The sequence below is a fragment of the Carica papaya genome, chromosome 3 (assembly GCF_054855325.1).
Source record: "Carica papaya isolate Zhongbai chromosome 3, ASM5485532v1, whole genome shotgun sequence".
Taxonomy (NCBI): Eukaryota; Viridiplantae; Streptophyta; class Magnoliopsida; order Brassicales; family Caricaceae; genus Carica; species Carica papaya.
Genome location: NC_142311.1, coordinates 30,737,996 through 30,881,457, shown reverse-complemented (window position 1 = coordinate 30,881,457; position 143,462 = coordinate 30,737,996). Strand labels below are relative to the sequence as shown.

At 35.4% G+C, this 143,462-nt stretch overlaps 12 protein-coding genes and 2 pseudogenes across 19 annotated transcripts; 5 read left to right on the top strand and 9 right to left on the bottom strand.

Moving 5' to 3' along the window:
* Positions 1–7,818: 7,818 nt before the first annotated feature.
* Positions 7,819–11,667, bottom strand: LOC110819980 (Protein kinase superfamily protein). Its single transcript, XM_022049337.2, has 9 exons — positions 11,510–11,667; positions 10,673–10,776; positions 9,895–10,278; positions 9,503–9,754; positions 9,265–9,419; positions 9,089–9,168; positions 8,868–9,003; positions 8,621–8,770; positions 7,819–8,468 (listed from the first exon to the last, which is right to left on the bottom strand). The coding sequence occupies exons 1-9, from the start codon at positions 11,542–11,544 to the stop codon at positions 8,286–8,288; spliced, it is 1,479 nt and encodes a 492-aa protein (XP_021905029.2). The 5' UTR covers positions 11,545–11,667; the 3' UTR covers positions 7,819–8,285.
* Positions 11,668–12,693: 1,026 nt separating this feature from the next.
* On the bottom strand, positions 12,694–16,764 carry LOC110819993 (PH-response transcription factor). Its single transcript, XM_022049355.2, has 9 exons — positions 16,271–16,764; positions 16,104–16,172; positions 15,552–15,608; positions 15,416–15,455; positions 14,872–14,967; positions 14,462–14,719; positions 13,686–13,728; positions 13,059–13,137; positions 12,694–12,964 (listed from the first exon to the last, which is right to left on the bottom strand). The coding sequence occupies exons 1-9, from the start codon at positions 16,559–16,561 to the stop codon at positions 12,872–12,874; spliced, it is 1,026 nt and encodes a 341-aa protein (XP_021905047.1). The 5' UTR covers positions 16,562–16,764; the 3' UTR covers positions 12,694–12,871.
* Positions 16,765–37,837: 21,073 nt separating this feature from the next.
* Positions 37,838–39,280, top strand: LOC110819999 (proline-rich nuclear receptor coactivator). The gene has a single exon (XM_022049358.2). The coding sequence runs from the start codon at positions 38,234–38,236 to the stop codon at positions 38,837–38,839; it is 606 nt and encodes a 201-aa protein (XP_021905050.1). The 5' UTR covers positions 37,838–38,233; the 3' UTR covers positions 38,840–39,280.
* Positions 39,281–57,785: 18,505 nt separating this feature from the next.
* Positions 57,786–58,721, top strand: LOC110819853 (protein DMP2 pseudogene; annotated as a pseudogene).
* A 5,835-nt stretch (positions 58,722–64,556) lies between these two features.
* Positions 64,557–65,518, top strand: LOC148268562 (protein DMP2-like). Its single transcript, XM_088214702.1, has one exon. The coding sequence runs from the start codon at positions 64,656–64,658 to the stop codon at positions 65,214–65,216; it is 561 nt and encodes a 186-aa protein (XP_088070828.1). The 5' UTR covers positions 64,557–64,655; the 3' UTR covers positions 65,217–65,518.
* A 1,131-nt stretch (positions 65,519–66,649) lies between these two features.
* Positions 66,650–69,640, bottom strand: LOC110819851 (DNAse I-like superfamily protein). Of its 4 annotated transcripts, none has more exons than XM_088216473.1 (6): positions 69,500–69,640; positions 69,004–69,416; positions 67,976–68,897; positions 67,557–67,764; positions 67,260–67,389; positions 66,650–67,152 (listed from the first exon to the last, which is right to left on the bottom strand). In XM_088216473.1, exons 3-6 carry the CDS (start codon positions 68,872–68,874, stop codon positions 66,884–66,886), a joined length of 1,506 nt encoding a protein of 501 aa, XP_088072599.1. In that variant the 5' UTR covers positions 68,875–68,897; positions 69,004–69,416; positions 69,500–69,640; the 3' UTR covers positions 66,650–66,883. The 4 variants fall into 4 exon arrangements, with proteins under 4 accessions (XP_088072599.1, XP_088072598.1, XP_088072597.1 ...); XM_088216472.1 differs by having other exon boundaries at positions 67,976–69,151; positions 69,257–69,416; XM_088216471.1 differs by having other exon boundaries at positions 67,976–69,147; positions 69,257–69,416.
* Positions 69,641–69,972: 332 nt separating this feature from the next.
* Positions 69,973–72,410, bottom strand: LOC110819875 (tRNA/rRNA methyltransferase (SpoU) family protein). Its single transcript, XM_022049196.2, has 4 exons — positions 72,069–72,410; positions 71,867–71,968; positions 71,292–71,418; positions 69,973–70,315 (listed from the first exon to the last, which is right to left on the bottom strand). Exons 1-4 carry the CDS (start codon positions 72,273–72,275, stop codon positions 70,095–70,097), a joined length of 657 nt encoding a protein of 218 aa, XP_021904888.2. The 5' UTR covers positions 72,276–72,410; the 3' UTR covers positions 69,973–70,094.
* Positions 72,411–73,308: 898 nt separating this feature from the next.
* Positions 73,309–81,403, bottom strand: PPDK (pyruvate orthophosphate dikinase). Its single transcript, XM_022049256.2, has 19 exons — positions 81,246–81,403; positions 80,130–80,352; positions 78,004–78,060; positions 77,692–77,925; positions 77,464–77,601; positions 76,943–77,105; positions 76,620–76,855; positions 76,390–76,518; positions 76,110–76,289; positions 75,699–76,001; positions 75,432–75,593; positions 75,175–75,264; positions 74,949–75,087; positions 74,657–74,834; positions 74,443–74,572; positions 74,168–74,296; positions 73,931–74,068; positions 73,758–73,835; positions 73,309–73,673 (listed from the first exon to the last, which is right to left on the bottom strand). Exons 2-19 carry the CDS (start codon positions 80,334–80,336, stop codon positions 73,539–73,541), a joined length of 2,826 nt encoding a protein of 941 aa, XP_021904948.1. The 5' UTR covers positions 80,337–80,352; positions 81,246–81,403; the 3' UTR covers positions 73,309–73,538.
* A 2,266-nt stretch (positions 81,404–83,669) lies between these two features.
* Positions 83,670–89,074, bottom strand: LOC110819850 (putative E3 ubiquitin-protein ligase RF298). Of its 3 annotated transcripts, XR_015818011.1 has the most exons (5): positions 88,899–89,074; positions 88,556–88,600; positions 86,127–88,305; positions 85,816–85,945; positions 84,406–84,528 (listed from the first exon to the last, which is right to left on the bottom strand). XR_015818011.1 is itself a non-coding variant. In XM_088216468.1 (4 exons), exons 3-4 carry the CDS (start codon positions 88,293–88,295, stop codon positions 83,986–83,988), a joined length of 2,712 nt encoding a protein of 903 aa, XP_088072594.1. In that variant the 5' UTR covers positions 88,296–88,305; positions 88,556–88,600; positions 88,899–89,074; the 3' UTR covers positions 83,670–83,985. The 3 variants fall into 3 exon arrangements, 2 of the variants coding, with proteins under 2 accessions (XP_088072594.1, XP_088072595.1); XM_088216468.1 differs by lacking the exon at positions 85,816–85,945 and having other exon boundaries at positions 83,670–84,528; XM_088216469.1 differs by lacking the exon at positions 85,816–85,945 and having other exon boundaries at positions 84,457–84,594.
* A 3,401-nt stretch (positions 89,075–92,475) lies between these two features.
* Positions 92,476–93,823, top strand: LOC110819962 (Cox19-like CHCH family protein). Its single transcript, XM_022049319.2, has 3 exons — positions 92,476–92,961; positions 93,062–93,107; positions 93,663–93,823. Exons 1-3 carry the CDS (start codon positions 92,803–92,805, stop codon positions 93,704–93,706), a joined length of 249 nt encoding a protein of 82 aa, XP_021905011.1. The 5' UTR covers positions 92,476–92,802; the 3' UTR covers positions 93,707–93,823.
* Positions 93,824–94,399: 576 nt separating this feature from the next.
* Positions 94,400–121,724, top strand: SAC3B (SAC3/GANP/Nin1/mts3/eIF-3 p25 family). Of its 2 annotated transcripts, XM_088216467.1 has the most exons (19): positions 94,400–94,657; positions 94,849–95,027; positions 96,719–96,814; positions 97,464–97,559; positions 98,133–98,225; positions 112,459–112,695; positions 113,690–113,812; positions 114,300–114,539; positions 114,970–115,191; positions 115,289–115,548; positions 115,774–115,874; positions 116,006–116,221; positions 116,469–116,696; positions 116,776–116,867; positions 116,948–117,041; positions 117,802–117,894; positions 117,988–118,814; positions 118,904–119,018; positions 119,789–121,724. In XM_088216467.1, the coding sequence occupies exons 2-19, from the start codon at positions 94,924–94,926 to the stop codon at positions 121,580–121,582; spliced, it is 5,031 nt and encodes a 1,676-aa protein (XP_088072593.1). In that variant the 5' UTR covers positions 94,400–94,657; positions 94,849–94,923; the 3' UTR covers positions 121,583–121,724. The 2 variants fall into 2 exon arrangements, with proteins under 2 accessions (XP_088072593.1, XP_088072592.1); XM_088216466.1 differs by having other exon boundaries at positions 94,400–95,027.
* LOC148268561 (5S ribosomal RNA) lies at positions 109,524–109,642 on the bottom strand (annotated as a pseudogene).
* A 1,429-nt stretch (positions 121,725–123,153) lies between the features above and the next one.
* On the bottom strand, positions 123,154–129,637 carry LOC110819921 (Protein phosphatase 2C family protein). 2 transcript variants are annotated; one of them, XM_022049267.2, is made up of 4 exons: positions 127,929–129,632; positions 124,899–125,030; positions 124,124–124,351; positions 123,154–123,606 (listed from the first exon to the last, which is right to left on the bottom strand). In XM_022049267.2, exons 1-4 carry the CDS (start codon positions 128,847–128,849, stop codon positions 123,595–123,597), a joined length of 1,293 nt encoding a protein of 430 aa, XP_021904959.2. In that variant the 5' UTR covers positions 128,850–129,632; the 3' UTR covers positions 123,154–123,594. The 2 variants fall into 2 exon arrangements, with proteins under 2 accessions (XP_021904959.2, XP_088072591.1); XM_088216465.1 differs by lacking the exon at positions 123,154–123,606 and having other exon boundaries at positions 124,284–124,347; positions 127,929–129,637.
* A 10,682-nt stretch (positions 129,638–140,319) lies between these two features.
* Positions 140,320–142,076, bottom strand: BUD2 (Adenosylmethionine decarboxylase family protein). Its single transcript, XM_022049304.2, has one exon. It carries the CDS (start codon positions 141,888–141,890, stop codon positions 140,853–140,855), a length of 1,038 nt encoding a protein of 345 aa, XP_021904996.1. The 5' UTR covers positions 141,891–142,076; the 3' UTR covers positions 140,320–140,852.
* Between the last annotated feature and the right edge of the window lie 1,386 nt (positions 142,077–143,462).

Sequence of the window (143,462 nt, the reverse complement as noted above, 5' to 3'; positions counted from 1 at the left end):
GCTGGGATTCTCCTTCGACTAACCTGCACTAGAAAAGGACGAGAAAAACAATGGTCAGAAAATTGAGGGAAACAAAAAATAAGAAAGGGCTCATCATAGAAAGTTTTGGATTTCAGCCGCGGTGGCTCAGCCGAGCTTTGCTCATGTTTTCTGGCTCACCCGTCAGCCTTTTGGCTCCAATATGAGCATAGAAAGATCCAGGATTGAATTTTGAGCTGAAGGGGGAAAAACTACATGTTTTAGCATCGGTGATGGCTCCGGTGCAGCGACAATGGTAGCCGATCTCCTTCTCTGGTGTCTGCCTTTTTCCCTAGCTTACCATTTTTCTTCTTCTCCAGGCACTCCTCTATTGGGTAGGGTTTTGGTTCCCTGCAAAGTGGAGTTTAAATACTCATATCCATTCAATCCAGACTGTCTGTTCAAGTCGATGTGGAGCGAAGAAATTGTCCAATTGTTGCCTATTTAGGCGAATCACATGTGCGAATCAGAGCCATTCATCATGATCAATCACATCCATTCGATTGCGTCTGAAGAAGATAGATTCAGGCCATTCATGCGTTCCATATGAGATCTAGACTGTTGGATTGCCCAGGCACGCGGATCACCTGCGTGGCCTCCCGCGTGGAGCTAATGTCAGCATGTCCACCACGCGGCGTGTTCTAACTCGCCGTGGTTGCTGACACGGCTGTCCCACGTGGTCATATTTTTTTTTATAGTTATTTTACCCCCTATTTTTAAATTCTCTTTCAAAAACACTTCTTTTTATTCACAGTTTTGCCCCTTTTTCCAGAATTATTTTCAATTTCGTCTCTAATTTTTTTTTTCTCAAAAATTCCACAAAATTAAATTAAAATAAAGATCAAATTATTTATATATATAATTGTATTAATTGAAAACTTATCTCTGACCAAAGTTTCAGGCCCAGATGTTACAACTCTCCCATTCTTAAGAAGAAATTTGGTCCCTCAAATTTGTTGTCCTATCACAAGTCAAACAGTTGGGGTACTGGGTTTTAAAGTCCGATTCTAGCTCCCAAACAACCTTGTCCCTTGTGTGATTCTACCATAAGACTTTGATGAAGAACATTTTTTTGTTGCAAAGTACTTTACTTTTTCGGTCCAAAATGGTTACCGGTACTTCCTTACAAGATAAATCCTCCTAGAGTGAAAATGGCTCGTGAGACAGGGTAGACCCATAAAACATGTTATGGACTCTAGATAGCTCTAGAGGTAGTACTAATCTATAAGCGGATGTACTATTCCTGTCCAAGATCTCAAACGGTCTATGAATTGGAGATTTAATTTCCCCTCTTACCAAACCAGCTAATACCCTTGAAGGGGGTGACCTTAAGAAACACCTTATCGCCTTTTTCAAATTTCAGATCTCTCCTCCGAGTGTCTGCATAACTCTTCTACCTACTCTGAGCTGTCTGAATGTTCTTGCTAATTTTAATTATCTTGGTTGTGGTCTCCTCTACAAGATCTGAGCCAAATAATTTTTTATCATCCATCTCTTCCTAACAGATCGGCGACCTACAGAATCAGCTATACAATGCCTCATACGGGGCTATACCGATACTTACTTAGTAATTGTTATTGTAGGTGAACTCTATCAGGAGTAGATGATCATCCCAAAGTCCTCCAAAGTCCAGAACACAAGTTCTGAGCATATCCTCCAGTGTGCGAATTATTCGTTCTGACTGTCCATCAAGTTAAGGGTCGAATGCTATGTTGATGGACAGTTTCGTTCTCATTGCTTGTTGAAAATTAGACCAAAATCGAGAGGTGAATCTGAAGTCTTTGTCGGATACCATTGTCACTGGAACTTTATATAGTCTGACTATCTCCCGGATATAAATTCTTGCTAGCTTCTCTAAAGGATCAGTCATTTTGATAGCTAAAAAATGAGAAGACTTGGTGAGCCGGTTAATAATTATATAAATAGTATCATATCCCGAGCGTGCCTTAGGTAACTATGTTATAAAATCCATGGTGATATATTTCCATTTATACTCTGAAATCAGTAGTAGCTGAAGTAGTCCACCTAGACGTTGATGTTCTGCCTTAACCTATTAATACACAAGGCACTTGGAGACAAAATCAACGATTTTTCTTTTCATTCCACTCCTCCAAAATTGGGGTCACATATTTTGATACATCTTAGTACTTCTGGGATACATTATGAACTTTGAGCTGTGGGCCTCTGTCATGATGTTCTTTTTTAGTTCACTATCATCTAGGACACACACCCTGTCTTAAAACTTGAGCAACTCATCGGCAGCGACTTGGAATTCTGGATTTACTCCCTGTTCTATATCCTTCCTGAGAGCTGCTAAGGTGGAATCAGTCAATTGGGCTTCTTTTATTCTCTGAATCAATTCAGGTTGGATAGTTATATGGGTCAGGCATGTAACTCTCTTCAAGTCCTGAAGTCGTATCTATTGTGCAGCCTCTATTACCCTACTTTCAAAAACTATTAAGTGAACCAACATACCTGTACTTTTTCTGCTGAGCGCGTCGGCTACCACATTGCCCTTACCTGAGTGATACAAAATCTTATAATCATAGTTCTTAAGGAGCTCTATCCAATGCCTTTGACACATGTTGAGATCATTCTGAGTGAATATATGCTTCAAGCTTTTATGATCTGTATAAATTTCAAAAGTCTCTTCATACAAGTAGTGATGTCAGGTCTTCAAAGCGTAGATAATAGCGGCAAGTTCTAAGTCGTGGGTGGGGTAATTATTTTCATGACTCTTCAACTGTCTGGACCTATAAGCCATACATTTCCATGCTATATCAGAACACAACCCAAAGTAAGAGTCATCACTATACATTGTATATCTAACTGTGCCACTCGATATAGCCAAAACGAGTGCGATAATCAATCATTTTTTGAGTTCTGTAAATCTCCTTTTACAATCATCGTTCTACTCGAACTTGACGTTATTTTTTGTAAGTGGGGTCAAAGGAGCGACTAGACTAGAAAATTTTTCCACAAACCTGTGGTAACAATATGTTATTTCTAAAAAGTTACCAATCTCCTTAACTGAAGTTAATTTTTCCCAACCAAGTACTGCCTCAACCTTTTCGAGATTCACTAACACCCCATCCTTTGATATTATTGCCTTTTGAAGGTAGTCTACTCGAGTCAGAACTTACACTTGTTCAATTTTGCATACAATTTTTTTCTCTTCAAAACCTGTAAAACCTGAGTCAAGTGATAAGTGCCTTTTTCTCTGCTCTTTGAATAGATCAAGATATCATCAATAAATACAATGGCGAACTGATCTAAGAATTATCTAAAAACTTTGTTTATCAAGTCCATAAAAATATTTGGCGCATTAGTTAAGCCAAATGGCATGACTCAAAACTTATAGTGTCCATACCTGGTTCTGAAGGCTAACCTGGGAATGTCCTCTACCCTGATCTTTAACTGATGGTAACCCGAACTCAAGTCTATCTTGGAGAAAACCTAAGCACCCTGTAACTGCTCGAAAAGATTATCAATCCTAGGGATGGGGTACTTATTCTTGATTGTAATTTTGTTCAATCCTTTGTAGTCAATATATAACCTCAGGGACTCATCTTTTTTTCCTACAAATATGACTCTAGCACCTCAAGGGGACACACTGTCCTGTAAATCTATGATATGTTTCTCAGTTCTTTTATCTTTACATGACTCGTGCGATAAAGGGCAATTAAGATGGGATGGGTGTCAGGCTGAAGATTTATAGTAAACTCAACTTCTCTATCCACTGTTAGTGCAGGTAGTTCATCAGGAAATACATCCAGGAATTCTCGGATTACAAGGATCTCTTGGATACAAATTTCTTTCTTAGGACGGTCATGTATCACATCTGGGTTGGCTTCAGTATCTTATTAGGTGAGGGTGTAAGCTCTACCTTGAATGAGAGGTCTGGTCTAATTCTAATTTCACGGGCATTTCCTCGCGTAGTGTTGGGCACTTCCACATATATGGCAGGTATAGTTGAGGCAATAGCAGAGTTGGTCTCCATGATCCTTATCATTGTATTGGTGAGTCCTACTGTGTCCTGTTGCCAAAGCTTGAGAAGGAGGTTGAGTCACAAGCCTAGGTCTTTTGTTCTATTGAATCGATGCAGTAGGTGCTGGTCTGCGATGTGGAACCGAGGGTTTGGAATTTTTTACCATTGGAGAAAAAATGTGAAGGTTCCTCTCTATTAACTGTGCCTTGGCCAGAACTGCCGAGTAAGTGCTTAGCTTGAATACGTACAGTTGTTGTCTGATCTCAGGACGGAGGCCCCACTCAAACTTCCTTACTTTTCTGTTTTCATCCATCATACCCTCAGGAGAATACTGACTTAACTTTATGAACTTTCGGGCATACTTAGACACTATCATCTCACTTTGGACCAAGTGTGAAAACTCAATTTCCTTCAAATATCAAAGATGCTCTAGGAGGTGCTCTACTTTGAAGGTTACCAGGAACTGTTCTCAAGTGACTGGAATGGGCAGGGTAGCCTGTTTCAGCTGTCACTAGCGACCTGCCTCTCCCATGAGCATGTAAGTGGCAAGTAAAATGTTCTGTCCAGAAACTACCCCAAGAATTGCGAAGATCTTCTCTTTCTCGGCTAACTAATATTTACCATCTTCGAATGAGGATGCCCCTACAAAAATATATGGGTTTAATCTTTTATACCTCTCAATGTAGTTAGGGTCAATCATGGGTGGAACTGGGTCCTATATAAAAGGGATTAGATTATGCTAGAGAGGGATCAGGTGGCCCTGTGACGGCACCTGGTTGTATGGTGGGTGCATCAGATCGTATTGTAGCGGTGCTAGATGATATGGTGGAGCAAGACTATATCAGGGTGGCACTGGATCTTCTTGATGCAGGGGTGACTCATATTGTTGTAGTGGGGGAGGGTCAGACAGCTCCTTCCTCACTTTCCAGGCCTCCTAAGTGGAGATAAGTCTCTCCAGCATCTCAAAGAGTCAATCGATATCCTCTCAAAGTGACCCATCTCAGACTACTCGTTTTAGTGGGGGTCTTCCTCTTTTCATATCCTTGTACCTGCATTTCACAAAAGATGGTTGAGTATCGGGTTATATTTTAGTGTTTTAAATATTTATATAAGAAATGGTTCTGATGAACGTAGTTCTAATACCAACTGTAAAGACCCAAAACCTTAAGAAAATAATATATATTGTAATAGCAGAAGAAAATAATAATTTATAGTTTACATTACTTACACAGTAAATAGGGATACCCAATAGGATTACAAAAATATCTCTTTTATAACAGTTCATAATAATGGAACAAATGGTTAAAACAAACGAGATAAAAATCATATGGGGTTAACCTCCGCTGGAAAACTCTGATGGGGTCCGGAAGGTAACCTTTATTTCCAACCCTCCTACTGTTCAAGATCTAGGCCTTGGTCTTCTTAATCTGAAATTGTTAAATAGGAGAATGAGCTACACTAATCTAGTAAAGCTATCACACTTATCACTTATACGAAAAATTAAAAATTGGTAAAAATTATAAAATAACTAATGGAACCATTAGTTTAGATAAATAAATTTATTTAATATAAAAATCGTTTATTCCATACTTACCGTTTATGAGTTTCCTGAATCGATCTATGAAGACAATAAATCAAATAACATTGTGATTTCATATCCAAGTGGGTAAGAATAGCAACTTACCTTTTCACTTATTTACTAGTACTTCCTGGGGTCTATAGGGGTCACCGCTAATCATGGGCCCAATATCCAATTTATCGATTAACCAGTCATCCCCATATCCAATCCGATAATGGACGCCAAAACATACTACCACCTCAATAACCCGTCCGACATAAGAGTGAATTATACCGCCCAACCTCTTCCAGAATGGGACTTCTCAGCTCCGTTCAACTGAGGTAATACCCACGGTAGGGCTTTTGGTATGCATTGGGTCCATACACCCTTCCCCAGAGTATCCAATAAACCTTTCATATATATATTCCACATCATCAACCAATCACCAATTATATACCAATATCTCATATTTACAAATCAACAGTAAGTCATGCAAATAAACGATACGTATATAAAAAAAACATAATTAAGACATTTATTGCAAACAAATTAATAGATGAGGGCAACACAGATAGGTAAACTAAATAATCTAGGAAGCAATTTAAAACTAGTAATTTAAAGCACACAACATAACAGTAAATATTTTAGATAGTATAAGAGAAAATCAACATAAATCAAGGCAACTATGCACTAACTGGTTCCGGCTCTACTAGTAACCTGTAATTAATTTTATAGTTTTCTAATTTTCATAAAATATAACGTTATTGATTATTAAGCTTTAATTTACCGTAATAGGAAAAGGGTGATGGATTCTTACTCTAGATCGGTATTCAAAACACTGTACTTTTCACTTGTCTCCTAGCAGTTCCCAGATTTTCTGAATTTTTTATGCATAAATTAAAATATCTGTAACGTATCTAAAAATACTCCAAAAAGTAAAAATAAATATTTTTAAGCTTTTTCGGCTAATTTAGGATTCCGGCACAGCATCGCCGCCATGCTCCGTTGCCAACTCCGCTATCCACGGAGGTGGTTCTTCTCGACCTAGACGTTTATGACCAGTTTTGGCCAGTTTTGCATGTGAACTTGCGAAAAACCAAGTTAGAGACTGTTGACCAGAAAAGGCAAAAACTGAAACCCTACCGACGAAAGAGTCTCCGAGTATGGCAGCTCTGCCGTTCCTCCTTCGCGGCTGGGGTTTTTTGTCGGCTAACCTGCACCGAAAAAGGACGAGGAACACGATGGTCAGAAAATCGAGGGAAACGAAAAATAAGAAGGAGCTCATCGGAGGAGGTTTTGGATTTTGGCCATGGTGGTTCAACCTAGCTTCGTTTGTGTTTTCCGGCTCACTCGTCAACCTTTCAACTCCGATATGAGCATAGGGAGTTCGAGATTGAATTCCAAGCGATAGGGGAAAAAATACATGTTTCAGCATCGGTGGTAGCTCCAGTGTGGCAACAACAGTGGTCGATCTCTTTCTGCGACATCTGGTTCTTTCCCCAGCTACCCTTCTTCTTCTTTTCTAGTCACTCCTCTGTCGGTTAGGGTTTTGGTTCCCTACGATCCAGACCGTCCATTCGAGTCGACGTGGAACAAGGAGAACCGTCTAATTGTTGCCTGTTTAAGTCGATTATGTGTGTGAATCAGGACCGTCCATCACGATCAATCTCATCCATCCGATCGTGTTTGAAGAGGAAATAGATCCTAGCCGTTCATGCGCGCAAGATGCGATCTGGATCATTCGATTGCCCAGGCACACGGATGGCTTGCGTAGCCTCCCGCATGGAGTCGATGTCAGCATGTTCGCCACACGGCGTGTTCTAACTCGCCATGACTGCTGACGTGGTTGTCCCACGTGGCCATATTTTTTTTTTACGATTTTACTCCATAATTTTAAATTTTCTTTCAAAAACACCTCCCCTTATTTACAGTTTCATCCATTTTTTCAGAATTGTTTTTAATTTTGTTTCTAATTCTATTTTTTTCAAAAATTTCACAAAATTAAATTAAATTTTTTATATATGTAATTTTATTAATTAAAAAATTATCACACGCCAAATTTTCGGGTCCAGATATTACATGTGTATCATTTAATTTAATTAATTAATTAATATGAATTTATTAAAATATATATCATTGGGTTTTAAAAATTATATAATTGGGTCTCGGTTGAGTGTTCTGTTTTAAATTCTTCAGAAAATTCTCTCTTGCTCCACAAACCTGCTATACTTTCAAAAATTATTGAATACCTCATTGTTACAAAGCAATCCAATTTTCTGCCAAGCTTATCTTCAAGGATATGCAGTTACGTGAGCAGCAAGGAATTTCTCTATCTTTTAATATTTGAGAAAATTACCAAATAAAAATTGGTTAGAATTATCAACAAGCTAAAAAATATTGTTTGAAAAACAAATTTCCAGATTCTACAACCATCAGAAGTTCATTCTACAATCTTCCTCTGGATTCGCCTCTTTGAATTTACTGATAATTCCTCCTAGTTCTGAAGATGGAAAGACCGTGCACTTGTTTCTCTATTAATTTCTTTCCCTCATCTCAACTAGTTTTATCACATTCCTTTTCGAGTTACCTCATTGAATCAGAAACTCTGGAATTCTCGAGCTCGCTACCAGACCATCAAGCTCCAAAATCAAGCACAACTAAAATTTCAAAACCTCTAGGACTTCGTGTTGCTGAATCCTTTCCTGTGGCTGACACAAGGTCCTAAGAATCATTGCAGGGGGACATAACAATCTCCCTGTGCCGATTCAGATCATTTAGGTACTTGGATGAATTGTAGTCTTCTGCATCAAGGAGCTCCTCAGAATATGTCCTTTGAAGTTTAGACATTTGACGTTTTTTCATCTGCTCTAGTTTACAATTATCACCCTTTAGAATCTGCACAACCTGCATTGAATGCAAAAACAACTATTTTTGTAGACTTTTGTGTTATGAGACTATTTCCATAACAGATACATGTTGATATCCTTGCTATGAGCCTTGGAAATTGCCAACTTAACAGAACAATCATGTTATAATTTCTGAAATCAGAAACCTGCCTGGCTCATTTGGGGTCGGCTAATTGAGGACTGATGAATGCATGAAGAAGCAGTCAAGACCAGACGGTTCAACTGTTCCTCGTCATACGCGTCACCAAGAGTTGGATCAACAAGTTCCTTGATATTATTCTTAGTGATCAAAGGTTTGGCCTGTGACAAATATGTTAAAGCAGCTTTAGTTTGAGTAAAAGTTCCAGGCCCTCTCTGAATTAAGTAAGGAAATAAATTGGAGCAGATGCGGACATACCCACATGACAAGGCTATGCTGTGAACTATCCAAAGCTTGCCTTCCTGTGATGAGTTCTAATAGTAGTACCCCATAAGCATAGACATCAGTTTTTTCATCGACAATGCCGTGCATGAAGAACTCAGGAGGAAGATAACTGCAACAATAGAAAAAAGAGAAATAAGATTACAGGATAGCAAAATTCATAAATTCAGAAACTCTGTTGTGTTATAATTACAAACCCAAATGTGCCTTCAACTTTTGATACAGTGTGATGAGTCCATTGATCTGGTAGCCACTTTGCAAGCCCGAAATCAGAAATCTGGTTCAAGAGTAAATTTCACTTTGAGCTATAATGGTAAAATAAAACCAGAATAGTGACTTTAAGGTTGTATTATACTGCAGAGATTTGGTGTACCTGAGCTTCAAAATCCTCTGTGAGCAATATATTAGAAGCTTTGATGTCTTTGTGGATAATCCTTCTTTGGCACCCTTCATGCAGGTAGAAGAGACCCTCAGCAGTCCCTAGAGCCACTTTATATCTAGTTTTCCAATCCAATTTCTCCTTTGGGCCTAGGAAAAAGTAGCCAGAATGAGCTGAAAGTTCACCAATTTAAAACTTGAAAGAATTTCAAAATCCTTGATTATAAACAAACCATAAAGTAAGGATGCTAAGCTTCCATGGGGAGACAATTGAAGAACAAGGTGCATGCCGCCTTCAACTCCATACCCAATTAGTTTAGCAATATTTGGATGATCAACATGGACTATGATCCCAAGCTCGGACAAGAAATCTGTTGTCATCTCTTCTGGAGAACCTCTGGTTAGTCTTTTGATTGCAACAAGTTGTCCATCTGCCAATTGTCCCTTGTAGACTTCAGCATATCCTCCTTCCCCAATCAAATTTTCTTCAAATGAGAAAAACATTTATCAGCACAGTTGTTCTTAGCCAAAAGACCAGGAAAGCTAACAATGTTTTGTTCCCTAACTCGATATCAAAGCAAGGACGACAAACATTCAAATTTCAAGCTTTGAACTTAGTACAAACCATGGCTGAAATCATTGGTTGCAGCTTCGAGCTCTGATAGGGCAAAGTTCTTCCAGCTAGATTTCAAGCAGCATAATTCAGGGTCCAGAGTAGATGTCAAGTTCGGAACCATGTAATCTCTAATTCTTTTGCTTTTCTTTCTAGTGAGTTTTGGTACACTTTTTAGAGATGGCAATGGCTGGAATTTCATTGCTGATCCTTTAAATAAACGCATGAAACCACGCCAATGAACACCAGGACCTAGTAGTTCTTGGTGGCCTTCCAAGCCTGAAGTGCTGGCTATAGAAGAAGCTGTTTCAGATTCTGCACTTCTTGAGCAGTCTTCTAGAGCACCTGTCTGGGAGACCTCTTCTGGACTCCCCTCGACAACTATGGATGTCAGATCTAATACAACAGAATAGGGACTTCAGTACAAATAGTAACAAACGTTTGATTCTAGTGCATAGACCCCCAACTTCAGGTTCGGTTCAAATTCTATTTTTTAGGGAATATAATACAATTGAACTAAAATTTCGAATAAAAATATCATTTTAATTACAAACTAATTATACGTAAATTTTAAATAAAGTGTTTCCTATAATTTTTTTATCGACAAATAAGAATATAAATCTATTCTTAAATTTTTAAAAATATGAATAGAACTGTTTCATTAAATATCAAATACGTAAATTATAATTAAATTTTATATATAAAATAATTAATAATATTAAGAACTAAAAGAGAATATAATAAAACTTAGCAAAATGCTGGGAATATGACAAGAAAAATGATCGTATACCGTCACACGAGAAGGAATCAGAGAATCCGGCTCTAGCTCTCCTGGCAGAAACAGGAGGACTCCCGCCTTTGTGGTTATCATGATCACTGTCATCGGAACTTTTGCTGCCAAATGCAAGCACGAATAACAAATTATTGTAGTTGAAAGATATACCAAAATCCCAAAGATGACAGTTGGATCAGAAAACATAACAAGCCAAAAACATCACGCTGGACAAGATATTATGGGAAAGGAAGGCAAATGGGTAAGCAAAAACTGAAAGATCAAATATGTAATAAAGGAGTAAGAGTACCATAAAATGAAAAGGAAAGCGACAAAACTGAAAGACAATTTGTTAAAAAGAAAGGATCCTTCGTTTTTCATAACCTTGATCATCTAAAAATTGATTTAAAAAAATTGCAGGTAAAGCAAATTTGCAGAACAATATAAAAGGTTAGATATTTTCCAAATAGAAAAGAAATTTTTAACAGACACGATTTTGTGTTTATCAAGCTAGACACATTTCCATTTGCTTTTCCAAATATGGTATAGTATACATATTAAATTTTTTCGTACAACTATCGTCTCCATCCTCTCCCCCCTCTGCATTCTCATGACTAACATTTTTCTCAGCAACCAAACAGAATACAGTGCGCATAATCAGGACAATAGCAGAACCTAAATCTATCATAAAGTGAAAACGACAAGCATTAAAAGAACAATATCAAATACACTCCCAAACTACCAAAGCAAACAAAACACAGGAAGCAATCAAATAAAATGTAGGCATCATCAATGGCGACAAACCTTGAAAAGAAAAAGCTGAGAAAGGGAGAAGAGAAAGGAAGGAGATAATACCAAGGAGAGAGAGACGTCTTTGGGGCATCTTCCATGAATTCTGAAAGATGGCCAAAGCCTGGGAAACCAAAAGAGGGGATCAATCAAAGGTGTTGGAGAGAGAGAGAAGAGCGGTTTGTCATGGTTTCTCTTCTCTGTACCTCTCTAATATCTGAATTTTTATTTTTATTTTTTTAAAAATAATTATTAATTTGGAGAAAATAAACCAGATGTCATTGCTGAAAACCCGGATGTTGTTTGTCATCTTTGCCAAAATCTTACCGCATTCACAGAATGAACATCTAACGACTAACGGCCTCTGTGCTATAACCAGACGTTGTAAGCGAAGCACGTAGGGCGTCGGGCCTATCACTGGATGCCACGTGGCTTCGTATGCCAATCCAGTGTTAGTTTTTTCCTAATACGTACTTGACTGTTATCACCTTACAACAAATTTGCAATTTTATTTTAAAAAAAAAAAAAAATTAACGTTATACAAAATTTATATAATATTCTGAAAAAAAATTTGGCAAAAAAATAGTAAAAAAAATATAAATAAAAAAAAAAAAAAAAAAAAAATTATTTCAGGTAAATTAAGATTTGAAAAAAAAAAAAAAAGTATTTCCGTAACCACAGTAATAAACTATATGATAAATTAAATTTAATATAGTTTAGATATATGATAATGCTCTTAAAGAAAGTACACTCCATAAATTGGAAAAAATAAATATATAAGTTAAAGAAATCCTTGGATATATAGAAATATTTTTGTACTTTTAAAACTGAAGAGAAAATTACAAACTAATATACATTTTAAATTTAAAAAGTAATGATAAAATTACTGTAATACTCCTCATACAACTATAATTTTATTAATAACAGCCATAATGATTTTATCTAAATAATAAAAATATATAATTTATTAAATATACTAATAATTTAAATTGATAAAAAATTATCATTAAAAATAACTTACAGATAGATAAAAATAGTTCATTTAAATAAGAAGTGTATACATCATATATATATATATATATATATATGAAATTATTGAATGTAAAATAAATTTTTTAATTTTCTAAAAATATTAAATCAATTAATTTAAGTAATTTTTCATACATTTCACGGGATTGGTGAACATAAATGATTTCTGTTGCTTAAACACCATCCAAACATTCCCATCAAGAAATTTCACCCCGCTGCTCTCTCATACAACTCTGCTTACACTTTTATTCCCAACTCAATATGATACAAAATACAACAGTTGTTCCGAAGTATCAGCCCAACTGGATTGAAAATTTACACCCAGAAAAAAATGTGAAATGAATTTCAATTTGGCAAATCCAGTCTTACAAACAGCATTGCAAGTCCTAGCTCAGCATTTTAATGGACATTCCGCGTGATTAAGCCCTCGAAAATTGTATAGAGGTCCTTATTATCTGGGCCAAAAATCTCCTCAGCCTTCCGAAGAGTCTCCTGTGACAATCCAGATAGATTTGTAATCAGCATTATGAACAGAACAATATTTAAGAAAGACATCAAAGAGGCAGGGGAAAGAATGATCATGTACTTCTCTTGACTGCTTGTGTGCATTCAATTCCTTAACATTTGCTAAAAATGCACCAAACTGCTCATACGACAAGCGGCTCCTGGTGAAACAGAGAGTAACATGGGCAATTATTAACTGGCTACAAGTTGCAACGTCTACATATCGAGAGGAAGAATATCGAATATAAGACAATTAAAGATTGAAAGCTAACTGGAAATGATTTTGAGTCGTTCATGAATTTAAATGGGAACACATGAAGAAAAGCTAGTGAATATGCACATGGCAATGGAGGTAACAAATAGAAACCAACCAACTATTGGGGATTATGTGTCAATTTGGCACAACTAAGAAAAGCAAAGTATGTTTTTTTAGCAACCATTTTCCAGTAAAAATAAGGTCCCCTTCCAATTTAGAGCAACTGCCATGCAAAGTCAAATATGCAAATTTTTATATTTGCAAAACAACAAAAATAATCAACTATTTCCTGCAATATCTACTGTAGACACATATTTTGAGGCCCAAAGCAGTTGAAATCAGCCAAAAGAGCACATTCTTCATACTCAGGATTAGATTATTCTAGCAATAGTAAGTTCAAGAATATGTTTCTGACTTCTCTCAGTAAGAAGTTTTAGGCTTAGCCAGCTTTACCTGACTTGGCGGAAGAATTCTTTTCCATCAACTCGAGTTCGTCCTGAAACATATATGAAAGGATCTAAGATATGGCATAACAACTATATATATATATATATATATCAATAACTCAATATTAAATTGGCATTTTTAAGAGCACCTTACAATTGGATATGTCATATGTCATAAAAGATATGAAAAGCTAAAAGGAGATAATGAAAAGAATTGTTGATCCTAGAACAGCAACCTCACATTGTAGCTTAGCACAAAAAGAATGTATGTTTCAGTAGGACTACTCTAGCCAGCCCACAAGTTCAGGTAGGAGTGAAAAAAAGCCAGATCATACTTATGAATCTTAAGGCAAATTCTCTAGATTTGCAAAATGTTGTAGCTTTCAAGATTAGAAGAGTCTTAAGACAAATTAATTACTCTAGCTTGCAAAATGTTACAGCTTTTCAAGATAATAGTCATAAGTAATTTCTAAAGAGCAATATGTTCATATGCTTCAAGTATCACCAAAATCAAAAGGCAATGGTTTTCAAATCGGAAACTTGGCAAACTTGCCAAGTTTTCAAACCGGAAACATGGCAAATATTTACATCTTAAAAGATCTAGAACTGTATTTTGATTTTCTTATCTTTATTTTGTCACAAAATGGCCCCAGGAAAAAAGCAAGATATTTAAAGCCGCAACTATAAGACTGTTGGAAAATAGATCTCCAGCAGCTAAATTAGCCTCTAAAATTATTAAACTTCATATAAGGCATTAGTCCTTAAAAATGTCCAAGGACTGACCAGCATAAGATCCTGCATCCGAACTAGATATTGAACCGGGTTGGCTGGATTGTGCAGAAGAAAATGCAGAAGACCTATCATCAAACATGCCTCTTGAGGTAGAAAATGAAATTGAATGCCGTCTTGGTGAAGGTGGTTTGGATGTCCTCGTTGGAGACACAGAAGCTGATAGACTTGGAGGAGAACCAGGAGGTGTGAGCCGAGGAGTGCTTGTTTGTGATACTAACATGGGACCATGTGAAAACCCTCGCCTTGAGGCTGCCATAACAATTGTTTTTGGTGAGGTAACTTCAAAATCTTGACAAATGATAACAGACAAATGATATAGGCACATCAATATGCTGAGATGTCTTCTAGAACCAAGATAAATATAACAACAATGAGATAAAGAAGAAACAGAAGTGGAATACCATCAGTCTCACGATCCTCTGGAAATGCATTTCCTATATCTGACACCTGATTCCGAATTGAAGAATATCTTGAAGGTGGCAATGAAACATCATCATCTGAAACATATCAGGTAAAACCTCTTTGAGTTGGTAATTGGATTCTAACAAACAGGCACACAGACTGTCAACCAGACATTTCTGATGCAGCCCAATTTTTTATAACAGCTAAATCAGGATTAAGGTAAGGGCATCTTGAGAAGCTCCAAAAGGATTTGAGAACTAATTTCTCTCAGACTCAAATAATTCAATTTCTTTGCAAAGTTTTAAAAACAAATAAAATGAGTATCATTGCGTGATTAAAACCAACTAGAATCAGTTCGATAACAGATTCGCTTGGTAACCTTCGAGTTTTTCAGAAGAATGTATATTAACAGCACGAATAAAACCAAGTTTAGACTCATGAAAAAGGGATGACGCTACGCTGCCCCAAACAGAATAATCATATAAAAATTACTTGTTTAAGGACAATATTTTAGTGATTAAAAAAAAAAAGATAACATCATACCACTAGGTGTTGGTTTAGCGATAATCTGTGTGGCCCCTGCCTGTGACAGAACTAGACTTGATTAAACCCAGAAAATAAATCATTTGGAGAGATCATCTCAAGCAATTAACATATCCTTAAGCAATCAGTAACTTACAGAACTTTCTTCATCTTCTTGAAGCGACTGCATGAGAGTCTTTTTGAAGACCTCCAACTGACCATATCAAAAAAGGAACACCTTATCACCACCAACATAAACATTTATAATCCATCTTTCAGGAAACTTACAAAAACTCAAGATCAAACAAGTAATGCCTACTTGCAATGAGGAGGGGTAGTCAGTTGAATTGTTAATAACTACTTCTTTTGCTAGGGACGGAAGTTAATTAGCCAACGTAAGTTGGAAAAGTTTTTGATGAAACAAGATGGACGATGGAATCGGCCAAATACGGTCTTGCTTCGAACAGTGAAAGGTAATAGGGATTAAACCTTAACTAGCAGCAATTCACGCGTTTTCTAGCTCTGCTTCTAAACATTTCAAGCTCATTTTAACAGGGAATAAATATCAACTCAAAATCACAATGTTCTAGCAACGAAGGCACTTCTTAGCAATTTCAATAAAGCTGACTACCTCAATTATCAAACCAATTGAGAGAAAACAAGCTCCAAAGAAATAATAATAAAAAATTGAAGAAAATCATTGACGCACCTTGGCGACATCTCTTTGTAGCTTCTTCACAGTAGCAGAAAGCGAAGCGTTATCTTTCAACAAGCTCTCCTACAACACAGACCGTTCTATTTTTCACTAGGAAAAACAACATAACATAAATCTGGATTGCAAATTGTCGGGGGTTATGGAGCCAAACCGGGTCGGACCTTTTCCTGTTCGGCCCGAGCAAGCTTAGAGCAGGCGTCGGAGAGAGAGGCGTCGAGATTCTCGATTTGCGCTTGCAGTTCGGCGATTACACGTTCCTTGTCAGCGAGTCTGCCGATGAGAGAAGATGACTCAGATTCGAGTGCGGAGACTCGAGTGGAGAGAGCAATGGATGTGATTTTGCGGGCCACATCGAGCTGCTCGAAAGGATCGGACGGTAAAACTTGCAAGACCTCCTCGGGAAGATCGAAGGTGGAGCCTCCACCACTCGATTCCTTGTCCTTGGCTAACATTTTCAACTTTTGTTTGTCTCAAGCGAATATTATATACATATATGTATAATATAAAGAGAAAGAAACTGCAGTTGGAGGATGGAGCTAGTAGCCTACAGTGGAAGTAGCCAAGGCAGCATTGGAAGGGGATATGGAGGGTGGAGGAGAAGAAAGTGAATTTTAAGGTGAAGGTCAACATGTGGCTGATAGGGGATGATGATAGGAGATTTGCATGGAGACAAAAACCCAAAGCCAATGAACGGACTGTAGTGTTTTCCCCCTATACATTCATTCATGTTTCCACTTAATTTATTACTTATTAGGCTGTATTTGTAATAATTTAAAATTCAGAAAGAAAAAAAAAAACTATTTATAAATTACATTTATTAAATAAAAAATTTCTGTAAATATTATAAGATTTGAGTTTATTAAGATTTTATATAAAAATCAGAATAATACATTTAAAATTTGATAGTATTTAAAATATAATGTTCAAATTTAATATAGAGTTTTATATAAATTCTCTATAAAATTTATTTTTTCTCTAATTAGAATATGTATATTTTATAAATAATAAAATTGATATAAATTCTGAATTTATTTCAAACAATCATACTTTGTAAATCTTAGATGGGAGATAATTATTCTGCCTAAAGTGATATCTTGGATATAAATTCTACTTTAAAATAATAAAAATTGATTTCATATTAAATTTGAATTGTATATATTTTAATTTTAAAAATATATAGATAATTTTTACTAAATATATAAATAGATTTAGAAATAAATTTAATTCTAAACGTAGTTTAATTTTTTAAATAATAGATGTTGATATATAATATTCTTAAAGAAGAAAAAAATAAACATTAATCTCCTAGTTTTTAACATGTGATGAAGTAGAACATCTAAACAAATAATATATATATATATATTTATGTGAATAATTAAAATTTATTGATTAAAATATTTTTACTTTTAGGAAATTTATAAATCAAACTTTATTTTACATATTTCACGTATAGGTATTTTGTGTGGGGCCCACTTCCTTAAGCATGAAGTGTAAGGACCAAAGATACATAATATTAAGTCACTAATATTAATTAAATAAAGATATAACAAATTTAATGATAAATTTTAATTTAATCTCATGTGGTTTAAATTGCAAAAACAATATTACTCTTCATCCAACCGTATAAATGAAATTAAAGTTTAGGCTTTCCTACCAAAAAAATAGAAAGAGACATGGGTGGAGCTCCATTAAAGTCCAGCATTGTTGCTTAGAAATTGGGCCCAATGAGAACCTACCGAATGAAGTGAATGGATAGTCCAAGCCCCATTTAAATATTACATTTATAATCTTTATATATATTTAAATTTGTTTTAAACTTTTTTTATATTATAATTTTAAATTTTCCTACATATTTTTCCTACAAGTTTTATAGCTTATTAACTTTTAAAAATTATATAAACTAGTTTTTGATGAAAATACAACTTTATTACGTTTTTCAATTTTAATATAAACTAAATATATTTAAAAGTACGGGCGAGAATCACCAAGCGCGTCTGGTGTAGTGGTATCATAGTACCCTCCCACGGTACTCTCCCGGGTTCGATTCCCCGGATGCGCAGACCCACAATTTCTTTTATGTTTTCTTAAATTTTCTATTTAGTTCGAAATTTACTTTTGTTTTTTTTTCATTTTCTTCTTACTTGAATTTTTAAATTTTTTTAATGCTTTAACATATGCACTTTTTTTGTTCTTAATTATTAAACCATTTTTTTTTTATAATTTTTCCTTTTCATTCTATTATTATCTTTTTTTTTTGTTTTAAATATTTTTCTAATAAACAAAACAAAATCGTATTCTTTAATTTTTTCTCTTAGTTTATGTTAATCTTTTTTGTTTCTATAACTATTAAAACTATACTATCATATTAAATTGATTCAGTTAAAAATCAAACAGTTTATATAAAAATCCGGAACTTAAATAAAAATGAATTTATAATTTAAATGTATAAGCAAATAATTAAGTTAGAGTTTACATTCTTTACACAATAATTTAGATTTTTTAATAGAGTTACAGAAATATCTCTTCTAAAATACAAACTGTAATTAAAGAAAATGAGAATAAATAAGCATCATAGGACAACCTTCACTAATACTTGAAGGGAGTCCGGGAGGTGAACTACTCACAACCCTCCTGCTGATCGGAATCTGAATCTTAGTTTTCTTAATCTGAAATTGTTAACGAAATTGTGAGCTACATCATCCCAGTAAGAATACCATACTAATCATATATACGGAGTTGGTAAAAATCAATAAACAACTAATGGAACTATTGCTTTAAGTAAATACATTTAACTTTAAAATTTTTTATTTGATACTTACCGTTACGGTTTTTCTAAAATCAACCTATGAACGCAAATAATTAAATGACATTTTAATTTTATTCATGAATCATAATTCTTCCTTTTTTGACCTATACTTACTAGGACCTCTTGAGATCCATAGGGATATCCCTTCACTCGTGGATCCAGTATCGAGAATTGATAATTAACTCGGTCGTCCCCATACTCCGTCCGGTAATGGCTGCCAAAAACACTATCGTCTCGATACCCCGTCCGTTATGAAGGTGAACCAAATCTCCTAAAACCCTTACGGTATGCGACTTCTCATCCCCGTCTGACTGAGACAATGTCCACGATAGGGTTCCCTATGTACCGGGTCCGTCCACCCTTTCCCAGGATGCCCAGTAAGCTTTTATTTATTTTGATTCTCCAAAAAGCCACCAAAGCATACTAACATCTCATATAATATTCACTTATCAATTTAAATGGCATTTAAGCAAGGGATTTAATTTATCGTAACTAATAACCAAGTAACCAGATAACCAGATAAATCATGTAGGAAGAGACCAAAATCGCCTCAGATTGGTCGATTTTACCTAATTTTGGCCGATTTTACAAGCATCTTTGTAACAAAACACGTTAGGAAGCCTAAGTTGGCCAAAAAAATTGAAAAACTGAACCTACCAATGGGGGGTCTCCAGGTGCAGCGGCTCTACTGGTTCTCCTTCTCGGCTGGAGATTCTTCTCCGGCTAACCTGCTTATAAAGGAACGGCGAACACAATGATTAAATAATTGCGTGAAACAGGAAACGAGAAGGGGCTCATCGGAGTAATTTTAAGGTTTTGACCGTAGCGGCTCTGTTTGGGCTTTGTCTGTCGTTTTCAGCTCACCTGCAATCCCTCTTACTCCGATATGGCTACAAGGAAGCTTGAAATTGAATTTCGAATGGGTAGGGGAACTTTTACCTTTTTTAGCGATCAGCAATAGCTCTGGAGTAGCAGCAGTCGACGATTTGCTTTCTTCTCTAACGTTTGGTTCTTCTTCTCTAGTAGGGGCTGACGGCTAGGGTTTCGGTTCCCCTACGAAGAGGAATTTAAATACTCATCTCTTCTTCGATCTGTGCTGTTTGTTTATGCTGACATGGAGCAAAGAGAACCGTTCGATCGTTTCACATTTCAACTGATGGCGTGGTCGAATCTCATCCGTTTATTGTATTTGATCTCGTCTGTCCAATCAAGCCTAAAGGGAGAATTCATCTGGACTGTCTACGTGCGCGGGATCAATCCTGAACTGTCAGATCGCTGGGTACGCAGATCGCTCGTATGGCCCCCTGCGTGGTGCCGAAATTAATGTATTTTGCAACGTAGCTTGCCCTAGTTTGCCATGGCTGCTGACTGTATTGTCCCACGTGGCTGAATTTGCTCTATTTATATTTTGAACCCTCTCCCAAATTCAAAATTTAACCCATTTTTTCAAAATTATTTTCAATTTCCTCATTAATTCATTTTTTTCAAAAATTCAATAAAATTAAAATATAATAAATTAAATAATTATTTTAATATAATTATTTTATAACTAAATTAATAAAAAAATTATCCTGAGCTGATTTTCGGGCCCAAGTATTACAACTCTTCCCCTCTTAAGAAAATTTGGTCCCTCAAATTAGTCACTCTCTCACTCAGTCGAATCGCTGGGGGTACTAGGCTCTGAAGCTTTATTTTAGTTCCTAAGTGGCATCTTCCTGCGTATGGTTCTGCCATATGATCTTGACAAAGGAAATTTTTTGGTTGCGAAGTACTCTACTCTTCCGGTCTACAATGCCTACCGATACCTCATCATAGAATAGATCTACCTAGAGTGAAAAGGGCTCATGGGACATGATGTGTGAGGGGTCTGGGTTGTATTTGTGTAGTATGGATACATAAAATACATTACGGACTTTGGACAGCTCTAAATGTAGTGTCAGTCTATAAGCGATCACATCAATCCTGTATAAGATCTCAAATGGCCCAATGAATCAGGGATTTAATTTTTTTCTCTTACCAAACCTGCTGATTCCCTTGAAAGGGGTGACCTTAAGAAACACTCGATCGCCTTTCTTAAATTATAAATCTCTCATCTAGGTGTTCGCATAATACTTCTGCCTACTCTGAGCTGTCTAGATATTCTTTCTAATTTTAACTATCTTGTTTGTAGTCTCCTCTACCATATCAGGGTCAAATCATTTTCTATCGCCCACCTCTTTCTAGCAGATCAGCGACCTACAGGGTTGACCATATAATTCCTCATATAGGGCCATGTCGATACTTGTTTGATAGCTATTATTGTAGGCGAACTCTATCAAAGGTAAGTGATCATTCCAATGACCCTCGAAGTCTAGAACACAAGTCCTGAGCATATCTTTTAAGGTATGAATCATCCTTTTTTATTATCCATCGGTTTTAAGGTGAAATACGGTGCTAATGGATAGTTTCGTCCCCATAGCTTGCTAAAAATTAGACCAAAACTGAGAAGTAAACTAAGAGTCTCTATCGGATACCACTGTCACTAGAACTCCATGTAACGTGAAGATCTCCAGAATATATATTTTTGCTATCTTATCTAATGGGTCGGTCATCTTGATAGCTAAGAAGTGAGAAGACTTGGTGAGTTGGTCGACAATTACCTAGATAGCATCATGTTTTGAGTGTGTCTTAGCCAACCCTATCACGAAGTCCATTATGATATGTTCACACTTTCATTCTAGGATCGGTAATGGCTGAAGTAACCCATTTGGGCATTGATGCTTTGCTTTAACCTGTTGACATACCAGATCCTTAGAGACAAACTCGGGTATATCTTTTTTCATCCCGCTTCACCAAAACCAGGGTCGCATACTTTGATACATTTTAGTACTTCTGGGATGCATGACAAACTTTGAGTTATGAGCCTCTGTCATGATGTCCATTTTTAGTTCATTGTCACCTGGAACACACACCTTATCTTGAAATTTGAGCAACCCATCGGAAGAGATTCAGAATTCTGGATTTACTCCCTATTCTGCATCCTTCGTGAGAGTTATTATGGTGGAATTGATGGATTTGGCTTCTTTTATTATCTGGATCAATTCGAGTTGGGCAGTTAGGTGGGCTAAGCATGCAACTTTCTTCAAATATTGAGGTTATATCTGTTGTGCAGCCTCTATTGCCCTCTATTCAGAAACTATTAAGTAAGCCAACATACCTGCACTTTTTCTGCTGAGTGTGTTAGCTACCACATTGCTCTTATCCGAGTGATACAAAATATTACAATCGTAGTCCTTAATGAGCTCTATCTAAAGCTTCTGACGCATGTTGATATCATTCTGAGCGAATACATACTTTAAGCTCTTATATTCAGTATAAATCTCAAAAGTTTTCCGACATAAGTAGTGGCGTCAAGTCTTCAAGGCATGAATAATGGCGGCAAGTTCTAAGTCATGGGTGGAGTAATTCTTCTCATGACTCTTCAACTGCCTAAACTCATAGGGTATGACCTTCCCATGCTGTATAAGAATACAATCCGACTCCAGGTAGGAGGCATCACTATACACTATATATCTACCTGTCCCACTCGGTAAAACCAACATAGGTGCAGTAGTCAACCGTTTCTTAAATTCTGTAAAGCGCCTTTCACAATTTTCGTTCCATTCAAACTTAACATTCTTCTTCGCAAGTCGGGTCAAAGAAGCAGATATGCCAGAAAATCATTTTATAAACCTGCAGTAATAATATGTCATTCCTAGAAAGTTATAAATCTCTTTAACCGTAGTCAACTTCTCCCAACCAAGTACTACTTCAACTTTTTCGGGATTCACTGATACTTTATCCATTGATATGATGTGCCATAAAAAGGTAGTCTACTTGAGGCAAAACTCACACTTGCTCAATTTTGCATACAGTTTCTTCTCCCTGAGTACCTGCAAAACCTGAGTCAGGTGATGAGTGTGTTCTTCTTTGCTCTTTCAATAGATTAGGATATCATCAATAAAGACAATGACAAACTGATTCAGAAATTATCTGAAACTCTATTCATCAAGTCCATAAAAATGGTTAGTATGTTAATTAATTCAAATGGCATAACCTGGAACTCATAGTGCCCGTACCTGGTTCTGAAGGCTATCTTGGGAATGTTCTTTACCCTTATTTTTACCTGATGGTAATCCGAATGTAAGTCTATTTTGGAGAAGACCTAGACACCTTGTAACTGGTCAAAAATGTCATCAATCCTAAAAAAAGGGTACTTGTTCTTAATTGTGACCATGTTCAATCTCCTGTAGTTGATACATAATTTTAACATCTCATCTCTTTTCCTTACAAATGTGACTCTAGCACCTCAAGGAGACACATTATGTTGGATAAACCCACTATCCTACAATTCATTGATCTGTTTCTTCAGCTCTTCTATCTCAACATGACTCATGCAGTAAGAGGCAATCGAGATATACTAGGTGCCAAGCTGAAGATTTATGGTGAACTCAACTTCTCTGTCCACTGACAGTCTGGATAGTTCATCAAGAAACACATCCAGAAAGCCTCGGACTACTAGGATCTCTTGAATGGAAATTTTTTTCTTAGGTTTGCCTAATATAGAAAAGACAATCGAGTTAAAGCACTACGTAATAAAGAAATTGTCATAAGGGAATAATATTTAAAGTTTTTTATTAACTTGTAAATGACTCTTCATTAGGAGGGGTGAATACAAGTTTCTTGTGGAAACAATCTACGGTAGCATGATATGCCGCTAATCAGTTTATTCTTAAAATTACATCAAAGTCCTCTGTCTCAATCTCTATTAGGTTCACACTCAATTTCCTAACTGCTATGTCTATGATATAAGCTTTGTATATAACCTTTCCTAGTAGTGTCCTATTCTCAAGAATACACACAAACAACACAGAATCAAGTCATTCAGGTAATACATTCAAGTGTGGTGTAAAATCATGTGAGACAAACGAATGTGAAGCACCAGTATCAATCAAAATATGTGTAAGTTGATTACAGATAGTGTACGTACCATGTATCACATTTGGGTTAGTTTCAATATCTTATTAAGTGAGGTTGTAAGCTCTTTCCTGAATAAGAGGTCTGACTTGATTCTGATGTTGCAGACACTCTTTTGCGTAGTGTTAGGCTCTCTCACATATGCAGCAAGTATTGTTAAGATGATAGCAGAGTCAATCCCCATAATCCTTACTACAGTGCTGACAAGTCCTACCGCGTCCGGTTACCGGAACCTAAGGAGGAGCTTGAGTCACTAGCCTAGACCTCTTGTTTTGCTGAATTGGTAGAATGGGTGTTGGGTCTGCGATGTGAGACCGGGGGTCTAGGATTCCCCACTACTGGAGAAAATATGCAAAAATTCCTCTCAGCTAGTTATGCTTTGGCCAGAACGGTTGAGTAGGTGCTAAGCTCAAATACGTAGAGCTGCTGTCTGATCTCAGGACGGAGGCCCCACTCGAACTTCCTTGCCTTGATCCATCATGCTCTCAAGGGAATATTGGCTCAGCTCTAGGAACCTTTGGACATACTCTGACACATTTATATCACCTTAGATTAGGTGTGTAAACTCTATTTTTTTTTAAATACCGAAGGTGCTCAAGGAGGTACTCTACATTAAAGACCATAAAAAACTATTCCCAAGTGACTGGAATGAGCAGGGTGGACTTCTTGAGCTTCCACCAGCGACTTGTCTCTCCCACAAGCATGTAGGTGGCAAGTACGACTTTCTGCTCAAGAACCACCCCGAGAGTCGCGAAGGCCTTCTTTGTCTCAGCTAACTAATACTCAACCTCTTCGAAAAAGGATGCCCCTGCAAAGGTATATGGATTTAGTCTTTTGTACCTTTCAATATTGTGTGGGTCCATCATGGGTGAAACTGGGTCCCGTGGAAGAGGGACTAGATTGTGTTGTGGAGCGGCTGGGTGGCCCTGTGGCAGTGCCAGAGAATATGGTGGAGGCACCTAATTACACTGTGGCGGTGCCGGATGATACAGTGGAGGAGCAGGGTTATATTGCAGTGGCTCCGGATCTTCCCATTACAAGGGTGGCTCAAATTGTGGCAGCGAGGGAGGGTCAGTCAGCTCCCTCATTTTCTCCCGGGCCTGCTGGGAAGAGATGAGTCTCTCCAACATCTCAAAGTGTCGATCAACATCCTCTCGAAGCGAACCATCCTAGGCTGCTCAGTTTAGTGGGGGCATTCCTCTCTTCATATCCTTGTACATGCATTTCACAAGAAATAGTTGAGTGAAAGTTTCTCTTTGGTGTTTTTAAGTCTTTGTGTAAAGAATAGTTCTGAGGAACGCGGTTCTAATACCAACTGTAAAGGTTTGGAACTTAAAGAAAAATGAATTTATAATTTAAATGCGGAAGCGAATAATAAAGTTAGGGTTTACATTTCTCACACAATAATCTGAATTTTCCAATAGGGTTATAAGAATGTCCCTTTGAAAAGGCAAGTAGTAATTAAACAAAAGGTGAATAAATAAGCATTCTAGGAGAACCTTCAATAGCACTTGAAGGGAGACTAGGAGGTGAACTACTCACAATCCTCTCGCTAATCGGGATCTACATCTTTATCTTGTTGATTTGAAATACTTAATGAAAGGGTGAGCTACACTAGTACTGTAACGCCCAAATAATTTCAACATTTTTGTTATTATTTTTATTAATTTTAATTATTTATTTTAATTTATAATTAAAAAAAACGCCACGTCAGCAGCCACGTCAGCGGCCCAGTCAGCAGCCTTGGCCAACCAGGGTGGCAAGACCACGTCGACCAGGGAACGGGCCACGTGGGCGATCTGCGTGCGCGCGATCGGACGGCCCAGATGCGTCCCTGCGCGCACGGACAGCCCAGATCAAGCGTGCGCACGGACGGCCCAGATGCAATCGCACGGACGGCCCAGATGCACGCGCACGGACGACCCAGATTCAATCAAAAACGGACGGCCCAGATTTAATCAAAATGGACGGCTATGATCAAAAGGCAAAAGGGTATAAATAGAACCCCCACACCTGACCACAAAAACCCTAGCCGCCTACCCTCGCCGGAGAAGACGAATCAGTCGCCGGAGGAGCCGGCCGCCGCCACCCACCGCCGCACCGGGGAGTTTTTCGACCGCCGATCGAGGTAAATTTCATACCCCCGACTCATTTTTTCACGCTGAGTTCCCCTGTGGCCAAACCGGAGCCAAAATCTCGGCCAAACGGCCGAAAAACACGGTCGAAACCCAACGGCGCTGCTGCGCCCCTCCTCGATTTTTGCCTCCGATGAAGCCCTTCCCGGCCTCCGTTTGATGCAATTTTTATATTACCGTGATCACCATTCTTTTCTCTACAGGTTGATCAGAGTCGAATCACCAAAACACGAACCTCGCCGGAGAGCCGCTGCACCCGAGAGCACCGCCGCCGGTAAGCTTCAGTTTTTTCGTAATTTTTTGGCCCCCCAAGGGCTCTAGGGTTGTTTTATCACAGAGACCGATGCAAGTGTGGCCGAATTCGGCCGAAAACGGCCAACCCGAGGCGAATCGCCGCCGCAAGCGGCGGCGCCGTCGCTGGAGCACGGCGGAGCCGCCGTGCCGGAATTGCGATATTGGCCGAAAGGGGCCCTGGGTCTAATTTGGGATTTTTTGGAACACGTGCAGGTACCAGTAGTGCGTTTCAGTTCCCCGGGAAAAATTCAGGAAAAATTAGGGACAGCCTGTAGGCGCACTGTGGAGCCGTGTTCGGACCCCGAAACGAGTAAGGACCCCTCACCCTATTTCCTATCACGGTATTAAAGTTCAATAATGATAAAACGGTATTTCTTGAATCAACGAAAGTGTGAAATTTCTTAAGGTCGCTAATGGAGCCCGAGTCTGGTGTGTTTGTCGGTTAACTGTTATTTGGCCTATTTTACAGTTTTAAATGCAGTATGAGGTCTGATGTTTTCATTTCATAGTTTCGTGTGCATATTTTACTATTTTATTGATTATGGGTTGAATGACTGAGAAACCGATGCTGTATGTTGTCTTGTTTAGCATAAATTACTGGTTTGCTTGTTTGTGTGTGAATTGATGATGCTGACTGAGGAAAAAGGGGAATGAAAGGTTATGTAAATTGATAATTGTATAATGTGATCAGTCTGACTAGATATTCTGGGAGATGGTGGACGGACCGGGTCCGTAGGGAACCCTACCGGGATTGTGGTCTCTCATACCGGACGGGGTATGGAGACCTTATGTGTTTTGGCGCCCATACCGGACGGGGTATGGGGACGGCCCGTTTCACCCTCATACCGGACGGGGTATTGAGGTTTATAGTTTTGGCGCCCATACCAGACGGGGTATGGGGACGGCCCTGGAATCTGATTGCAAGTGTTAAGGGTTCACGGGTAGCGGGACCCCTATGGATCCCCATGGATACTAGTAGGCTGCTAAAAGAGGAAAAATATGTTGTGTAATGATTGAATTATAAAAGTCGTGATAAGTATTATGTTATACAGTTTATATGATTTCATGATGATGATAATGTTATTGCTTTCGTATATTATTTTATGAATTTCACCGAGGTACGTAGATGGTAAAGGATTTTATTATTGATAAAAGGATTTGTTGTAAATTATGCTCCATTGGTCTTTTTGTGTTTTCTACCCACCTTTACCTCCGTGACGGTGAGATATCGTGATGTCTTTACTAGGCTAGTGTAGCTCATTCCTTATTTAATCATTTCAGATCAGGAAGACATTGTTCCCGAGCCCGTTCCGCAGGAAGACGACGAAGGGGACGCCTAAAGACTCCATAGTCATATTCATAGCTTTTACTTTCGAGTTTCTCTTTTAGTTAGTTTGATCTTTTATATTTTGAGCAAGTTTTTGGTTTTAGTGTAAGGGATGTTGATTGAAATTCTGACTTCGCTTCCGCATTTGACATTTTTAATACACATTTCATTTTAAATTTCTGGGGCCGTTACAAGTACAGTAAGAATATCACACTAATCACATATATAGAGATTGAAAGTTGGTAAAAATCAGAAAATAACTAATGAAGCCCTTGTTTTAAGTAAATATATTTAACTTTAAAACTTTTTATTTGATACTTACCGTTACGATTTCTCTAAAATTAACATATGAAGACAAATAACTAATTAATATTTTAATTTCATTCATGGGATCACAATTTTTCCTTTTTTGACCTACTTACTAGGACTCCTAGGGGTCCATAAAGATATCTCTTCACTCATGAATCCAGTATTAAGAATTGACAATTAACTCTGTCGTCTCCATACCCCATATGATAACGAGTGCCAGAAATATCATCGCCTCGATATCCCCTCCTATATAAGGGTAAACCAAATCTCTCAAAACTCTTATAGTGTGGAACATCTCAGTCATATCTGACTGAGGTAATGTCCACAGTAGGGTTCCTTATGTACTGGGCTCGTCCACTATTTTCCAATATGCCCAGTAAGCTTTTATTTATTTTAATTCTCCAAACAACCACTAAAGCATACCAACGTCTCATGTCATACTCACTGATCAATTTATACGACATTTAAGAAAACGATTTAATTTATCACAACCAATAACTAAGTAACCAGATAACCATATAAATCATGCAAGAAGTGACCAAATAACCCAGATAATAGAAGAAGATTATAAAAACTATCAATATAAATATACACAGAATAATGGTAAACAATTTAGGCAGTATAGAAAAATAAATAGGGAAGTATGACAAATGTGAACTAACCGGTTCCGCCTCCACTAGTAACCTGTAATATTTTTAAGATTTTTTTTTAATTTTTTACAAAGCACACAATTATCGATTATTAATCTTTAATTTATCGTAACCGAGAATAAGGTGAGGGATCCTTACTTGAATCGGTGTTTTAAAATGCGAACTATCCACTACGCCTCCCAAGGGGTCCTGAGATTCCTAAATTTTTTACCGCGGGAACACAAAATACTTGTCACGTACCCAAAAATACCCCAAAAAAATGCAAAACTGGTGTTGAAAACCCTTTTCGGCCAATTTTAAGATTCTGGCACGGCGCCAACTGCATCACCACGGCGGCGATTCGCCTCAGCTTATCCGATTTTGACCGGTTTTGGACAAATTTACACGCATCCTTGCAAAAAATACGTTATGAAGTCTCAGTTAGCCAGAAAAACTAAACCTACCGACGGGGAGGGGGGGTCTCCGGGTGCGGCAACTCTACCGGTTCTCCTTCGCGGCTGGGGATTCTTCTCTAGCTAACCTGCATATAAAGGAACGATGAACACAATGGTCAAAGAATCGCGTGAAATGGAAAACGGAAAGGGGTTCATCGGAGGGATTTTAAGGTTTTGGCCGTCGCGACTCTGTCGGGGCTTTGCCTGGGTTTTTGCCTCACCTGTCATCCCTCTTTCTCCGATATAGCCACAGGGAAGCTCAAAATCGAATTCTGAGCAGAGAGAGAAATTTTACCTTTTTTTTATGGTCAGTGGTGGCTTCGATGCAGTGGTTGTCGATGGTCGGCTTTCTTCTTCGGCAGGGACTGACGGCTAGGTTTGGATTCCCCTCCGAAGTGGAGTTTAAATACTCCTCTCCTCCTCGATCGGTGCTGTTCATTTACATTGACGTGGAGTGAAAAGAACCGTTCAATAGTTTCCTGTTTAGGTTGATGGTGTGGCCGAATCTCATCCATTCATCGCATTTGATCTCGTTTGTCCGATCAAGACTAAAGGGAAAATGCATCTGGGCCGTTCATACGTGCGGGATCAATCATCAACCGTCGGATCGTTGGGCACGTGGTTCATCCGTGTGGCGCCGACATCAGCATGTTTTGTCACACTCTGTGCTCTAATTCATCGTGGCTGCTAACTGAGTTGTTCTACGTGGTCGAATTTCTTTTATTTGTATCTTGACCTCCTGTTCTCAATTTTTGTTTTAAAAACACCCCCCAAATTTAAAATTTCACCCATTTTTCCCAAAATTCTTTTCAATTTCGTCCTTAATTCATTTTTTCTAAAAAATTCAATCAAACTAAAATATAATAAATAAAATAATTATTTTAATATAATTATTTTATAAATAAATTAATAAGAAAAATTATCTCAGACTGATTTTCGAGCCCAGATATTACAATTTATGGATATATTTTAATAAATGTATCTAATTCTAATTTATATATTAAAAGTTAACTAGTAAATATAACTAATAAAAATGAAAAAGCACATCTATTCTTCGTTATAAAAATTGTCATGGACTATATTTAGGGACCACCACGACTTATCTCTTCATGATAATCCATACATCTCTCATTAGTGTATGGATAGTTATTTCTCAAGCACATGTTTAGGTTCAACTTCAATGAAAAAATAAAATGGAATACTTAACAAAATATCTTCACATACTAAAAACTATGAGATCACCCATTTCATTTCGGAGTGATGGAGAGATTGTACCATTCAATCTTTCTCATTCTTTTCCCAGAGGTATGGAGAAAGCTGAAATTAATAGGATTTTCATAATCCATCCTTCTCGAAAGGAAAAACGTGAAATGTTTTTCCTTTTTGCAAGGACCATGAGATTAGATCTAACCGTCATAGGACGAATCTATTTATCTATTTTTTGACTCGAAATGGAAATAGGTTTAAAAAATGATCTTAGAGTATATAAAGTTAGGCCATGAGGTTCTCTTAATGGCTTTTTTTTTTCATTGAAGTTATTTCACAAATACTTACTATGATAAGGAAAAGGGGGAAAACACGCACAGTTAGAGAGCGTAATACAACATATAGTTATATATTGTGTTCAGGAAGGATGAATTGCTCCTGAAAATTAATTTATTGATTATTTCCCAATTAGTTGGACTGCAGGTGCGATGATTTACTTCACAAGTGAGATCTGTGGTTCAAATACAAGATGGCTTAGCTAGGCCAAGAAAAATAATATAAGAAGAATTTGACTCCTTCATGCATGCTCCACTTAGTTGGGGAGGATATAACTTAGTTGGTAGAGCTCTATTTTTGCAATTGGGTCGTTACAATTACCGGTTGAGTGTCTATTTATTCAGGGGTAATGATAGTATCTTGTACCTAAACTAATGACTTATTTTTTATAAAAAAAAAATAGCGAGAAAGATAACCGAAATATACCAGAAAAAGACTCTATTGAGACAAAGATAGGTCGTCAAGAATGAAGATGAGATAGGATGGTCAGTTGGTCAAATCTAATATGAATGGTACATGAACGGTAGTTGAAGTCGGCAGCTCTACTAGGATTCCCTCATATGGGATATCTGGCGAAAAAGATCAAGTTTGCCTATGTGAATAACTTAATGCACTATCTCCCTTCAACCCTTTGAGCGAAATGCGGCGAAAGAAAGAAAAATTCATGGACTGACCCCATCGTCTCCTTGCTATGTCAAAAATTTAACCATTATATTATACTTCATGTTCACTCCAAGTTTAAAGCAAATATATATATATATATATATATATATATATATACACACATATACGCTTAAATACTTTCTTTCTCCATATATGGTTACGTCCATCTGTCAGTATATTTCGTTGTTTTGTATTTTGTTTATTTCAAATAAAATAATATGTTAATCAGACAAACTTTAGATGGTAAGTATAATTGTAAATTTTATTTATGTGAAAAAGAAAATATAATTTCATTTATGATTTTTTTTTTCTATTTGTGAAATATCTTTATACATAATAACAAAAAACGAATTTTGAAAAATTTCACAAAAAGTGATCATTTGAAGTTGTTATTAACTTTTGATTAATTAAACTTTATATTAGATTTTTAAGAGATATGGTGATAGAGGAGTTGAGTAAAGGGCAAAGACATGTGCAAAAAGTAGTTTATCAATTACCACTTTGTCTAATAAAAAAAATTAGGCTTAAGAGATAGACACAAAGTGAAATCTTGTTGTTAAATGAAGGTAAAAGTGCAAGAATTGAAAAGATGGAATGCGAGAATGTACGAGTGGAGGAGGAGAGAAAAAAGAACTTCAAATGGTGACATATGGGAAGGTATATTTATAATTTTATTTAAAAATAAAATTAAACATGAAATCCATAGACTAATTAATTAATTCATATATCTCAACATATTCACCAAAAACTTTTTATATTTTTACAAGTAAATGTCCCCCAATTCACTAATTAGTAATATTTATTCGCCCCACATGAGTAAAGTTACATTAAAATTAGTTCATAAAAATAGAAAATGAATTATAGTATGTATGAATATAAGATAAGAGCTTAAAGATTATCATTGGTGAGTAGATTTTTTCATGTGAACCATTTGAAATATATATATATATATATATATATATATAAATATTATATTCTACAAAAAGAGGATGTCCCAACTACTCTTCTCAAAACCTCTCAAAAGAAAATCTCTAATAATTCATAATTTTTTATTTAATTAAAAAAAAGCATTAATTGAGAGGAAAAGGACAAGATAAGATGATTGATTCCTCCCCACAAATTAATTCTTATTAAAAAAAAAAACTACATTTTTTTTAAAAGCTTCCTTGATTTGTTCCCTCTTTTTTCTTCTTTATTTTTCACCTTTTTTAGTGGATAATTATTGGGGAATTCACTGGCGCCCACCCATCTTTTTTATTTGTAGAGCACCCCACATTATGAAAACCCAATATTGCCCTGCCCCTTTTGTTCATATTTTTTATATAATAAATATTTTAATATTAAAAAAAAAAATTTAATGGGTACATCGCACATGAGCACCAATCTCTGGTTCACTTTACCTTGCCATCCTTGGAAGCAACATTTCTTATTCTATACAAAGTATTTAGAGTAAATTTATATGTACTCTTGTAAATTAAAAGTTTATAATTTTAATTGTTTCATTTTAAAATTTTATTAAAAAATTTATAAAATAAACTTTCTAAGTGTACTTATTATATTCATACGTTCTGTTAATTTATTTTTTCTGAAAAATTTAATAATTTTTTATTATTTGAAAATTTCAAAAATTATTGAGTCTTAATTAGAAAAAATTAAGAGTTAAATTATGTTATTTCAGTTTCTGAATTATGATTCATGTTCTAATTAATTTTTTTTTTTAAGTTGAAAAATTATCTTAAAACACATTTTTTTTTATGATTTTTGAATAATGTGTGAATAATTAGTTTTATATGACACGTAAATATACGTAATAAAGTATTTTTTATTAAATTTATATTACTTGAAATTCAAAATATATTTTTAAATATAATTATATACGTAACAAAATTTTATTATTTCTAATAATTTCATTCTATTATATAAAATACAATAAATTTATAAGTTACTAACTAATGAAATATAAATATACTATACATGTAACTTATAACTGAAGGAATAAAATAACAATCTATCGTAAATATGGTGAATCCAAAAAACTAATAACTTTAAACTTTGGAATCAATTAAGAATTACAAAGCAAATTTTGTTTTGTACAGAAACAAAAAAAGTGTTTCTTTAATGAACAAAAGACTTATTTTTGTTTTCCATTGATTGTGTTATTTTTTTTATTCAAAAATGTTATAAACTCAGTAAAATTTATTTAATTTAATTATCGTAACTTTAATCAATATATTGATAAATTAAATTTTATATTTTATTAAATTAAATATTATCAATTAGTAAATACTTTACATTTATAATAAATTTTAAATAAAATGTGTGAGTGTTAATTATTAAACAACCATATTATTCATGTAAAAAAAAATTAAAAAAATATTATTTAACATGTGTAATTATTTAATGTGTAATAATATATAGTTGTTCTTATGTCGTGAGGAATGGTGGAAGATGGGTCGGTCCTCCTTCGTCTGTTGGCAAGCACTTAATTTAATAAAATGGAATTGGAATCAAACAAAGCTAAAAAAAGAGATTTCATTGTTGTTCTTCTGATCTTCCTTTACTTTTGTGGGATTTGAATATCTTAAGGAAAAAATATATTATATGTGTATGTGTGTATATATATATATATATATATGTACATTATGATCTTGAAAAAAACTATATCATTTTAAGTGCATGTCTCATTTTGAGTAGCATGACTTAGATGTTAGGATACATCCTTCGTAAAATAATAAACACCAAATGTCTTCATCTCCCACAATAAGTACACCACATAAAAATATATTATTCTCATATATATATATATATAGAGAGAGAGAGAGAGAGAGAGAGAGAGTTTCATTTACTTTTTATTTTGAGTGTGTAACACCCACAAAAAAAAAAAGAAAATAATAAAATAAAATAAATAAAAATTTGGTATAATTAAATAATTAATAAATATACTTTTTTATTAATTTATTTTATTTTGTTGTATTTTATTTTATTTTATTTGGGATAAAAATGAAGTAAAAATTGTATGAGAATGAAATTAGAAATAATTTTAGGAAAAAGTGTAAAAATTTGGGTTCTATGAGTATTTTTTTAAAAAAAAATCAAAAACTAAGAATCAAAGTGCAATTTAGAGAAGTTCTGCCACATAGGACATCCGGTTAGCAGCCCCCACGAACCAAAACGCGTCACGTGACAACGGACCCTGACGCGGTGCCACGCGGGCAATTTGCGTGCCCGCAATCGAACGATCTAGGTCCGTTCCCGCGCACACGGACGACCTAGATGCGCTCCCTCCCAAATGCGATCGAACTGCCAGATTCAAATGCGATCGAACGACCTATAGTGGATCACAATGGATGGCTCAGATTGGATCGCGATGAACGGTCCAAATTCGCTCCTTATTTAATCGCAATCAGACGATCTAGATCAAACGCGATGGACGACCTGGATCAAAAGCGGACGGATATAAATAACTTTCATCCGCACCAAACCCTAACCCTAGCTCCAGACCCCCTCGCCGAAGAAGACAACCCAGCCGTCAGAGAGCAGACCGCCGCTACCCGCCGCCGCACTGGAACCCTTTCCGACCGCAAAAAAAGGTAAAAACTTTTCTTTTTGCACGAAATTCAATTTTAAGCTCACACATGGCCAAATTGGAGTAAAAAAACTGGCCAATTGGCCAAAAAACACTGGCGAAGCCCGAAAGCGCTGCCGCGGGAAATTTTACAAAATGCCTCCGATGAGGCCCTTCCCGATTCCCATTCTATGTAATTTTTTCACCATTATGATCATCATGTTCTTCTCTACAGGTTGATCAGAACAAAATACCCAACTGCAACGTGAGTTGGAGGAGCCGCCGCACCAGAGAGCCCCACCGCTGGTGAGTTTCGATTTTTTATACTTTTTCAACCAACCAAGACCCTTTAACGTGTTTTCTCACAGGGATCGATGCAAAATCGGTTGAAAACAGCTGACCTAAGGCGGACCGTCGCAGTGGCGTGCTAGAATTTTGAAATTGGCCGAGTGGGCCCTAAGACTGATTTTGGGTTTGTTTGAAACATTTGTAAGTACTATTAACACATTTTGAATCCCGAAAAAAAATTTAGGGAACCCAAGGACCGTCCGTAAGTACAGTAAATATTTGAGCTTTTCGGGCGTCAAATCGAGTAAGGATCCCTCACCCTATTCTCTATTATATAATTAAAATCTAAACAAATAATAATATGGTATTTGTGTAAATTAAATAAATGTACATAATTAATTATAGATTGCTAATGGAGCCCGAACCGAAAATTATTCTCTGTTAATTTCTATTGATTTATTTTACAGTCTAAAAAGCATGATGATATCTGGTTTATCAATTTTATGGTTTGAATGCATGAATTGTTGCCTTACGTGACTATTGTTTGATTAAAAAGTTGAGATATGATTGCATTCTCTGATGCATGTTTGTTTGCTTATGTGATTATGGTTGATTTAGAAAATGAAGACAAAAGAAAAATAAAAAAGTTGTGTGATTAAATAAACAGATAGAACGACAGTCTTACTAGATATCTTGGGAGATGGTAGACGGACCCGGTACATAGAGAACTCTACTGTGAACGTTGTCTCATACCAGACAGAGATGGAGACTTGGTAATTTACCAGACGACCTACTTCACTCTCATACCGGACGGAATATTGAGGTTTAATAATTTGGTGCTCATACCGGACGGGGCATGGGGACAACCCGTAATTGAGATTGTTAAAGAAAATGGGTCACGTATAGCAGAGACATCCTTATGAACCCCCATGGATACTAGTAGACTAGTGAAAAGGTGACAGTTATTGTTTGGTTATTTGATGATGTGTATAGATTTATGATATGTGTTATGTTACTGATCTTATATGAAATTATGATCCGTATGATATTATTGTCTGCATAGGTTGTTTTCATAAATTCCACTGTAGTAAGTGAACGGTAAATAATTTTATGATTGATAAATGGATTTGCTAAATTTAGTGCTCTATTAGTTATTTTTATTTTTATATCCACCTTTATTTCTGTGTTGGTGATATAGTGTGATATTCTTATTGGGTTAGTGTAGCTCATTTCTTATTTAATCATTTCATATCAAGAGGACCAGGTTTCAGAGCTCGATCTGCAAGAAAATTGCGAGTAATATTAGATATTTTTTCTTTTTCGTTTATTTTCTTATTTATTGTGTTTCTTTTAAAATGGTAAATTTCGTAATGTCGTTTAGTACTTTTAAATTATTGTGTAAAAAATATAAATCTTAACATTTTTTTTTTCGCTTCCGCACTTAAGTTATTATCTATTTTTTTTTAAATTTCCGGGATTGTTACAGAGTAAATATTTAGTCTTCTTAATGATTTCATACTCTAAATAAAATATTAATTATATTGGATTTGTTAATAATAATTTTAAAATACAATCAACCGGCCAAACAACCCAAAAAAAAAAAAGTAAAGTAAGATAGGGTAAAGGGCTCAAGGATGGATGGCAAGGTGGGTCATGATTATTTTGATGTTTAAATAATAAAAATACTTAGAGTAAGAGGAATGCAATTAGGAGGAATTTTGAGGCTTGGTGCAAATTAAGAATTTTCATAAAAATTTATTTAAAATATAAAAAATTACAATTCTATGGTTTAGAGTTTTCAAGATTTAGTTGTATATATATATATATATGATTAATAGTTTAAATACTATTTTTAATTTAAATCTTGATATATTTATATTATATTCTAAATTTTTGTTTTTAAAATTAAAATTTAAACCAAACCCGAATACAAAATTGTAAATAATTAAAACAATAACTTGTTTAAAAGACAAACTTCTTTTAAAATCTTGTAAATGTAACTTTTAGCTACTTTGTCGTTGTTAGGTGATCTAAATTGGAAGGAGAGTTATGTAATTTTCTCTCCCTTTATTTCCACTTTCTTTATTAGGTGAAAGCAACTTTCATTTATATTTTAATAGAAAATTATTGATTATTGAAGTTAGGTGGGTCAAAATATGAAGGAAGTAAAAGAAGTCTCCAAAATTTCTTTGACTATTTTGAGGCATGAGCTGTGGTTGTACTTCTATTATATTCTTAATACCCTTTTTTTTTTTTAATTTTATACATAAAAATAAAGTTTAAAAACTATATAATATACACCATTTGCATCTTTTAGTTTCATTTTTTGGAATTCAAATTATCTAATTTTTATGTAAAAACATTATTTTTAGGATACCATTTTTATAAATTTTAGTTTTTTTTTTTAGTTCTAATTTAAAAATCCTAACTTAAATAATCATTAAGTAAAAATTAGGCCTCAAAAACTGTTGATAACCAGATTTAAGCCGGTTGAAGACCCAGATAAACCGAGAATGATAATCACGGAGCAACCAAATTACCAAACCAATCCCCCAATCCTAACGGCGTTATCCTTTAAAAACCGGTAGACAGCGACGAAGCGAAGAAAACAACGGAAAGTTAAGAGTTGGCGTTATAACGGTCAATTTGTATGGCAGGTTCCTACAAATTTGAGGTCAGCCACTTGTCCCCTCTTTAACCCAATGCCCATCTCTCACGCGTCAATACGTAGGTGGGAAAATCGCTCTCAACCATTTTCCTCCTCTCCTATATATCCCCCTTCTTCTCCGTCTCTTTTTTCACACAGAAGAAGAAAGAGAAAGAGAAACCCCCCTAAATAACAATAAGAGTGAGAAAGAAGAAGAAGAAGAAGAAAAAGAAAATGTAAGCAACAAAAAGCACAGAGATTATTTTATATTATCTCTCCTTTTCCTTTCCTTCTTCCTCCTTTCTTTCCCCATGTTAGGAAGAAGAAGAAGAAGAAGCAGCAGCAGCCTGGATTTCCACTAATATATATTCCTTGACCGGGGAGAACAACTGAAAGGAGATTTGCCTTTCTTTTCTCTGTTTGTTTTTTAGAATTTTCAGGAGTTTCGTTTTTCTCTCTGTCGGAAATTATGGGGACTGAGATATTACGCCCTCAGGATTGTTTACTCGAACGCATGAGAGTTTCTCCGGCGGCGCTTTACCGCCGGAGGAGTAACTATGGGAACTTTAACTCGAACTATACCAATTATTCCAATTATTATAACTCTAGACCTAACCGGAAACCGGCTGTTCGGCCGGATCAGAGGAAGCGGGTCGGATCTCCTCCTGCACAGTCAGAGACGTCGATCTCGAGGAAATCGAGCTGCAATGACTTGAGAGCGGGGAGGAACAACCTGGTGATGGAGAAGGTAACGATTCTGAGGAGAGGAGAGTCGCTTGATTCGATGATCAAGAACAGCGTCTCCTCGTCGAGGAAAGATATCGATGCTGGCTTGACTGTGACAGGAACTGAGCGGCTTGGTCCGGATCCTGAGATGGTACCGAAGCAGATAAGGATCGTGGATCTGAAGCAGCATCCCGTAGCCGGATACTCCGACGTTTATGCCGGATCTGCGTTTTCTGTTTCCCCGGTGCCAAGCTCTCTCCCTTTGCCATCATTCTCGAGGAAGAAGGAGGTCTTTGTCGATGACTCGGCGACTCGGGACTTGAGGCGATTGCTTCGTCTCGATTTTTGAGATCTCCATGAAAATGGATCGGATGAAAAAGATCTGGATCCGGTTTTCAGTTTCTCTCATCTTATTTCTAAAATTACTGTTATTATCTTCATTTCGTCTATCTTACTTACATCTCTATCGATTTTCTTCGGTCGGAACCTCCTGTAATTTTTTTTTACAAGCGGGAGGTTGATCTGAAAATCAGAGAAACTTAAGGGACGAAATAAATAATATTTGGTAACAAATATTCTGGCGTGAAATCTACTGCTCACGAGAAAAATGGAAAAACATTGGATGGTTGGGTTTTGTTGTAAATTAAGATAAAATTAGGGGGAAAATTTGAGCAGATTTTCTAATACTTTTGTTGTAGTTTTCCCCTCCCCGTGCTATGTAGCGTATGGTTAAATCCTAAACTGTATCTTTTTAGTTGTAAAGTGGATAAATAAAGTCACCTGTTATATAGCTCTTAGTGTAGGTGTGTTTTTTCTTTTTCTTTTTTTTATTTTTTATTTTTTATTTTAAAAAAATTATTATTTTAATTTTATTTTGAATAAAATAACAATAATTTAAAAAAACAAAAATAAAATAAAATAGAAGAACCTTTAAATTGATGGTGACGTGAAATTATTTGTCCAGATGGTTGGTTCGTCTCATGTGGACGTGTCCACAAATCGAAAATCATGTGCTGCCTGAAAAAGATTTTGTAAGCCTATTTTTATAAGCAATCCATTTTTTTTTTTTTGGTATGAAAATTATTTTAAAAGTTTATTCTTATTTTAATTCAAACATAATAAAAATTTTTACTCACCATTAGTAAACTAAGTTTTTTAAATAATATTTAATGAAAGATAACGAATTTAAATTTTATTAAAAACGTAAAATTTATTATTTTATAAGTATATTATGATTGAGAATAGTCAGATTTATAATAATTAATTTAGTAGAATCAATTTATTAAATCATTAGTGTATTGGTGGAGATAAAATTAACAAATTAGATTGAGTCTCAATTCTATACAAATCACAAATTGCGTATCTGCCTATATTTCCATACTAATTTTTACTCTAATTTTTTTATACATTTAACATTACATGTGTGTATGTTTTTAGATTTTTACTTAATACTTTTGTCGTAAAAAAATATTATTTTTATAGGAAAATTATTAAATCAAGCTTTAACATATTGTAACTATTCAAATTGAGAAAAATTGGTTACTTCAAAATATTTATTTCATTCAAAGAAGTAACATGTTCACTATAACGACCCTGACTCGTAAGGGAAGTCACGAATGTTCATCTACATAGGCCATAATAAATTTCAACTTAAATGGGTCAATGTAACATGATTTCCTTCTATTTAAATTCCAACATTTCTTGTTGGCAATAGAATATTCAAATCATTGACAAGCTGAGGGGAAACATTACTATCATTTAAACAATCAGATAAAACATCAAAGTTCTAAATGTTGAATATTCTAGTATAAAAGTCTCTAAATGTCCTATATTTGTTTTTGATTTTTCACTGTTCCAGGTATTTTTATTTTGGCTCTTGGTTCTCCTATTTTGAAAAATAAATTTGCATGAGTTACACGTGCTCAATAAAAATAATTAGGACCTAAATCTACAGAGTTAGCTTAGTAATATGAGCTTCTTTACATCCATTTTTAATATCAAACGAGTGTTCATATCTCTAAAAAGTTATTTAAGTAGGAATTAATATCGTCCCGCTTACTTAGAATAACTATCTACTGTTTATCCCTTAACCATTTAGTCTTGTCAACCTTCATAAACGATAGATTATAAACCTCTAGTTTGTTAACTAGCTCTCCTTCTCACTACATACGATAATAATATAGCAAATAATACAACGAGAGATAATGCTAACAATTTTCTAAGCAATCATCTTTACTTATTTACAATATGGTACAACACGATACAATACAATTAACCATTATAATCACAATTTTGACATGATCTGTAACGGCCCCGAAAATATTAAAAGAAATGAGTATTTAAATATATCGAATGCGGAAGCGAGATCAAAATTTCAGTTAACATCCCTTACACGAAAAACCAAAAACGTACTTAAAATATAAAAGGTTAAACTAACTAAGAAAGAAAACTCGAAAATAAACTATGCGTATGACTACAGAGTCTCTAGGCATCCCCTTCGTCGTCCTCCTGCGGAACGAGCTCGGGAACCATGTCTTCCTGATCTGAAATGGTTAATTAAGGAGTGAGCTACACTAGCCCAGTAAGAACATCACGATATCTCACCGTCACGGAGATAAAGGTGGGTAGAAAAACACAAAAAGACCAATGGAGCATAATTTACAACAAAACCTTTTATCAATAATAAAACTTTTACCATCCACTTACCTTGGTGGAATTTATGAAAACAATATGGGAAAAACAATAACATTATCATAATCATTGAATAATCTAAGCTGTAAAACATAACACTTATCACGCCTCTTGTAATTCAATCATTGTACAACATATCTTTTTCTCATTTACCAGCCTACTAGTATCCGTGGGGGTCCATAGGGGTTCCGCTACCCGTTAACCTTTAACATTCATAATCAGTTTCCAGGGCCGTCCCCATACCCCGTCCGGTATGGGCGCCAAAACCATGAACCTCAATACCCCGTCCGGTATGAGGGTGAAACGGGCCGTCCCCATACCCCGTCCGGTATGGGCGCCAAAACCATGAACCTCAATACCCCGTCCGGTATGAGGGTGAAACGGGCCGTCCCCATACCCCGTCCGGTATGGGCGCCAAAACCATAAGATCTCCATACCCCGTCCGGCATGTGAGACCACAATCCCGGTAGGGTTCCCTACGGACCCGGTCCGTCCACCATCTCCCAGGATATCTAGTCAGGCTGACCCCATCATACAATTATCAGTCTACACAATGTTTCATTTCCCTTTTCCTCAATAAGCATCATCAATTCACATTTAAACAAGCAAATCGTAATTCATGCCGAACAGACAACATACAGTATCAGTTCTTCAGTCATTCAACCCATAATTAATAAAACAGTAATATATGCATTCGAAACTATAAAATGAACACATCAAACCCCATAATGCATTTAAAGCTGTAAAACAGTGTAAAACAGGCCAAATAACAGTAAATCATCAATCACACTAGACTCGGGCTCCATTAGCAACCTTAAGCAATTTCACACATGCGTTAATTCAAGAAATACCGTTTTATCATTTTGAACTTTAATACCGTGATAGGAAATAGGGTGAGGGGTCCTTACTTATTTTCGAGATCCGAATACGATTCACAGTGCGCCTGCATGCCGTCCCTAATTTTCCCTGAATTTTTCCCGGGGAACTGAAACACACTAACAGTACCTGCACGTGTTCCAAAAAAAATCCAAATTAGGCCCAGGGCCCCTTTCGGACCAAATCGCAACTCCGGCACGGCGGCTCTGCCGTGCTCCGGCGACGGCGCCGCCGCTGGCGGCGGCAAGTCGCCTCGGGTTGGCTGTTTTTGGCCGTTTTCGGTCGAATTCGGCCACGCTCGCATTGGTCCTTGTCAGAAAACAACCCTAGGGCCCTCGGGGGGCCAAAAAATTACGGAAAAACGGAGCTTACCGGCGGCGGCGCTCTCGGGTGCAGCGGCTCTCCGGCGAGGTTCGTGTTTTGGTGATTCGGCTCCAGTCAACCTGTAGAGAAAAGAATGGTGATCACGGTGATATAAAAATTGCATCGAACGGAGGCCGGGAAGGGCCTCGTCGGAGGCAAAAACCGAGAGGGGGCGCGGCGGCGCCGCTGGGCTTCGGCCGCGTATTCCGGCCGTTTGGCCAGGATTTCGGCCTCGATTTGGCCATAGGAGGAATCAGCGGGGAAAAACGAGTCGGGGGTATGAAATTTACCTCGATCGGCAGTCGGAAATTTCCCCGGTGCGGCGGCGAGTGGCGGCGGGTGGCGGCGGTCGGCCTCTGGTTCGTCTTCTCCGGCGAGCGGCTGGCGGCTAGGGTTTGTGGTCTGGTGTGGGGGTTCTATTTATAACCCCTTGCCTTTTGATCACAGCCGTTCATTTCGTTTTAATCTGGGCCGTTCGTTTTTGATTGAATCTGGGCCGTCCGTGCGTTTGAATCTGGGCCGTCCAATCGCGCGATTGATCTGGGCCGTCGGATCGCACCCACGCGGATCGCCAACGTGGCTCCTTTCGGAGTGACGCGATCTTGCCACGTGGCAGGCCCCGGTTGGCCGGGACTGCTGACTGGGCCTGCTGACGTGGCTGCTGCCGTGGCCCCCCCCCCCCCCCCCCCCTTTTTTTTTTTTTTTTTTTTTCCTCCTCCTTTCCGGGTGCTACATGATCAACTTTTTTTATGGTATAATACGATACGATATGATACAATTAATTTATCACAATTACAGTACAAACATTTCACAATCACACTTATAACTATAATAGTTTTTCATAAATTACGATATAGTACGGTACATTTTTCACGATCATGATTCACAGTACATGTAACGACCTCAGAACGATAATTCAAGAATCTAATCTTTTTATTAAATAAATAATAATAATAATAGTAATGATGAAAAAAATAGTAATAAAACTAAAGAAAGGATCATAAGGATCGAGTTAAACGAGGATTTAGAAAAGGGGGAAACCTGTAATTTAAAAGGATCCTAAATGAATAAGATCTTCAAGATTGGGGCGAAACTGTAAATTTTGATAAATACTTGACACATCAGCTGCTGAGGTATCGTGAGGAACCAATCAAAGGGAGACAAGCGGCATAATACGTCAGAAATATGTTGGATGGATATGATCTTGCCACGCATGCATCGTGTGCCAGATCACACGGTGAAGGGTAAGGTTAATGATTTGAACGATTCAGGTGATTTGAGAAATTTATAGTTTAGGTTCTCCTGCGAATAGGAGTTTAAATACTCCTCTCCTCTTCGATCGAGACCGTCTGTTTGTGTTGACATGAATCGAGGAGAACCATTCGATAATTTTTTGTTTAGGCTGATGGCGTGGAGGAATCTGAACCGTCCATCGTGATTCATCTCGTTCGTCCAATCGCGTCTAAAGAGAGAATGTATCTTGGTCATTCACACATGTGGAATGAGGTCAGGACCGTCGAATTGTCAGGCACACGGATCACTCGCGTGGCTTCTTGCGTGTTGCCGATGTCAGCTTGCCTGCCACGCGGTGTACTCTGGTTAGCTCAGGTTGTTGATTGGGTCGTCTCACGTGGTCAAACTTTTTTTTATGATTTAACTCCCTATTTTCAATTTTTCTTTCAAAAACACCATTCGAATTCAAAATTTCACCCATTTTTTTTAAAAAATCATTTTTAATTTTGTCCATAATCTATTTTTTCTTAAAAATTCACTAAAATTAAATTGAAATAAAATAAAATTAATTTTTATAAATAAAAAGGATTATCCCAGACCAATTTTCGGGTTCGGGTATTATAGTGAAACTTATACTATCGTTGAGTAGTGTTGAATTAAATTTTCAAACGCTGAGACGTTATCTAATTTTTGAGTATTAAAGTGTTTCATACGAACTATTTTGATTCTCACGTGTTTGTTAATATTTGAGGATGAATGATGGAATAGGCATTTAATTTCTACAGTTCATATTAAGGTGATTTTGCAGCATCATATGATTAAGAAAACTAAACTCCCATTATAACGATCCCGGAAATCTAAAAGGAAATATATAATAATTTAAGTGTGGAAGCGAAATAGAAGGTTAAAGTTTACATCCCTTACACAATAACTTAAAATACTAAACAAACATCACAGAATGAATACTCTGAAAGAAACACGAGAAATAAGAAAAGTAAAGAAAAATATAAAGTATCTAACATCTACTCGCAATCTTTTTGGGGATCGAGCTCGGGAACTAGATCCTCTTGATATGAAATGGTTAAATAAAGGATGAGGTACACTAGTCCAATAAGGACATCACACTATATCACCGGCACAGAAGTAAAGGTTGGTAGAAAATCAAAACAACTAATGGAGCACTAAATTTAAACCAATACATTTATTAAAAATAAAACCATTTACCCTTTACTTACCATTGGGGAATTTATGAAAACAAATTATAGAAGCAATAGTATCATACAGATCATAACTTCATGCACGATCAGCAACATAGAACATATCATAAATTCACATTCATTAACAATAAACTAAATCATAACCGTTTCTCGTTTCACCAGCCTACTAGTATCCATAGGGATCCATAGGGGTGTCCCTGCTACACGTGAATCCTTTTCCTTAACAATCTTAATTACAGAGCCGTCCCCATACCCCGTCTGGTATAAGTGCCAAGACATTAAACCTCAATACCCCGTTCGGAATGAGGGTGAAGCAGTCGTCCCCATACCTCGTCTAGTATGAGTGCCAAATGACCAAGTCTTCATACCCCGTCCGGTATGAGACAACGTTCACGGTAGGGTTTCCTATGAACCCGATCTGTCCACTATCTCCCAAAATATCTAGTGAGACTATCATCTTATCTGCTTATTAGATCACACCTCTTTCCTATTTTCCCTTAGTCTTCGTTACTAAATCAAACATAATCACATAAATGAATGAACATGCATCTAGTAATGCAATTATATCTTAAATCTTAAAATCGAACGGTGATCAGGTAAGGCAATACTACACGCATTTAAACCATAAAATATATAAACCAGAAACCATCATATTTTTAGACTGCAAAATAAATCAACAGATATCAATAGAGAACAATGTTCGGTTCGGGCTCCATTAGTAATCCGTGATTAATTATGCACATCTATTTAATTTGTACAAAATACGATATTTTTATTTATTCAAACTTTAATTCTATGATAGGAAATAGGGTGAGGGGTCCTTACTTGATTTGACACCGAAAAGCTAAATGGTTTACTGCATCTACGGACGGTCCTTGGATTTCCTGAATTTTTTTTTTGGAACTAAAACGCGCTTACAGTACCTACAAATGTCCCAAATAAATCTAAAAATTAGTCCCAGAGCCTACTCAGCTAATTTTAGAAATCCGGTACGGTGGCTCCGCCGTGCTCCGGCGACGGAGCTAAAGGGTCTCAGCGAGCTGAAAAAACACAAAAAACTGAAACTCACCAACGGCGGGGCTCTCCGGTGCGGCAGCTCTTCCGACTCATATTGCGGTTGGGTGTTTCACTTCGGTCAACCTGTAGAGAGAAAAACAATGATCACAATGGTGGAAAAATTACATGAAACGAGAATCGGGAAGGACCTCATCAGAGGCGGTTTGTGAAATTTTTCGCGGCGGCGCTGCCGGGCTTCGACAGTGCTTTCCGGTTAATTGGCCAGTTTTTTCACTCCGATTTGGCCATGAGTGGGTTTAAAATTGAATTTTGTACAAAAGGAGAAATTTTTACCTTTTTTGGCGGTCGAAAAAGGTTCCGGTACGGCAGCGGGTGACGGCGGTCGGCTCCCCAGCGGCCGGCTTCCCGGCGGCTAGGTTGTCTTCTCCAGCGAGGGGTTCTAGTGGCTAAGGTTAGGGTTTGGGTGCGGATGGAGTTACTTATGCCCATCCGCTTTTGATATGACCGTCTATCGCTTTTGATCTAAATCGTCCGATCGCGATTAAATAGAGACTGAATCTGGACCGTTCATCGCGATTCAATCTGGACCCTCCGTGCGCGATTCAATCTGGGCCGTCCGTGCGCGATTCAATCTGGACCGTACGTGCGCGATTCAATCTGGGTCGTCCGTGCTCGCGGGAACGGACCTTAGCCGTTCAATCTTGTGCACGCGGATCGACCACGTGGCTCTCCCCCGCGTGGCCTCCTGCGTCAGCACCTCTGCCACTTAGCGCGTCCTGGTTGGTTGGGGCTACTGACCGGGAGTCTGACGTGGCATAATTTTTTTAAATTATATTTTAACCATCCGGTTTCTGATTTTTCTTTCAAAAATATTCCCAAAACTCAAATTTTTACCCTTTTTTTCCAAAATTATTTTCAGTTTAATCCTTAACAATTTTTTTACTTCTTTTTTCATTAAATTAAAATAAATAAATAAATAAATAATTATATTTATAAAAATAAAAATAATGTTGTGTGTTACACCTGTGATTCCACTTAAATTGTGGGATGTCACATTACGGTTAACACAGAGACATTTAGACTTTTAAATTTTATGGTAAAGTGTCATTTTAATCTTCATCAAAGAGAGCAATAATGATCCTCACAATTAATAATACTTGTTACCGTATAGTTAAAAATTATTTCCACAGAAATTTAATAGTCTTGACTGTAAATACTTTCAATTAATTGAGAAACAATGATTACTTCTCTGCCCAAAGTGAGGAATTTAATTCAATTTCTTTGCTTACCCGCAAAAGATTAAACATAATTTAGAAGTGATTTTGAAGCTTTTGAAAAATTGAATATACAATTTTTTATATATAATATTTACACTTAATATTCGTCAAACATAACATTTTGTCCCATAGTCATAATACTTGTTACCATATAATTAAAAATTATTTCCACAGAAATTTAATAGTCTTGATTATAAAGACTTTTAATTAATTGAGAATTTTAGAAGCAATAATTACTTTTCAGCCCAAAGTGTTATATCCAGCCCGAAAATCAGTTCAGGATAATTTTTTATTAGATTAATTATTTAATAATTTTATAAAAATAATTGTTTAATTTAATTTATTATTATTTAATTGAACTGTTGAGAAAAAATGAATTAAGGACTATATTAAAAATAATTTTTTTAAAAAAGTAAAAATTTAAGTTCGGAAGACGTTTTTGAAAGAAAAATTAAAAATAAGAGATCAAAGTGCAAAAAAAAAAATTTAGCCACGTGAGACGGCTCAATCAGCAGCCCTGATGAATCAGAGTATGCCACATGTCAAAAAATACTGATGTCGGCGCCACGCGGGCGATTTGTGTGCCAACGATTCGATGGCCCAGGTTCGATCTTGCACGTGTGAATGACTCAAATTCGTTCCTTCCTTAGACACGATCGAACGGACGAGATCAATCGGAATTAATGATCTAAATTCACCCATATAATTAGTCTAAACAAGCAAAGATCATATGACCCTCCTCGCTCCATGTTGACACAAATGGATAGTTCAAATCGACGCGAGATGAATATAAATACCTCGCGTCAAAGGGGAACCCAAACCCTAGCCGCCAGCCTCCACTGGAGAAGAAGAACTAGGCACCGAAGAAGAAGGCGGACCGCCAATCCCCGCCGCACCAGATCCACCACTGACTTTAAAAAAAAGTAAAATTTTCCCCTACCCACTCGAAATTCAATTTCAAGGCTCCCTGTAGCTATATTGGAGTAAGAGAAACAGTGTGAGAGCTGAAAACAGCGGGCTAACCCCGGTGGAGCCGCCGCTGCCAAAACCCAAAAATATATCCGATGAGCCCCTTCCAGCTTCCTATTTCACGCAATTTTTTGATCATTATGTTCACCGTCCTTTTCTATGCAAATTAGGTGAATAAGGAACCCCAACTACAAAGGAGAACCATCGGAGCCGCCATACCCAAAGAACCCCCCCCCCCCCCCGATAGGTTTAGTTTTTGTAATTTTTCGGCCAACTGAGGTCTCCTAATGTGTTTTTTCGCAGAGATACGTGTAAAACTGGCCAAAACTAGCCAAAATCAGCCAGGTCGAGGTGAACCTCCATCGTGGGCCGAGCCGGCGCCGTCATGTCGGAACTCCCAAATTGGTGGCAAAGATTTTGGACACCAATTTTAGATTTTTGGAGTATTTTTAGATACGTCACGAGTGTTTTAAATTCTATAAAAAAAATTCAAGAAACTTGGGACCCGTTAAGAGACATAGTAGACAACGAGACATCTCGAAACACCGATTCGGGTAAGGATCCCTCAATCTATTCTCCATTACAGTAATTTGAGGCTTAACGATGTATAGTTTTGTATTTTTTTGAAAATTTAAAAAATTTTAAAAATAGTTACAGGTCATTAGTGAAATCGAAACCGGTTAGTTCACAATTGTCCTGATTTCTTGTTTATTTTTATGTACCGCCCTACTTGCTTGTTATCATATTGTGCATGTTTTTAATTTATAGTTTCTATGGTCTTATCGATTTATCTAGTTTATTCGGTTATCTGCTTGCTCGACCCCTTGTTATGATAAGTTATATTGTCTGTATAAATATCATCTAATTGATCTGTAAATATAATTTGAGATATTGATATGCATTTGTTGATTGTTTTGTTGACGATAATTTTTATGTGAAAGACTTACTAGGTACCTAAAAAAATGGCGAACAGGCCTAGTACATAGGACACCCTACCGTGAACGTTACCTCAGTCGAACAGGGCTAAGCAGTCCCTTACCAGAAAGATTTAGGAGATGTGGTTCAGTCTCATACTATGGAGTATCGATGCGATGGAATGTTTGATGCCTATTACCAGATGGGGTATGGGGACGGTTGGTTAATTGTTAAAATTAGATATTAGATTCACGAGTAGGGAGACATCTCTATGGACCCTTAGGGGTACCAGTAAGTAAAAAATAAAGGAAAATTATCGTCTCTTATTCACTTATACGTGAAAATTGAAAGTTGTATGAATATGGGTCTTTATATGTCGTTTTTTTAGAAAACTCGTAACAGTAAGTATCAAACAAGCATTTTTAAGTTAAATGTATTTAATTAAAGTAAAGACTCCATTAGTTATTTTTCTGAATTTTACCAATCTTTACTTTTTCGTATCAGTGTGTAGTGTAATATTCTTATTAGATTAGTGTAGCTCATCCTTTCATCAACCATTTTAGATCAAAAGGACCGGGATCTAGACCCCGACAAATAAGAAGATTGTGAGTAGTTTACCTTCTGAACCCCTTCAAGAGCTAGTAGAAGTTAACCCTAGAACATTTATCTATTCGTTTTAAATCATTTATTTGCTTTTTTTTTACGAGCCACTATAATAAGAACATTCTTGTAACCCTATTAGACATTCTAATTTACTATGTAAGGAATGTAAACCCTAACATATTATTCGCTTGCGCATTCAAATTATAAATTCATTTCTTCTAAGGTTCTGAGTCTTTATAGTTGGATCAGAGGCGCGTTCTTCAGAACTATTCCTTACACAAAGATTTTAAAAATACCAAATACAAACTATCACTCAACCTTTCTTTGTGAAATGCAGGTACAAGAATATGAGGATATGAAGACCCCCATTAAACTGAGCAGCTCGGGATGGTTCGTTTTGAGATGATGTTGACCAACTTTTTGATATGCTGAAGAGATTTATCTCTAACCAACAGGCCCGGGAAAAAAGGAGGGAGCTGTCTGACTCTCTCCCATTACCATAGTTTGAGCCACTCTTGCAGCGGGAAGATCTGAAGCCACCCCGGTATAACCCTGCTCCTCCACCGTATCATCTGGCACTGCCACAGTATAATTTGGTGCCTCCACCGTATTATCTAGCACCACTACATGGCCACTCAGTCCCTCTACAACATAATCCAGTTCCTCTTCTACGGGACCCAATTCCACCAATGATAAACCCAAACTACATTGAAATGTACAAAAGACTAAACACATCTACCTTTATAGGAGCATCCTTTTTTGAAGAAACTGAGTATTGGTTAACTGAGAAAGAGAAAACCTTCGTGACTCTTGGGTGGTTCCCGAACAAAAAGTTTTACTTGCCACCTACATGCTTGTGAGAGAGGCTAGTCGCGGGTGGCAGCTCAAGTAGGCCACCCTGCCCGTTCCAATCACTTGAGAATAATTCCTGATGGCCTTTAATGCAGAGTACCTCCTAGAGCACCTTCAGCATTTAAAGAAAATAGAGTTTGTATACATAGTCCAGGGTGATATAACTGTATCGAAGTATACCCAAAGGTTCTTAGAATTGGACTAGTATTCCCTTGAGAACATGATGGATAAAAGCAAGAAGGTAACAAAGTTCGAGTGGTGCCTCCATCCTGAGATCATATAGCAGCTGTATGTATTTGAGCTCCTTACCTACTCACTCATTCTAGTCAAGGCACAGCTAATAGAGAGGAACATTCGCATCTTTCCTCCAGTAGTGAAAAATTCAAAACCCCCGATTTCACATCGTAGACCAGGACCCATTGCACTAGTTCAGTAGAATAAGAGGCCTACTCTAGTGACTTAGGCTCCTTCTCAGGCTCCGGTAACAGGATACGGTAGGACTAGCCAACATTGTGGCAAGGATCATGGGGCCAACTCTGTTATCGTCTTAACAATACATGTCATATATGTGGGAGTGCCCAACACTACGCGAGAGTGTCTGCAAAATCAGAATCAGGTTAGATCTCCTATCTAGGGCAGAGCTTACAACCTCACTCAGCAGGATGCTAAAGCCAACCCATATGTGATTCAGGGTAAGTACACTATCTGTAATCATCTTGCACATGTTTTAATTGATACTAGTGCTTCACATTCATTTGTCTCACATGCTATTACACAAAACTTAAATGTATCACATGAAATATATGATTCTGTTTTGTTTGTGTCTACACCTGAAAGTAGGACACTCCTAGGGGATGTTATATAAAAAGCTTGTATCATAGACATAACAGATAAAAAATTGAGCGTGGACCTGATAGAGATTGACACAGGGGATTTTGATATAATCCTAAAAATGAACTAGTTAGCGGTATACCACTCCATCGTAGATTATTTTCACACAAAAATTATATTCAACCTCCCTAATGAAGAGTCATTTACAAGTTAATAAAAAATTTTAAATGTTATTCTCTCATGATAATTTTCTTATTATATAGTGCTTTAACTTTGTTGTCTTCTCTATATTAGGCAAACCTAAGAAAAAATTTTATATTCAAGAGATCCCGGTAGTCCAAGACTTCCTGGATGTGTTTTCTGATGAACTACCCCGACTGCCAGTGGATAGATAAATTGAGTTCACCATAGACTTTCAACTTGACACCCAGTTTATCTCGGTTGCCCCCTTACAGCATAAGTCATGTTGAGATGAAAAAACTAAGAAAATAGATTAATGAATTACAGGAAAGTGGATTCATCTAACATAGTTTGTCTCCTTGAGGTGCTGGAGTCACATTTGTAAGAAAAAAAGATGACATGTTAAGGTTATGTATTGACTACAGGGGATTAAACAAGGTCACGATCAAGAACAAGTACCTCATCCCCGAATTGATGACCTTTTTAACCAGTTACAAGGTGCTTAGGTCTTCTCAAAAATAAACTTATATTCAGGTTATCATAAGGTAAAGATCAAGGTAAAGGACATTCTCAAAACAGCTTTCAAAACCAGGTACGGACATTATGAGTTCTTGGTCAACCATTTGGACTAACTAACACACCAGCCATTTTATGGACTTGATAAATAGGATTTTTAGATAATTTCTGGATCAGTTCGTCATTGTATTTATCGATGATATCCTGGTTTATTCAAAGAGCAGAGAGGAACACGCTCACCACCTGACTCAGGTCTTTAAGGTTCTCAAGGAGAAGAAACTGTATGCAAAATTGAGCAAATGTGGATTCTGGCTTGAGCAAACACCTTTCTAGAGCACATCATATCAAGGGATGAAGTATCAATAAATTCTAAAAAAGTTTAGGTAGTACTTGGTTGGTAAAAATTGATACTGGTTAAGGAGATACGTAGTTTTATGAAAATGACAGGTTATTATCGCAAGTCTGTGGAATGATTTTCTAGCCTAACCACTCCTTTGACCTGGTTCACAAAAAAGAACATTAAGTTTGAATGGAACAAAAATTGCAAAATAAGCTTTACAAAGCTCAAGAAGAGGTTAACTACTGCACCTGTGTTGGCTTTAACAAGTGGGACATGTGGATATACAGTGTATAGTGATGCCTCCTACTTGGGATTGGGTTGTATTCTGATGCAGCATAGCAAGGTCATAATATATGGGGTCAGGCAGTTGAAGGGTCATGAGAAAAATTACCCCACCCACGACTTAGAATTTGCCGCCATCATCCACGTCTTGAAGATTTGGCGTCACTAACTATATGAGAAGACTTTTGAGATTTATATCGACCATAAGAGCTTGAAACACATATTCACTCAGATCTCAACATGCATCAGAGGCATTGGATAAAGCTCTTTAAGGACTACGATTGTAATATTTTATATCATCCGGGCACGAGCAATATGATAGCCGATGCACTTAGCAAAAAAAGTACAAGTATGTTAGCTCACCTAATGATTTTTTAATGCAGGGTGATAGTGCCCGCACAACATATACGACTTCAGGACTTAAAGAGAGTTATATGTTTGGCTTACATGACTGTCCAATTAGAATTGATCTAGAGAATAAAAGAAGTTCAATCAATTGATTCCACCATAACAACTCTCAAGAATGATGCAGAACAGGGAGTAAATCTAGAATTTTGAGTCTCTACCGATGGGTTGCTCAGGTTTTAAGATAAGTTGTGTGTTTTAGATGATAGTGAACTAAAGAAGGACATCATGATAGAGGCTCACAGCTCAAAATTTGTCATACATCCTAGAAGTACTAAAATGTATCAAAGTATGCGACCCCGATTTTGGTGGAATGGGATGAAGAGAGAGATATCTGAATTTGTCTCTAAGTGTCTGGTATGTCAACAGGTTAAGGCAGAGCATCAATGCGCAGGCGTACTACTTCAGCTATTATCAATCCCGGAGTGGAAGTGAGAATATATCACAATAGACCTCGTGACTAGGTTGCCTAAGGCTCAGTCAGAACATGATACTATCTGGGTAATTGTTGACCGACTCACCAAGTCCTATCAGTTCTGGGCTATAAAGATGATCAACCTTTTGGATAAGTTAGTAAGAATATATATCCGGAAAATAGTCAGGTTATATAGAGTTCCAGTGACAATGGTATTCGACAAAAACCCCAAGCCTCTTGATTTTGGTTTAGTTTTCAGCAAGTCATGGGAACGAAACTATCCTTTAGTACCGCATTCCACCTTCAAGCCGATGGACAATCAAAGAGGACGATCCGCACATTAGAAGATATGCTCCGAGCTTGTATTCTAGACTTCAGGGGCCATTAGGACGATCACCTACCATTGATAAAGTTTGCCTACTATAACAACTACCAACCAAGTATCGGTATGGCCCCCATACGAGATGTTGTATGGCTGCCCCTACAGGTCACTGATCTGTTGGATAGAGGTGGGTGATAGAAAATTGTTTGCCCAGATCTTGGAGAGGAGACTACAACCAAGATAGTTAAAATTAGAAAGAGCATGCAAACAGCTCAGAGTAGACAGAAGAGTTATGCAGACACCCCGATGAGGGATCTGGAATTTGAAAAATGTGATCGAGTGTTTTTTAAGGTCACCGTTTTCAAGGAGATCAGTAGGTTTGGCAAGAGGGAGAAATTAAATCTTTGATTCATCGATCCATTTGAGATCTTAGACAAGACTTGTACGACTGCCTATAGACTGACACTATCTCCATAGCTATTCAGGATTCATAATGTGTTCCAGTATCCATGTTACACAAGTACAATTGGAAACCCTCACACATTCTATCCCATGAGCCCCTTTCATTTTAAGAGGATTTATCCTATGAGGAGATGTCGGTAGGCATTGTAGACTAAAAGAGTAGAGTACTTCACAACTGAAAAATTTCTTTCATCAATGTCCTATGCCAGAACCATATGCAGGAAGAGCCACTTGGGAACTGGAATCAAGCCTCAGGGCCCAGTATCCCTAATTGTTCATTGAGTGAGAAAGTGACTAATTTGAGGGACTAAATTTTCTTAAGAGGGAAATAGTTGTAATACCTGGGCTCGAAAATCAACCCGGGATAAATTTTCTATTAGATTAATTATCTAATAATTTTATAAAAATAATTATTTAATTTATTTTATTATTATTTAACTGAATTTTTTGGAAAAAATGAATTAGAGACGATATTGAAAATAATTTTTAAAAAAATGAGCGAAAATTTGAGTTTGAATGGTGTTTTTGAAAGAAAAATTAGAAACAATGGGTCAAAGTACAAAAAGAAAAAATTTGGTCACGTGGGGTAGCCTAGTCAATAGCCCGGACGAATCGAAGCACATCGTATTTCAAAACACGCTAATGTCGGTGCCACGCTGGAGGCCATGCTGAAAATTTGCGTGCCCAAGAATCTAACAGCCCAGGTTCGATCCCGTGTGCGTGAACGACTCGGATTCATTTTCTTTTTAAGCTCAATCGGACGAATGAGATCAATCACGATGAACGGTTCAGATTCGCCTACGCAATCAGTCTAAACAAGAAAAGATCGGACGACCCTCCTCGCTCTACGTCAATGCGAATGGAAGGTCCAGATCGGTACAGCATGAGTATAAATACCTCACGTCGCAAGAAAACCCAAACCCTAGCCACTAGTCCCCACCGGAGAAGAAGAATCAGCTGTTAGAGGAAAAGGTCGACCGCCGACTACTGCCACACCAGAGCCAAAAAGATAAAAGTTCTTCCTACCCCTCAGAATTTAATTTCAAGCCTCCCCATAGAGATATAAGAGCAAGAGAGACGACGGGTGAGTCGAAAATCATGGGCAAAGTCAGGTAGAGGCGCTGCCCCTGAAACCCAAAAATTCCTCCGATAAGCCCCTTCTCGCTTCCCGTTTCATTCGATTTTTCAACCATTGTGTCATTGTCCTTTTCTGTGCAGGTTAGCCGAAAAAGAAATCTCAACCGCGAAGGAGAACCGGTGGAGCCGCCACACCTGGAGACCCCCCCCCCCCCTCAGCCGGTAGATTTAGTTTTTTGTGATTTTTTGGCCAACCGAGGCCTCATAACGTATTTTTTTGCAGAGATACGTGTAAAATCAGCCAAAATTAGCTAAAACCGACTAAAACCAGCCAGGTCGAGACGAACTACTATTGTGTCGGAACTCCAAATTTTGCTGAAAAGACTTTTGGATATCGATTTTAGATTTTGGGGTATTTTTAGGTACGTGATTAATATTTTGGATTTTACAAAAAAAAATCAGAAAACTCGAGACCCATTAAGAGGCGTAATAGACAGTGCGGTGTCTCGAAACACCGATCCGGGTAAGGATCTCTCATCCTATTCTTCATTACGGTAAATTGAGGTTTAACGATGTATAACTTTATATTTTTGTGAAAATTTAAAAAATCCTAAAAATAATTACAGGTCACTAGTGGAGCCGAAATCGGTTAGTTCACAATTGTCCTGATTTCTTATTTATTTTCCTGTACTGTCCTACTTGCTTGTTATCATATTGTGCATGTTCTTAATTTATAGTTTCTATGGTCTTATCAATTTATATGGTTTATTCGCTTATCTTGTTAATCGATCCCTTATTATGATAGCTATATCTCTGCATAAATATCGTTTAATTGATCTGTAAATATAATTTGAGATATTAGTATGCGTTTGTTGGTTATTTTTTTTATGAGAATCTTTATGTAAAATAATTACTGGGTACCCAAGGAAAGGGCGGACGGACCCAGTACATAGGAAATCCTACCGTGAATGTTACCTCAGTCGAACAGAGTTGAAAAGTCCCTTACCGAAAAAGTTTAGGAGATATAATTCACCCTCATACCGGACGGGGTATCGAGACGATGAAATATTTGGCACTCATTACCGGACAGGGTATGGGAACGACTGATTAATTGTTAAAATTGGATATTGGGTCCATGAGTAGGGGAACATCCCTATGGACCTACAAGGATACCAGTAAACAAGTAAGAAAGGAAAATTATCGTCTCTTGTTCACTTGTGCGTGAAAATGAAAAGTGGTGTAGATATGGATTTTCATATGTTGTTTTTTGGAAAAATCATAACGGTAAGTATCAAACAAATATTTTTAAATTAAATATATTTAATTTAAAGTAAGGGTTCCAATAGTTGTTTTTTTTTTATTTTTACCAATATTCAGTTTTCTGTATCAGTGAGTAGTGTGATATTTTTATTAAGTTAGTGTAACTCATCCTTTCATTAACCATTTTAAATTAAGAGGAACATGATCCAGACCTCGACCAGTAAGAAAGTTGTGAATAGTTTACCTCCCGAACCCCTTCAAGAGCTAGTGAAGGTTAACCCTAAAACATTTATCTATTCGTTTTAAATTATTTATTTAATTTTTTTTTACGAACCACTGCAGTAGGAATATTCTTGTAACCCTATTGAACATTCTAATTTACTGTGTAAGAAATATAAACCCTAATATATTATTCACTTCCACATTTAAATTATAAATTCATTTCTTTTAAGGTTCCAGACCTTTACACAAAGTGGAGAATTTAATTTAATTTAATTTTTTTTGTTTATCCTCAAAAGATTTAACATAATTTAGAAGTGATTTTGAAACTTTTTGAAAAATTGAATGTACAATTTTTCAAATTAATTTATATTTATTTTATTATTTTTTAATGTAAAAATTTGATGAAAATTGTATTTTGATGGGATTAAGCTATTTAGAGATTTGATGAAATTCTATTTTTTAATTTATAATTACAGTGTTTCTTTTTTTAATATATTTTACTTATGCATAAAGTTTGTTTTATTCATAATAAAAATATAAAAGTATGTGTAAGTAATTCCAAAATTACTTTAATTTTAGTTTTAAAATATCATAAACTAAAAACACATACAAAATTCAATTCAGAAATGAAAATTTTTAAAAATAATTTTCAATTTTTGAATAAAAATTATAATTTAGAACAAATAAATTAACAGATTTTAAAAGTATCAGTAATTAACACACACCATTTTCTTTAAGAAGAAATGTAAAACTTATCTTTCTCTATTTTATAGATTAAAAAATTGTATATTTAATTAAAATGGAAAAAACACGTTAATAATTATTATTAAAAGTCAAAACAATCCATTTAAAGCGAATCTTTGATACACAAAAAGGAAAGTCTAGAAGCTTGGATCAGCCATGGAAGGAAGCCCACCGCCCTTCCAAGAACAAAACCCATACACACAATTAAAATAATTCATACGTACACCTCAAATCCATCTCTATAAATTCTCCAAAACCCTCGTTGCTTCTTCAAACAAACTCAAGAAAAAACCAAAACCCATTACCGAATGGCCGAAAACAAGGATACCCAACCATCTTCTTTCAACGACAAAACCTTCAGCGGAGTTGGCAACCTCATCAAACTTCTCCCAACAGGAACTGTGTTCATCTTCCAGTTTCTGAACCCTGTATTGACCAACAATGGCCGTTGCAGTATCATCAACAAGTACATGACGGGTATTTTCCTTGCGCTCTTCGGCTTCTCTTGCTGCTTCTCGTGCTTTACCGACAGTTATAAAGGCCCGGACGGAGTGATTCATTATGGGATAGTGACGGTAAAGGGTCTCTGGCTGTCTACGAATGTAGAAGGCGTGGACTTGTCGAAGTACAAGCTGCGGTTTGGGGACTTTGTTCATGCTTTCTTTCCGTTGATTGTGTTTGGTGTGGTGGCTCTGTTGGATCCTAATACGGTGCATTGCTTTTATCCGGCGTTTGAATCAACGGAGAAGGTGTTGATGATGGTGCTGCCGCCGGTAATTGGTGCTATTTCGGGCACTGTTTTCGCTTTGTTTCCATGCAACCGCCATGGTATTGGGTGCCCTTAAGCTGGTTCTTCTGATAACTTTCCATCACTTTCTTCATGCTAGCTAATGTGCTGCTGCTTGCTTTGTTGAATTTCCACGGCCATTCGAGACAGTTTGGTTTGATTTGTTAATTTTTTTTTTTAATTATTGATTATTAAGGTGGTGTTCATATGTTTTCTTTTCTTTTCTGTATATCATTACAATTATTATTTGTTTCAAACAAACGAAGAAATAGAGATCAAAAGTGATGGAGATGAGTGGCTCATTTTTTAAATGTAATAAAATTGAGTTTATTAATGTAATTTTTTAAAATAAATTACATTCTGGTGTTTGATAAATATTTGTGATTTATTTATTTATTTATTTTTTAAAAGTTATAAAAAATAAAAATAAAAAATATATTTATGAAATTTTACTATTCATTTCTATTCTTAAATCAATTATAATATATTATTTTCGTTTTGGGATCATTTTAAAGAAGAATGTATTTTTTTTACCCAATAATTTATTAACCATAACTTTTTAAATATAATTTATACAAATTAGAAAATATTTTTTTTTACGCATTTTTGCTTTCAAACACCAATACATAATCTAAAATTTAAAGTAACAAAATTCAAAAATAGGAATAAAAAATTAAAAGTAATTTTTTTTAATTTTAATGGGATTAAAATTTTTAGAATAACTAATTAATATATTTCTTTAAAATTTTATTTTAATTTTTAGAATAGTTCAAGTTAAAGACAAGTTAAAAAAAGAAAGAAGAGGAATTAATAAAGGGTAAAGGCTTACTTAAGTAAATAAGACAATAATGAGTTTTGAGTATTTGTAGTAATTTTTAATTCTAAAGTATAGAGAGAAAAAAAAATGAGAATGAAGAGAATTGTAAGCGAGGAAGATTAATAGAAAAGTAAAACAAACGAAGAAAGAAAATTAAAGAAAGAAAAATAAGAACAAATTAATAAAAGCTTAGATATATAAGTGGAAAATTGAAAATATATAAGTAAAGAGAAGATCAATAAATGTGAATAAAACTTAAAAACCTATATGACCATATGTGAAGGGATGTTTGCGTATGTGTGGCAAAGAGTCGGTCAAAGTAGTATGAGTGGAACCTTATCACATGGACGGTAAAGAGCATTGTACTTAATGTGTGTTTTTGATATAAATGAGATTATTGTTCCCAAAGTGGTGTGTGCATGTGTGGGCATTTTAGGTCGAAAAAGGAACTCCATTTGGTGAATGTATATGTTGTTGTGGGTTCACATAGGAGTGAATGCATGTGTAGCCAATTTTGGTTGAATAGTAAACCCCATCTAATGGATTTGTTAAAATGTTTTCCATTGTATTGTGAATGCGTCCATGTTGATAGAGGGGATGCCTATTGATCCTTTTTTATAGTGATTAAAACGACATCATGATAAAACCTCTTAAAGAGTATGTGATATCAATAAGTTCAAGTAAAGATGAATAAACTACGACATGTGCTTAAGTGATGTGTGAAATTTGTTTAATCATGATAAATGTAAAAGGATATTGAATGTGAATTATGTTTAGGGGTGAAAAGTGAAAAAAAGGAGTAGAATGTGAAAAATGTATGCAAGAATAGAAAAGCAATATAAGAATTCATTAGTGTAAATAAGAAGAAAACTATGAATAGTGAGGGATACGGTAAGAGGAAACGAGAAATAAGTCATTTTGAATGTATATCAGATTGAATGTTTATACATTGCTCATTAACTTTTATAATTAAAAATATTTTTAAAAACATAATGTATCTGTCGGTATTTTTTATTTTTTATGGATTTGATAGATTGTTCTGTGAAGATAACATATTATTTTCTTACTAAGCACGTGAAATTTACCCCAATTCACACCCCTCATTTCATATGAAAATAAAACTTGAGCAAGCTTAGGATTAATAGAAGACCTTGAAGAGACTTTCCATATTTTTATTTAAAATAGTTTGTAAAATATAATTAAATTATGATATTAACAAAAATAGATCAACAGAGAGTCGTGACGATCAAGATGGTATCAGAGCTCACATTCTTAAGGCATCCCATGTTATATGAGATTTAGGATTTTATGAGGGTTAGGATTATATGAAGTCTAGGAAATTATAAACCTTAGGGAATGTTTTAGGAAAGGTAAGGTTGAAAAGTAAAATGTACGTGCATATAGGAGATAGTGATAAGAAAACATTAGAGTATGGCATTCCAAAGTCCTAAAGGTAGGATTTGAATTGATTAGAAATTAATAAATGTAAGGTCAAGGAACTATGACTTTCATTCCGAAGCCAACTAAAGATGATGAATAAAAAATTACCATAGTCAAATATAGAGAATACTAATAGATACCTGTAACATCCAGGCCCGGAAACTTAGTCTGTGATAAATTTTTGAGTTAATAAAAATATATATATAAATAATTTTATTGTATTTCATTTTAATTTTTGGAAATTTTGAGAAAAATAGAATCAGAAATGAAATTGAAAATAATTCTGAGGAAAAATGGTGAAATTATGAATAAATAGGGTGTTTTTGAAAAGAAATTTGAAAACATAGGGTAAAATTGTAAAAAAAAAAAAGTTTGGCCACGTGGGATGGCACTGTCAGCAGCCACGATGAGTCAGAATATGCCACATAGAAGATACGCTGACATTGGCTCCACGCGGAAAGCCACACGGGTGATCCGACGGCCCAAATCACTTTTCGTGCGCACGAATGACCCATATGCATTCTCTTTTCATACACGATTGGACGGTCCAGATTTGTCCATGCAATCGACCTAAATGAGAAATCATCGGACGGTTCTCTTCGCTCCATGTCGACTCAAACAGGCGACCAGGATTGGATGGAGAGTGGTATTTAAACTCCTATTCAAAGGAAATCATAACCCTAGCCGACAGAGGAACGACCAGAGAAGAAGAAGAAGGGTGGTCGAGAAAAGAATCAGATGCCATAGAAAGAGGTCGGCCACCGTCGCTGCTGCATCGGAGCCACCACCGACTCCAAAACATGTATTTTTTTCCCTTCCCGCTTGGACTTCAATCTCAAATCTCTTTATGCCAATATCAGAGCCAAATGGCCAATAGGTGAGCTAAAAACTACGAGCAAAACTCGACCGAGCTACCGCGACCAAAATCCAAAACCCTCTCTGATGCCACCCCATTCCCGTTTTCTATTTCGTGTGATTTTTTTACCATTGTGTTCTCTATCCTTTTCTGGTGTAAGTTAGTCGAAAGGAACCTCGGCAGCGAAGGAGGACCGGTAGAGTTGTCGCAGCAGGAGACCTTCCGTCGGTAAAATTTTGATTTTTGCATTTTTCAACAACGGAGGCCTCCTAACTTGGTTTTTTGCAAGTTTATGTGCAAAACCGATCCAAATCGGCCAACCTGAGGTGGACCACCGTTATGCATGGTGAAGCCGACGCTGGAGCATAGTGGTGGCGCCATGCTGGAACCCTAAAGTCTGTCGAAAAGGTTTTAAAACGCCTATTTTGACTTTTTAGAGATTTTTGAATACGTGACGGATGTTTTAATTTTTGCATAAAAAATTCAGCAAATCTGGGGACCATCATGATGCGCAATGAAAAGTACAGTATTTTAGACACCAATTCGAAGTAAGAATTTCTCACCATTTTTACTGTTACGGTAAATTGAAACTTAATAATCAATAATGCTGTATTTTATAAAAATTAAAAAATTTTAAAATTAATTATAGGTCACTAGTGGAGTTGGAACTGGTCAGTGCATATTTATCCTAGTTTACTGCTTATTTTCTCTTACATTGCTTAAAATATTTACTATTATATTTTGTGCGTTAAATTGTTAGTTTTAATTGTTTTCTCAGTTATTTAGTTGACCTAACTGCATAGCCTTCATTTGTTGGTTTTTTTTGGCAATAAATGTCTCAGTTATGTTTTTTTTATTTACGTACCTTCTCTTTGTATAACTTATTGTTGATTTGTAAATATGAGATATTGATATATAATTGATGATTGATTAATGTTGTGAATTTATCTATAAAATGCTTACTGAGTACCCTAGAAAAGGGTGGACGGACTGAGTACATAGGAAAAATTCTACTATACACATTATTTCAGTTAGATAGGATTGAGAAATCTCATATTGGAAGGATTTGGGAGATATAGTTCACCCTCATACCGGACAGGGTATGGAGACGATGGTATGTTTGGTTTTCATTACCGGATCGAGTACTACGGTCGATTAATTGACAAATTTGGTTATTGAGTTCACGCATAGGAGAACATCCTTATGGACCCCCCAGTGGTACTGGTAAGCTGGTAAAATAGTAAGTTGCTATTCTTACTCATTTTGATATGAAATTATAATGTTATTTGAGTTATTATTCTCATAGATCGATTTTAGAAACTCATAACGGTAAGTATATAATAAACAATTTTTATGTTAAATGAATTTACTTGAATTAATGGCTCCATTAATTATTTTATAATTTTTATTAACTTTCAATTTTTCGTATCAGTGATTAGTGTGATATTCTTACTGGGGTAGTGCAGTTCGGCCCCCTATTTAACTATTTCATATCAAGAAAATTAAGATTTAGATCCTGAATAGCATGACGGTTGCGAGTAAAGGTTATCTCCCGAACCCCATCAAGGATTTTAGTTTCATTTATGTTTTCATTTTTTTAAAAAAAATAATATTTCCGTAATTTTATTGGACATCCCAATTTACTTTGTAAGAAATGTAAATATTAAATTATTATTTACTTCTGCCATTACAATATATTTTTTTTATTAAGATTTTGGGCTTTTACAATACAAATATTTTTTATTAAGATTTTGAGCTTTTACGATACAAATAGAATCTTAAATTACTCTTGAAAAGATCACCCAATAGGAACAAAGGAATATGAAATATAAATATGAACGATAAGTTCCACCTTGAAAGAAAAACCAGAAATGAAGCAAACCAAATTTTAAAAAATATTGTAAGGAAAATTCTTAAATACACAAATAACCTGGATGAATATTTAGAAAAATACTTTTCTTATATTCATGAGAGACTAAAAAGAAAGAAAATAAATATATATTAGGTGAGTTATAAGTAATATTATTATTAATGTCATACAACATATACTTTCCCTAACAACTTCTCTAGATTTATAATTTTTAGTTTAACAAGTTAATTTTTGTTAAGTATTTTTAAAAATATGTTAATTTTAATTAATCTCTTTCTACGTAAACAAGAACTTTAAAGTTAACGCCTCTAGTCAAATTCAAAGAAAATATGAATATTAAAGTAACAAATTGTAAAATGTAGACAAAGAAAAGGATTTACCAGCATTATAGTGTTTAAAAACATAACTATAAATGAAGCAGGAGAAAATCGACCAAGGATCAAAATCTCAAATGAATAAAGCAAGTAAAAGAATGCAAGTAAAAATGTCAATTTATTAATTTTGCATGGCTTGAATGCCCAATAATATATAAAATAATTAAGAATGACCAACGAATTTTGCACAATTCTAATATATTTATGACGTATAAAAGAACGAACGATTGAATAACAAAAATATAACGAATTAGATTGTCAATATTTAAACTTATAAAATTTTTATAGCATCACAGGTTACAACATATTAACAAATATGCTTATAATATTTTAAAAAAGAGACACGATAGCAAGTATTATTTAATAAAAATAAAAATTATTTAAATATATTATAAGGTAAATTAAGTTAATAAAAATAAATGTTAATTACTTATATATCCATATAATCCTAAATAAAAAAGAAAATCCTCGTGGTTGGATTTTAACTTTTTCTCCCTTTCTCATATAGTTTATGAAATAAGATATAAATAAATAAATAAAAAGAGAGAGATTCTTTGTTTATGCTACTTACGCCAGAAATTAATGAAGATGAATGTGTATATTACCGAGTTGTATGTATAATGTGTATATGTATATATGGTCACGCTTAATTAGTTATGTTTAATAAGAAGCAGCACGTTACAAACGCAAGCAATCCTTTTAAAGCAAATCTTTGATACACAAAAGGGAAAGTCTTGAAGTTTAGATCAGCCATGGAAGCCCACCTTTCCAAGAGTAAAAGCAAAACCTATACGCACAATTAAATTAATTCATACGTAGAAGCAAACCCTCTTCTCCACAACTCAAACACATTTTCATCAATCCATTCCCCATTCTCCATCCCTATAAATTCTCCAAAACCCCGTTGCTTCTTCGAACAAACACAAAAAAAAAATCCAAAACCCATTACCATATGGCCGGAGACGACAACACCCAACCATCTTCTCTCAAAGACAAAACCTTCACCGGAGTTGGCAACCTTATCAAGCTTCTCCCAACAGGAACTGTGTTTATCTTCCAGTTTCTGAACCCTGTATTGACCAACAATGGCCATTGCACTATCATCAACAAGTACATGACGGGTATTTTTATTGCGCTCTGCGGCTTCTCGTGCTGTTTCTCGTGTTTTACCGACAGTTTTAGAGGCCGGGATGGAGTAATTCACTACGGCATAGTGACGATAAAGGGTCTTTGGCCGTCTACAGATGCAGAAGGGGTGGACTTGTCGAGGTACAAGCTGCGGTTTGGGGACTTTGTTCATGCTTTCTTTACGTTGATTGTGTTTGGTGTGGTGGCTCTGTTGGATACCAATACGGTGAATTGTTTTTATCCGGAGTTCGAGTCGACAGAGAAGTTGTTGATGATGGTGTTGCCGCCGGTAATTGGTGCTGTTTCCGGCACTGTTTTCACTTTGTTTCCGAGCAATCGCCATGGCATTGGGTACCCTTCAGCTGATTCTTCCGATAAGTCTTAACCAGCCAACGTGCTACTGCTGCTGCTTTGTTGAATTTCCAAGACCATTAGAGACAGTTTGGTTTAAATTTAATTTTGTTTAGAAAAATTTATTGATTGTTGAGGTGGTGTTCTTTTCTTTCTGTGTGTGATTGCAATTATTATTATCTGTTTCAATCAGCCGAAGAAAGAGAAAGAAGGGATGGAGATGAGTGGCTCATCATCTAAATGTAATAAATTTGAATTTGTTAGTGTAATTTTTAAAAAATAAATTACATTCCGGTGTTTTATAAGTATAAATGAAATATAATTATTTGTGATTTATTTATTTTAAGGTTTTATAAAAATATATATATATTTATAAAGTTTTGCTCTTGAATCAATTATAATATATTGTTTTCCTTTTCCCATCATTTTCAAAAAGAATGTATCATTATTACCCAATAAACTTATTAACCATAACTTTTTTGAAATAATTTTATATAAATTAGAAAATAATTTCTTTTACTTATATTTGCTTTTAGACACCAATATGTAATCTAAAATTTAAATTTACAAAATTCAAAGATAGGAATAAAAAATTAAAAGTAATTTTTTTTTTTTCATATTTACTGGGATTAAAATTTTGAGAATAATTAATTAAAATATTTCTTTAAAATTTTAATTTAGTTTTATGCTTTGCCAATTTCTTCTATTCTCTTGGTCAACAAGAATTCTTTATCTTGTAAAGTTAGATTTAGAATAAATGAATTACCTACAAATAATTACGTATAAATATGATTTGGTTTCTAAAATTTGTATTTTTCTTCTTATGCTAAGGTATAAACAAATATATGAAAAAAAAAAAAAAGTATAAACAAATATATAATACAAGAGTTAATTCTCTAACGGGTAATATTATTTGAATTCGAACTATTAATTCTTTGAAATTTAAGTTATTAATAGTGATAAATTGAACTCTTGTATAGTAAATGTTAATTAAATTTTTCAAAGTGAAATTGAGATAATTTAATTTTTCGATGTAGGACTAAATTTTTGACGTAAGATTTAAAAGACTTAAAATCTTGCAATATTCCTCTATTATTGGATGTCCTTTTTTGATATAACAAATTACAATCAACAAATAGAAACCGAGAAAAGTTTAAGATTAATTATATTAGTTAAAGCGACTTAGATATCTTATATACCACGATACTATTTATAACATTTTAAATTATTTAATTTTATGAAGTAAAACTCAAGTATCATATTATGAATCAACTAGGGCTTTCATAAACTATTTGACCAAGAGGGTTGACAAATTCCATAATGGATCTTAAACTTCAAACATTCAAAGGTCGAGGTTCGGTTGTTTACCTACCAGTGAATTACTTCAAACAAAACTCCCATCAAGTTCTGCCAGTTAATTCCTCAAAATCTAGATGGGAATTCTTTAAAGAGAAATCAACAGGATGATTCATTAAAAGAAGCAAAAGGGATTTTATTAATATGGAATTGATACAAGTCTCAATCTATACATTAAATTCTTTTTAAAATAGAATTGTCATATTATATATGTATATATATATATATATATATATGATTTACACAGATATGAATGCATTAATGCTTCATCAACAATACAGAATTAATTTTTTTCTGAACTTCAAGATTTTGTTTTTCATATACCTATAGAAGACCAAGAGTTTTTCAAGTGCTTATTTTCCATATCCCTCTTGAAGAACACGAGCTATTCATTACCTTGACAACTCTTTCTTTTGCCTTCAGATGCCGTTTAGTGTAATCTTTCCGTGAAGTTTCACCTACTTTCGTTATATCAACTTTAACTATATGATGATCGGAAGTACCTTTCGAGGAAATGACCGAGTAAGATCTAGGAACAAACTTGTATGGCGAGTCAGGAGATGCCAAAATGTAATCAACTCGTGTCCCGTACTTGCATGTTCCTTGCACATCTGCTTTCCAAAGTGAATTAAAAATTCAGTCTCAAAAACTATAAAAAGACAACTTTGAAACAATATAGGAGGACAAAAAGAAATGAATTGTGGGATAAGGTTATGATCACTTTGGCCTTTGGCAATGATGACCACAGGTTCACATTCCCCTGCAAAATTTTTTGCATCCGTGTACCCTCTTCCTTTAAGAAACTTCATTATTTCTACTCTTGGAGTAGGCTTTCCTAGGTCCTCATAGTACTACAAAGATTGATAGTGACTTCATTAGAACCAAAACACTTTACAGGACAGTTCACAAAAGTTATTGCAAAGCAGAGAAATGAAGTTTAACTATTTTGGATTTTTCCTCATTTCTTGCCATCAGAGTTTATAGAAGGCCTGACAGAATAGGTATATAAGAATATTACCTTGACAATATCTTTCCATCTGTCTAGTGAGTAATCTGATCCATTCAATGAATTTAAACCTCCCAACAAGACATGAGGTGAGTCATTTGATTGGATTATAGCACTTATTTGCTTCATTCTCCAATTCTCATCCAAGTGATCTAGTTGGGTGCAGTAGAAATTCACTTCTCCTGCCCATGGTACATCGATGGTAGCCTTTAGCACATTCCTACAAGCACACAATGAGTGTTTAGGGGTGCAGGCATATGTGTGAAGAAAGAAATTATTTTCACTTATTTATTCCATTGAGAGACAAAAATGTTAGTTTTCTACTAAAATGAATGGAGAAATTATTGTAAATAAATCAAGGCGTTGAAGCTCTTCAAATAAAGTTGATCAAATGAAAAACAATCAACCTATTAAGGGCAAAAATAGATCACCTAAAATCATCATCATCAGCAATCTTCTGAACTTTCCACCTTTTTATAGGCCATTTTGATAGGACAGCATTTCCATATTCCGGAGCCCAGCTCTCTGCAAAGACATACTTCATCCCTAGAGCAGCAGCCAGGTCAGATAGAGGCTTCATGCCTTTCTCTTCCTCGGCTTTCACGTCTTGCAAAGCCAAGATATCAGCATCCACCTCCCGAAGAATTTCTGCTATGCTTCTGCTGCTTTTGAAGCTCTCTTCATTCCACCAATTCAATAGACTTGAAGGAAGACACACAGGAGACCTCATCAAGACGTTTCCGCCTGTGATCAAGTTTGATGAACCTTCTTTCTCATCTTTCACAATGCTGAGAAACTTGGTGTGCGCTAATGAAATCTCGTTATCAGGGAGATTGATTGAAACCTTCAACTTTGATCTTGACTGCTTGTGCTTGGAGAGATTTTCTGGACTACCCAGGGAAGAATGTAATGGAGACTGCTTCAGTATGCTCTTTGGATAATAGTTTGCAGTACCGGCCTGAACATTGGTCAACAGAGGACTCTTCATTGCTGCATTATATTCTTTTCCATGACTAAAAGCACCTGATTCCTCATCCTTTTGGATGGCAGGTGCAAGGGAAAACATGGCAACATTAAACGTTGCAATTCGAATAGACTTGTTGGGATCAGAATTCAAAAGAACGGAAGAACTCTGGGTGCCTATCTTTTCTTTCGGCCGACCTCTGGAGCTCGCCTTTCCAAACCGCTTGATGATTACTTTCGGCTTGGGTCGCTTCCATATCAGCCAATTTAACCTTGAATAGAAGTGGTGAAGTTTCCTTTTGAGGATACTTAACATGTAAGATGCTTGCTTATTGCAAAAACCCAGTTGAATCTTTTTGGTCTGCATGCGAAGTTCTTGGCATTCACAGCCTTACTTACAGATCATAAGATGGTTCATATTAGTGCCATAGAGATACCTTTAAGGAGGGTAGGATGCAGAGTCAAAAAGAACTAGGTAGCTAGGCATATATATTACCTGGTGAAATTAAGGTGCTAAAGCAGAGAGAAAAAGGAGTTAAGAGACAAAACCAACTGCTCCCAACTAGTGAGGTAAGGGTTGAAAATAGAGCAATATTGTTGAGCTTCTTTTCTAACGCGCTAACCGATACCAACTGCTACTCTGGCTTATGTTAAGTGGTACCCACCACAAAAAAGAAATTAAATAATAAGAAACAAAAAGCTTTTGTCTGGTCTTGAAGACTATAATAACACAAGTGAAGTAAGAATACCTTTGCAAACAAGTGCAGCTGTAATCAAAGTTATCTGAAGGTAGGTCTAACAGAAACCTCCAAGAAAATCTTATCACTGCTTGGTTGACTAGTGAAACTGAGGTTTACGCAAACGGCAATCATGCCTTGTACTCTGTTGATCCCTCCATTGACTAGTACTCTACAAGGGAAAATCAAGCCCTAAAATTGCAAGATATAGAGTATAATGTTAATTTGGGTCATTGAGTTACATGTGTTACTTACAGTCATGTCTGCGTTTTATGCATGGATGGAACCTAATTGCAGGCTTTAAGAAAGTACTTATGTCCACCATGAGTTCTTTTGCACCCTTTGGATGCTGAAAAACCCTGGCTTTCCTGCAGGTCATTCTCACATATTAAAGATACACAAGGGACATATTGAAGAGGCCTATTATACAAACACGTATTAGTAAATAACATTGAGAGAGAAGCTTTGCTTAACAATTAATTCTCCCTTTATGCTACAATACTTTTTTGATTACACACAAAGCAAGATGAACCCTTTGGTTCCTGCAATTACCATCATACATTATAACGGTCAACGAAAAAAGTATTACATAGGCAGTTAATAGCTTAACGTCAATCATGTCGGGTATGAATTCTCAATTGGCCAACTTGAAGCATTTCCTTTCAATTTTTGCCTCTCCAGCGGTTAATCACAGCATTATCAACTGATGTATATCTTTCTTCTGTTCCTTTTGGCATAGAAGCTGCTGGCCACCTTCTTTACAGCTTCCAAAATGTAGACCCATTACCAACAATCAGCTTTGCTAAATTTCACGTCAGACAGTAATAAGCCATTTCTTTGACTTTGTTAATCACTCATCACTGAACAATCCATCCAAAAGATTTGAAGATGGACAGTCCTTTCCGTTATCATCAAAGAATCCATTAGCTGCATTTTCCCTCCTAGACTTTCGCTCTTCAATGATAGAATCTGCTGTTTCTATGCAGTAATTTCGTCTGACCTGTTTCACAGGCCTCTCGGCCACGACAAACTTGTTACCGTCCCGAAGTCTCTCTGGAAAACCAGCCCAAACTGCAGAAGGTAATAATTAAGAAGTTTAACAAGCTGTATTGAAATAAATTAACAAATAGCACATGCTCTAAAAGTCCTACCCCTTGTGTTTCCACATTAAGTATGAAAAAATGTCTTAAATCAAGGTAAAAAACCAGTTGGAAGAAACAACAGATATAGTAGGAGAAAGATTCTTGGGAAAAAAATAGAATACAAATACAAGAAAGCCAATAGGATTTATCTCTATATAGTTTAGGTATTAGCGTGTGGTAATTGAACTTATCAAAAAAGGTACTATAGGCCACAACTGGTACAAGAGAATCAATGTAATGGAAAAGCTAAAAAAAAATAGCAAAAAGTGGAGCTGCATCTGCAAACCATGTCCAAATAGTTTTGGCACAAGAAAATTTGCCGGAGTATTTACTTAAAACTTTTAAACTATATGTGAACATTTTTTTCCTCTGAAGGCATTACCCAGGCGGCAATAGTCAATCTACATATAGCAATTTCACCCTTAAATGTGCTACAATTGCAACAAAAGATTAAATATTTCTGCATGTTAAGCAAATATAAAAATGTAAGGAGGTGAACAAAGAGGCAATATTCAATCTACATGTGGGCAATATCATCCTTATATGTGCTACAACTGCAAGAAAAGATTAAATATTTCTGCGTGTTAAGCAAATATAAAAACATAAGGAGGTGAACAAAGAGAGGACATTCGAAATCTACAACTATCCTTCTCAACCAATAAGATATTGCTAGACAAGGAAATGATTATGAACAATCATGGAAGTGCATGGCAAAACTTGACGGTTGAGTCCAAAGATGACATTATGCTTCTAATAACATTTAAAAGAATGATGTTGCGCTTCTAATAAGGATTATGGAGCATGTTAAAAATATATGTGGAACAAAATTTTAAGATTTTTTTCCTTTTCCTTTTCTTTCCTCTCGAATGAAAAAGAGAAGGCACGAAGAGTCCACAGTAACTTACCTCCAAATTGATGCAAGACAATGGAAGCTGCTACAGTAACATTCAAGGAGGCAGTGCCCCAGCCATACTGAGGGATGTATGCAAAGAAGTCACATATCTCGCATTCTTTAGCGGAAAGGCCTGTTCCCTATGAAAGAAATAAAGTTGTAAATGACCTATCCACCATTCTATCAAAAGAATAAAGCAAAATAAAAGCCTTCCGATAGGAAAAACACACAATGACATGTTAACTTGATAACAATTTAGGTTATTCTTTTGACAGTCTACGTCAAATGCGTTCAAACTTGCCATGGCGAATAAGGATTCAGTTCTAAATTAACACACCCAAAAAAAAGTTCGATTCCTGTTTTACTGCAATAACTAGCTAATTAGTGCTAATCAAATTTCTAAATGCAAAAAGCAACGCCCATTTCTCGTAACAGAACAAAGTGATAAAGATTTGGCCATCTGATAAAGATTTAGCCACAAGGAAAGAAAGCGATTACTTAGTTAACAGAATGTTCGAAGTTCTACTATCCAATTTCACATGCGGGATTTCAAATGCAACAAACATAAGAGGAGAAGAGAATTCAAACCTCATTGCCGAGAAGGAAAGCGGTACTCCTCTTGAAAGGATGTTCGTTGACGGCAATGGCGCCGTCCGTGATTTCAACGCCACAAATATCACAATCCTGGTCCTGGAAAATCAAAAATCAAAGTAAAAAAAAGATTAAATATCATTACTATGCATGTATGTAGCTATCCAATTGGGAAAATGGCGGGGGGAGAAAGTGACACCTTCAGGAAGAGGCGGGCGTCGAGGAGAGAGTTGAAGTGGCGAAAGCGAACATGAGAGGTTGAGCCATGGCTGCCGAAGGCGTTGAAGTCTCGACGGCCGACGAGGATCAACTCCGACACCCCGAAGGCCGTGGCGCTTCGTGCCAGTGTTCCCACGTTGTGCCTTTTCGCTATGTTGTGAACCACCACGTAGCTTTTCACCACCATTTTCCTTTCCAGTTGTTGGCTTTGACCTCCCTCTGGCTGTCACGAGCCGAGGAGAGTATCGGCTGTGGCGGTTTTTCTAGGGTTTGTTTCAGTGATTCAGTGTCTAACAAAGTCAACGACGCAACAGTTATAGAACCATGAAACGATATCGTTTTGAACTGATATTCGGCCGCAAGAAATATTATATTTATAAAATCTTTTCTGTTATCACTCAAGAAATACCCAAATTTTTTTATTATTTGTAAAAAAAAATTTTAAAAATGACATCATAAATTAATAGCTACTAAAATTAATGTCAATATGAAAATAAATTATTTTTAAAAGAGATATATGGGAAATTATTTTAGAAAAAAAAAAAAAAGAAACATGAAATCTAAGAAAAAAAATTTGAAAATTCTGAAAGAAATTTTTTTTCAAGAAAACGGTGAAATTATTTACTTTTTTAAATATTTAATATATTTTTTTCTTTAAAAAATATCTCTAACAAACAGTAAATATTTTTTTGATCACCATATTACAGAAATTAACTTCGACATCTGTAGAATTTTTCACAGCAGCGGGAGGCAGAGCATGAACCGGTGACCATTTGAAACAGGACTTTGTTATTGCAATTTACTAATGGGGGGATACACATACATATGCATATATATATATATATGTATGCGTGCGTGCGTGCGTGTGTGTGTGTGTAATTTTACTCGTCTACATTTTGCTTCAATGATTAATGATTGTTGAGAAAATTACAACGTAGTTGAAAGAAAAAGGGGAAAGAGAACAGGGGAGTAAGAAAAGAAATGGGGACAAGGTGAAGGTGATGGAGAAGACTCTTAGAAAACAGGCAAGAAATGGGGGTGAAGAGAGTTTTACTGGAATGATAATTTTGTAAATTGAATAATTAACCCCATTTAATATACAAACATATATATACGTATAACCACAATCAACACTTTATGGGTAATGAATAGAAATGGTAAAAATGAAGAACATGGGGAAAACAGAAAAAGTTAGTATGTAAAAGCCTACTGCTGCACCATTACTTCAAAGTCTAATCTTTTTCATTTTTTTCTATGGAATTTTTATATGTACAACATGGGAAAATCAGAAATAGCTTCTTTGTTACAATCATAGAGCTGTGTGTATATAGCCCTAGTTAGGAACTGTAAATATTTGGAAGAAAAAGATTTTATTCACAAGGGCTTCATTGATAACCAAGAACACTTCACTTAGTCGTCTACTTCAAATCCCATGCCATTCCAACTTCTCCTACACTGCAACCTGAGCTGCTGCTAACCTTGCAATTGGAACCCTAAAGGGTGAACATGAAACATAATCAAGTCCAACTTCATGGAAGAAGGCAACCGAAGACGGCTCTCCACCATGCTCTCCACATATCCCGACCTGTTTAATCATCAAAATTCCACTTAATTCGATCCTCTTTTTTGAAAGCTTTGAGTTACATGTCTTAATTTATGTCACATTTACCTTCAAGCTAGGTTTAGCTCCACGGCCTTTTTCGGTAGCAACTTTAACGAGTTGGCCGACACCTTGCTGATCAAGAAACTGAAAATGAATGAATGAATTTCATTAATTTGATCAGATTTTAAATTAATGAGAGAACAAATTTGAAAATATATTGAGTTAAAATGATGAATAACCTCAAATGGATCATTCTGCAAAATGCCTTTAGAGATATAAATAGGCAAGAATTTGGCAACATCATCTCTGCTGTACCCAAATGTCATTTGGGTCAGATCATTGGTACCAAAGGAGAAGAAATCTGCTTCCTTTGCTATCTGAAAGAAAAAGAAAAAAAAAATCAACAAATGCAAAATTGTTTGGGCAGGAAATGAAATTTTAAAGAATGAATCTTTATTTATCTTCATCATTCATACCTCATCTGCAATCAGAGCAGCTCTAGGGACTTCAATCATGGTGCCAACCTTATAGGTCACGGTGGTGCTGGTCTCGGCGAACACTTGCTTCGCAACATTACGTATTAATTCGACTTGATGTCGCAATTCCTGCATTTACAAGTGTATTAAATATTAGATCAAGTAAACAATATAATTAATCGAAAATCATGTTGATTTTAAAATTTTCATACTTGTTCGATCTATTTAAGATTAATACTTTCTTAATTATAAAAATACAAGAAAAGGTAGGATACCTGAGGAGTACCAACGAGAGGAACCATGATCTCTGGTAGAACTTTGCCACCATGGTTGGTGACGGAAACCGCAGCTTGAAAGATTGCACGGGCTTGCATCTCTGTCAGTTCCGGATATGATATCCCTAACCTGTCCAAACATGATCAAATCTATATGAGTTAAAAGAATATGAAGCAATGGGGAAAAAGATTGTGATAAGAAGGAATGTTAGACCTGCAGCCTCGGAAACCAAGCATAGGATTCACTTCCGATAACTTCTCAATTCTTGAGATAATTTCATCTCCAGTCATGCCTGTTTCTGCAGCTAATTCATTTACGATGTAATCCAGCTCGCCTTCCGGAAGAAATTCGTGAAGTGGAGGATCCAACAATCGTATTGTCACTGGGAGACCTGAAGTCGTTTCTTTGTGTTAATCAGAGAAATAAACAAATAGAAAATGTGAAATGAAACACAAATAGAATCACATAATATGTAGTTGAAGAAGAGGTTTTAAGGTAAAATTACCATCCATTGCACGGAAAATTCCCTCGAAGTCAGATCTTTGGTAAGGAAGCAAGAGGTCTAAAGCAACCTTCCTTTGTTCGGGTGTGACTGCCATTATCATCTTTCTCACTGCCTTTATCCTCTCATCCGAAGCAAAGAACTAAACCAAGCACAATATGATCAAACCAAAATGTCGAGTAACTTAAGCTAAAATGAGGAAAGATGTAAATACATATAAATAATGTACCATATGCTCTGTCCTACAAAGGCCAATTCCTTGAGCACCATTGTTTCTGGCTGTCAATGCATCCGCAGGGGTATCCGCATTTGCCATCACCTATTACAGAATCGTAATGTTATCAATGTCGACCAAAGCAAGTCAAAATTAAAAGAGAGAACTAGCTATTTCCTTAACTGGATGGTTAATATGTTTCTCACTCGCAAGAAGTTGTAAGTTCGAATTAGAATTAAACGAGACAGGAGTACAACAAATATAGAATTTACCTTGAGACGCCTAACTTTGTCAGCCCAAGACATGAATGTTTCCAGATCACCACTCAGAGCTGGAGGAGACAATGGCTGTTTTCCTAATATCACTTCACCTGTGCTCCCATTCAGTGAAATCCAATCTCCTTCCTTAATAACCAAACCCCCAATTGTAACAGTCTGCATTCACAGCATAAATCAATTGGTCATATGATTACTTATGTCTTACAGTATTTGAAAAAATTGATGAAAAATAAATTGTTATTTAAAAAAAAAAAAATTGACCTTTTCTTTGTCATTGACACGAATATCGGAGCAGCCAGCAACGCAACATTTTCCCCAGCCGCGAGCAACAACGGCGGCGTGAGATGTCATGCCGCCACGAGCAGTCAAGATCCCGGCAGCCGCGTGCATGCCGCCGACATCTTCTGGACTCGTCTCTGTCCGCACCAATATCACACTTTTCCCCTGTGCGTGCCCCCCTTCTGCATCATCCGCGCTGAACACAACCTGACCCACCGCAGCACCAGGCGACGCCGGCAACCCTGTTGCCACCACTTTGTCTTTATAAGCCGACGGGTTCTCAAACTGAAACAACACAAAACACCAATCAGTCTCTGCAAAATATATATTTATATACACATTTTTATGTCTGTATTTATGTATGTATGCATTTATATATGTATGTGTAGATACCTGTGGGTGGAGAAGTTGGTCCAGGTGCTGCGGCTCCACCCTTGTGATGGCTGTGCGAGTGTCAATAAGTCCTTCATTCACCATGTCTACGGCCATTTTCACTGCACCTTTACCCGTTCGCTTTCCGGTTCGGCACTGCAACATCCAAAGCCTGTTTTCTTGAACTGTGAATTCAATGTCCTGCATTCATCACACAAAGAGTTTCTCATTATTGATGTTTGGCCTCCGAGATACCCAGAAGGGGGAAAAGAAAAACAGAGGAAGAAAAAGAAAACTCTACCATCATATCTTTGTAATGTCGCTCCAAGATTTCACAGTTCTCAACAAGTTCCTTGTAAGCCTCCGGCATGCATCGTTTCATCGTGTCCAGATCTTGAGGTGTCCTGATTCCAGCAACCACATCTTCTCCCTGTTCAAAACCCACTACTCAACTTCTTTTTCTGTATATATACATGTGTGTGTATCCAACCATGTCACTACATATAAACCAAAAAAATTTATAAATTTGACCTGAGCATTGACTAGAAACTCTCCATAAAGCTTCTTTTCGCCGGTGCTTGGGTTTCTAGTGAAGAGAACGCCGGTGCCGGAAGTTTCTCCCATGTTTCCAAACACCATGCACTGAATGTTGACTGCAGTTCCTTTCAACCCAGTTATCTGGTTTATGCTTCGGTACTTGATGGCTCTGGGGCTGTCCCATGAATCAAAAACTGCTTTCACGGCTAAAAACAGCTGCTGCTTTGGATCTGTAATTAATTCATATATTTTCAATTTTATTTTTCTGTAATTTTTTTCTAATTAACACATCAGAATTTAAAATGTTAAATTCTGACCAGAAGGAAAAGCTTCGCCCTTAGCCTCAAGGTAGACTTTCTTATACTGCTCAACTAACTCCTTGAGATCAGAAGCTTTCAGCTCTGTGTCAAGTTTAAACCCTTTTGCTTCCTTCATCTTCTCCAACTTCTCTTCAAATAATAAACGCGGAATCCCCATCACCTACAATTAAACCCAGAAACCATTAAAAACATGAAACAGAGTTCCTGCGCAGTATACAATAATATCAGATGCTTAAATACTATGGACGTGTCCAAAAGTCAAGATCTTCATCATGTTTATCAAACTTGCTCAAGCACGTGCGGAAACATAAACATGCAGCAAATCAAAAACGACAAGAAACGTTAATTTATCTAACATAGTTCTTTATGGTTTGCATTAATTAGATTACAGAGTTTAAATTTGACTTATTAAGACCCAACTTTTTCTTTTACACAAATTAAATCTAAGTCGAAAAGAACTATAAGATTAATTTTTTGAAGTAAAAAATTTAAATATATTAGTTAATATATATACTGACAACATCGCCAAACATGTCGAGAAAACGTCTGTAGGAGTCATAGGCAAAACGCTCGCCGCTCTTCGCCGCCAACCCTGCCACCACATCGTCATTCAATCCGATATTAAGCACAGTGTCCATCATACCAGGCATCGATATCTGACACGTGGCACAACGAGGTCAAAGTCAAAAATCAAGATTTACGGCGGCAGACCGAGTTAAAAATTAAGTTTATCAGAAAAGACTTACGGCGGCGCCGGAGCGAACAGAGAGCAAAAGTGGTTTCGAGGGATCTCCAAGAGTAGCTCCCATCTCCTTCTCCACCATTTTCAAAGCTTCCAAAGCCTCCTCCCACAGCCCTTCCGGCAGCCTCTTTCCGATCTGCTGGTACTCCTGACAGGCTTCCGTCGATATTGTCAGACCCGGGGGAACTGACAATCCGATGCACGCCATCTCCGCCAAGTTCGCTCCTTTTCCTCCCAACTGTACAAACACATAAACATATGTATAGACCCATATATATATATATATATATATCGACGAAGAAATTGACATGCTTACCAAGCCCTTCATCCCCTTGTGGCCATCACTCCTGCCTTTGCCGAAAGAGAAAACACGCTGCATTGTTGAAGTGAAAAGAGTAAAAAGAAGCAAATGCAGAGATGGAAATCTAGAAGCTCTGATCGGTAGTAGTCCACGACTTGTCTTCCCTGAAGCTCAGCTGATGATCACTATATATAGTGCTCGATGGTATGAATTTTCCATTTTCTTTTTGGGAGAAATTAATTAATTTGATAAACAAAAAACGGATATTAGGTGGTCGAGCTGACGTGGTAAAGGGTAAAATGGTAAAATAATAATTATTTAAAAATAGAATAAATGGTATGGTGAAAATGATCTGCGTTGGAATACCAAATGAATTGGATCCGAGTCAAGGAGAGACACCAAAACGGAGGCGGATAGATATACTCAAAAGTGTATGTTTCGTTCTTATCTATACTTTTCAGAATTATAATTTAAATCGAATTATTTGATTTTTGATTTATTTTCTAAGTCATATTAGTTTATAAATTGATCTAGATTAGTGTTTGTAATTATAATTTAATTTTATTATAGTTTAATGTTTTTTTTTATTAATAATTTAATACTAAGATCTAATTTGTTATATATTTTTAGTTTAATTTTATTTCTAATCAAATTAGTTTGTACGAAAATTTTAATTTTCTCAATTATAATATTGACAACCATTTTTATTATAAATTATTAAATTCTAATATATATGTAATAATTTTGTTAATTTTTTTTTTAAAAAAAAACTTTAAAAATAATTTAAAGCCAATATTTCCTGAAAATTTAATTTTTTTTATTCTTATAAATTCTAATTAATAAGTTTTTTTATTAAAAAATGGAGATATTTAAATATACTTATGAAAACCACAAAAGAACAAATTATTAAACTATGATAAGACCAAAAATATGAGGGCAAAACTGTAATTTAAGATGCACGTAGTTACGTAAAACGTAATAAAACACAAAGGACGCGGAAGCGGTTCGATCAAGACCGGGAGTGACGTGTCAACATTTGGGTTCCTCCATCTTAGTAGGACCGCCACGTCAGCGCTACGGTGGCTATATCTGGCGCGGCCACACTCTGCGTAACCTTCTTAATAACAATAATCTACATGACACGTGTCGGTCAAGGTCCCTTGTTCAAACCGCAACCCCGTCGTTTTTATTTTTGTTTTTTTTCAATTTTTTTAATAGGAAGTTATAACCACCATCATGTTACGTTACAAGAATTAAGTTCCATTTTTTTATTATTATTATTATTTTCTTCCTATTTTAATTTAAAACACATATTTTGTTAAATTATTTTCTAAATAAAAGTATATAAAATTTATTATGTATAAATAAATTAAATTAAGAATAAAACTCAAAATTTACGAATTACTAATCTAAAACGGGTATTAATTTAAATAAATTTTCAAAAAAAAAATATTTAAATTGCAAGAAAATCAAATAAAAAGAGTGAAAATGCAATTTATGTGTAAGATATATTTAAAATTAGACAGTATATATTTTATTTGAGAGAAATAGTAGCTTCTATAGCATTATTGGTACGTAAACAATGTATATATATATATTCATTAGGGTGTAATAAAAGTAAATTAAATCTAACAACAATAATAAAATGTCCAAAATGATAATACCCATTTATGGGAAACCAATATTCTAATACAATTCTAAATTATGCGAGTAACCCGTAAAAACTTTTAATTTATTGAATTTGGACCGACGACATTTATTTATATTGCAAGTTTTGATTTTAATTTTTATATATATTACATTATACTTACTGCATTTTATATTATATATAGTAATTGAATAATAATGATAATAATAATAATAAAGTGTTACTATACAAAATAAAAAATTAACTAACCTTATGTTAATAATTATATTAACTTAACTATTGCTATTTTTTTAAGTTTCTTGGTAAAATAATGAAGGTTACTTCATTTTATATTAAGTTATTACCTTATGTTAATTTTAGATTAGAATATATCAAAAATCGTATGGGAGTTGGAGTGGATGAATTTATATGAATGACGAATAATAAAAATAAATAAATTAAATATATATATATATATATATATATATATGTATGTATGTATGTATATATGTACCTTTTTTGTAGTTGAGGGTGGATCAGAAACTGGTGTGAGAACAGCTTGTGCCCTGCAGCATTTAGCTTGAGAAGGTCTCTTGATTAATGTTGGCATGTTCAAATCTTGGGGATGAAAACTAATTTGTCCCTTCAACATCCGCCTATGCTTACACCACCAGTATTGATCTGGGACTGTAATTGCCTTTATTTTCATTCTTGATGACATCCCTTATTACTTCACCCTGGATTTAATGTCGATCAATCATCACATACCCATATATATATATATATATATATATATATATAGATACACACACACACAAACACGTACGTGTATGTAAGACAGCAATTCAATTACATTTTACGACTTTGGATGCAACAAATAGCCAAAGAAAAATGTTAAAACCTACAAACAATTGGAAAAAAAAAAAAAAAAGCTTTCTGGAATTCTTTGTACACCATATTGAAACATTTATTGGCAGTAAGTAATCTCCTTCTTTTTGGCACTAGATTTCACAATCAAATTCATCAAACTTTACAGGAAGATCCTGCTGCATCTCAAATGCGCCTAGAATTGGTCTGGATAAATCCCAGTTTATTGCTTCTTTTCCACATCTTGACAAATGATTTAATTCCTACTTATACTATGAGATCAATCCAGGATTCAAATAAATGATTCTATCCTCCTACAACCTAAAAGATCCAAAGTATTATTTGCATTCAAATTCTATTTACACAAGAGCATCAACAGTACAGTTTCTAAAAACCTTTTCTACATAAGACATCAATTCCAACCTCTTCATTCTTTTGATCATAGGATCACTGCAAACTGCATATATATATATATATATCTGTCTTTCTATCTGTATAATCAATTTGATAACAGAGATGGGCAAATAGTAAAGACTTCGACAACTACTGCTATAAATATTGAATATAACTATACATATGATCTCACTCTTTTGTCCTGTGTTAAGTTTGTTCTACTGTCGACAGATATAAGAAGAGAATTAGAAAAGTAAAGAAGCCATGTTCTTCTGACTAAACTCTTCATTAACTACCCCTATATATATATATATATCTATATATACAAATACTTATACTTTATAAACTGGTTAAGAAAAAGATTACGTACTCGACTTTTGAATTTGAGACAGAGACTGGAGGATTACTGCTTCTCAATACAGAAATGGCCGCTGGTGCTGCTTCTTTTTTTTTTTTTTTTTTCTTAAATAATGTTGGAATATTTGGTAAATAAAAAGATTTATAAGGAAGGAGAGAGATAGAGAGAGAGAGAGAGAGAAAAAAAAAAAAAAAAGAGTTTAATTTTTAGAAGTGACGTGAGTGGACGGAATTGCCGTTGTGTCGCTAAATTATTGAGAACATATATATATATATATATGTTATATTTAGTATTCTATATAAAATAACAAGTAGGAAAATAAATTATAGAGACTTACACAGATTGTTTTCATCAATTTATTCAAGTAATTTGAAATAATATTAGTGGAAATACTGTAATAAATAGTATGTATTTTTTAAATAAATAAATATATTGTATGATGCTGACATGTCATGAGATGATTGGCCAACATTTCCTTCCTTCTGTCAAAGATGATATCTAGCAAATGCCGTTTGACTGGGGCTGAGCCTGAGGCACACAGTTTAATAACCATGTCACGGCACATATAAATATATATATATATATATACACATACCCACTTAAACGGACAACGTGTATATATATGTATGTATATCACAAAGAATAGCAGTAGGTTCAATTTGACACCGTACCCATACTTTGATATAGATGTTTAATTGACGGGTCGAAGGGAACATACATATATAAATGTATATGTGTGTACGTATAATAAATGAAGAGAGGTTTTTGAGGGGATCTTTAATGTGAAATGTAGTGGTCGATGCCATTGACAATGAAGACCTTAGAGTGGGTCCCTTCCAAAACTTTCTAAGAATATACTGTGATAGCAAATAGTATCTGGACACGTGGCGTAATCCTGATCACATACACCATCATGAATTCCTGCTCTTTCCCTTCTTATCCTGCTAAATAATTTATATCAGCCATAGCTTTATAAACTTTTTTTCTTAATCACATCTCTCTTCCCCTTTTAATTTCTTTTTTTTTTTAAAGTGATGAAGAATTTTTATTTTGTATTTTTTTAAAAAAATTAATATTGAAAAATAGATTTATTATCACTAAAATTTATAAATTTATTTTCTACCAATTATTATAAAGTACCATATCCGTATATATATATGTTTATTGTATAACGTGGAAAAAGTTTTAGTCTCTAACGAGTTTCCATATCTATTTTCACATACAGGATAGATCTCACCTAAAATTTGTAGAACTCATCTTCTCATGTGAGATGATGCTATACAGTATCGATCAATAAATTTTGTATTGAATAATTTCTTATAACGCATATATACATGTGTCTCTGCGTATCTATTTTTCCAAGTAAGTGGGGAATATCCCCTTTAATATTTAAATTTATTATCTATATTAATTAGATCATATGGTTCTCTGATAATAATATATTTAAATAATAATATATTCAACATTATTATACTACCAGAGACACTTAAATATATAATCGTAAATAAAAGCTATAGAGCTTTCAGCTCTTTTTGTATTGACAAACACTTGGTCAATGACAAAATTCTCAAAGACCTAAAATATTCTTAATGTGGAGTAAGAAGCTCTTTAGACCTATAGAATATAATTGGACATGAATGGTAAAAAGTTGTTAATTTTTCCTTTTCTTTTTTTTTTTTAACCATTTTACTCTCTTTAGAGTTTTAACACCTTAAGTAACTTTACACAATTAGCCAGATTCCTAAATTCAAATATCAGAGTGTTAATGTTGGACAACCAGTTCTTTTAAGACCTATAAAATCTTATTGGCCCAAATGGTTGATTTGACCAACTTGGGCTCCTTGGTTCCTTGTAGTTTAGCATTCTAGTCTTTCTATTGGGCTTTATATTTAAGGACCACATGGGGCTTGTGCTTCAGATTTTGTTTCTCAACACCATTCTAGATTTGGACCCGTAGATTTCACTCAGAACCATCCTACCTAATTATTTGTCTTGGGCTGTTTGTTTAGTGTAAATATGCCATAAAATTTGTCTCCAATACCCATGTTTGAAATATTTAAAAACAAAACACACATCAAGATTACAAAACACATTTCCAATGTTTCTTTTCTAAATAATTAGGTTCACATTTTCAAATTCCACAAAATCCAATTGAATTTGAAATAAAAATGGTCATTCGTGTAAAATTCATTTCATACTCTCATATAATTCTGACCACAGGAAGCCGACCAGTTTATAACTGGTAACCTGATGAGGTTACCAGTGAAAGGTGGTCATATACCCTAGTCCAGCCTATACGCTGCCTTCCTAGAGATCCTCCACCGAGGAAATTCACGACTTGATTCCTCTAAGACACTATGGCAGCATCCCCTTGACGACAGACTCAGTGTCTGCTTATGAGAAAAGACTGTCCAGTTAAAAGCATGATAGACGCAGTTAAAACTAAAAATGACAACTTGTTCTTACTTGGTATGAAGTTATATATCTCATCTGTACATCTAAAGAAGCAACTTTCATGCACAATGTTTGTTTGTAGCATTAAAGCCGAATCCGAGTTCAAAGTTTAAAGCTACCTCACATTTAGCTCAAAAGCCAGAAGGGAAGGAGGCATACACAAAACATCAAGCTTCCAATGTAAGGCAACTTAATTGTCTGAATTCTTGAAAGCTGTAATCCAGGTGCATTATTCAATGCAAAGGAGTCCCACAAACATTATTCAGAACACTCAACTCACTTCAAGAGTATAAAAAAATCAAGAGCGAGCATAACGTACAGGAATACGCTGCTGGATGGGACTTCTGCAAGACGGACATTCCTTCATCCCCTTTTTCTCATGGAGCTCATTACAGGTTGTGCAGACCACCTGATGAGCACATGGGATAAAAACCACAGACATCTCCTCTGACAGGCACATTACACACTCACGCTCACGTTTCACGCCTCCTGTACCAGAGAAATCATGAAGTTCGGTCATCATTCCTGAGATGTAAGGTGTACAGGATTCCTTGTGAGCCAGGCCATTTCTGATATCCGAGACTTTCCCAGCATAGCTACCGTCAATTCCCCGCCGGAGTGCAGCAATTTTTGAGGAGTCAGTCTTCAGTCTCAGTTGAGAAATTTCTTTCTCCAGCTTCTGGATATCATCCTTGTACCTCTGTAAATTGGCTTCTGCTTTTGATTTGATTTTATCCTCCTTAGATTTTGTTGAGGCCTCAATTTGCTCTTTTTCCTTTCTAATTGAACCGGCCTGTGTTAGTAGTTCTTCCTTCGCCTTCCGTTCCTGTTGCCATCTGGCCTGTGATGTTTTTCCTTTTCAATCAGAACGGCCCAGCAGTAATAGCCATTATATCGCTAAAAGCACCTAATGGGAATAGCCCATGAACTTTTGAACCAGCAAGCAGTATAACTTTGAAGCTATGAAAGTGCAGTTGTAATCAGAAAAAATATGCTGTATCCCATATCAATTTACGCCAAAAATTATTGTCATGCTTTCGTATTTCTGATCCATGTGTGCAAACTAGATTCAAATTTGACACTTTTCAGCCAAAAAAATGCGAAAACTTCATTAGCTCACAAGAAAAAAAAAATAAGGCTCCATTTGGAACATGAAGACATCTTCAAGATTTTATTTTCTAGGTCCACATATGTTTATACTTCATACATAAACATATGTGGAGATGAAACATGAAAAGAATGTTTGGAAAATGACAATGAAAATATGACATGAGTTTGAAAGGAAGAAATAAATATTTCCAATATATACACATATTAACATTCATGTTTTTATGCAGAAGCACATGAATTTAAAAAACAAAAACTTGAAAAATGCTTTCATGTACCATAAGGCAAACATAGCCGAAACTTCTCATCAGAAGAAGTTTGAAAACATGCATAAAAAAGTGTGGATGAGTGCATGTGCTGTAGATGCCTATAGGGAGGTAGAGGTAAGCCATTGAGAAAAAGCAAGACCATTTGAAGGTCAGTTGAGCTGTCTGATGCTAAGCAAGCCATGCAAATTTCAAGTTGACAGGAGAACAAACGAACACCAGATTTTTCTGAATATTGAACAGAACATCCTGTCTCTAAATGATAAGGGTTTTCTACCAAAATTATTCTGAATGAATCTTAAACACTCATGATATAATTACTAACATAGAATGCACCTCAGCGAAACCTTGATCAAGATCTAGATCAGCAAAGAATCTTCTCTCTAAAAGGATATAGAAGGCACGTTTTAAAAGTGTCCTCTTATAGTATCTCTTATACTCTTCTGCAAGCAAAATATATCCAATTCTTAACACTACATCACTCTCTTCTCTGCACATGCATGTATTTGGTGTTGATTACATGAACTGAGTAAGCTCCAGTCACATGGAGCACTTGCAATAGCAATTTGCTTCCTGTAATAGTAGTCCAATTTTGACTTTTGAACTTATGTGATGTTTGAATGGACGCTAGTAGCATGTAAACACATTCAAATAGCTATAGTTACCACAGAAAATTACTGTACATTCAAGGTGAGAATCCTAATCCAGATCTTTCTAATTGGATTTTTTGAGAAAAGAAACAAGTTGAGTATTACCAGGGTTCATAATTGCTTGTCTCACCACTCATCTATAAAGCTCAACCATAGAGAACTTGACAGAACCTTTTTGACTACCCAAAGTTGCAATGAATCAATATGTAATAATTTATGATCAGTTGAAATTCATCTGTCAGAAACCAAAAATGCCCACATCATGTAATGGTTGCCTTCCTTACCCTGTCTATATGAGTATCATGTTATAGAAATTCTATTAAACAATTATTATAATAATAAGTGGGTCACTACTCTTGATAAAGAAGAAGAAAATGAATATCAAATTAATGGGGAATAGAAACTTTTAAACATACCTCAAAATGTTCCTGGTGACTTTTAGCTTGCTCTAGTTCTTGACTCAGCTGTGCCACTTTTCTTTTTTCAGTCATAAGCTCTTCCTGAAAAAAAGTCTTCTGCTTTTCCCAGGACTGAAATTTCATCAATGTATCCTTCTCCCTGTTTGACACCTCCTGACAGCTTGCAGCAGATTCTGCTGCACGCAATTTAGCAGCCTCCATTTCTTGTCTCAGTGCTGCATTCTCCACCTCTAGTCGACGGACAGCATCATTAGCACGTGCCACCTGTCCACTAGCCTTACATAAAGCACTCTCCATTTCGGAAAGCTTCTTCATGGTGCTTTCCTCCAGCATTTGCTTCTCTTTTTTCAGTCTTTCAACTTCTTCTTTCTCTTGCCTTAGTGTTTTAAGTTCAGCTTTGTCCTTGTTCAGTCTACGTGCAGCCTGCATAACCTTCTGATTGGCCCATTCGGTCCATTCTTGGAGCTGATTTTGCATTTCCCGCACTCTAGGAACCAGTTTCAGAATCATCTCGTCCTTCTTATCCTGAGGCATCCATTGCCCAAGAGACTTATCATATGGTATACCAGCATAATTACAATTAGGTGCCTCAGCATCAGAGTTTGCAGGAACAGAAGCAAAGTTGCTTTTGGAAGTCAACGAAAGAGAAAGTTCAGTATCAGCAATTGACAATACCGGAGGATTATTAACTGCAGGAACTATATTTGGTCCATTTACTGGGTGTAATGCAGATGCTATATTGCTTTTGGGTGATGCTGAAATAGTACTCATGTTTTCCAAGAATACTGCAGAAGATGCTCCTGGATTGGTTGAAAAATTCTGGTTCCCATTATCTTGGGTTCCTTCAACCCCCACTGCCGTACTTATCTTTGAGGAAGTATTCTTTATATTAACAGAAGAGGTATCTGAGACAGACTTAAGTTTCTTGTCCAAGATTAGACTACCCAAACCACTAAGCTTTCCAGCTCTGGAAGATGCTTTGGGTCCATAAGTCCGGTAGTTTTTCTCAAGATGAAGAGACTTCTGTCGAAGTATATATTCTCTCTTTGTGCTACCAGAATGCATCTTTCTACTACTAACAAACTTTTCTTCTGTCAAAGCAGATGGAGAAGGTAGAGCTGCAGTAAACGTTTTATTATCCACAGCATCAGACAAGGAAGTAATGCTCTCTTTATCTGAGCCTATTCCCCCAAGAAAAGTAGAATTTTTAGGCTTGGGGTTTATGTTTGGAGCCCCAAAGGTGGGTACCTCAGGTTGCAAAGTATGAGAACAAGGAACTGATGGCACTGGTTTACAAGGATTTGGAAGGTCCAATTCAGAACTTTTAGCTTCTGTTTTCAAATGAGGTTGTGTGGAAGTAGAGGAACTCCCATTTGAACCTCTTTCACTAAGAAAACTGCTAGATGGGTCGCCATCCATTGCACAAGCATGTGAAACATTCATGTCACAGATTAACAAGCACCACATTGCATCTCCTGTACTGAAGAAAGGCCTAACCTCCCTTAGAACACAAACCAACTCTGCTAATATATACTTCTCCAACTGCTGCAAATCTTCAAAGTAGTGCTCTCTTGAGGGATTAAACTCTTGACCACTTCGAAGAAATGCTAATGTATTATCTACTATATTTGAAACAGTATCTTTACAGCCATAACAAAGGCCAGACCTCAAAACAGCTTTTGTAGCAACTTCCTCAGTATAACCACAGGCAACAATCTTTTTAATTGCACTTTTGAAAATAGCATCTAAATTGCTTAATACGAGTTCTTCTAACTGGCTTTCTGTAAGATCACTCCAATCAGCATCTTGAAACTCATCTGCTTCTAACTCATCTCTAGGTCGGCTTGGCACAAAGTCTAATGAAGTTATTGTATTAGACGATCCAAGGTCAAGTTTCAACCCATCAGAATGATCTTGATTAACACCGCACACATCACAGGCACTTGCTTGTCCGTGAACTGGGGCAGTCTCAAATTTCTCGGCTGAGAATTCATAGTTTGGGCACTCATTTTGAGGCAAAGAGATGATCTTATTCAGGTCACCTAAAGGAGGATCAGCCCTGAATTTCCTCTTGTTTCTACTTCCCTTTTCTTGGACTGATACCAAAGGAGACACTTGACTGCTACTACCGCTACTACTGTTACCTTTAGCAATCATTGACGCCATTTTTTCTTATCTGCAAAAATACTATCCTTAAATGACATGATAATCTATTCAAACCTTACCGTATATCATTTTGACAATGCATTACCAAAATAACAATCAGGCATTCAATCAAACCAAAATAAAAACGAAATAAAATCCAAATTCATCATAGAAATTGGATAAGGAAGCAGTTGATTAGATCATCACCTAATATCAAATACAGATTAAATCATTGAAAAATCCAGATTAAGAACTTTGACAACAAAGACAATAGCACGTACCTTTATATCTAGGTATAGAAATGAAAACGGTTGATAATCCGACTTCTGCATAAAGAACAAAAGAAAAATCCCAAATCAATCACAAATAAAGAGTAGCGAGAAGCGAAAATTCAGTAACAAATACATTATCAGTCCAACCGAATAGCAAGCGCACGTAATTTATCCACTAAATGTTTGAATTCAAGACGAATCTAACATCGAAATGAACCGATTACATCAAAAAATATCTTATACAATTAATATTCAAGAATCCATAAGGTCACTGATTATACACAGAAGGATCCAGAAACGAAGTGCGAGAGAATATGTGATTCATGATCGGAATCGAACGATCGACGCATACCAGATTTTCAGCTATAAAGTTCGAGAAATCAAAGTTATGCCCAATCTCGCAAGAAGAGGAGAACACGAGAAAAAATACTAGCTCTTTTCTTTGTATAGAAATATATATATATATATATTTTTTTTCTATTTCATATATTTGTGTTAGAGCATTGAACGTCTCCCACTCTCTTTTCTTTGTATAGAAATTTTTGGGCTGAGGGATTTTTATTATTTATTCGCTAGCCTAGCCTATTAACCATGGTTGCCGGAATTTTGCTCCGTGAAACTAACCATGGTTGGTTGATAAAAATTGGACAAATTTTCTTTGTTATTTATTTTTTTCTCGAGAAAAATAGGCAATTTTTCTATTAATCTAGTCCAATATGGGCAAATTTACCAGCACATAAAATAAAAATTTATTATTATTATTAGTGCATTTTTCCTAATAGAATTTGACTAATAAAATTTATGAGAAAATAATATATTTATAACACATAGATGTAAAAATTACTTGAATATATGTATATATAGAGAGAGAGAGTACTAACATTATTTCTAGCATTGCTAATCTATTCGATGTATCATTGAATATCTTAGGTAAACACACCTACTAATTAATTTAATGCATTCATATATTTGATATTTTTACTTACATTTATTTTAATATAGAAATTAGTATAAACATTTTTGACGAAATATTTATTAAAATAATTAAATATTATAATTTTGAGCAATCATCCTATATTTTAATTAATTTTTACTATCTTTTTAGATGAACGTATTTATTTAATTTTCAAACGTTATAATATTTACTTCATTTAATATAATAATTATCACATATTTACTATAAAAAGTTATGTATTGCCTTTTTTATTGGCTTAGAGGTAATAGTAGCCTTTAGCATGTATGTATATATATATATATATTCATTTATTTAAATAATTTTCAAGATAAAAATGATATTATTTATTAAGTGCATAGAAATATTTCATCTTATTATAGAATGATTAATTGAAAAATAAGAATAAAATAATTTAATGTAAAGAAACTAACCTTACTTTATAAGGATAGAAAATTTTGATCTAATCTATTCATAGTAAGTTGAGGGAGAACAACCACTATCATAAGGAAAAGAAAATAGAATAATTAGGATTGAACAAATAATACACACAAAATTAAGAATAAATAACTATGTGCTTGACAATATTATATAGACGAATAATGACAGTAAATATATAAAATGGTTGGGTTAGAGCTATTCGATTATGAAAACAAAATAACTTAGTAGTAGAATTTGATAATTTTTAAAAATATATAATTTAATTCATAAATTTATAAAAAAAAATTATTCATAACCTTATTGTGTTATATCTAAAACTAAAACTTAAAGTCAAATCCAAGTTTCTTCAAACCTTTTCTTAGTTTAGGATAGCTTGTAAAAGTAAAAATGCATAACTAGATTCATGAAGTTGTAATTAAATTTATGAATTTGAGTAGAAATCCACACTAAAAATAAGTTTACTGGTAATATTATAATTTACAATTTTATAAATAAAACAAAAAAAAATAATACGAGCAATTAAATCTTAGTGTAAATAAAACTACAACTTTTCCTCTAAGGGGTATTACTCACCTTATCAGTAATGGTTAATAAGCAAACTTCACCTAAAGCTATCTTTAAGAAAAAAAAAAATTTGTTTAACTTGGTTAACATATACGAACAAAATAACTAATTTGAATAATTCTTAAAAAATTATTACATCACAATAAAAAATATATAGTATTAGATGCATATATACTTATAAAATATAATGAATATCATTAGTTGATAATTTATCTCAAATTGCTCATAATCATCCGGTGTTGGCTTATACCGCCCTACTATCAAAATTAGTGATTGACAATCAGTAAAAAAAATATTTTATTTACTATAAAAGATAAAAATAAAAGAATATTGTTGCCTATTAAATCTTTACCTTCTTAGCTATGACATATAAAAACAATAATGATCCATTGCTATACGAGTCTTTTGGTAAAAAGGGTGATCGTTGGTGATTAAGAGACCCATGCATAACTAATGCACACTATATGGTCATGAGTGATAACTTATGTTAGATGTTTTATTTAATTAGTTTATCTCATTTAACTTTGATTTTTGAAGTTTTTTTTTTATGTAATTTATTATTTTTTAGTTCAATTATTTTAGATTTATACCTTATAATCCTTTTTAGAATATATGAATTTTAAGTTGATATATAATTTAATAAATATTTTACTACAAATTTTCACATGATAAATTAATTGATTATATATAATGTACTATATTAAGTTTTTTATTAGTGTGGATGTTAGAGAACATTGAAATATGTACACAATTAGTTTGTATCAAATATTAATATATTGACAATGTTTTATAAGCTGAAAATTTCTTTAATGATTATTGTAGATATGATAATTGTTATCAAATAAATATTGAATATAAATAAACTTAGACTCAAAATTAGGAGAACAAGAGATGTTATACTATAAATAAAAATTAAGAGCATAATTAACATTTCTTATGTGCTAAAAGATAAAAAGCTTGAAGTTCATTTCAAACCACTTGTTGTCATTCATTATTGTTATTTATGCTAATGGTGTTGAATAACTTTATTTTTTTTAATATTTATATCTTACCTATTATTACTATTATATTGATGAATTTATTTGAATAGTTTTTTTTTATTTCATTTTTTCTACGATTTTAAGAAATTTAAGAATTTTATTAATTTTTAATTTTTATATAAAAAATAATAAAATCATCATCTTTTAAATTTGTCAAAAAAGATTATTAAATAATATATTTTTATTTAAAAATATTTTATTTATAAGTTATTTAGATTTTTTTAAAATTTTTTTAATCATAAATAAAAACAAGATATATTTTAACTTATTATTTATCTCCGTACATAATTTTTAAAACTGTCAATAGTATTTTATGTGCAAATTATTAATTTAGTATTTGAAACATGAGTTATATTATAATTTTGTTCTCAAATTTATTGTTCCTTAAAATTTAATCGTGGACTTACCAAATTATTTTAAAAATATGTTTTTTTTTTAATTTTTCTTTTACAAAATAGCAAAAGACTTTTTCTTATTATTTCATAAACATAAAAATAATTTTTAAAAAATATAGTATTTATATTCAGGACTAGAAATTATAAAAGTAAAATAATTACTGAAAACTTTTTTTTTTCATTATAGTGTCTGTTATTATCATCTGAATTATTTAAATTAAAAAATCAATTATTTTAGTAAAATTATTCTTTAGTTGTTACAACTTTCTAAATTCTATTAAAACGGTATGGACCAAACAAAAATAAATTTTTTTATACAAAATTTTTACAGTTATATAAAATATTATGAATCGAAATAATTTTATATATAATAAAAAAATATAAACTAATTGTAATATAACGAATATTCTAAGGAATAAAATAATAGTTTTTTTTACATAGCCCAGCAACACAAAAAGACCAGATTGTCAAGCCATGCCTAGCCCATTAGGGATTCATAAGAGCCTTCATATAAACGACGTCGTTTCTGGGAGGCTTTGCAGCTTTCTTCCCTCTGCGTCGACAACGAGGCAGAAAAGAAGGTTTAGGTTTGAAAAAAAAGGGGAAGGAAAGGAAGCAGGTGGCTGGCGGGATCAAGAAGCGTGGAAGGAAAGTGATTGGGGAATGGGCAATCTGAGGAGGGAGAATACGCGACGCTGAAAAAGAGGAAGAAGATGGTGTGAAGGAAAAGAGAAGAAGGATTTACGTTTTGGCGAAGATAAATATTCATTAGGGATTAGGCAGCTCTTCTTAAAAGGAAGTAGAAGACTAACATTAATAACTCGTTACTGCTCGGTAATACAATCAAAAGACTTATCACTGAAAATGGATAAACACCCCCTGGATTCAAACCCAAACCCGATTAACCAGTCCCAGTCTCAGTTTCCATCGCACACGCCGCCTGTTCACCAGATGGAAGCAGATGACGATGATGAGAACGTGAAGCAGCTCAAAGAATGTTCTGCTCTCTATTTGTCGTTACAGGTAATTAGTTATTCCCTCGCTCAACAGGCGACGATATTCTATAACCTTTCAATTTAAAACACTAAACCCTAACAATTTGTTCTTCTCTTCTTTTTTGCAGGACTGTCTTGTTCAGAATAATAGGAATTGGAAATCTTGTCAGAAAGGTAACACAATATTTACTTTCTTGCAATCTATTTTTCATTTATTTTATCTATTAATCTAGGGTTTTAGCATTGTTTCAAATTCCTATTACGAACTTGGGACCGCTGCGTGATCATGCTGTGTGAAAAAGCGAGAAATCCACATCAAATCGATTGGGTGTTTTGTCGATTTCACTGTTTATTCCCTAAATTTTGTTTCGGAATCTTCACTTGCTTTTAAAGTGGTATTTCTTGTTTTATCCTGTGAATTTTGTTATTCCCTAATTGCAAAGAATGAGATTTGAATATCATACACAAAGGGTGCTTGACCTTTTGCATCGCACTGTGTATCTGGGTGTTCATATATATATATATATATGTATATATAATGTGGCTGTGGAGATTCTATTCGAAAACAGTACTTCACAACTTATTATTTTGTGACATAGATATAACTTAATAAATATATACATATACATATATATATATACATACATACATACATGACTGAAGTATAAAATGCTAATGTCGATTGGTACAGTATTATATAATGTTGGTGGAAAATTCTTCTTTTGACAGAGGTTGGAGCTTTGAAGGCATGTAATGAAAGGAGGAAGAAATGACCAAGCGAAGGGAAGGTTGGATCACAAAATATGATTTTGAAATTTGGATTACAGATTATACATGAAATTTTTGTTCTTATAACAAGATATATAATATGAGCTCTCTGATTTTCTAAAGTTCTTTTTTATTTTATTTTATTTATTTAATATATCTTGATTAAGTTTCAAATTTTGTGATATTTATCGTAATCACAGCTTCTATTTAAATGTTGTAAAACAATAAAATACTATATAGACCATAGTCTGAGTTCTTTGATTATTTCATTGTCAAAAATTTTGAAAAAGGTAATGATAGGTCCATACTTCTCATAGTAGCTAAAACACCAATTCAATTAAAAATTCATAAATCACAGCTTCAAACACAATTCCTTGTTACAGTCAACACGGTCATACAAAGATTGAAACAGAGGGAGGAGATGGGCATAATACCCTCCCTAATAAGCAAAAGGGGAGAACCTGGAGCGTTCTCCTTATTTGCAAAACGGCACCGTTTCTTTATCACCATCGACTGGGCCTAACGCCCTATGGGGTTTCTGGGTTGGGTTTTTTTCCGGGCTTTTAGGGCTGGGCTTGCCCGCTCTTTTTTTAAAACTTTAATTTTCCTTTTTATTTGGGGAGTGAAACATGGTGTAATCAAAATCCTGTTTGGAGGCGGAGAAAACCAAATTCTTACTTCATCAAAAGTCGGTTAATTTAATTTATAATTTTCCCTTTGCCTCAGATTTACGGACAAGAAATTCATGCTTGGTAAACTATAACGAGCAGGTCCCTTCTCCCTCCCTCCCTCCCTCCTTTCCGGTGCGCGGTTCAAAACCAAGTTTTTGCGTTTCAGCTAGTAACGAAGTCTATCCTTCCGTGCATCACATGGAGACTTGCTGCTGATGCAGTTGGTAACGCTTCGAAGCATGTTATGATCGAGACATATTTTCAGCTGATGCTATCGGCTACCAGGTATTGGTGCTCCCTTGGTGCCGGAGACTGCCATAGCTTCCTGTTGGACGATTTGTCTACACCTTATAGCTACTTTAGTTTTTCTTCGATATCGATGGATGGGGGAGTCAGCAATGACGAACCGAGAAGGGGAGCGTTATTGTATCTGGAAAACCCTAATTTTGCCTTTTCTTGTTATTTGATTGAACCAGCTAAACTGCAAGTATAGAGTACGTTAAATTAAGAAGAAAAAACGGTAGAAGCAAGATAAGTACGTAGCGAGAAGAATGTCATCCCTGGGATTTGGGAAGGAATCAGGACCCCAAACAAAACCCGGTGTCACAACTTCTGTACAATTCCCACCCCATCCTTCTGCTATTACGTTTCCGAGGTTCTCTCTTTCTGTCGATAATTGTATATGCATATATATATATATATATATTGCCATTTATGGTTTTTTTTTTCATATATCTATATCTTTCATATATCAAGTGTTTTTCAATTTCTTTTCTAGTTTCCAGTAAATGTTATTATATGTCAGCTGTTTAAAGCTCATTACTGTTGGAATCTGTAAGTAAAGGACAGGATACGACGTGGACATTCTTTTTTTCTTAAAGAAAATAAATGAATTGAAAGGGAAGTGTTTGTTGTTTAAGGGACATGTGAATAGCAACAGAACGCTGCAAGCAAGATATGGTACCGAATCCATAGTACGCTATTTGATCTAGTTATCTGAATTTACTATTTGAGGAAATAAAAGATGTTCGATATCTCATTATGTGACAAAATTGATCTTGTGGTTAAAGTTTGGATTTACATGTAGTTATCTATAAGCTTGGTGGTTTGTAAGTACGGAAAATTTTGTTGCAACCTGTAATACCGATGCAGTATCATGGTAGCTCGTGGTGTTTGAACTTTATAGCGGAATACTGATTCATTAGCTATTAATAAACTTTTCTTTAGAAGGCGATTCAACAATTTTTTTGTGTGAGGGGGAGGGTAGGGCAGGTGAGAAGGGAGGGAGGCAGAAGGCAATGTTTTAATGCTATAGTAATCTTATGGTTAAATTCAGATTTTTTATGAGGATGCTTGAATCTCATAATTGGGAAGTATCAAAAATTTTATTCCAACATGTAATGGTGATTGCCACATCATTGTACTCATGGTGCTTGACTTTTCCATCAAACTATTGACTCATTGGCTACTACGAAACTTTTCACTAAATGGTGATTGGAAAACTTTTTGGGGGTGAGAGGCAGGATAGGGTAGGGAGAGGGGAGGAAGGGATGCCCTCCCATGTCAAAGTAATCTTATGGTTGAAGTTTGGATTTTTTATGAGTTAAAGGATGTATGAGTCTGATACTTAGGAATGTTATTTCTGTTGCAACAGGTAATGGTCATGGTTTTATCATGGAGGCTCAGGGTGTTTGAATTTTGCATTTGAATACTGATTCTAGCTGCTAATAAACCTTTCCTTAGATGGTATCTGACAATATTTTGGGGGTGAGAGGGAGGGTGGGGTGGGGGGAAAGGAAGGGGTGAGAAGATACATGTTTTCATGCCAAAATGATCTTATGCTTGAAGTTTGACTTTTTGATAGGTTAAGGATATATAAATCTGGTGGTTGAGAAGTATCAAAACTTTTGTAATATTTTTTTTTTGAAATAAAAAATTATCTTTTCAAAAGCAGCAAGAGGGTGCAAATGTGGTATAAAAGTATTTACAAATCAAGCAAAATGCCTATAAGGTCCCCAAAATCTTCATGAGAACAAAGATGATGACTCTTAATAAAAAAAACTTAAGGTTTGGAGCCAACTATCCTAGTGACTTGTGATGATTATGACGTTTGAATTTGCATAAGAATACGGATTCATTAGCTGCTAATAAATGTTGCCTTAAATCGGTGATTGGACAACTTTTTGAGGGTGAGGGGAGGGAGGGTCGGGGGAGAGGTAAAGGACATGCTTTTAGGCATTACAATATGTTGTTTTATGTAAATTTAACTCACTATCCTAGGAAGTATGGGGGTTTTATTTGTTATTGTAATGTAGTCTGAGAATTTAGCACATTCTTTTGGCTTAGGGGACCTGAAGCTGTGGAGAGCATGCAATCATCTGCTTTGTCTTTCCAAAACTCCAGGCCGTCTGGGAGATCTTACCAGTCAGCTGGAATTCAAAGGTGACAATCCACTTAAACCTGTAGCTCTTTTTGTTTTTTGTACCATTTTTGCTCGAGAGAGGAAAACTTAGAGAGAGAGAAGGCTAATATTAGTCATAAGATGAGGCTAAGGTTCCTCCAATTAAACAACTAAAAAAAGGGAAATAAGGAAAAAACATCAAAACAAAATGGCAACTCAACCCCCCTGCAAGGCTGATAAAGGGACCTCCCCTTGAAGACATGTTTCTATATATATAGCATTGTATTTATAATTATTGCTGCTAAACTTTTGCTACCAATGATATCCAGCATGCATGTATGTTCCTTGCTTGTATACTGATATTATACAGACACTAATCTCCAGGGAGCTTCCGATTAAAGATACTAGACGACCTTATGTTCCTTGCTTGTATACTGATATCATATACACACTAATCTCCAGGGAGCTTCCTATCAAAAGATACCAGATGACCTCAAAAAATAACCAGTCGTTGCCACCTTATTATTGTTATTATTTTTTTTAAAAAATCAGTCTTTGACGTTTATACCTTTCCTTGTAGTTACTTCTAGTTACATTGTTTCTTCCTTATCTCTGATATGAAGCAAATTAATGAGTTCTATTATAAGAAATAGGAGCCCCTGGAACTTATAGATGTTATTTTGATTATAGGAGACTTGACACTGTTGAGAGGATGCCATCACCGCCTCTGGCTTTTCAGAACTCCAGACCTCTCGTGAAACCTTTCCAATCTGCAGGAGTCCAAAGGTGGAACCCCTTTCAAAATCTGTAGCTTTATTTTTTGAATTTATCATATTATTCAAATGATATACTCATATCAAATGTACTGCTTTTAGAATCTACTTTGGGCAAAAAAGTATTGTTGTTTGCTACTCAAACATGCGTATTCATGCATATGCTTGTTTGTTTGCTTACCAACAACTAGATGCACTCATGCATTCTCATACTTGTTTAGAGACATTGATACTAATGGGACTTCTGTATTCAATATTTATGGAAATAAATAGTCTTATTTCCTAGATAGTTTCCTACTTGAGTGCAGTCCAACTTAGCTTGCAGAAATCATAGTACTACCATCATTGCATGTTTGTTTTTTTTCCGTAGGATTCAACAAGAAATACTTATAAATGTCCTTTGCGGCTCTGTTTTTGAGGACTGGCTGGCTGAGCTCTCAAATATCCATGTCTGATGTTTAGACTCTCATCATTTAGTTTCTAGCTCAGTTATCCATTGGCATTTTCATTCTTATGTTGCTTTGGAAATTTATGGATACTCCAATACTGGGAGATCTGCAACTTATGGATGTCTTTTTGATTATAGGGGGCATGAAGCTGTAGAGAGAGCATTGTCACCTCCTTTGGGTCCATACTCCAATCCTGGTACGAGACCTTACCTACCTGTTGGAGTTGAAAGGTGAGAATCTTAATCAACTTGCGGCTTCACTTATCTTAGTTTTTTTTTTTGTTTAAATAATTTTTTTCCATAATTGCTTTTAAATTAAATCTACAAAAGGACATTACTGTTGATTAATTTTAAAGGCTTACTTAAAACACACAGTCAAACAAATGGTAGACATTATGCAAACAATACTTTAGAAATGTTACTAGGCATGAAGTTACCTAGAAGACAAGTTAAGATATAGGATTCCCAGGAAGCTTCTCATCTGAGAGACCAGAGCAGGCTCATTAAAGGGCATATTCTTTATGTTTAGACCTTACTTCTTTTGGATTTTCAATTTTATTATATGTTAATAATGATCTGATGTGTATTTTATTGATTATTACAACGCTATATATACAAGTTTTTTAAGATGGAAAAAGAAAATAATCAATTAATTACAATTAATTAGAAAAGGTGTAATGTACGTTATACCTTTTAACCTAATACACTATCTCTTTAATACTCTTCCTCAAGCTGGGGAATAGATATAATTCATTACAACTCGCCAATAGGAGTTGGATGTGCTGGATTGTCTAAGTCTTTATTTAACGTATATGTCAATTGAGAATTAGTGAACATGTATGGATACGTATTAGGCTGCTATCAAGTTTTTCTTTAATAAAATGTTTGTCAATTTTGCTATGTTTGATCTGGTCTTATTTTTTCAGATTGTGAGTGATGTTTGTGATCAACTTATTCTCACATTATCGGCGCATAAGTTTTTTCCATTTGATTATAAGTTCTTCCTAAATTATTGTAATCCATATTAGTTCATATATCCATTGTACCATTGTCAGAACTCTGATTTTGCACTTTAGCTTGTAACAACATTTTGTTTCTTACTTCTTAAAGTGACTAGGTTGTCTTCAAATAAAGTACAGTAGCTTGTACTGGATTTTCTGTGTACAACATGCCTTGCATAATTACCATCAATAGAGGCTTTTAAGAGTAATTTGTCATTTTTCATGAGTATAATCCCTTTCCCTGGTGATTCTTTTAAGTATTGCAATATTTTGTAAGTTGTTTGTAAGTGCACTTCCTTTAAATTGTGCATGAATTGACTTATAGTACTTACTTCATATGTGATATCTGATCTTACATAGGATAGATAGATTAATCAGCTGATTGATCTCTGATGCATTTTTTTGTTTATTGGCATGTCTTTGTTATTCCTAGTATGTGATTATTTTATTTCAAAAAAGAAAATTCCTAGTCTATAATTAAAATCAACAGGAGTGCTTAGTTGGTTGACATGCTAGCTTGTCAATGTCTTTTAATAGGTCATAAATATATTTTTGAGAAATAAAAATTTTAGATTTAGAGTGAGTAACTTTAATTCCCATAAAATATTTTAGATGGCCTAGTTCTTGATTTTGAAATTTTTTGCTAAACATTGTTTTAGTGTTAGTTCATTTTCATTATTTTATATTATGATAATATCATCAATATATATTAAGAAAGTTGTAACTTTCTCGACTTTTGAATATTTGATGAACATAATGTGATATCATTTCTCTATTTTATCTAAAAAAATTTTTTTGAGCCTACTCGAATTCTAGATTTTTATCGTCACTCTTGTAAACTTGTTAAACCATGCTCTTTAGCAACTGTTTGAGTTCATGTAAATAATTTTTTAGTTCACATATCTTATTTGTTTTTGTTTCTCCATCAAAGATTGGTGGAGTATATATGTAAATTTTTTTTTCTAAATCTCAATGCAAGAAGATATTTTTATATCAAATTATTGTAATTGCCAATTAAAATGAGCAACTAATGATAACAAGATTCACATAGTATTCATCTTGACTATTGGTGTGAATATTTCGTGGTATTCTATCCCATATTGTTACCAGTCTCGTTTTGTATCTCCTGATTGTACAATATGCTTTATATTGGATTGAGAAAATCCATTTACATTCCACTGGTTTCTTTCCTTTCGGTAGACCCGCCATTGTCCAAATCTGATTCTTTTTAAGTGGTTACATTTCTATATGGCTCAGATACTGTGCTAGGGATAATATTTAAACTAGTGAGAAAGTTTTATGGGTTGATGAACACTTATCAAATGACACAAAATTGTGAGACAAGATATAAAGAGTTTTTAGTGCATGCTTTTGTATCTTTACGAAATGCAATATGTATATCGTTATTTAATGACTATATAAGTCTTCTTGGACTTATCTTAATTTCAGGATCAAGGTTGGATTCTTGAATTGACTTTGGTTTAGTATTAGGCATCTTTGTCTTTGAATACACCTGAGAAAACTAAGAGCTTAATCTTTGAAGCGGATGGATTTTGAATATTTTCTTATGTGAATTTTATAGTGAATTCTGAATGTTATCTTGTGATGATAGTTTTGAGCTGTATGGCAAAAGTGATGGATTAAAATCTTTGAAAATTTGTTTTTTATCTTCTAATATAAGTTACTGCTGAAGATAAGATTGAGTGACGCAGGATTCTTGTTCAACAAATTTAAAGTTCACATACATATAGGATTTTTGAGTGGACGAACGGTAACATTTGTACCATTTTGAGAGGAATATCTCACAAATGCACATTTCAAGACCCGAAAATCAAGTTTTCCTTTTTGGTAGGAATGAATATGACAAAGACAACATATCCAAACATCCTTGGGACCAGATGGCTTGTGACACTTTTGAAGTCAAAAACACTTATGGGCTGATGATTAATAATGTAGGTGGCAATAAAGACAGCTTCGTCCCATATTATTTTAAGACATTGGCGAAAAGAAAAGCTATGTTGGTGGTTAAAAGGTGACTATTCTTGTATTCCACAATTCCGTTATGTCGTGAAATGTGGATGTAGGACGATTCATGAAGAATTCCTTTTTGATGAAAGAATGATGAAAGTGCTGTCACTACATAATTTTTTTTGAATGTTCTAAATTAGGTATTTATCATATTGCAGAATTTGGGTATGATATGGTTAGCTTTGAAGTTGATTTTGAGTAAAAACAACCTTTAGTACAATCGTCAATAAATGAAACAAATAATTGAGTTCAGAATAATTAAGTGTACGAGATAATCTCCAAATAACACTGTGAATTAATAAAAATGGAAATGATCTAATTACTAATAAGAAATATTACACGCTTATATTTTGCAAATTCACAGATATTGCAGTGTAGATATTTTATATTGTGAAGTTTTAAACAATGAGAGAAACATAACCTTTAAAATTGAAAAGGATGAGTGCCTAAATCTCTTATGGTGGAGTCAAATCTTGTGTATGAAGTTGGTCATAACATCATAGAAGACTCTCTCAGGTGCATCTAAGTAGCAGTGTCTATGTTTAGCTTCAGGATGTCCAATTATTTTTGCCGACTTCTGGTCCTAAAAGTCAAGGTAGGAAGAGTTAAATGTTACTTTGTAGTTTAACTTTTATTATAATTTATTGATTGACATAATATTATCACATAATTTGAGAATATGTAACATATTTTTTAGGATAATGATAAAACTAAACTTAATGTTCTCCTTACCTGCAATGATATTTAAGAAACCATCTTCAGAGACAATTTTCTTATTACTTGAATATGAAACATCTATATGAAAAAATTTAGAAGTATTGGTCATATGACCGATGACTCCTGAGTCTATAATTCAGGAATTTTCAAAGGGTTTATCCGAGATATATCAAACTTGGTGAAGAAGAAAGTATACCTAAGTGTTTTATTATACTTTTACCTGTAGCCTTCTTGAAGTTCTCCAATCGACTTTGCAGTTGTTCAGTCTCAACCTTGAAAGCAGTGAGATCAGTATGTACTTTTCTTTTTTTTTTCCACGCTCATTAGCTACGGAAACCTACTCAGGAATCTTTAGTGAGGTATTTTTGTATCTTAGTCTTTGTTGGAGATACTTAGTTTGTCATGTAGTTTCCAATGCTTGTATTTGATGTGTCTGAGCTTTTTACAAATGGTAAACTAAAAATTATCCCTGCTATATGCTCCTGGAGTTATATTCTCAAGTGACTTACTTTTTTTGATTGTTGACAATGTTTGGAACCTTGTGAGATTAGAATTGAACTGAGCGGAGTGATATTCTAGCATGATTTTTCTACAATTCTCTTTCGATATTACGATGGAAATTACTTCATCGAGTGATGATATTTTCTTTTTTCCTCAAGTAGTCACGTGCTCCAAGATGTTGGAGGTAACATATCAAAATACTGGAGCATATTCCCACGTGAAAAATTCTAGACACAAATCTCAACCAATTCAAGCGACCTATAGTGCATAGGAAAAGATTATCTCAACTAGTTTTAATTGACTCAAACCACCCCAAAGGGACAAGGGAAGCTCAACCACCTTCTAACCACCAGATTGAAACCTAGAGACCTTGCATTTGATACCAGGGATGAAAAAGATTTTATGATCATAACATGGCTATGGAATTCCATGGTTCCAAAAATAAACAAAATTTTAATATTCCTTCCACAATAAATGTAGTGCGGGATGCAATCGACAAAACCTACTCCAAAATCAAGGACGCCACACAAACTCATTGCCTGACGGGCTATGAGACAAGAACACAAGTGCGGGATGCAATCGACAAAACCTACTCCAAAACCAAGGACGCCACACAAACTCATTGCCTGACGGGCTATGAGACAAGAACACAAGTCAATAATTGAACACGTTAAAAAACTGGTGGCCGAAAGCTGACCAACACCACAACTAACCATCGTGAAGGCCAACATTAAGAACCAGATGGATCTAGAAGGGTCATAGGAACATGCAATTCTTCAACTATATGACCAATCACCATAGAAGGGTTATTTATGCAGAGGAGCTAGTTATCAATGGGGTAGGAGTCAAAGGGAATAGGACCTTGAGAGAAGAGGTTAAAGATCATTTCAAGAACTTATACATGGAGAGCTCCAATTAGAGATCCAATATAGAAGGGCTTGAGTTCAGTATGTTGGATGACTAGGATCGAGCTTTCGTGGAGAAGGAGTTATCAGATGAGGGAATTCTGGATTGACTCATGCATTGCAAGGATGACAGGGCTCCAAGTCCTAACGGTTTCAACATAGGCCTCTTGCAGAAATTGTGGAGTGTGATCAAGGGCAACATCATAGATATGTTTAGAGAATTCTATGAAGCAGGTTCCTTTTTGAAAGGTCTAAACTGTACCTCTTTCTTCCTCATCCCTAAGATGGAGAGGCCACCAATATTAAAGACTTTAGGTCAATCAACCTTGTTGTTTGTATTTATAAGCACTTGCAAATGCGTTAGCAAGAAAAATGGCTATGGTGGTAGAGAAGGTAATTGGTGCAAGTCAACACACCTTTGTTTAAGGGGAGACTGATTGTGGATGCGACTTTAATTGCAAACAAGATAGTGGAATGAACTGATCTTTAAGAAGAGGAAGGGTATGTTGAGTAAGTTTGACATGGAAAAAGTTCATGATCATGTGAATTGGAGCTTCCTAAAATATATGTTGTTCAGGATGGGTTTTGGGAATAGATGGTGCAAGTGGATCATGTTCAGCATTAATTCGGCTTCCTTTATTGTCTTCATGAATTGGGTTCGTCTACTTTTTTTAGAGCATCTAGAAGCTGAAAATAAGAAGATCCACTATCTCTTTTTCTCTCTATCATATTCGTGGAAGTTTTGAATAAGTTGAACATGAGTTGAATAAGTTGAAATGTTCAAGGTGTTAAATATGAGGGGATAGTGAAGGAGCTGAAAGGCATTCATTCTTGGTAGATGATAAATTGTTACTTTGTGAATCGGAGACTAGGACTATTCTTAACATTAAATGTGTCCTGTTAAGTTTTCAGGCAGTATCAAGTCTAAATATCAATTTTGCCAAGTCTAATTGGTGAGCTTGTTCGATGTAGGCAAGAGTTTGATGCTAGCTATAATCTTGGGTTGCAGATCGGTTAGCCTACTAATAAAATATTTGGGGTTGTCCTTAGGGCCAAATTATTGGGATATCTCCACATGGGACTCTATAGTGGCGAGGTCCAAGTTCCATTTATCTGGATAGAGGAGGTATATGTTATCAAAAGGAGGTATGTTAGCTCTCGTCAAAAGCACCATGACAAATATTCCTATCTATTACATGTCATTGTTGATAATGCCAATTAGTGTTGCCAAAATTTTAGAGGCCGTCCAATATAGGTTCTCATGTGATTTAGAGAAGCAAATAAAGCATCATTTGGTGGCTTCGGAAGAGATTAAACAACCGATCCTACAGGGAGGCCTGGTTTGAGATAATTGGTTTTGATGAAAAAGACACTTTAAGGGTCATTGGATTCCTTTTGAGTGCTAGATGATTAAACAAGTGCTTGATGGAGGGATGCTCACAGATCATTTCTAACAGATTTTTGCCCTTGCTCAACATAAGCAAGCCATTATCCGTGGGACCTTTCATGGTTCCGGGGGAATATGATTCTTGGAATGTGGAGACTTTTAGGAATCTTAATGGTTGGGAGGTCAACGAGTTCAAATGCTTTCTTATGTCCTTGGCCAATTGTAGCCTTAATGAAGACAACGACCAACTTAACTGGAAGCTCAACTATAAAGGAGTGTTCACTGTAAAGTCCTATATTCACCTGAGCAGAAAGAGGGATAACAATTTGAATATGTCTACCAAGCTTATATGGAAAGTCAAGATGCCACCATCTTCACTTGTGATAATGCATTTTTACCCTGGACAAGTTAATCAAGTGGGACAAAATCTTGGTTAACTATTATTATCTATATAAGAGGGACTTGGAGTTGTAAAATCATATCTTGTTGTGGTGTCTTTTTACCCACAAGTTGTTGTCTCTGGTCTGTGTTCTACTAGGCACCGATTGGGTGATTGCTGGCTTAGTCAGGGATCAGATAGGGCTTGGCATGGAGTCAAGAGGGATAAGAGGGCAAGCTTTATTCCTTTTGCTATGTTCTGGCCTAGTTTAGAAAAAAAGAAATACGAGGGCTTTTGAAGTTGTTGAGTTTAATGTGGATAAATTAATAGATTATTGGCTCTAAATCGTAGGGTTTTTAGTTTAGGTCACCCTCTTTATAGTGTGGAGGATTTGGGGACTAGATTAATATTTTGATTAACTTGTAAATGTATTTCGGGTTGCATCCCCTTTGTGTATGTGCTTGTTAAGAGAGAAACTTATAATTAGTTCGAGTTTGAAATACTTAACAAACTATTTTTGTAATTTTTTCTTTGCTTAAAAATTATTCAGATTGGTATTCAGGTTTTATACAAGAAAACACAACCTTCCTGAAAAAAAAGTAACTTCTCTCATTGGAAATAACTATGCCTTCCTACTTATCTTAATATCTAATTATATCATTAATAGAACTGTAGGTTGATGCGAATATTTTGTTGCCTAAATGATCGTGATATTTTAATTATTGTAATTATTTAGAATCCTTACTATAAGAAAAATTTCTTTATATGTTCTTATTAATTCTTGTATATATATGAGTTTTTTGTAACACAATATACATAATGAAAAATAAAGAAAATATTTTTTCTTAAATTTCTACATGGTATCAGAGCAGAGTAAGGGTATTTTAAGGTTTTATTTTTAAAGTTTCTTTTAAACCCTAGCACCTTCTCACTAGCCACCCAAATAGAGGGATAGTTTCACCTCTTCCGTTTCACACCTTGCTGCTTGCTCCGTCCGACTGTAGCGTTTAAGCACCTCTCGCGTGCAACTCTATGGTTCGCATTCCGATCTATCTGCTTGTAGCTGATCGCACTGCTTCCTTCTTTGACGAACACCCGACCCAACCTACTTTGTTTTTCTGGGATCCACATGGCCGCACGATGCCAAGCTCTTTGGTTTGTGCTTTGAGCTGCTCTGTTTGTGCAAGAAACTCCAGTTTGCGCACGAACTACTTCAAAGATCTGGCTTCGCTGCCCGACATGATCTGTTTTTCCTAGGATCCACGTGGCCACGCGCGATTTTTGTCCTCTCCACGAACTGGTAGCAAGCTTCGTCATCTGCCAACAAGTTTGCCCGATTTGGTCGCAATCTGTCCTCCTTTGGCACGCGACTAGCATCTCTTTCCAGAGCCGACATGAGTTGCTGAGCTGAGCTGCTTCCAAGCCGATCTGAGCTGTTTTTGCTGCCTAACAGATCTCGTTCTAATTTGCAGCATTTTTGGCATCCTTGGTACTGATTAGAGGGATTTTTCTATCTCGTTGAGATTAGCATTTGGATATTGTTCTTTCTCTGTCTCTAGTTATTTTTAAATAATGACAAAAGTAAAGAAATTGTTTGTTCCATGTTGGGGTAACCTTTCATCGACTATTGGTACGTCAAAAATGGTAAACTTAGGTATTGTTCATCTCCTTGCTATTTCGAATTCTAATACTTGCATTATAGATTCTGGACCTAACAGACATATGCTATACTCTTGTAAAGATTTTCTAACCTATTTTCCATATATTTAACGAGAAAATGTCTGTGTCCAGATGGATCATACACTTCTGTATCTGTAACAAGTTCTATTAATTGTACTCCGACCATTACACTGTTTTCAGTCTTTCATGTGTTTAGTTTTTTTGACAGTCTCTTATCCATTAGTGCCCTTACTTGAGATCTTAACTGTAAATTGAATTTTTTTTTACCATTATGTTCTTCAAGATCTTCAAATAGAAAAGACGATTGACACTGGTAGACAGCAGAATGACTTATATGTCTTGAATAGAAGTTGAAACATTGTTCGAAATCAAGCTGCCTTCGAGATACGAATGTTAATAGGGAAATCCTACAGTTGCGTCGATGGTTGGGAAAATCCTTCTTTATTTGCTCTAGAAAAATTATATCGCACATTATTTAAAAGAACTTTTATGGATTTTTTATTTTGTGATGCATGTGAACTAACTAAACATTGAAAGAGTTCATATCATGTGAGTAACCATAGAAATCCTACCCCTTTTATGACCATTCATTCAGATGTTTGCGGATCTATTCAGAATACGTTATTGTTTGGTCATAAATGGTTTGTTACTTTCATTGACTGTTGTACTAGATTAACATAGATTTTTTTGTTAAAAACCAAAAGTGATGTATTATCATGTTTTTCAATCATTTCATAAAATGATATGTACACAGTTTGATGCTCAAATTAAGATTTTAAGAACAGACAATGGTTCTGAATATATGGATGATGGATTCCGTGCCTACTTGGAGTTTAATAGGATAATTCAACAGATAAGTCGTGCTTACACCAGTGAACAGAATGAGGTTATTGAAAGAAAAAATAGATATATATTAGAGATAGCTCGGTTATTAATGTTCACCATGAATCTACCAAAAAGTTATTGGGTACCTTATTAATGGAATACCTCTGCAGGTTCTTGATTTTGGAAGTCCTCTGAAGGTTTTGTAAGGTACTAATTTCTATACCGTTTCCCCTAAAGTGTTTGATTGTATTTGTTTTGTCCATACTAGAAATGTGAGTAATCTGGAATCTAAAGTTTTCAAGTGTGTATTTGTTGGATATTCTCCTATTTAACTATAAATGAATGCACAAAAAATATTAAACATATTTTTCAGGCCCCGCGACTCACACCGACAGACTGTGGCTCCGATCGCACTTAACGTTTAACACCCCGTCTACAAAAAGACGGGTTCAACATGAGGACTTTTTAGGAGGTCACCCACCTTAGGACTAATCTCGCCCAAGCATGCTTGACTACAGAGTTCTGATGGGATCCTGTACATTTGTGTTTGTATGATTGCAACTGTCTCATTCCCCACTGCAAATACATATAACCCTTCTCTTTCCCTCCCCCCTCCCATCATTTATTTTGCTGTGCGGGCATACCGCATCTATGCTTCTAGTTCTAATATAGAGCGAAATGCCATGTCGCTTCGACTAACGCCCAGAAGAACGGAGGCTCGCTGCGCCTTTTTTTTCGTTGTTCTACTATGTAAGACTCTCGTAATGAAAGCCTTATCACGTGGTGAATTATAAATAAATGCACGTAAAATATTAAACAAAATGTTTCAACGTCGCTACTCATGTCGGCGGACTGTGGCTCTGATCGGGCATAACATTTAACATTATGTCCGCAAAAAGACGGGTGCAACGCGAGGACTTTCCAAGAGGTAACCCATCTTAGTACTGCTCTCGCCCAAGTACGCTGGTGCGTTAGTGCTACTATGATTGCACCCCTTCCATTCCTTATATAAGATGCTAGTAATGAGACTCTTATAACATGGTGGACTATAAATGAATGCATGAAAAATATTAAATAAAATACTCTGACGCCGAGACTCACGTTTACGAATGAACAAACGGACTGTGGTTTCTGTCGAGCGTAACGTTTAATTCCTTGTGTACAAAGAAACATGTGCAACACGAGGACTTTCTAAGAGATCACCCATCTTAGTACTACTCTCACCAAAGAAAACTTAACTACAGAGTTTTTATGGGATTAGGTGCATCAGTGCTAGTCTGATCGCACCCGTCCAAATCCGCGCTACAAATGCATGTGCCCCTTCTCCGTCGCTGCCCCCTTGCGTCATTTATTTCGTTGTACGTGCACACCTCACATCTGCTTCTAGTTCTAATATCAAGCAAAATACCCCAGCACCTCGACTCATGTCCATATTAACAGATCACCCACCGCACCTCTATTTTTATTGTTCTACTATGTAAGATACTTCTAATAACACTCTTATCATGTGATGGGTTTTAATTGAATGCACAAAAAATATTAAGTAAAATACCCTGGCGCCGTGACTCACATTTGTGAATGAACCGACGAACCGCTGATCTAGCCCCGCGTAACGTTTAGTGTCCCATCTGTAAAAAGATGGGTGCAACACGAGAACTTCCTAGGAAGTCACCCATCTAAAAACTACTCTCGCCCAAGCAAGCTTAACTGCAAAGTTCTGATGGGATCCAGTAAATTAGTGCTGGTACTATCGCACCTGTTCTAGTTTGCACCGGAAATACATATAACTCTTCTCCTTCCCTCCCACCTCCTGTCATTTGTTTTGCAATGCACGCACACCTCACCCCTTCTTCTAGTTCTAATATAAAACAAAATACTCCGGCGCCTCGACTCATGCCCATATGAATGGATCGCCCGCCGCACCTCTATTTTTGTTGTTCTACAATGTAAGATACTCATAATAACACTCTTATCACGTGATGAGCTTTAATTAGAAGCACAAAAAATATTAAGCATATGCCTTGGAGCCGTGACTCACGTTTGCGAATGAACCGACAGACCATCGCTCCGGTCCCGCATAACATTTAATGCCCTGTCTGTAAAAAGATGGTGCGACACGAGAACTTCCTAGGAAGTCACCCATCTTAGTACTACTCTCGCCCAAGCATGCTTAACTGCGGAGTTCTGATGGGATTTGGTGCATTAGTGCTGGTATGATCGCACCCGTTCCAGTTCGCGCCGCAGATACATATATCCCTTCTCCTTCCCTCCCCCCTCCCATTTTTTTGTTTCCCTGTGGATCGCCTGCCACACCTCTGTTTTTGTTATTCTACTATGTAAGATACTCGTAATAATATACTTATCACGTGATGAGTTTTAATTGAATGCACAAAAAATATTAAGCAAAATACCCTGACACCGAGCGTAATGTTTAACACCCCGTCTATAAAAAGAATGGTACAACACGAGGACTTCCCAGGAAATCACCCATCCTAGTGCTACTCTCACCCAAAAATGCTTAACAGCAGAGTTCTGATAGGATTCGGTGAATTAGTGCTCGTATGATCGCACCTGTTCCATTTCTCACTGCCTACAAGTGTTATCATCTACCATTTAGAAAATACTTTATAATTATGAATGTTATTTTTAGAGAATCTAAACCATACTTCAGCTCCACCCCATCACCTTTTCAAGGGGAGAGTGAAACGGAAGGGGTGATGCCTAGTTTGGTAACCTTGATATTCATATTCAGGGAGAGAATTTTATGTTAGAAGATCTTACTTCAGAAAAAAATGCTGGACAACTGGATAAAACAGACTTGAAGTGATATTCAATGAGAGATAAGGCAGGAAAAACCATCATGCAGTCTATAGGTCAAGAATTTTCTTCAATTATTGAAGATACTAGTGAGTTATTTTTGCCTTGTGAATTATCTGATAAACCTATTGCTCTTATAAAACGAATAAGAATTTGCACTAAACATTCTATGTTTAACTTTATTTCCTATGACTCTCTATCTCCCTCCTATAGAGTTTTTATCTTGTCTGTTTTCTCTGTGTCTATTTCACGTGATTGGAGAGAAGTTTTAGGAGATCCCAAATGGAAGGAAGCGATGATTGAAAAAATGAAAGTATTGACAAAAAAGAAACATGAAAGCTTGTTTCAACCCCACAAGAAAAGAAGATGGTTATAAGTGGGTGTTCACTGTAAAATATAAAACAGATGAATTGATTGAAAGATATAAAGTTAGACTAGTGGTTAAAGGGTTTAATTAGATCTATGGAATTAACTATGAGGAAATCTTTGCACCTGTCGCAAAATAAACACAATTAGAATATTACTATCCTGCGTTGCTAATTTTGAGTGGGACATGCACTAATTTAATGTAAAAAATGCTTTCCTCTATGGGGACTTAGAGGATGAGGTATATATGAAAATACCACATGGATTTGAAGATTATAGAACATAAGGGAAAGTTTGCAAATTAAAGAAGATCTTGTATGGACTGAAGCAGTCTTGAAAAGCATGGTTTGAAAAGTTCATAAGAGTTATGATTTCTTTCGGATATCAATAAAGTAATGTTGATCATACCCTATTCATAAAGTATTATGAAGGTATAATCACTCTTCTTATTATTTATGTTGATGATATTATGGTGACTGGAGATGATACAGAGGAGATGACTCGATTAAAGGAATTTCTTGTTCGAGAATTTGAAATTAAGAATTTAGGAAAACTACAGTAGTTCTTGAAAATTGAGGTTGACAGATCTAATAAAAGAATCTCATTTCTTAAAAAAACTATGTCCTATACTTGTTAGAAAAGACTGGTATGATGGGTTGCAAGCCAGTCGAATCTCCGATTGAAAATAATCACAAATTCCAACCAATTAGTGGTACATTAGTTAGAAGACTCATTTATCTCTCATATACAGAGTAGATATAACATATGCAGTTAACCTAGTGAGTCAGTACATGCATGATCCTCGCAAGACTCATTTATATGCTGTCTTTCGAATGTTATGATATTTGAAATCTACACCAAGAAAAAGTTTATTCTTTTCCAGAAATTACTACATTAAAATAGAAGCATTTACAAATGATTATTGAGCTGGATTTGCTAATGATAGAAGGTCAATCGCCGGTTATTGCACAATTGTTGAAGACAAGTTGGTTACATGAGAAAGTAAGAAGCAGAGTATAGTTGCCTGTTGTAGGGCTGAACCAGAATATAGAGCAATAGCTCAAGGAGTGTGTGAATTATTATGAGAGAAAAAAATTAATGAAGGAATTAAAGTTGTTTAAAGAAGAAAGCTCATTATTGTTGTGTAACAATAAAACAACTCTTAGTATTGACCAAAATCTAGTTCAACATGAACGGACGAAACACATTAAAATTGACTGTCACTTTATAAAAGAAAAAGTGGTTGATGGCTATTTATATTTATATTATGTGTCTTCTAGCAATTAGGTGACATACATCTTAACCAAAGGATTTTGCAACAAAATTCTTCAACACTTGATACACAAGTTGGGCATATGCAATATTTTTGCACCAACTTGAGGGGGAGTGGGGACACGAATATTTCGTTATCTAAATAACCGTGATATTTTAGTTATTGTAATTATTTAGAATCCCTATTATAAGGAAAATTTCTTTATTTGTTCTTATTAATTCTTGTATATATACATGAGTCCTTTCTAACATAAAATATATAATGAAAAATAAAGTAAATATTTTTCACCAAATTTCTACACTATACAACTACACAGAACAGGAAAACAGAAAACTACATAGTTAAACAAAACCATAATAACTCTGTTGATTCAGCCATTGTCATCGTGTTGTCTCATAATGTTTTCCTTTATCTCCTTTTTTTCAATTTTTTTTAATTTTTTTATTTTTATAGATCTCATTCTATTTTTTTCCAGTCTATTGGAATGTAACTTTTTGGTAGAACATGTGGGTATAATAATCTGGTGTGGGATTTACAATCTACTTAGCTGAAAGCAGCATTTTGATAATTCTCATTTTCTCTCAGGCCAGTTCAGTTTCCTTCCAGATGGGATGACGGGCAAAGATCTTTCTCGAAAGATTATGATACCCAAAGTCATCGTAGGCCTTCTGCTGTCGCATCATTTGTTGTATCTCGCAATTCAGGAACTACTGATACAACTAAAGTTGCTCGGTTCCAAGATCTGAAAAGGACCAGGTCACCTCCTTCATTGTCTATAGATGAAGTTGTTATAAGAAACCCCAATCAAACTGTTCTCCAGAGGTAAGTTCTTTGCATGTAGTTCTAACATGTGATAGTTACTATATTGGTAATGATTTAAATGCTGATATGTTTTCTTCAAAGAAAAAGATAAGTAATTTAGAACTGGCTCCAAGGGGGTGCCACCTCCGTTCAGAAGGATTACATCTTTCCAGAAGGACAGAAAATGTCTACAATGGTTCCACGATCCTTCCAACAAAGGAAAGATTGACCTCTAAACAAAATATTCAAGGTCCGGAACCAATGATATCTAGGACTACCAAACCAAGATATAATTTCTTCTAACACTCTGTTTGAATTTTCTTTTTAGGTAGATTTAAATATTGTAGGAATTAGAATACGCCATTAGCTGTAATTATGCCTACATAAAAGCTAATGGCTACCGACAGGTGTGCAGATAATGATGAATTGAAATCTATTTAGGGTTTTATTTCACATTATCTCTCTCGATACTTGGTATTCTTATTACTATTCTATATAAGCTATCTTGTTTAGTCTATCTTCCCTATATTTGTTCCCTGATGTATATTCTCTGCCTTATCTTTATTATTTTGTTTTTCAATTAAATTTTCTCTATTTCTAAACTATAGGCAGGAGAAGTTACTTTAGTTGCTATTCACCTTGCATGACATGCCCTTTTATATAATTACATTTCTTTGGACCACTGGTCAAATGTCATTCTACAGTCACTTGTATTGGAGGGTTGGCAGAGGGATTTGACTTAGGCGCAATTACTTATATTTTATAGTTGCTATATTCCTGTTCATATCCGAAAAACATCTGTTCAGTAAGCAGAATTTTCTTTTGCTGATTATTGAAAACATTTATCTATTGTGTGCTCGGGTTAGATCTTATTCTTGGAAAGTCCTATCTGTTGCATGAATAAGTCATTATTTATTTGAGGTCAAACTAGTTTCTGATTGTTTGACAAGAGGTTGATATGGAATATTGTATTGATATTTTATTTAGTCTCTCTAACACTGAATTTGTTTTGTAGTGGCAATTCAGGTTTCAAAAATGATGGTACCTTTGTTGCTTCAGCTGCAAGATCAGTTGCATTGACTTTTAAAGACAGTAGTCCCATTCAGGATTCTCATCTGCCATTTAGTGAAGCCCGTAGGCAAGCTTTATGTTAAATTTTGCATTATTTGTTCAATCTCTCTCTCCCCCCTCCCACAACATGCACACAGGTGCTTGTTTGTATGTGTGCACGGGCATGACCTTCGTTTCTGTTTGGCATTGTTTCCTCTTGTGTGGTTGTATGCGGCATCATGATGAATTTTTCACAATTTCTGATATTTTAAGGAAGCCTCTTATGTTTCTTCCATTGCAGACAGTAGTACAATCCAGCCATTCTAGTTTATGTTGCATGACCACCCATGCTTCAAGTTTGAGGCTTGGATGCAAAAAACTGTGGCCTCATGTGCTTCTAAGCTTCATTTTATACTTAAAGTTCATGCATGTTCCTGCCTTCTCTCATCTCTACTTCAATTATTTGGTTTTATTTAGATGTAGCAATTCATGGCTATTTTTTTTAACAGGAAAAATTCCTGGCAATTCTCATGACATGTATCTTTTGATCTTTTCTTGAATTGCTTATTTTACAGGTCACCTATATATTTTGAACAGAATAATCCTCCCAAGTTTCCCATTGGTTGTCCCAACTTGTCGACTCAGCAAAACATGTTCTCAGTTCCATCTTATACTGATTCTAATACTTCTGGAAGAAGCTTACGGCATGAAGTAGTTGATTTACAAGCCCCAAAAAGGACAAGGTCCCCACCTGTACTATCAACCAATGAAGTTTTCTTGGAAAATGAGAAGTTCGCTCAAAAGAACTCAAAAAGGTAAATTGTACCACATAAATGGAGTGTAACGTTTATTATCCCCTTCGTCCTTTTTTCTTCTTAGGATAACTGTCCAACGACCATTGCATTTATTAAAAGTGTATGAGTGTGAAACTTAAACTCATAAAAAATATGATATGTATTATTTAAGGGGATGATGCTTTCTTTGAAGTTATATAGTTGTCAGGATCGAAATTCCTGCCTGACCTGCAGAAAATGGAGAAGAATCTCCTCTAAGAGTTTTCTAATAATAAAAGTCTGTTACACCTTAGCTCCCACTTTCCAAACTTCACTTTGAATTCCTTAACTATGAAGGACGTTATGGTAACACTATTGCTTTAAGAATGATTGGATATTATGTTCTGTGCTCTCTAGAAATCTTCTAGTTAATCTTTGTCTCAATGAGACCTTGATATACTTCACATGGCAGGCCTTCAATATCTCCTCCCAGGTTCAATACTAAGTCAAATGATACTTTGACAAACTCTGGTTCCCAAATCCCCTTGAGGTCCTTGCCTTCAGCAAGTATAGTTTTTGCGACAACTCGGGTTGATAATGGTTCAGTTCCAAAACGGACAAGATCTCCTCCTCTACTATCTGACGAGGAAGGTTTTCAGAGAAACTCTGCTTCCTCTCAAGATGATACTGAACGGTGAATTGTTAAATCAATTTTTTTTGTAAACTATACTGCTTTTAATTTGTTGAATTCCTGTTCATTTTGTATCTAACCTTTCCTCATACATTCACAGAGAAATGCAAGCCAAGGCAAAGCGATTGGTCCGCTTCAAGGGAGAATTAAGTGAAACTGCAGCAACCACTCTCACTGATACCATAAACAGAAAGGTTTCTGCAAAAGGACTTGAACAATCAATAATAGGGAGGAACAAATTTGCTGGGGAACATTCTATGGATTCAGCAAAGGATATTGGCAATGACAATGCATTATCTGATTATGAAGGCTGTGAAAAATCCAGTGTTATAATTGGCTTATGTCCAGATATGTGTCCTGGTACGTTTCTTGGCTTCTGAATGATGCTATAGAATGATACAATAGAATACGAGTGTAATGAATATCGAGTTCCTTGGCAAGGAAGAAACTGACTTTCAACAGAAAGAATAGCCAATTCTTGCTCTAGAACCATTATTCCATCTGAAGAATGTGGTTTTTCTATTCTTTCATGCAGAAATCTTTGATGAATGAATTTTTTTTGTTTTTCTTTGGTGGGGTTTGCAGAGTCAGAAAGGGCAGAAAGAGAAAGGAAAGGGGACCTTGACCAGTATGAACGTTTGGACGGGGATAGAAACCAAACCAGCAAGTACCTTGCTGTTAAGAAGGTAGCTTTTGCCATATTAATTTGTTCATTAACCAGGATTCTTCCTGAAAGAAATCATCTTTTACAATTATTTTAAGCTGTATTTGCTTTGTATTGTAAGATGGTGGATGTTCACACTCTATTCTTGTACAGTATAGTAGGACTGCAGAGCGGGAAGCAAACTTGATTCGACCCATGCCAATCCTGCAGAAGACAATTGATTATCTGCTCAATGTGCTGGATCAGCCATATGATGATAGGTTCCTGGGCATGTACAATTTTTTATGGGACAGGATGAGGGCCATTAGAATGGACCTGCGGATGCAGCATATTTTTAACCAAGGAGCTATTATTATGCTAGAGCAAATGGTTTGTTTTTGGTTGCAATTCTCATTTGAGGCCCATGCAAGTTTAATTTCTTTTCTTGGCATATTGAAAAACATTTATTGTGCCTCTGAATTTTTGAATTTTGTATTTAGCTAGTGTTTTTCTAGAATTTCAAGCCTAAATTATGTTTTGTTGCATTGGAGGATATGCATGAGTTAGGTCATCTCTGCCAAAGTTTGATATGCCTATTCTATTAACTAAAATTTTTTCTTGTTGCTTTGGGTGTCAGATAAGGTTTCACATAATTGCAATGCACCAATTGTGTGAATTCACTAAAGGAGAGGGCTTTTCTGAGGGTTTTGATGCACACCTCAATATTGAACAGATGAACAAAACATCGGTTGAGTTGTTCCAAATGTATGATGATCACAGGAAGAAAGGAATTAATGTGCCATCAGAAAAAGAATTTCGAGGCTATTATGCACTTCTCAAACTTGACAGGCATCCTGGGTACAAAGTAAGTCATAAGCAATGTAATGTGAATGTATAACTTCCTTTCAAACATATTCTACTTGAGAAAAAGTTATCTTTGTTAGGTTGAACCCGCTGAGCTCTCTCTGGATCTTGCGAAGATGACTCCAGAGATAAGACAGACTCCAGAAGTGCTTTTTGCCCGTGATGTAGCAAGGTTGCTTCTTCTCCTAAAAGTTTACTTGCGGTAAATAGTGTTGAACTGGAACTGATAATTCAAATAATCTGTACCTACAGAGCTTGCAGAACCATGAATTTTATTGGCTTCTTTCGGCTTGCAAGGAAAGCAAGTTATCTTCAAGCTTGCTTAATGCATGCTCATTTTGCAAAGGTATGATGTTTATTGTTTGGCTCTTAGGACAGGGAAATGCATGAACAGCTTTGGTCTGTTTGATTCACAGAGCATTGACCTTCCTAATGTGTTAGTAAGCCATTGGTTATAAGATAGTTGGTTACATTAATTAGGTGATTCTAGTCAGAAATAAGGCAAAATTTTGGTATAACTTGTTACCTTTCCTAATCATTTAACCTATAGGAAGGCGCATGCAATTATCTACAGGTTTTGAAAATAAAATAATGGTATTTGTATTCAAATATAGAATAATTTGCATGCTTGTTGCTTAGTTCTTTGGGCTGCACTCTATGTGAGCTATATCTTTATGTAAATAGAAGGTCATGCCCTAATATGCTTTTTAATATTTTAAATAAGGAGTGAAATATTTAAATTGTTTCTATAATATTTTCTTCAATAGAAAAGAAGACATTATCAAGACTATTAAGAAACAGGACAATATACTGCCCGCCAAATGAAAGAAAACAAAACAAAGAATGAGGAGAATGAGGCCAAAAAAACAAATAAAATAGCCTCCAAATTCTTGTGGAAAGTGCTTGGGATGGTATCCTTGCTGTCGAGAGCAAGGAGAATCTTATTGCCCTAATTCTTTCTTCCATTTTTTGGACAATTTAAAAAGAAAGGAGTGTAAGAGTTTTTTCCACATAAGTTTGTTTTGTGTTTTATAATAGTCAAATCCATTATTCTTTTACTCAGAAATTGGTAGGAATGCCATCTCACTTGTTCCCTTTTTTACCAGTTACGAACACAAGCACTTGCTTCTCTGCACTCTGGTCTACAGAATAACCAAGGTGTCCCTGTTGCTCATGTGGCCAAGTGGCTGGGGATGGAGGTGCTTTTCTTGTCTTAAATATCAATTTCATTTCCCTCCCTTTTTTTTAGCAACTTGTATTTCTTACAATTTTCCATTGGCGAATGAAACTAGGAAGAGGACATAGAAAGCCTTTTAGAGTACCATGGATTCCTTATCAAGGAATTCGAAGAGCCATATATGGTGAAGGATGGCCCATTTCTTAATGTTGATAAGGATTATCCTACGAAGTGTTCAGTTCTTGTTCACTCCAAGAAGTCAAGAACAATAGTTGAAGATGTGTCATGTTCTTCTCCCATAGTAGCCTTGCCTACAGAAGCAACGAAAGAGATTCAGCTCAGTGCAATCTGGAAAAATGATTCAGAAGTCATCCCTTCTGATGAAAAGGAGAGTTTATTCCAGGAGGTTGATGAAGAAATGCCAGATTTTGAAATTCTTTCATCACCCAAAAAAGGTGCACTGATGCAGCCATTGATAGAAAAATCAATAATAGATCGGCGGAGCCAAGATTACCATCAGCTGGCTGATACATCCGTTTCCCCAAGAGGTTTTTCCTTAGTTCATAGCTCCCCTCAATACCGAGCAGTTGAAGTTGGAAGCATGGAAAAATCAAATAATGATGTTCATGTCAGTAGTTTGCCCGAGCAAAATATACTTTCTGGTGCAGGAGCTATGCAATGGCAATTTTTGCCAAGAACATCTTTGGAACAGAGTTCACCAAGAGCTATTCCACTGCAAACTGTGTTAAGAACATCGTTTCTAGGTAGTTCCCCAAGTGGTAAATATGATTATGCTGTTGAAAATTCAGTGCCTCAAAGTGTTGACTTAGAAGATGAAGAACCTTCTAATATTCACCAAGAAAATGAAAATGAGAATGGTAAAGTTATGAGAAATCAAGAAGATGAAAAGGTTCTTGAAGCAAAATTAAAGTTGATTGTAAGGTTGGTGTTTTATTTGACATGCTTCATTTTAGGTTATACTACATTGATCCACCAGATGTCTCACCTGTTTTGCATTACTCTTCAATTAGGTTATGGAGACGGTGGTCTTCCAGGCAAAGGGTGATACGTGAGCAAAGGCAGTTAGCAGGAAGTGCTGCCCTAAATTCATTGTCCCTTGGACCACCAATTCGACTGATAACGGATGTAAATTTTTCTTTTCCCTTTAAATTTTTGTGTCAATTACAGTTTTACTCTCTGTGGTTTGGGTTTATTGCAAAATGGTTTTATATCATGTAATTTGATTTTGTCATTTTATATAAAACCATTGTCTTTTAGACTATTATCTTAAAATTTTTTTCAACCTTCCTTCGATTTTGATTTATTTAATCTTGAACTTTCATATATTTGTAAAGGTCCAGATACATGCAAACGTTCTTTAAGGACTAACAGCTTTACATAAAATGTCAAAAAACAAAACCTCATGTGTCAAAAAAAACCATATGGTATTAACCGAAATAAAGGCAAACAATATGAGGTGAAACTATATTTTTCCCTTAGTGTTTTTATGCATGTGCGTTATGGAAAATCAGTGCTTTTCTTGATGGGTGGCAAAACAAAGAAGTATTATTTGATACAGAAGAAAAATCTTTAGGACTCGTGATGGTAAGCAGCTAATCAGGGGTGCCTGCGTCGAAGTGTAAGAGTCACAGAAGCATCCTTACTATAGTATTCCTCCTTTCCATTTGTTTATCATTATTTTTCCATTAACCTTCTCCTGAGGAATTAACATGGTGATTTTCTTATAGCTGAAAGTGTTTCATTTTCTTCTTCGTGTGAAGTTGATATGTTCATTATGGGGTTTGCCTCATTTACTGAATGTTTCAATTATATCTACCCTTGGCCAGAGGCAGAGAAAAAGCAATATTTTTTACCTGAAAACATTATTTTAAGCTTCATACCTTTTTCTTTTGTAGCAACCAAGCATACTTGGTGAGCTTGACATTGATCATGTCGTGAGGGAGAGATACGGAAAGCATGAACGTTCATGGTCAAGGCTGAATGTTTCAGATGTGACAGCAGATATATTGATCAGAAGAAACCCAGATGCTAAATGTCTATGCTGGAAAGTCATTTTGTGTTCTCAGATGAACAATTCAATGGACAAACGGATGTCTGGAACCCAGGTTTCTGATTTGGCAGCGAGCAGGTGGTTGTTGTCGAAGCTCGTGCCTTCCAGAAAGGATGATGAGAATGGTGATCTTGTAGTTTCTTCACCTGGTGTATCAATATGGAAGAAATGGGTGGCATACCAATCCCCTGATGATCTGGTCTGCTGTTTGTCTGTTGTTAAGGATTCAGATTTTGGCCATGTGAAGGAGACAGTATCAGGTGCAAGTGCAGTTCTATTCCTTGTATCCCAAAGCACCCCATGGAGCACGCAGAAGATCCAACTCAATAACCTTCTGATGTCAATACCATCTGGCTCCTGCCTTCCCCTTCTGATCGTAAGTGGATTATGTAGAGAAGAGGTTATGGATCCTACTTCAACTATTGTTGATGGATTGGGCCTCCATGATATTGACAAGTCACGGGTAGGTAGCTTTCTTGTTGTTTCTCTTGTTGAGAACATGCAAATGCAACATGCTGATGGGTTTTTCAGCGACAAGCGATTACGAGAAGGGCTAGAATGGCTAGCCAGTGAGTCACCCTTGCAACCAGCTGTAACTTGTGTGAAGGTCCGTGAACTTGTGCTGACTCACTTGAGTTTGTCACTAGAGGTGCTTGAGAAGATGAAGAGTTCTGAAGTAGGTCCAAATCACTGTATCATGGCCTTCAATGAGGCATTGGGTTGCACACAGGAGAATATTGTTGATGCTGCAAAACTAAATCCTGTCAATTGGCCTTGTCCGGAGGTTAAACTGGTGGAGGATTCTAGAGATGAGCATTTAATGGTGAATTGGCACCTGCCAAGTGTGGGCTGGAGCTATGCAGAAAGGATTGAGCCACTTAATCGTGCACTGGAGAACTGTAAACTTCCTATTTTTCAAGGTGACTTACCATGGTTAGCCAGAGGTTGTCCTACAGGTGAAGAGATTGATAAGCAGAGATCACAACTTGAGAACTCCTTAATTAGATATCTGACACAATCAAGTGAAATGATGCAAGCACCGCTAGCAACAAAGGAGGCACGTGTGATGCTACAAAGAAGCACACGACTCGAGCTCCATAACATAAGCTATTACATTGTTCCCGAGTGGGTTATGATATTCAGAAGGATTTTCAATTGGCGGTTAATGAGTTTGTCAAGTGGAGACTTCTCTTCAGCTTATGTTTTAGATTCGTGTCTTGCTGATTCAGCTTCTAGCGATCTAAGCAAGCTAGAGCTTAATAATGGTATTTATTCATCATATTCTTCAAGTCATCCATCTCTAGACGAAGTAATTGAAGTTGGTTGCAGCCCACTCAAGTCCATAAGCAATCCAAGATATCCAGAACCTTCTATTGGTCCATCACTAACCTCAAATCAAGATTTTCAGGAGGTTTTTCATAGAGGCAACACAACGGAGGACAGAATAAATTTTTTGAAAGATCATAATTTAGCTGTTGAGAACAATATTGTGTGTGTGAATAGTGAATTGAACCGCAGGAATGGTAAAATAGTGGTGAATGGTGAAGTGTCCAAGGAAGCCGAGAACTTAAGTAAGTTGCTGGAGAAGTGTAACATATTGCAAAACTCTATTTCTGAGAAGCTGTCCATTTACTTTTGAGGTTATGATTATAACTATCATAGTGAACTGTTGTATTATATTTTACATGTGTGCTTGAGAAAACAGAGATGGGGTGGGTTTTGTATCAAGTAGTTTTTCGGAGAGGAAAAGTTAAAAACTTATTTTGACCAAGTTACCAGTATCTATCGAGCATTATGCAGATGATATGCAACTAACAGTTTTTATTTATAAAAAGATATATTTTTTAGAATGATACATGCCGACCCATTTATCATATTTATTATTAAAATATTAAAAATGAGTAAAATATGACTTTAAGACGTCAACATAAACATAGTTCAGTAGTTAATAATAAAGGAAAATCCATCTATGAAGTAGAAGTACCAGGAAATCAGTAGATAGATACATGAATATTTTCATAACAAAATCAAACAGGAACAGGCGCAGTAGTACGTCATGGCACTGTACTATCTAATAATTCCAATAATTGGACAGACGCAACACCCGGCACTCCTTCATTGGCTAAGAGTCTGCCTGCCTCCTCTGCCTCTTACCTCTTACCTCTTACCTCTTACCTCTACCTCTACCCAGCAACTGGATAGACACAATGGAAGGAAGCCTGAGGATTGCTGCAAAAAGTCTACAGCATGTGGGTCACTTGGAAACTTCAAAGTTTCTTCCATCAACATAAAAAAATTGGATTTTATACATTATCTATTATATATTATATATACGGATCTGAAATGTACCTAGAAAATATCATTTCTATTATGTTTGATTTTGAAAGTAGTTGAATTTTCAATTTGAAATTTTAGTATTTGAATCTTCAAAATCAATTACCCGACATATAAAATTTACAATGTTAATTAAGACAACTCTGCTAAATGGTATAATCTATTTCAACTGAAAAAAGAAAAAAAAGATGCTGCTACCTCAAAAAAGTATTTAGTCTTTATAACTTCTATAAAAGAAACCCTAATCTCCTATAATAATAGCATCAGCAAACATTGATTGAATTGGATGTACTTGATTCACTGACAACTGTCTAAATAAAAAGTGAATACTACACATAATCATCATCAGACATTAAGGGCACCAACAATATCATTCAAAATTTTTTATTCAGAAACTCTTACAAATATGAAAAACTTAAATTCCATGTCATTTAGTAAAGTTATGTAATCCAAAAATTATTACTAGACATTTTGACACCATCGAAGTCATTCAAAATAACATTTGATAAATCCTCTGAATACTCAAAAGATGCTCTAAAATATTGAACTTTAATTTTTTGCAAATTTAAAATTTTCAATTTGATCTCTAGCAAAGTTACTTTCAGAATGAGCAATCTGAATGATTCAATTTATAAAAAACTTTTGAACCAAGAATTGTGCAAGTCTGAGATCTTCAATTTGATCCCGTTTAGTGAAGTTACTTTTTGATACAATTCAAAATCATAACTGGACATCTTAACAATTTCAAGACAATCAAGAACAACCAGCATTTTACCGCTAACAAAATATGTGGCAGTTAATTTCTTTTTACGGTAAATTCAGGGAAAATGAAAAAAGAATCATTTGGTAAAGTTGCATGAGAAGCACAGATCTATGTGGGTTTTATCAGAGGAAACAGGCTGATAATGCAATTTCATTACCTCTCCAAGATATTATTGGAGATATCATTACAACCAAGGTTCAACATGTTCTTGAACTCTACAGAAATTCATTGATGAAAAATATGCTTCCCAATTTGACATAGAGAAATAATTTTCTACAGTTACATGTCAAGATCATTGGTTCTTGGCTTCCTGACAGAATCTCTTGGAGCCTCTCCAATTTTTTTCCACTCCCCTCCTCTTCGTTTTCGATTAGCAGTTCAAGACTGCCTTGGCATGGAGAGTAGCCTTCTCTAAATGCGTATTCTGTTGTTAGCAGAGTATACTTCCAGTTACGATCCTGAAGAGTATAAACACAAAGACTTGAGTTTCCAAGTAATCTGATCATAATGCAGATTGTCGAACAAGTAGTTGCTTCTCCTTGCTGGAGACACCACTATCCTGCATCCTGATACAGAACAAATGCAGTTGCATCAGTATCTGTTGGAACTCATTAATTGAAGCTCTCAGAGAGGAAAGATTTAAGTCATGTTGTTTCTTTACAACAATTCGGTCCAAATAATTTAGTTTTTTTTTCCACATTTACATAAAATCATTATTTTTTCTAGGCTACTATCCTATAATTTTATCCCCTAACTTTAATTTATTTAGCCTTGCACTGCTAAGTACTCGTGTTTAGAAACTTCATATTTCTCCTAAAACACTTGTCGTTTATGTAAAACGACAAAAAATTGAACTAGGACTGAATTATCACTAAAAATTTTACCAGATTTGAATTGCAACAAAGTCAATATATCAAGGTTAAAACTGTATTTTACCTTAAAGTTGCTTAAAACAAATTTAGAACAAAAAAATAAAGTGCCATGTAATGTGATCCATGCAACTGCCTTTGAGTGCTAAGTCAAAATTACAGGAGTTAGGTGCAAAATAACAAAGGATATGTTCCCTTGGATTATATGACCTACCAACTCCGAATGTATCTGCTGCTTAGGTGGTAGAACAACAATTGCCGAACCTCGATTCCCTGAAAGGCTGTGCTGCAAAGACTGTTGGTTCTCTGAAAAATCACTTCTTACCGAGCGGTAAAGTTCAGATCCAGAGTTAGTGGATGCCTCCGGAGTTCCCTTTCCTTTCCTCCAAATAGCTGATCTCATGGTGATCTGGTTTGTTCCGTCTGGAGCACTGGCATCTAACTAAAGGAATAAAATAAATTTTATAATATCACAAGGAAATCAGCTGATTGAAATAAGGAAAACACTACCTTCTGAAATAAATATAGTTAGGCACATAGAAAAAGTAAAAATATTACCATATATAGTGAGTTAATTTCTCGGGTTCGCTTATTCTTATTTTTCTAAATCATTTGGCAGAGAAGTTAGGTAATCTCCCGTGTTTTATCAAGTAAATATCTCTTTGAACAATAATACTTATCCATGATCTTCTTCCAAATAGTAAGGTCCGGTTTTCAGACTTTCTGTACAACAATAACCCTGAAGTCTAAAACTTCTATTAGATTCCTCACCCAAACCAAACTTTTCATACAATGAGGTCAAATCAATACGTAAGACCAGCTTAAATGAATCAGTCTCTCATCTGTAGTTCTCCAAAATGAAAGCAGAAAAACTTGAGAGCTATTATAATTATTACCCCAAATTGCTATTGCATTAAAAGTATTAGAAACTGGAACAGGATCGAAAAAAAAAAAATTATAAGATATAAGAAAGTTAAACTAAAGCATACATTAGCCAAGTCTTTAATCTGTACAACGATGATTGTGATATCATCTGTACGGTTTTCATGCTCCAACCATAACTTGTATGACTCTCCAACAACTGCACCACATGCATCCCGTGGATCTGGATATCTTGCCACCTATAAGATTAGTGCAAGGGGCAGCAATCTTAATACAATTTATAATCACAAAAGAAACAATTATTTATTTAGATCAACAACAGAACCTAAATTTGATCAACGAAGCAAACTTCTAGGAGTATCTATGCCTCACATGCTCCCATGAAGCAAGTCCAGATCGACTTAATAAAGGGATAAATGCATTTAAAGGTTCCAACCTTTTCCATTTTATTCAATTAGATGTCAAATCTTCTATTTCAAGAAAAAAGGTGAAAAATCTTTTTCAGTTTAATTCAATTAGATGTTCAATTAGGTGCCCAACCTTTAATTTTGAGCAATTAGATGAACAACGTTTCTAATTGTGTTTAACTCAATGTTCAATATTTATGATTGTATCTAATTGATTGTCTATACCAGTTACTGATAACAAATTCGGTGCCACATCCCATGCCACAATATTTACAAAAACTATATAAGTATATTAGAAAATGCTAAAACACTTAACTGGTGAAATGAACAAAAAGTACCATAAGATTAAACCAACCAAAAATTACAGCTCCTCCCTATCACTTTCATCATTCTGCATTTTCTTTTGATGGAAAAGTCGAAGTGATGACAGACACGATCATAATGACTATATTTTTTTTTTATTTTTTCAATCTTAAGATAATTATATTACTTTCATTGGTGCTTTTTTACATATTTTTCAACATGTCATGACTTTTGAAATTGACGTGGCATGTCAAGTTGCAGCAGATTTAATATCATTAATTGGTCGAGATCCTCAATTAAATTCAATCATAATAGTGGGCACCCAATTAAACACAAACAAAAATGTTAGACACCTATAATTAACCAAATTAAAAGGTTGGCAAGTTAATTGAACAAAATGAGACAGAATTTCTATTCACTCAAATCAATGAGAAAGGGTAAGTACCTAATTTAACCTTTAAAAGCGCATAGTCAAGAGCAAAAGTTCAAGAAACAACAGAAACAATAGCAAGTTCTCAATAGCCTGTGCAGTGGCTGGTTGCAATCTCACGTAATAGCATGCAACAACAATGGAAGGATAAAAAACCACAGGGTGACAACAGCATGGAGAACCATGACTGCCATCTTTTCATCAAAAGTGTTCCTGTCTCCTCTTCTTTATCATAAAAAAAAAAAGAACATTCTAAAGGATTAATATCAATCTGATGCATCTAATAGTTGTAGATTATGCAAGTGAAACAACTCATCTTTATTGTTTATGTTCTGAAACATATCTTTCACATGCAAGCAAGATACCAAACTTAGCAAAATCAAATGGGTGCAAGTCAAATAAAAACTAACAGATTTAACAGACAACTAATGGATGAATAATAATGAGGGCTGAGTTTTATAAGATTTGGACACAATGTATATCCCTCTTGTACCCAGTGAGATGGTCTGGTTACTAAATAATCAGTTATCCTAAAAATTTAAGCTTAGAGGAAAGAACCAACTTTAACTTTCAATTTAACAGTTTCACATTGTGAAACACAGTTAAGAACTCAAAACGTTTCAAGATTTCAATGCTCCACAGTGGTGAATTTAAGTGATTAAGTTACTCGGCACCGTGTAAATGATTTTCTCATCTAACATGTAGAGAACTGATAGAAGTATATCTAAAAGTAAATGTCATGTGCCAATTCCACTCCTCTGATGGAATTATAACTGAGTTAAATGCCGAATTAGTTTTTTTATTTGAAAAAAAAAAATTATTCACACAGCAAATAAATGCACAACAAGTGATGTGACATAATCTTAAGCAAGCAGTTGATTGGAATAAAACAACATGTGGCAGCATCATGGTTAGACTATAGTGAAGGGAAATGTTTAAATTTGACCATCTCGCTCCAAAAGTAAAATAAGATCGCCAATTAGATTAATAAGTGATTCACTAAGAAATGCTAAAAACATCTCATTATATACCAATGATACTTGCGGCTTCATATTTTTACATTTTAATGGACCTGCCCAACATTCTAAATGTACTACCAAATGCCATGCAAGGTAGACCCAAAAACTTGAACCTCCTAATCTTTAAAAGGAAAAAATCCAACCACCTAGGGGCATCTGAATTCACTGATATGCATCATCTTGAAAAAGGGAATCCATACTTACAAGTTCATTAATTGTAAGAAAAAAAAAGAATACTTGGATGCTGTTAGGTGTACAAACTATAGAGTTCTTTCAAAGTGAAATAGTAATCCCACATCAGCTACTAGCAGAGTTGCTCTTTTATAGACAACTTCTAAGATCAGCTGGCTGTGATAGAGACTGATTAAGGACAAAAAGGGTTTCAAAGAAAACTTAGAGAAGATCAGAGATCTCAGATCTCAGTATCGAAACCCAAACTCGTAATCTTATCCAACAATAACGATAGCAGACTGCATGTCCAACTAAGCTAGGATAGACTTTTATATGGCCACAAAATAAAATAACGAGAGGAAAAGAAAATTTAATAACAAAAAAGAACTTCTTAGTAGCAAATTAAGCTAGAAAATATAATGAGACCTATTTTGATAATATTTCTTGATGCTGTAATTCTTCCAGTTTAGTCTCTCCAATCTGCATGATCTGGTAACGTATTCTTTTGGGCATGAAATTTATCCTACCATGTATTCAGATACAAAGAATACGATAATTCAAGTACTGGAAACCCTGTATCTATACCATGTGCTCCGGTACTTTCACTATTCTATACATTGAATACAGGAACCACAATCTGGAGACAAAGTATTCAAGTTAGTTTTACTTATTCACAATCATGAAATTATGGGTATCCTGTAGAGCTGCCAATTGAATTCCATAAACTTTTTTGTAACCATGACTAAAAAGAAAGTCAGCTATTAAATCAAGTACTGAAATTGAAGCAATATTAAGATTTCAACGTACCATGTCAACAACAGCTTGGCTTGGAAGGAATTCAAAAACTCCATCACTTGCAACAACAAAGAACAAATGATTCGATGTGAGATTAAGAACCGTCACCTCTGGTTCAGCAGTGACACCAATATTCTCAGCCGTGCTATCTCCTACACTCCTTGTAAATGCAGTCCCGGGATACATCCCATTCTTCACCCACAACCTCGGAGGATCACTACCTTGACTCTCCTCATCTCCCCATGACTGAATATTAGGATCCTTTAGCCCTTCAACTTGATCTACGCTCAAAACCCGTGCGCCGCAGAGCTTGACTCTTTCATACTCATCTTTCCTAAACGGTGTCTGATCATAAGACATGTCATGAGCAAGAATTCTATTCCCTTCCTTCAAGGCAACAACAGCCCTTGAATCACCTACATTAGCAACATAAAGAACATCCCCAATAACAATAACTGTAATCGCAGTCGTCCCACTCATGCTATCATCAATCTCACTCTTATGCAGCTCGTCATTTGTCCTTAAAAATGCGGAACTATAAGCTTTCACGGGGTCAGCAATTAAATTGGGATCATTTGATAATATGTCAACCAGCCTATCCTTAACGAAATTTGAACACTGTGCACCAAACTGACCATGCCCATCAAAAACACCGAAGAAATGAATATCTGGATTACCTTGAAGCTGTGTTTTGATGCAGAAACTATCTTGATTTTCCTTGTCTGGCGACTCAGGGTAGTAACCACGATGTGATAAAACAGAGTACTCTAGCCTGAAGTCACGTGAAGGAACAGAAAGAGTCTCTAGCATTCTCTGAGTGATTAGGTATTTACCTCTCGCACTACTATAGGGACCAGCTTCTTCGTTCCCGCTGGAATAACCATCCGATGATGATGGGTAGCGACTGCAACACTTTCCATGAACACAACCCATGTCGCAGAAAAGGGAAAATGAGCAAAAATGCAAGTGGTTAATTGCAGGCCAGGCGTTTGATAAAAGCTCTAACAGGAAAACTCAAAACAATCAGCACCAGAAGCTTCGCGGAATGGAGAGAATGGAGAAATAGGTACGTGTTAAATCCAACATTGCGGCCATTGAACTCGTAGCTGTTCGCAACAAATGGGTTTCAGAAGCAGAAATTTAGAACCTCAGAACAGACAAAAGGGATGAAGATTAACAAAATCCAGAAAGCAAAAGAAGTCCAGCGCCTGTTTATATAGAGAATTAAGGTTCTGAGATGAAGAGAATCATCGTGTGGGTTTCACTTTCGCTCGAGAGAGAAAGGGAGAAAGAGAGGAAGGTATTCCATGAGAAATTCCGGAAGATAGGAATAATCCACGAAGAAGAAAGAAAGAGAGACAGATGGAAAGAAAGAAAGTAAACTCCAAATCAGACGCCCAAAAGAAAAATCAGGACATTTATGATCTGATCAAGGAAACTCAGAAAGAGAAAGCGTGTGTTTTCGGGATGTTCCCGGAGGAACGTGAGAACTTTTTCGGGTAGGAGACAGGATAATCAGAGGAGTGAAGAAGAAAGCGAGAATGGGAAAAGATTGAAGAAAAGGGAAAAGAAAACCCTAAAACAAAACAGGGAAATGGGGTTTAGGGAGAGAGATTCGATGAGTGCATGGGTGGGTTTGTGTGTGCAGAGAAGAAAAGCTCATGTTCCAAGAAAAACAGACGTATGACACAACACACAGTAAAGTGACTTCGCCATTTTTCTTTAACCAAGCCCAAACTCTTTTTCTCCATCTTTCCCTTTCATTTCATGCTGGCCTTAATTTTTAAAATTATTTTTATATTTCATTATTAATTCTTCAAAAACCGAAAGTAGTTAAAAAAAATTATGATAAATTAGAGATAGTGTAATAATCAAATTAGCTCGTATCAGTAGATTTAATTACACGAATTCATATAAATATTTATATAAAAATTAATTATTCTGAATATTCGCCAACAAAGTTTGTAAATTTTACTGAGAGTAAATCAATTATTTTTATTTATAATAATAATAATACTAAGTTGAGTGAATTAAATTTTTTTTTATTAAAAATAAACTTAAATTTGAAAAAAAAAGAAATGATTATACAATTATTTAACAATGATTATGGATATGGGTCATTATTTTTATATGGTTATCAAATATTTTACAACTTTTCTTTACCCATTAAAATTCATAGAATAATTAGCTACACATGATTATTATTTTAATAAAATTTTAGAAAAAAAAAAAAAGATGAGAGTTGGTACCTTTTTTTTTTTTTGAGATTCCCCTAGCATAACCTTCTCTATGCTATGCTACGGATTGCATTATCAATGTGCAAAACTTTATTCTAATTTACTAAGGTAAATAAATATGTGGTTTAATTTATTTGAAATTCTATATAAAAATTTAGTTGAAAGGTTCCCGTAGGCCACCAGAGACTCTGAAGACTGTTGACCCTAACGACTACCCACACGCACTGACCGGGGGTCCCTGGGTTATCTACAGACATTACTTGATGGTGCAACCATGGACAGCTTCCTTTTCAGTCGATGATGACCGAATCATGTCGGTGGTTGCCTGGGTCCAATTTTTGGGGCTACCCATCCAATACTATCACAAAGGGGTGTTTAGAGCCATTGCCAAGACAATCGGTACGGTGGTGAGGATTAATTATAACACGGAGTCGTTGGAACATGGAAAGTTTGTGCGTTTGGCTGTCTCGGTGGACCTCACCAAGCCCCTAGTTTCTAAAATATGGGTTGAGGGGCATTTTCAGCGGGTGGAATATGAAGGACTACCAACGATATGTTTTAAGTGCAGTTGCTACGACCACCTCCGAGAACAATGCCCTATGAAGCCCACAGAAATCACGGTTGAAGAAGACAACCGAGGGGAAGGAAGTAATCAGACTATTCCGCCATAGTCGGGGGCACAAAGGGAAAAATTTGGGCCATGATGCAAGTGGTACAACGGGGACTGAAGAATGATAAAAAAAACGGTTCTATGAAGAAGAATGGTCCCGGATTTGCCTGCTCTAATGACTCAGTATCTTGTTTTGAGTTTATTACAAAGATAGGGAAAAAAAATGCAATCAATACAAAATTTTATGTGAAAATAGGTGAATTGTTCGTGGGGGGTGTTAATGCAAAATAACAGAGGAAAGGAAAGTTGAGTAGATCAGGTAGAAGGATTAGAAGATGAGGAACAGGGCATTAAGGGAGGCAATAAATTGGAAGGAAATAATGCTGAGGTGGGTCGTGTGGTTGACCGTGGACAGGGCTCCCAAAACATGCCCGTGGGCTCGGGCCAAGAAAGGATTGGGACGCTTGGGACTAAGCAGATTGAATATGGTTGGTCTAGTGGAGGAAACATGGGTCTTCTAATTAACCTCGACTCGCTAGCCTCGATCCATCAGGGTTGGACTCTTCTCGACCCGCTCAGACATTTGGTGATCCGGATTGACGATCAGGGTGAAAAGAACACCCATGCTAACCAGGCTAAAATCACAGACCCATATGCCTTCCTATCAAACACTCGCACTTAAAGGATGGTCTGGACTCTTGGTCGGCGGCGTTCAAGCATTCGTGTGAGCAAAATCTCACGCCATGACCATAAGGTGAAGAAGCGGCGCAAGGAGTTCCTGGACGCGTTGACACTTTTGGCAGCCGAAATTCTGGGTTGTGCTCAAATGGACACTGCTGGTGACTCGACAGCGGTCGGTATGGAGTCCAGCCACGCTGCTGTTAACGGTTCGATACCTTGTTGGGTTAGGGTTTGTTCTTCCTTTTAACCTTTATTTTATGGATTTAAGAATATTCACTTGGAATTGTCAATGAGCGGCTAACCTTAAAGTTAGTCGCATTCTTCAAACGTTTGTTCGATAACACAGACCGTCAGTACTTGTTTTGATGGAGCCGCGCGTTGCCGGTGATAAAGCGGATAAAATTATTGATCGCATTGTATTGAACTCATCTCATAAGGGTAGAAGCTCATGGTTTTGTTGGGGGTCTTTGGCTTCTTTGGAATGACCCGATTCGGGTGGATATCCTGGTGAATAATGTTCAATTTATCCATACCCAAATTCATTACAACGGGAGTGATCCAGGTTTTCTTTTTACTACTGTGTATGAGAGTCCCTAAGCACAAAAGTGACACTACCTATGGACTCACATCTCTCAACTTAGTAGTACTATCCAGGAACCTTGGTTGCTCGCGGGGAATTTCAATACGATCATTGAGGGCTCTAATAGACATGGCAGCACCGCTAGAGGTAGTGGTGGTTGTCCTCTCTTCTCTCAGTTCATCAGCCACAATGCCCTCTCCCAGCTTGATTTTATGGGACCTAAGTTCACTTGGAGATGGGGAACTCTGCTCTAACATCTTGATTGGGCACTCATTAATTCTACCTGGCTTGACATGTTTCCTAATTTCATTGTACAACAGCTTCCCAAGCTCTAGTATGATCACAGGCCTCTTCTCATTAACTCAAGGATTCACTATACGCCGAATCCCCTGGCATTCTGCTTCTATGCCACTTGGTTTACACATCCTAGGTTTTTTATTCTTGTTCGGAGTAGATAGGAAGGGGGCACTTCGTTCCAAGCCATTATGGATAATTTTTCTCAACATGCTAAGGCTTGGAACACCAGGGTGTTTAGTAATATTTTTAATAGGAAGAGGCAGTTAATGGCTTGGATTAATGGCATCCAAAAGGCTCTTGAACATTTTTCTTTTTAATATCTAAGTAGGCTTAAGGCTTCCCTCCATCAAGAGTTCGAGGTGGTCATCTTATAAGAGAAAATCTATTAGATGTAGAAGTCGAGGTGTGAGTTTATCTCTCTGGGTGATAAGAACATTACCTATTATCATGCACGTACGATGGCTAGGTGCAGAAAAAGTAGGATTATTATGCTTTAGGACAATACAGAGAATTGAATTTTAGACGAGAGTCGACTCAGCCACATGGCCACCAAATTCTTTCGTACCTTATATTGCGAGGAGGAGCCTGGTAGGCATGCCTTCGCTATCTGGGATAGATTCCCCACTCTCAGTTATGACATTATCACTGCTTTGAGTAGGTCGATCACCAGGAAGGAGATCTAGATGACTCTATTTGACATGAAACCCCTTAAGGTGTCTGGACTAGACGGTTTACATGCGACCTTTTTTTAGCACCACTGGGACGTAGTTGGTGACTTGGTGTATGCTATGGCTTCTAGAATCTTTTAAGGAGGCAAGTTGGACCATGACCAGAATAAAAACTTTAATCACTTTAATATCAAAAGTGGAGAGCCCCAAGTCTATCAAAGATTTTTGATCTATAAGCCTATTTAATGTCTTATATAAAATTATCAGCAAAATCATTGCAAGCTCAAGAATATTATCTGTGGCTTGATTAGCAATACACAAGCAAGTTTTGTTGAGGGCCAAACTATCTCGGATAATATTATCATGGCCCATGAGGTTATTCATTCGATGAGGAGCAAGAAGTGCAAGACAGGCTTAATGACGATTAAAGTAGACCTGGAGAAAACTTATGATAGGCTCAGCTGGGGGTTCATTGAAGATACTCTCCGCGATGTCGGCCTTCCCATAATATGCTTGAAACCATCATGCATTGCATCAGTTCTGGTTCCATGCAACTCCTCTGGAATGGTGTGGCCACAAAGGAGTTTACTCCTTCGCGAGGCATCCGACAGGGTGACCCTCTCTCGCCATATGTCTTTGTTTTATGCATGGAGCGTTTGTCTCAATACATTGATCAGTTAGTGTGTAGTGGCGATTGACACCCGATTACTCTGAGTATAGGGGGTTCCCCAGTTTTTGTACCTCTTCTTTGCTGATGACCTGATCCTCTTTAGTGAGGCTTCCAATAGTCAGATACAACTTATTAAGAGGGTCCTTGATGAGTTCTGCTGGAGCTCTAGACATAAGATTAACATGTCCAAAACGTGCATTTTCTTCTCTCACAACATTGCAGATGAGGATGCTTCCCGTATTAGTTCCGTTTTTGGGCTCTAGGTTTCCAAGAACCTGGGTACGTATTTGGGGGTCCTTCTCCTGCATGGTAGGATTACTAAAGATACCTATAGGTATATCTTGGACAACGTACGTATGAGATTATTTGGGTGGAAGGCCACCAACTTGTCTATGATTAACATGCTTACTCTCGCCACATTTGTGCTCATGGCAATCTCGGCCTATGTTATGCAGACTATCGCGCTTCTCAACTCTCTGTGTGATCAGATTGACCGGTTAGTGCGAAACTTCATTTGGGGCTTTTCTAACAATGCGAGGAAAAAGAACCTAGTTAATTGGTGTGATATGTGTCAACCTACCATGCATGGTGGTGATGGTATCATGAACCTTAAGCCCCTTAATAAAGCATTTCTTATGAAAGTTTACTTTAATATTATTACTCAGCCGCACCTCCTCTAGGTTAAAGTTCTGTGGCATAAGTATAAGTGGGATCTCCAGGGCAGTGAGACCAAGTATTCTGGTTCTTGTTCCCACTTATGGAGGAAGTTAAGTGGTCTCTTAGAGGAAGTCCCCTTAAGGTTAGCTTGGCACGACGGTGGGGTTCTGAGAGGATAATTGGTTGGGGGGTTGCGGGCCACTCAAGCCCTTCGCCTACCAACCCCTTGATGATTCTAGTAAAGCTCAAACGGTTAGGGATCTGCTTACTCAGCATGGTTAGTGAAATTGGAATTGGTTACAAAACAGGCTACCGGCCAAGATCCTTTTGCAACTGGTCGCGGTGAGGGTTCTGTAGGAGGGCTTAGGTATCGATGTCCCCTATTGGGGCACCTCCCCGGATAGTAAATTTTCTTTCAAAACTGCTTATCAAATGATTACTGATATTTCTTCTCTTTTTGCATATGAGAGGTGGAGCCTTGCATGGAGTTGGCCGAGCGCACAGTGTATTTGACATTTCTTGTGGTTGATCCTTAGGAGAGGGTTGCTTATCAGTGCACAGAGGGTCCGGCGGCACATGGCGGATGATCCAGGTTGCATGGTGTATGGATGTGGCATTGAGGACGTCAACCATGTCTTGAGGGAATGTCACCAAGCAAAGGCTCTATTGCAAAAGATTATTTCCCTGATGGTTTTTCATATTTTCTTCAACATGCCTTTTGATGATTGGGTCTGTGCCAAGTTACAAAATTAATACAATTGGTGTCCTTCCTTTTAGGACTGGAGAACGGTATTTGGTATCACCTGCTGGTTATTATGGAAGCAACAGAACGTCCTTGTTTTTTATGGTCAATTGCTCACTTTGGACAAGTTGAGACATGAAGTTTTCAGGATGATGGAGTACACGTTTCATGCCTCCAGCTTCATATCCAATTTGTCGAATCTCCACAGCCAAAAGCAAGAGAGATTAGTCAATTGGAATCCGCCTCCCTTGGATTGGATCAAGATCAACAAGGATGGGGCCCTCCGCGAGATCAGTGACATTGCATGTACAGGTGCACTGGATTGGGATAGTGCTAGACATTGGCTCGACAGGTAGTTCAGGAAAATTGAGTCTTTCTCTATTCTTGAGGCGGAGCTATGGGGAGCCTTGGAGGGGCTCGAGCTTGCTTGAAGTCTCGGATCATGTCGTATTATCCTAGAGATGGATAATACCCTCGCTGTTCAACTTCTGAACAAGATGATTAATAAAGAGATGGTTGCCGCAAATGCTAACTCTAATCTCTTGCTTGCAATTAGGACTTAGTTCATGAAAGATTGGATTGTAAAGGTACAACATACGTACCGGGAATGTAATAGAGGTGTCGACTACCTAGCGAACTTGATTTATGACGGACCTATGGGAGGCATTCTTTACTGCATCCCCCTTTTGTGCTTCTGAGCATTCTTCGTGAGGACATATTTGACGTTTTCTGGCCCAAACTGTATAACACCCATGTCTGATTGTTTTCTTTAGTTGTCTTGGTTTGCTTCCTTTTGTATTAAAAAAATTAATAATAAATTAGATAATTAATGATAAAATATAAAAAAAAATAACAAAAAACACATTGAAGGAAGATTTGATTGAGGCCCATAAAATATAAAGCATTAATGACGGACTAACTAACCTAGTTACTAGATCAATGATTTATTGGCTAATATTCTTCATTTTCTATAAGCTAAAAAATTAATTTAACCTTTTATTATGTATAGTATAAAAAGGGATTACCAACTCTTCTACAGAAAAATTTGGTCACATCATTGTACATTTGTTCTCTATTCAGTCAACTTTTTGATTTTCACTAATTTCTTTAAAGTAGCACAACAAGATAATTGGTCATTGGGGTTTAACTCACATTTTACTCGTATTTTTACAAATATTATAATTTATCTATCAAAATATTAAGTTCATATGTTACTCATATTTTATTGAAAATAACAGTTTGTCTATTAAGATAAGATGTTAAACTCACATATCACTCGAATTTTATTAAATGCTATAAGTGTTTATCAATGTGTCAAGGTCTCCTATCACTCATGTTAGACTAAACACTACAGCTTGTCTGTCAAAATGTCAAACTTCCATCTTTATTATGTCTCTCCACGTAATGTTTACAAAAAAAAAAAATGTGAACGAAGAAACTACAGTTTTGATCCCTCAAAAAGAGATTTGTACCTGAAAATTTTAAATTACTACTGTGCCCCTAAACTTAATTTAAATCACCATAATACCCTAAATAATTCCTTTTTACATTATAAAAATTAATACATTTAAGTAATAAATATTGCTTCCAAGTTTCGTCGAAGAAGGAAGGTCGGCGGTGGAGCAGGAGCCTCTTCGTCAATGGCGTCGACATTGACGAATAAAGAGTTGAAGTTACTTGATCTCTCCATTTATCTCCGCATAGAAAGCTGAAGAAACTTCTTCCTCACCTTTAGAATCGAATCGGAGTTGCAGGTACTTCCTGATACAACCACGATCAGGTTAAGATCCAAAATCATCTTTTTCCTCGAATCTCGATTCCAGTTACGCTTTAACCATTTGCCAGATTAAGTTGTTGGAGAGTTAATTTTGCCAACGCGAGTGAAGATATCGGACCAGTCTTTAGTGATTTTGAGAGAATGGATTTATGCAGTTGAGTTATCGGTGATAGAGCGAAGAAGAGAAAGAGAGAGACGAGAGGGGTGGGATGTGAAGGAACAAGCAACAAGTGCGTGTTATTTTCTGTCATTTCAAATAATTTCTCTCGTTTTCCTTAATCAATTCAATTTCCTGATCTACCTGGTGCGTCAATCATTTTCTTTTTCCATTTTTGTGCGTATATATATATACACACACACATATACTTATTACATGTAAGCACAACTTTCATGCCTACATGCTCAGTAGTATATTTTCAATTAGAATAAGGCCTCTAAATATTGACTCCTACTGCATAAGACCCTCGTCTTAATCTGCTATGTTTGGACATACACATAACAATATTCTTATGGGTTCAGCCCAGCCCATGACAAGCTACAACAAGCTTTGAAATTTTCTGTTTGGCAATTTCCAATTGGTAATTCTGAGAGGGGTTAGGAGGCAGACAAATACCAGTGGGAGAAACTGGTAAAAGACAAAAAAAAAAGAAATGTTGTTAAAAAACTAATATTAACAAAGTAAAAAGGTAAATGAAAAAACTGAGAACCAAAAAAAACCAAATCTTTTTTTTTTTTTTTTTTTAGAAAAAGAAAGTAAAAATTCATATCATTTGCTTCATGATCACAAACTACCATCATGCAACAACTGAAAAAGTTAGAAAACATGGGAGTGCATTCACTTGGCTGCCATCATTGCCCATTTTGTATTTTATACATACATTTCAATTTAATTACTTTTACTAATTAAGGGCTTATAATTGTAATTACAATATGTTATTGTATATATCATCTATATATATATATATATATTAAGAAAAAAAGTAACACCCAAGAATGTAATTACATTTTTTTTTGAAATAATAAACAAAAATAATATATTATTATTAATTATAAATATATATTATAGATAAAATAAAATTTTAAATATTATTCACTCAAATTTAAAATATAAATATAAAATTAACCTAATAATTATAACTATATATATAATACAGAGGCAAAATTTTAAACATTATCAATTCAAATTTTAAAATTAATAATCATTTACTTGAATTGTAAAATGTAGAAGTAAGATTTGATTTTTAATTGATTACAAATCATACACTATAATTTTTAAATATAAAAATAATTTTGATAGTATATATAACAGTTATCTATTTAAAAGTTTCTAAACATAAAAATAAAATTTAGTTTTTATTAACTACAATTTTATATGATATATAATTAATTTTTAAAATTACAATCCGTGTCTAACATATTATAGAGATTTAGTTCATATTTAAAATTTTAAATATACATAATATTTTTTCAAAAAATTAACAATTTCATATTAAATTAGAAAAATAAGAGGCAACGAAGTTAATATTAAAATAAAATTATTATTTTTTTTTGAAAATAACACATGAAAAATACTATAGAAGATAAAATATTAAAATTTTAAATTATATAAAAAAAAAAATATCGACTGAAATTAAGAAGAGAGTTGAGTCAGTAAAGCTTTTTAAGATTACGACTTTCCAAGCTCTCTTTACAATGTGTTGTCAAACATTTTTAATTTCCTCAAAATTTCTTATTTCTTAAATGAATTTTTAGCATATTATTTGAAAAACAAAATTAACTTATATTCTAACTTATATTTATTCAAAAATTAAAAATTAAATTAAATTTTTTAAAATTAATAAATTTATTTATAATTATAATCATAAAAAAAATTAGAGAATTATAATTGATTCGAACTTTATATGATAAAATTTTACTTTAACCATAAATAAGTTTACTAATGCGATACTTCTAAACTAATTGTGTATGATGGAGGCAAGCGTATACTAAAATTAGAGATGGCTTGGAGAACTGTTTTATTTTTCAAAGTTCGTTTTCAAATTACTCTTTTCAAATCTAAAGTAAGTGGAGCTCGTTAAGATATTTGTACTTTTATATGAATTTGAGATTTTAATGGGTATAAACTTCAAGCACTTGCATATTGAAGGGGGTTTGCAAATTATTCACATGACTATCCCCTCTCCTAAGAGCATTCTACTAGAATTTAGTGTGCTTATTGATAATGTCTTATTTTATGTATGTTTCTTTGATCATCTTTTTTGTTAAAAAAAATAAACTTGATTTAAACTAATGTTAGAAATTAAAACTTAGATTTATTAAACAATAAAGAGAGGAATGTGAGACGATAAGAGTAAAGAAACGACAACAATAAAGATAAAAAAATGTAAGAACGACAACAATAAATAAAGAAAATATGAACGGACAACAATAACTAATAAAAAATAAAGATGACAACCATTTTACTTATATTTATAGTTTTAGGTAAAGAAAAAACAAACAATTGATTACGTAAGGTAAGGTGAAAAAATTAAATAAGATTTATTAATTTTAATAAGTTAATGCATAATGAGTTTAAGACGTAAAATTTTATTTTATGAATATTGTAAAAATTTATATTATTTCTATCAATAAAATTTTAATTGTTTGTCTAAACAATTATAACAAAATTAAATTGTAAATATTTTTTAGACTTTGAAATTTTATTATTACATTTTAAATATATTAGCAAAATAAGCTATGCTATTACACGAAGAATACTTATTTTCTGAAAAAAAAAAAAAAGAAAGAAAGATAGGCGGGGTCCACCTTCAACTAAAGAACCACTAATGTTTTGCCACATGGGCAAATTGACATGGATGCCATGAAGAAATGAAGTCAATTATGGTCACGTGCTTGTGTTATGTAACTTGTATATGTATAGTGCAACTGGCAGATATAATATATCTTATATATGTGTAGAAATGTATATATATATATATATATATATGTCAACAAACTGGTGACTTCCACGCCAGATGGCACAATCATCCTCGCAATCCCAAACTACCATTTTAAATTATTATTGTTTATGAATAATTATAGTACTCATGCAAATTATACATATAGATACACGTCTATATATACATATATATATATATATATGCATTCCTCAAACAACAGGTAGCAAGATTAGTATTAATTACCACTCTCCCAAAGTCCAAAGGGTTGTAAAACCTCTTCATGACAGAATTTTCCTCTTTGTACAGAGAAGAGCAAGCAAAATGATTAGGGACACTAATTATGGCAATAATAATCCCTCATTGTGATTAATATAATTCATTTTTATTTATTTATTTATTTATTTTTACCCTTTTTTAATTATTTTCCATGTTTTCTTTCATGATTCAAATAACCCACACACACACATATATATATATATATACATGTTTTTAAGGGGGGGAAAAAAAAACCATTTTTATAAAATTTAAAATTAAGTGAGGATTAATTTTAATTTAACCAAAGAACACATATATATGAGAAGAGGGAATTAATGGAAATTATAAAACAAAAAAAAAATGCAAAAAAAACATTGGGTACTTTTTTTTTTTTTTTTGTTGAAAGTTTTATCATCCATCTCCACTACTACACAACCTCAAAAATCTTAGGCGTGACATGGTTGAGTGGGTTGCATCATCGTGATGATTGATGAACCCTAATGCTCCGCCCCCCTCCCCCATCCTTCTCTTTTGCTACTTCCACACCGTCTCTCCCTCTCTTCTTCTATTTCCACTCAAAATTCCCATATCGTCACCGTAACCAACCAATCACAATCATCCACATCGTCACCTTCCATTTTCAACCAAAAAAACAATATATCACCCGCCCTAAAAATATTTTCAACTAAACTCTCTACTATAACCCCTAAAACTCTTTTCTTCTTTTTCTCTTTTCACATCTCTCTCTTTCTCTCCCACCGTCACCGTCGTATCTACCATCACCATCACCATCACCATCACCGTCGCATTCTTCTCATTCCGATTACTTCCGGCGAGTCGTGAATGTTTGGAACGTCACGCTGCCCGCCGCGGGGAACTCGTCCACCACGCGGCTCCTGCATTTCAACCCCAGAGGTTCCAGCGCACGCGCAACGCGCCCCCACACCTCGCGCCTGCAGGTGGTGGAGACTGACACAGTAGCCGGCCGGAAAACCTGAACCGCCTTCTTCAAAACCTTTGTAATATCATCCCGGTCCTCGTAGACGGACCCCACGCACTCGAAGCTGGCGTAGCTGTAGCCGTCCTCGGGGGTGACGTGGATGGTGGAGTAACGATCACCATCAATGCCGTTCATGGAGTACCCGCACGGGTCGAAGGCAAAATCACAGATGATAGCGCCAGGATTTATAGAGTCTATCCCGCTGATTTGGGTCATGTCCTTTCCGGCGGTATCCCCGTTTTTTTCATCTCCTTGCCGCTGGAAAAACTTGCGAGCCAGAACAGGATCGAGCTCTGTCATGCAGACTTCGACGGTGTAAAGATCGTCGGGGACGTGGGTGTAGAAGCGGGTAGCGTTCTGGTGGTCACTGGCAGTGAAAACATGCCACGAATGGGAAGGAAGCTTGGAGGGCATAACAGAAGCTTTTCTGTAACAGAGGTTTGCAGGGAGGTTGTCTTCTATGTAGATAACCTCTTCTTTGAAGCTGGTATGGGGGAAAGGCTGCGAGCTGGGGAAGATGAAGCTGCCTCTGGTATATCGACAGCCAGATAAAGTAAGACCCAGATTGGCCGCATGGTGGATGAGTGGGCGAATGGATTTAAGCAGCTGAGTTGTTCCACAAGTCTTGATAATAATCTTATTAGGGTAGACGAAAAGACTCGACTCGGACAAGACGTAGGCATCGAAGAACTGATTGCCGACGGCGGATACGACAGTGCATTGCACCGCATGTAAGATTTGTTCGAGTGATTCGAAGTCCAGAAGGCGGAGTCCCATGTCGTCGACACCAGCCACAGGGTCGTCGCCGAAGAAATGAAGCTCGAGGCGCTTCTCAAAACCTTCAAACCCAGAAGCCGCCATTGAAATAGTGATCAATAAAACAGATGAAGAAAACAAGTGGAGAAGATGGAGAAAGAGAGAGATGGTGTGAGTTGGAGTTGCAGGGGAGTGAGAGATGAGAGGAGGTGGTCAGGGATTTATAGGTGGGTTTGAGAGGGAGTGGGGAGAGAGGGGGCATGCGGGTGAGGCAACCAAGAATCATGATTGCAGGCATAATGAAGTGAATAAGATGATGATATATACATATGTATGTATACAGATACATACATACATACATACATATATATATATATATATATATAATGTACGCAATTTCAAACGAAAAGGGGAGAATTGTTATTGTGTTTTTGTGTTGTTGTGCGAGACCAAATCTTTGCTCAGACAAGAACAGAGGAACGGGATTTATGCCCACTCGCATGCATTTTCTTCTTCACCCACTCTCTCCTACACTTTCCAATCAACATTTTCTTCTTTCATTAATCATCATGCCCTTTCAAACACCATTACTCTCTTAATTAATCCCAAACAAAATCTTTTTAAACCACTAATTACTTTGCATAGCGTAAAAAATTCTCTACTTTTAATTTTGAAACGAAATACTTTTGGATTAAAATCAAGTTTAAAAGAGTATAAAAGAAAAAAAGATCAAACCAAATACTTAAAAATTATCTGACTTCCACATAATACCAATTTAAGACCAAACATTTAAGCCTAATAATGGTTATGATTTGTAATCAACGAATCAATTTCTGTTAAGACTACTTTGCAACAGTAAAAGCTAAGCATTTTGTCAAGACTTTCTCGAGTGCAAATTTGATTACTTCCTTTTTTTTCTCTTTGGTTAAAAAAAACAAGAGAGACAGAGAGAATGTTGATAGTACTGAGCAAAATAATTAGAAATTAAAAAGACTTCATTATGTGTGTGTGTCTCTTCCCAAAAGAGAGTTTTCTTATTAAGGCCGAATTGGGTCAAAATTTCACCATTGATGTATTGAGGCCAAAATATTTATAGAAAATAATAATATTGGTCGAAGAACTGAAGTTCAGTCTAATATTTAAACATAATGAGGAGCTTAGTATTGGTAAATTTGAAAAGTGAAGTGAAATTGTGTTACAAGAGGAAGGAAGAAGAAGAAGACAAGGACATGTTTGTCCGATGGAAAAGAAGAGAAGAAGGCAGGCAGGTGGTAAGCAACAAAAGCTGGATATATCATAAATATTACAAGGGCAAAAATAAAATACACTAGTAATTATGTAAAACAGAACAAGAAAAGCAATCAGGCGTGGCAAATAGATTATGAGAATATATATACATATATATATATATATATATATATATATCCCTTGAAATTGGCAGAGAGGCCCCTACTTGAATTAAAATTTATTAAAGGAACAATCCGATTTCATCATTTTTATTCTCCATGCAAATCTTAATTTAGCTTGGTCGGGTTATATAATCATTTTTCACTCTTTTGTTCGTCAATACTTTTCTAGCGAGTTCACCATCAGATTATGTATATTGAATCAATAAGCTAATGTTAATTAAACTATAATTATATCATTAATATTTCATCTCATTTTTTTGGGGAATCT

Coding starts and splice junctions, on each gene's coding strand:
- LOC110819993 (XM_022049355.2), bottom strand. CDS start 16,561: ATGTTAGCCAAGGACAAGGAATCGAGTGGTGGAGGCTCCACCTTCGAT. Junction 14,720..14,871: donor AGAGGATCGTGAGACTGATG/GTATTCCACTTC, acceptor TTGTTATGGCAG/CCTCAAGGCGAGGGTTTTCA. Junction 13,138..13,685: donor GAATTCTTCCGCCAAGTCAG/GTAAAGCTGGCT, acceptor CTGTTTCACCAG/GAGCCGCTTGTCGTATGAGC.
- LOC110819921 (XM_022049267.2), bottom strand. CDS start 128,849: ATGGGTTGTGTTCATGGAAAGTGTTGCAGTCGCTACCCATCATCATCG. Junction 125,031..127,928: donor GCCAAGCTGTTGTTGACATG/GTACGTTGAAAT, acceptor CTAATCTTATAG/GTGGCAAGATATCCAGATCC. Junction 124,352..124,898: donor AGATTAAAGACTTGGCTAAT/GTATGCTTTAGT, acceptor TTATTCCTTTAG/TTAGATGCCAGTGCTCCAGA.
- BUD2 (XM_022049304.2), bottom strand. CDS start 141,890: ATGGCGGCTTCTGGGTTTGAAGGTTTTGAGAAGCGCCTCGAGCTTCAT.
- SAC3B (XM_088216467.1), top strand. CDS start 94,924: ATGTCATCCCTGGGATTTGGGAAGGAATCAGGACCCCAAACAAAACCC. Junction 95,028..96,718: donor TCTGCTATTACGTTTCCGAG/GTTCTCTCTTTC, acceptor CTTTTGGCTTAG/GGGACCTGAAGCTGTGGAGA. Junction 115,875..116,005: donor AGTACCTTGCTGTTAAGAAG/GTAGCTTTTGCC, acceptor ATTCTTGTACAG/TATAGTAGGACTGCAGAGCG.
- LOC110819962 (XM_022049319.2), top strand. CDS start 92,803: ATGGATAAACACCCCCTGGATTCAAACCCAAACCCGATTAACCAGTCC. Junction 92,962..93,061: donor CTCTCTATTTGTCGTTACAG/GTAATTAGTTAT, acceptor TCTTTTTTGCAG/GACTGTCTTGTTCAGAATAA. Junction 93,108..93,662: donor TTGGAAATCTTGTCAGAAAG/GTAACACAATAT, acceptor TTCTTTTGACAG/AGGTTGGAGCTTTGAAGGCA.
- LOC110819851 (XM_088216473.1), bottom strand. CDS start 68,874: ATGCAGACCAAAAAGATTCAACTGGGTTTTTGCAATAAGCAAGCATCT. Junction 67,765..67,975: donor GCTGATGATGATGATTTTAG/GTGATCTATTTT, acceptor GTGTGCTTGTAG/GAATGTGCTAAAGGCTACCA. Junction 67,390..67,556: donor GATGGAAAGATATTGTCAAG/GTAATATTCTTA, acceptor CAATCTTTGTAG/TACTATGAGGACCTAGGAAA.
- LOC110819850 (XM_088216468.1), bottom strand. CDS start 88,295: ATGGCGTCAATGATTGCTAAAGGTAACAGTAGTAGCGGTAGTAGCAGT. Junction 84,529..86,126: donor GTCACCAGGAACATTTTGAG/GTATGTTTAAAA, acceptor AAAACATCACAG/GCCAGATGGCAACAGGAACG.
- LOC148268562 (XM_088214702.1), top strand. CDS start 64,656: ATGGCCGGAGACGACAACACCCAACCATCTTCTCTCAAAGACAAAACC.
- LOC110819875 (XM_022049196.2), bottom strand. CDS start 72,275: ATGGTGGTGAAAAGCTACGTGGTGGTTCACAACATAGCGAAAAGGCAC. Junction 71,419..71,866: donor CTTTCCTTCTCGGCAATGAG/GTTTGAATTCTC, acceptor TTTCTTTCATAG/GGAACAGGCCTTTCCGCTAA. Junction 70,316..71,291: donor TGTCTTGCATCAATTTGGAG/GTAAGTTACTGT, acceptor TACCTTCTGCAG/TTTGGGCTGGTTTTCCAGAG.
- LOC110819999 (XM_022049358.2), top strand. CDS start 38,234: ATGGGGACTGAGATATTACGCCCTCAGGATTGTTTACTCGAACGCATG.
- LOC110819980 (XM_022049337.2), bottom strand. CDS start 11,544: ATGGAAGATGCCCCAAAGACGTCTCTCTCTCCTTG. Junction 9,755..9,894: donor AACCAATGATTTCAGCCATG/GTTTGTACTAAG, acceptor TCTCATTTGAAG/AAAATTTGATTGGGGAAGGA. Junction 9,420..9,502: donor CTTAGCATCCTTACTTTATG/GTTTGTTTATAA, acceptor ACTTTTTCCTAG/GCCCAAAGGAGAAATTGGAT.
- PPDK (XM_022049256.2), bottom strand. CDS start 80,336: ATGTCATCAAGAATGAAAATAAAGGCAATTACAGTCCCAGATCAATAC. Junction 77,106..77,463: donor TCGACATGTTTGGCGATGTT/GTCAGTATATAT, acceptor GTTTAATTGTAG/GTGATGGGGATTCCGCGTTT. Junction 74,069..74,167: donor CTGCTCTGATTGCAGATGAG/GTATGAATGATG, acceptor TTTTTCTTTCAG/ATAGCAAAGGAAGCAGATTT.